Source organism: Oncorhynchus tshawytscha, linkage group LG06 (assembly GCF_018296145.1).
Source record: "Oncorhynchus tshawytscha isolate Ot180627B linkage group LG06, Otsh_v2.0, whole genome shotgun sequence".
Lineage (NCBI taxonomy): Eukaryota > Metazoa > Chordata > Actinopteri > Salmoniformes > Salmonidae > Oncorhynchus > Oncorhynchus tshawytscha.
In genome coordinates this window covers 32,505,220-32,647,156 of record NC_056434.1, presented here as the reverse complement: position 1 = coordinate 32,647,156, position 141,937 = coordinate 32,505,220, and the positions used below count along the sequence as shown (strand labels likewise).

Genomic DNA, 141,937 nt, shown 5'->3' with positions numbered 1-141,937 from the left:
CAATAAAGCAAATTGAATTGAATTGATACAGAGAGAGAGAAATAGAGATAGATACACAGAGAGAGAAACAGAGAGAGAGAGAGAAATAGAGAGAGAGAGAAATAGAGAGAGACAGAGAGAGATACAGAGAGAGAGAGAGAGATACAGAGAGAGAGAGAAAGATACAGAGAGTGGGAGAAATAGAGAGAGAGACAGATACAGAGAGAGAGAAATAGAGAGAGAGACAGATACAGAGAGAGAGAAATAGAGAGAGAGACAGATACAGAGAGAGAAATAGAGAGAGAGACAGATACAGAGAGAGAGAAATAGAGAGACAGATACAGAGAGAGAGAAATAGAGAGACAGATACAGAGAGAGAGAAATAGAGAGACAGATACAGAGAGAGAGAAATAGAGAGACAGATACAGAGAGAGAGAAATAGAGAGACAGATACAGAGAGAGAGAAATAGAGAGAGACAGATACAGAGAGACAGATACAGAGAGAGAGATACAGAGAGAGAGAAATAGAGAGAGACAGATACAGAGAGAGAGAAATAGAGAGAGACAGATACAGAGAGAGAGAAATAGAGAGACAGATACAGAGAGAGAAATAGAGAGACAGATACAGAGAGAGAAATAGAGAGAGACAGATACAGAGAGAGAGAAATAGAGAGACAGATACAGAGAGAGAGAAATAGAGAGAGACAGATACAGAGAGAAAGAAATAGAGAGACAGATACAGAGAGAGAGAAATAGAGAGAGACAGATACAGAGAGAGAGATACAGCGAGAGAGAAATAGAGAGACAGATACAGAGAGAAAGAAATGGAGAGACAGATACAGAGAGAGAGAGAGATACAGCGAGAGAAAGAGATACAGAGAGAGAAATAGAGAGAGAGACAGATATATAGAGAGAGAAATGGAGAGAGAGACAGATACAGAGAGAGAGAAAGAAAGAGAGAGAGAGAGATAAGAGAGAAAAGAAAGAATAAAACAAAAGTTAATGAAAATAAGTCTTTCAATAATATTCCTCTAAAGAAACTGACAAACTTTTAGACACAGAGGACAGTAGATTAGTTACCATATGTGAGATAAAGATTAAGGACGTTCATTTGTTTATTAACACAGAAATCAATTAAAGCTTAATTACAGAGGCTTGTCACATGGAAATAAGTGGTGGCACAGCGAAATAACCCCAATCATCAGTCATTGGCTTCATTAACACACTACTGGCTGATAAGTCTGTGGCACAGTGATCCTATACTTGTCACACCCTGATCTGTTTCACCTGTCCTTGTGCTTGTCTCCACCCCCCTCCAGGTGTAAACCGTCTTCCCCATTATCCCCTGGGTATTTATACATGTGTTTTCTGTCTGTCTGTGTCAGATCGTCTTGTTTTGTCAAGTCAACCAGCGTATTACTCCGTGCGCCTGCTTTTTCCTCTTCTGTCTTTTTTTGCTAGTCCTCCCGGTTTTGACCCTTGCCTGCTTTGACTCTGAACCCGCCTGCCTGACCATACTACTTGCCCTGACCTGGAGCCTACCTGCCGCTCGGTACCTTCTGGACTCTGACCTTATGATCTTTTGCCTGTCCCTTGGATACTAATAAATATCAGAGACTCGAACCATCTGCCTCCCGTGTCTGCACATGGGTTTCTTCCTGTGCTCTTATAATACTGTAGGCTGAAAACAGTGCTCTCTGCTAAATTATGTCAAGGTTATGATAAGCTGGACACAATAGGCAAGCTTCACTTATGATGAAAGACATTTGAAGGACGTTTGAAAATCCTATTCTCTAAAGACACACAGTCAAATGTAACATCTAACGCTTTCCTTTCAAACAATCAATGCTGGAGTATGGCTATTAATGTCAATTACACCATGTATTGTCCAATTGTTAGGATCTGACATATTTCACAGATTGACTTCATTAGCTAGTGAGCTGACATTCTATAGACCATTGGAACAGAATCCTGCTCATCAATATGCGTGTGTGTGTGTGTGTGTGTGACTACGCGTGTGTTTGTCAGCCGTGTATAGCAGATCTGCAGATCTAAACCCTCAAAGCATGCGAACATGGTGCAGTTCATCTATTTCCTCAGGTCTTAAAACTTCTCTGCTGTCAGTGCTATTGCTGATTATGTGTTGTTCAGTTATAGTCCCAACCTTACATAACATTATCTCACAGTCTGCCATGCAATCAGATTTCACCCAATTATCCTCTGTTCAGACTGCCTCAGCTTTGCTCTGTTTGGAGTAGGTCTGTCCGCATCACTTCAGAACAGAACAATGTGTTTCAGCATGCAGAACGGAACACATTGTTTACAAAACAATCATTGTGGGCTTGTTCTGATCTGTCTGGAGGGCTGGAGGTCATGGCCCACAGAACTGTCACCTCTAATGTTCTAGAACTTGAGTACCAGTTCCACTTATAAAATACTGATCTCTTTCCAGTAACATTGAAGTGATTAGCGACACATTTTTCATTCTATTTCAAGGTCTGTCTCAACACATGATCATCACATAGCCTGTTGGTCCAAGCCAGGAGAGGTATCACATTTAAATCACTTTATATGTCAGTAGCTTTGATTGGATGGATGTCAACGTCATGTCAACATCATACCTTCAAAATCTTAGCTGGCAGTCATCATCATGAATCAAGTCAACAATCCACTGGCAAATTATTTTAATCCTTATCATATGAAGAGAAATAACGAAGAGAAATTATAGGTAAAACAATACATCATGCAAAGCAGCCATAATTGTCAGTAAGTGTGTCCATGATTGAGTCTTTGAATGAAGAGATTGAGATAATGAGATATTTACCCTTCTTAATTACGCCTACTGTTCTGACTTGGTGGTGTACATGTAGCCTGTAACCTGTTTTAGAGAAATGCAATCATCGAATATTGTAAGAGCTTTCATTGTCCGCTTATATGCCCCCTTTATTTATCCTACGGTTCTGACTTGATGTACAGGGAGAACACTGTAAGTATGGCCCATGTTCTGAAATCTGTCGCTCAAAATTTCAAAAGTGCTAAACAAATAGTTATATTGACTACGTCCATCCTAGCTTAATCATTAATGTCATAATCAAAATTACGGATTGCCTCTTATCTGCTTGTCGTCCCCTTATGCCATAGTTTGTACATCTCAATTGTCATTAGAAACCACATTTGTTTAAGCAAGTGGTAAGATGTTGGGACTGCTGTTAGAATAGCTTTATGTAGGCTCTAACAGTTTGTGGGCACCGTTTGTCAACGTTATAGTGCAATTCATGTTTTGTTTAGTGTTGCGTTGTGTGGTGGCTTTGCAGGCATGTGTAGCCAATGTGAAATGGCTAGCTAGTTAGCGGTGGTGTGCGCTAGTGGCGTTTCAATCGGTGATGTCACTTGCTCTGAGACCTTGAAGTAGTGGTTCCCCTTGCTCTGCAAGGGCCGCGGCTTTTGTGGAGTGATGGGTAACGATGTTTCGAGGGTGACTGTTGTCTGTGTGCAGAGCGTCCCTGGTTCGGCGCCCAGGTCGGGGCGAGGGGACGGACGTAAAGTTATGCTGTTACATTGATGCTGTTGACCCGGATCACTGGTTGCTGCGGAAAGAGGAGGTCAAAAGGGGGGTGAGTGTAGCCGATGTGAAATGGCTAGCTAGTTAGCTGTGGTGCTCGCTGGTGGCATTTCAATCGGTGACGTCACTTGCTCTGAGACCTTGAAGTAGTGGTCGCAGGGCCGCAGCTTTTGTGGAGTGATGGGTAACGATGCTTCGAGGGTGACTGTTGACGTGTGCAGAGCGTCCCCGGTTCGCGTCCAGGTCGGGGCGAAGGGACGGACATAAAGTTGCACATACATCCTACTTTCAATTTTTTTGCCCCACCAAGATGTACTTGCTAAAATCGCCACAGAATGACAGTTTATTAGATGATTTTACAAACATAATTTTATGGTGTTTTATTTATAGTCACAAGCGGGGATCAAATCTGGGAGCGTTGGAGTGTTATCCTTGGAATGAATCTACTGCACCACGGGGATAGGACTAACTCAATTTAAAAAGCTGTTCACATCTTTACTCTAACTTCCAGGTTGTGGCCTATTTCTTTGCAGAGAGAGGATAACTAAATCTAGAAAAATAAGTAACCTCTTCCTCTACCAATCCTCTAACATTGAAAGTCAATATATATAAAAAAATATTTAAATAAATAAAAAGGGTGTAAACTCGCAGGGTGTAAACTTGGGATGTTTTAACTTTTATTTTCCCTACAAACTTGATTTAAGAAATTGTGGTGAGGTGTCCATATGATGTCCATATGTACTGAGACAAATAGCCATTTGAACCATCATTTAAGCATTTCAATGAAGAGGGAAATCCACTGGACACAGGATTATTTTAGCCTACTGAGCTGTGAGAGAGCCGGTTCAAAACTACACAGGATTATTTTAGCCTACTGAGCTGTGAGAGAGCCGGTTCAAAACTACACAGGATTATTTTAGCCTACTGAGCTGTGAGAGAGCCGGTTCAAAACTACACAGGATTATTTTAGCCTACTGAGCTGTGAGAGAGACAGTTCAAAACTACACAGGATTATTTTAGCCTACTGAGCTGTGAGAGAGCCGGTTCAAAACTACACAGGATTATTTTAGCCTACTGAGCTGTGAGAGAGACAGTTCAAAACTACGTGATTGCCTTTGTTTAAAAAAGTTATACGATTTTGTGTGCAATAGCCTTATAAAATATCATGATGTAAGAAGATTGAAATGTCATTTGTGTGTTCAAAGTTTGGCAACTTCAATTTGTGTGTGACACTGCATACTACTAATGTTACACTACGCATCAATATTAGCAGAACATTGCAGCAACGTTTTCAGAACTACTTCCATCATCGTTGAAGCATGTTTTTAGGACACTATTGGAACATTATGGGAACAGCGTGTCATAACATTACAGAACAACATTGTAAGTGTCTTGCAGGAATGTTTCCTGTTTGTTGTTCTAGGTGCTAATAGTAATATCTTTATTGACGTTAGCTGAAAATTCCAGTAACTTTTTCTCGGAACAACTTCTTTGCTAAAGTATGTTCATGTCATAACATCCCAGTATAACTATATGAGAGTCTTGTAGGAATGTCCACTGCATGTTGTTTTGGACCTTTTGTATGACGTCTCCGTGAACGTTAGCAGAACGTTCCTGTCATTTTTTTCTCAGAAACAATTTGATTGAATCCAGACATAATTGCTAAACTATAACGTCATGAGACCATTGTAGGAATATTACCTGCTTGTTGTTTAACCTTTTACTGCAGTGGACTAAATCAGGGTCATACAGAGTGTTTCTTGGTAGTCTTAAACAAATCTACTTTGAAACAAAAGTATACACCTCACACACATGTTAATGGGCTTAAAAAGAAGAAGACACCTGTACCTTGTGAGATATAGAGCTGAAATGTGTTACATTTTGAGTTTGCATCCCAATATTACACTTATCACACAAAACTTAAATATGACAAAACCGTTTGACATAGAAACACCGGATTTGACAGGTTTAAAACTTTAAAAAAAATAATAATTATGAAATAATTAAAAATATTGATAACATTCCACCCATGAGGCCACTAGGTCATTTGACTGCAGGAAAGGGGTACGGGTGTTTTGAATAACATCAGCAGAATGTTCTTGTAATGTTTCCTTAGAACCCCTTCTATTGCTCCCATATTTTGTTGCGGCAGTATGTTCTAAGAACATTACAGTAGTATTGTGTAATTACATTCCCTGACCACCTAATGAGAACCTTAGAGGAATTCTCTGTGGTAGTTTTTACAGATGTTGTGAACAGCATTTTAGAAGAGACCATTTCAATGATATTTCAAAAATATTTAGAGGTTAATAAATAGTTTTTCAATGTACAGTATGTGGGATGTTATCATCCTAATGTTAGCTCAAACCCTAATTAGAAATGAATGGGAATGTTAGCTAATGTCCTGGGAATGTTCCCGGTTTGCTGGGTAAACCCTTTCATGACCTGCCCAGGACACCAAAGATGCACCAATCACAGACCAGGACCAGAAACCATAACAGACCTCTCTGCTTGTGGATAGCAGAAGAGAAAACATGACCACCATGTAAAAACAACCTAAGAGGAGAGTTGGGTTTCTGTGTGGAACAAAAGCAGCTCTAGAATAACACATGTTCTGGTTGAGAAGGAGAGGAGCCCATCAGTGAAACGTTAACAGTCAAGTAGACCTTAGTGATGGAACAGACCACCTGGTAATGCATACACCCCCTTCTCTCCTACAGATACCCCTTATCCTCCCCCCTTTCTCCCCCACAGATACCCCTTATCCCCCTTTCTCCCCCACAGATACCCCTTATCCTCCCCCTTTCTCCCCCACAGATACCCCTTATCCTCCCCCACAGATACCCCTTATCCTCCCCCACAGATACCCCTTATCCTCCCCCACAGATACCCCTCACTCACATCCCCATTCTGTCAAAAATAGACTACTAGAGACCTGCACAGCTGACATGATCATAAGGATGAGGATGTGGTGGATAAAATAAACCTACATAAAAGGTAAATCTCCAGTAATTCTGTATGCTCACTGCAAGCGGCCTTGGCTTGATGATGGTACAGATAGGATGAGGTCAAACAGGAACAGCCCTAAGCTCTATAATGCAGCTCTCTATGTCGTGAGACCACAACCAAACAGTCCATACATTCTATAGATTCTAGAATCAAAACAATCTTTTTGAATTTTGATTTCCCCGAAGGTGATACTCGATATCCACCCGTCTTTGTTTTTCTTTGTAGAGGGACAACGTTTCTATATTGGAGACATAGAAAACAGACCGGGCAGGTAGCTCTGGCAGAAAGGGGGCATGACATTTTACGAAAAATACCTTTTTAGGCTCGGTGCCTTTCAATGAACGTTTTGAAACACAAGTTTGGCCAGAGTCTGTGGCTTCAGCCTGGCGAGCAGGCCATCAGCGGAGAATAACCTCTCCAGGCTTGCAGAGCAACTGGGGATGCTAAATAACTTTCGGGCCACTCTTGCAAGGCTGGGCGGGGATGCAGAGTTTTTTAATGTAAGCCTAAGACATCAAGACTATGAAATAACACATATGGAATCATGTGCACTGACACCATCCTGCTTTTGGCTACTTGTCTTTTTAGATTCAACAATGATTATTTAGTTGTGGACACTACATCACCACACTCCCTCTCTTGCTCTTGGTCCTCCTCTTTGTGAGTCACCTTGATTTTGCACCTGTGTGTTTTATCAGTTTCTTTATGACAATATTTAACAAACTCCATTACAGTAGCTGAAGCAAGGGGCTTTAGCAGCACACAGGTAAGCTACAAGTGCATGCTACTGGAGTGGTACTGGAGCGGTACTGGAGTGGTACTGGAGCACTACTGGAGTGGTACTGGAGCGCTACTGGAGTGGTACTGGAGCGCTACTGGAGTGGTACTGGAGCGCTACTGGAGTGGTACTGGAGCACTACTGGAGTGGTACTGGAGCGCTACTTGAGTGGTACTGGAGCGCTACTGGAGTGGTACTGGAGCGCTACTGGAGTGGTCTTGGAGTGGTACTGGAGCGGTACTGGAGTGCTACTGGAGTGGTACTGGAGTGGTACTGGAGCGCTACTGGAGTGGTACTGGTGCGCTACTGGAGTGGTACTGGAGTGGTACTGGAGTGGTCTGGAGTGGTCTTGGAGCACTACTGGAGCGCTACTGGAGTGGTACTGGAGCGCAACTGGAGTGGTACTGGAGCGCAACTAGAGTGGTACTGGAGCGCTACTGGAGTGGTACTGGAGCGCTACTGGAGTAGTACTGGAGCGCTACTGGAGCGCTACTGGAGCGCTACTGGAGCGCTACTGGAGCGCTACTGGAGTGGTACTGGAGCGCTACTGGAGTGGTACTGGAGCGCTACTGGAGTGGTACTGGAGCGCTACTGGAGTGGTACTGGAGGCTACTGAGTGGTACTGGAGCGCTACTGGAGCGCTACTGGAGCGCTACTGGAGTGGTACTGGAGTGGTACTGGAGCGCTACTGGAGTGGTACTGGTGCGCTACTGGAGTGGTACTGGAGCGCTACTGGAGTGGTACTGGAGCACTACTGGAGTGGTACTGGAGTGGTACTGGAGCGCTACTGGAGTGGTACTGGAGCGCTACTGGAGTGGTACTGGAGTGGTACTGGAGTGGTCTTGGAGTGGTACTGGAGCGGTACTGGAGCGGTACTGGAGCACTACTGGAGCGCTACTGGAGTGGTACTGGAGCACTACTGGAGCGGTACTGGAGTGCTACTGGAGCGGTACTGGAGTGGTACTGGAGCGCTACTGGAGTGGTACTGGAGCAAAGTTTAAGCGGGCAAGAAGGCAGACTCCCTTGTCTTTGGGAGACTCGCTCAGTGCTCCAGTCAAATTTGGCATGCTCCACACCTCGCTCTGCTCCAGTCAAATTGGGCATGCTCCACACCTCGCTCTGCTCCAGTCAAATTGGGCATGCTCCACACCTCGCTCTGCTCCAGTCAAATTGGGCATGCTCCACACCTCGCTCTGCTCCAGTCAAATTGGGCATGCTCCACACCTCGCTCTGCTCCAGTCAAATTGGGCATGCTCCACACCTCGCTCTGCTCCAGTCAAATTGGGCATGCTCCACACCTCGCTCTGCTCCAGTCAAATTGGGCATGCTCCACACCTCGCTCTGCTCCAGTCAAATTGGGCATGCTCCACACCTCGCTCTGCTCCAGTCAAATTGGGCATGCTCCACACCTCGCTCTGCTCCAGTTTAAATTGGGCATGCTCCACACCTCGCTCTGCTCCAGTCACATTGGGCATGCTCCACACCTCGCTCTGCTCCAGCTCCGCTGCCCTTTGCTGCTGTGAAACCCTGTCTCAGTCACACATACCTTTCTGTGTGACTGAGATTACCATATCCAGGCCATGTGGAAACAGAAATTCCCCCCTACTTTTTTAGTTTGACACAGATGTAATGACTCCCAGTCACTGTGAGACAGCAGGCGTAATGGTTAATGTGTGTAGCTGATATACAGTGTAATGGTTAATGTACAGTACCAGTCAAAAGTTTGGATACACCTACTCATTCTAGGATTTTTTCTTTATTTTTACTATTTTCTACATTGCAGAATAATAGTGAAGAAATCAAAACTATGAAAAAACACATATGGAATCATGTACTAACCAAAACAGTGTAAAACAAATCTAAATATATTTGAGATTTGAGATTCTTCAAAGTAACATCCTTTGCCTTGATGACAGCTTTGCACATTATTGGCATCCTCTCAGCCAGCTTCATGAGGTAGTCACCTGGAATGCATTTCAATTAACAGGTGTGCCTGTTAGGACCACAGAGTGAAGGAAAAGCAACCTAGTGCTCAGCACATGTGGTGATTCCTTCAAGACTGTTGGAAAACCAATCCTCATGAAGCTGGTTGAGAGAATGCCAAGAGTGCGCAAAGCTGCCATCAAGGCAAAAAGTGGATACTTTGAAGAATATCAAATATATTTTGATTTGTTTAACACTTTTTCGGTTACTACATGATTACTTGTGTGTCTTCACTATTATTCTACAATGTAGAAAATAGTCAAGATAAAGAAAAACCCTTGAATGAGTAGGTGTGCAAACATTTGACTGGTAGTGTAGTCTAAGTGACTGAGATGTTTATGAAGGAAACTTCCCGCATAATTTCCTGCATTGAAAAATACTCATGTAATTTATACATACCATAATGACACACACACACACACACACACACACAATATGTGTGAATCTCCTTTAGCACACAGCTCATACACCCATGCATACCCTACAAGACATGCCACCAGAGGTCTCTTCACAATCACCAAGTTCACCAACAGACTTTGGGAGGTGCACAGTGTACAACACATGGAACTCTGTTCCACATCAATGAAATCATGAAAGCAGTCAAATCTGGTTCAAATAACAAATACAAGGTCAATGCATCGCAGTGCTAGCTGTGTCACCAGAGACGCTGGGTTCGCACCCAGGCTCTGTTGCAGCCGGCCGCTACCGGGAGGTCCAAGGAGCGAAGCACAATTGGCCTAGCGTTGTCTGGGTTAGGGAGGGTTTGGCCGGTAGGGATATCCTTGTCTCATCGCGCACTAGGGACTCCAGTGGCGGGCCGGGCGCAGTGCACGCTAACCAGGTACACAGTGTTTCCTCCTACACATTGGTGCGGCTGGCTTCCAGGTTGGATGCGCACTGTGTTAAGAAGCAGTGCGGCTTGGTTGTGTTTCGGAGGACGCATGGCTTTCGACCTTCGTCTCTCCCGAACAATTGGATACCATGAAATTTGGGAGAAAAGGGGGTAAAAATAAAATAATAAAAAAACAAATACAAATGCACATATGAAACAGCGGGGACTGTGAAGAAACACACATACAGGCACAGACACACGCATACACACACATGATAACATGGATTTTTTGTTGTAGATACAGCATGTGGTAGTAGAGTAGTGGCCTACGGGCACACAGTTAATGTGGGAAATCTGTTATGAAGTTTAATGTTATGTTTTTAACTGTACATAGCTACTTTAATTTTGCTGGAACCCAGGAAGAGTTTCTTCTGCCTTGGTAGCAGCTAATCAGGATCCATCATAAATACAATCACCTCGTCTCTCTCAACAATCCCCCATGCTGAACACAGGCTGTGTAAATTGAGATAATTGAGCGATCAGGCATGTGATCAGGCATGTGATCAGAACTGAATAAGAGCAGACACACATGTACAAATACACACCCTAATACACAAAAACACAAACCATTACCAATGAAGCAGTCAGCAAATACCAGCATAATAATAATAATAATTATATACTTACCGATCTGTTTGCATTCATGCAGTATCTAATAAGGTCTATAGTTTGTCCTATGGGTTCCATGGGTTAATGATATGATGGTGTGTGATGGCTGGTCCCCCAAGCATTCAGACACAGCTTTCATACCAAAGACATCTGAGCCCTACCCACCATCCACTCCATGCCCTCTGACCCCTGATCAGGGGAACATGGCCGTGATCAGAACCTGAGGGAAACAGGATACGCTTGGATGCACTCTGCTCCACGACACCCGATATCTCATCACCACTGACTCCACAGAGAGAGGAAGGGGGCAGGCAGTCAGCTCAAACACATACAACAGACAGAGAGAGGAGAGAGCTTCTGGACTTTCAACAGCTCTTCACTGAACCCCGTGGCAAAGTGACACAAAACAGTATTAAAAAGAGATTGCAGTAGCGAGAGTTAACAAGAGAGACAGGGAGAAAGAGAGTGAGAGTTAACAAGAGAGACAGGGAGAAAGAGAGCGAGAGTTAACAAGAGAGACAGAGAGAGAGTTAACAAGAGAGACAGACGAGAGTTAACAAGAGAGACAGGGAGAAAGAGAGAGCGAGAGTTAACAAGAGAGACAGGGAGAAAGAGACAGGAGTTAACAAGAGCGAGAGTTAAGAGAGACAGGGAGAAAGAGAGCGAGAGTTAAGAGAGACAGGGAGAAAGAGAGCGAGAGTTAAGAGAGACAGGGAGAAAGAGAGCGAGAGTTAAGAGAGACAGGGAGAAAAAGCGAGAGTTAAGAGAGACAGGGAGAAAGAGGAGTTAGAGACAGGGAGACAGGAGAAAGACAGGGAGAAAGCGAGAGTTAAGAGAGACAGGGAGAAAGAGAGCGAGAGTTAAGAGAGACAGGGAGAAAGAGAGCGAGAGTTAAGAGAGACAGGGAGAAAGAGAGCGAGAGTTAAGAGAGAAAGAGAGGAGAGTTAAGAGAGACAGGGAGCGAGAGTTAAGAGAGACAGGGAGAAAGAGAGCGAGAGTTAAGAGAGACAGGGAGAAAGAGAGCGAGAGTTAAGAGAGACAGGGAGAAAGAGAGCGAGAGTTAAGAGAGACAGGGAGAAAGAGAGCGAGAGTTAAGAGAGACAGGGAGAAAGAGAGCGAGAGTTAAGAGAGACAGGGAGAAAGAGAGCGAGAGTTAAGAGAGACAGGGAGAAAGAGAGCGAGAGTTAACAAGAGAGACAGGGAGAAAGAGAGCGAGAGTTAAGAGAGACAGGGAGAAAGAGAGCGAGAGTTAACAAGAGAGACAGGGAGAAAGAGAGCGAGAGTTAACAAGAGACAGGGAGAAAGAGAGCGAGAGTTAACAAGAGAGACAGAGAAAGAGAGTTAACAAGAGAGTTAACAAGAGAGACAGGGAGAAAGAGAGTGAGAGTTAACAAGAGAGACAGGGAGAAAGAGAGCGAGAGTTAACAAGAGAGACAGGGAGGGAGAGTTAACAAGAGACAGGGAGAAAGAGAGCGAGAGTTAACAAGAGAGACAGGGAGAAAGAGAGTGAGAGTTAACAAGAGAGACAGGGAGAAAGAGAGTGAGAGTTTGAGAGTTAACAAGAGAGACAGGGAGAAAGAGAGTGAGAGTTAACAAGAGAGACAGGGAGAAAGAGAGTGAGAGTTAACAAGAGAGACAGGGAGAAAGAGAGTGAGAGTTAACAAGAGAGACAGGGAGAAAGAGAGGAGAGTTAAGAGAGACAGGGAGAAAGAGAGCGAGAGTTAACAAGAGAGACAGGGAGAAAAGAGAGCGAGAGTTAAGAGAGACAGGGAGAAAGTTAACAAGAGCGAGAGTTAACAAGAGAGACAGGGAGAAAGAGAGTGAGAGAGAGACAGGGAGAAAGAGAGTGAGAGTTAACAAGAGAGACAGGGAGAAAGAGAGCGAGAGTTAAGAGAGACAGGGAGAAAGAGAGTGAGAGTTAACAAGAGAGACAGGGAGAAAAGAGTGAGAGTTAAGAGAGACAGGGAGAAAGAGAGTGAGAGTTAACAAGAGAGACAGGGAGAAAGAGAGTGAGAGTTAACAAGAGAGACAGGGAGAAAGAGAGTGAGAGTTAGACAAGAGAGACAGGGAGAAAGAGAGTGAGAGTTAACAAGAGAGACAGGGAGAAAGAGAGAGAGTTAACAAGAGAGACAGGGAGAAAGAGTGAGAGTTAAGAGAGACAGGGAGAAAAGAGAGTGAGAGTTAACAAGAGAGACAGGGAGAAAGAGAGTGAGAGTTAACAAGAGAGACAGGGAGAAAGAGAGCGAGAGTTAACAAGAGAGACAGGGAGAAAGAGAGCGAGAGTTAACAAGAGAGACAGGGAGAAAGAGAGGAGAGTTAACAAGAGAGACAGGGAGAAAGAGAGCGAGAGTTAACAAGAGAGACAGAGAGAAAGACAGTTAACAAGAGAGAAAGAGAGTGAGAGTTAACAAGAGACAAGAGAGTTAACAAGAGAGACAGGGAGAAAAAGAGAGTTAACAAGAGAGACAGGGAGAAAGAGAGTGAGAGTTAACAAGAGAGACAGGGAGAAAGAGAGTGAGAGTTAACAAGAGAGACAGGGAGAAAGAGAGTGAGAGTTAACAAGAGAGACAGGGAGAAAGAGAGTGAGAGTTAACAAGAGAGACAGGGAGAAAGAGAGTGAGAGTTAACAAGAGAGACAGGGAGAAAGAGAGTGAGAGTTAACAAGAGAGACAGGGAGAAAGAGAGTGAGAGTTAAGAGAGACAGGGAGAAAGAGAGTGAGAGTTAACAAGAGAGACAGGGAGAAAGAGAGTGAGAGTTAACAAGAGAGACAGGGAGAAAGAGAAGAGTTAACAAGAGAGACAGGGAGAAAGAGAGTGAGAGTTAACAAGAGAGACAGGGAGAAAGAGAGTGAGAGTTAACAAGAGAGACAGAGTTAACAAGAGAGACAGGGAGAAAGAGAGTGAGAGTTAACAAGAGAGACAGGGAGAAAGAGAGTGAGAGTTAACAAGAGAGACAGGGAGAAAGAGAGAGTTAACAAGAGAGACAGGAGTTAAGAGAGACAGGGAGAAAGAGAGCGAGAGTTAACAAGAGAGACAGGGAGAAAGAGAGCGAGAGTTAACAAGAGAGACAGGGAGAAAGAGAGTGAGAGTTAACAAGAGAGACAGGGAGAAAGAGAGCGAGAGTTAACAAGAGAGACAGGGAGAAAGAGAGTGAGAGTTAACAAGAGAGACAGGGAGAAAGAGAGCGAGAGAAAGAAAGGAGGCTTCCCAGTCAATATGTAAGTAAGTCATTGCTCACAAACAAATATATATTTGTCAATACATAACCTTAATTTTCCCTGATACATACTATAAAACATCTGCAAGTTATGTTAATGATATGATTATTATTAGTAAATAAAAATAAGGTAAAGAAATAAGGTAATATTCATTGACCAATCACCTTGACCTTGAATTCCAGTAAAGGAGAAACTCAGGATGTTATTTTTTTAGGAGTAAATACCCTTATCTGCCTGAAGTTGAGGTAATATGAGTTAGGAAAAGTAGCTATCTGAATCAGAGTGGTATAAGTCTGACAGATCTGGCTTAGACGTTTGAAACCCTTCCAAACCCTCGGTTAATGGAGACATTACACAGAGGTGTGCATGTGTGTGTCCGGACATCCCCCCCTGTGTGTTTAGGGCATTCGCTGCACCCTGCATGTCCCGACACACATACTGCAGTATGTGTGTCGTGGGAGGAGAAAGGCTGTACATCAGTAAATCACCTGTACAGACCACAGGTAGTTATTAGCTGCTCAGAGTGAACAACTGTTTCTGCCTCACACACACATTCCTCTAGACCCATCCCCCCAGGCAGCCATCAATACTATTCTACACACACACACACACACACACACACACACACACACACACACACACCGCTGTTTCCACCACAGCCCAGCAGAAGATGACTGTCAACACCTGAGTAACAGAGACATCTGCGCGTTGATAAATACCCTGTAATATACGTACTGAAACACCTTGCAGCTCTGACATCTCAATTCCGCTGTCTTTTTTCTTTTTCCTCCATAATCTTCCTGTCAGGGGTTTGATATCTTGATTTTGGCAGTGAGGCTTGTGAAGTTCTCTCCGGGTCACACTGTTTACCGATAAACACCTTTGCTTTGCATTCCACGACCACAGCACACCTGAATAAACTAGAGTACATATAAACCTAAACTTACTGACATCAATATCACAGAAAACCAGGATGTTTCAAGTGATAGGATTATTGCGATTGCCGTAGCATTACATGAATACTGCATGGATTCCACTGTCTGTATGAAATTCCTAGGAGCCCATGTTGACCACACCTTAAACAATAACATAGGTCTACTGCAAAGTAGAGAAACGCTTTGAGCCTCATGCTTGTATTTTTCGTGTCTATCCGTGTGGTCTCTGCTCACCTCTCATAGCAGGGGTTATAGCTGACTCTCTCACTCATTACACCAATAACATCAACTCATACAGGTCTCTACTTTCTCCTTTCTTCCCCTCCCCTCTTATGACCAGGGATAGGCAAACATTTCAAAATACCATAAAGATCAAAATAATCTACAAAATGATTGCATTTTGAAAAGTATTCAATTAACATACATGTTTTTTAGTTTTTTTAAATACAGAAATACATTTGCAAGTAGATGACCGGAACACCAACAACTTTCTCGTTATTTTTTATTTTATTTTATTTAACCTTTATTTAACCAGGTAGGCTAGTTGAGAACAAGTTCTCATTTGTGACCTGGCCAAGTCAAAGCAAAGCAGTGTGACACAAACAACAACACAGAGTTACACATGGAATAAACAAACATGCAGTCAATAATACAATAGAAAAAGTCTGTATACAGTGTGTGTAAATGAGGTAGGATAAGGGAGGTAAGGCAATAAATAGGCCATAGTGGTGAAATAATTAATATAGTAATTAAACACTGGAGTAATAGATGTGCAGAAGATGAGTGTGCAAGTAGAGATACTGGGGTGCAAAGGAGCTAAATAAATCAAATAAATAACAGTATGGGGGATGAGGTAGTTGGATGGGCTCTTTACAGATGGGCTTTGTACAGGTGCAGTGATCTGTGAGCAGCTCTGACAGCTGGTGCTTAAAGTTAGTGAAGGAGATATGAGTCTCCAGCTTCAGTGATTTTTGCAGTTCGTTCCAGTCATTAGCAGCAGAGAACTGGAAGAAAAGGCAGCCAATGGAGAAATTGGCTTTGGGGGTGACCAGTGAGATATACCTACTGGAGCGCATGCTGCGGGTGGGTGCTGCTATGGTGACCAGTGAGCTGAGATAAGGCAGGGCTTTACCTAGCAAAAACTTATAGATGACCTGGAGCCAGTGGGTTTGGCGACGAATATGAATCCAGGGCCAGCCAACGAGAGCATACAGGTCGCAGTGGAGGGTAGTATATGGAGCTTTGGTGACAAAACAGATAGCACTGTGATAGACCTGTGATGATCCAATTTGCTGAGTAGGGTGTTGGAGGCTATTTTGTAAATGACATCGCCGAAGTCAAGGACCGGTAGGATAGTCAGTTTTACGAGGGTATGTTTAGCAGCATGAGTGAAGGATGCTTTGCGAAATAGGAAGACGATTCTAGATTTAATTTTGGATTGGAGATGCTTAATGTGAGTCTGGGAGGAGGTTTACAGTCTAACCAGACACCTAGGTACTTGTAGTTGTCCACATATTCTGAGTCAGAACCGTCCAGAGTAGTGATGCTGGACAGGCAGGTAGGTGTGGGCAGCGATCGGTTGAAGATAATGCATTTAGTTTTACTTGCATTTAAGAGCAGTTGGAGAGTTGTATGGCATTGAGGCTCGTCTGGAGGTTAGTTAACACAGTGTCCATAAAAGGGCCAGAAGTATACAAAATGGTGTCGTCTGCGTAGAGTTCGATCAGAGAATCACCAGCAGCAAGGCGAGGCAGTCATTTGAGAATCCAAGGCAGTTGAGTATGCCAATAAGAATGTGGTGATTGACAGAGTCGAAAGCCTTGGCAAGGTCGATGAATACAGTTGCACAGTATTGGCTCTTCTTGATGGAGGTTATGATATTGTTTAGGACCTTGAGCGTGGCTGAGGTGCACCCATGACTAGATCTGAAACCAGATTGCATAGCGGAGAAAGTACGGTGGGATTCGAAATGGTCGGTGATCTGTTTGTTAACTTGGCTTTCGAAGACCTTAGAAAGGCAGGATAGGATAGATATAGGCAGTTTGGGTCTAGAGTGTCTCCCCCTTTGAAGAGGGAGATGACCGCGGCAGCTTTCCAATCTTTGGGGATCTCAGACGATACGAAAGTGAGGTTGAACAGGCTAGTAATAGGGGTTGCAACAATTTCAGCGGATGATTTTAGAAAGAGAGGGTCCAGATTGTCTAGCCCGGCTGATTTGTAGGGGTCCAGATTTTGCGGCTCTTTCAGAACATCAACTATCTGGATTTGGGTGAAAGAGAAATGCGGGAGGCTTGGGCAGGTTGCTGTGGGGGGTGCAGGGCTGTTGACCGGGGTAGGGGCAGCCAGGTGGAGAGCATGGTCAGCCATAGAAAAATGCTTATTGAAATTCTCAATTATCATGGATTTATTAGTGGTGATGGTGTTTCCTATCCTCAGTGCAGTGGGCAGCTGGGAGGAGGTGCTCTTATTCTCCATGGACTTTACAATGTCCCAGAACTTTTTGGAGTTTGTGCTACAGGATGCACATTTCTGTTTGAAAAAGCCAGCCTTTGCTTTCCTAACTGCCTGTGTATATTGGTTCCTAACTTCCCTGAAAAGTTGCATATCGCGGGGGCTTTTCGATGCTAATGCAGTACACCACAGGATGTTTTTGTGCTGGTCAAGGACAGCCAGGTCTGGAGTGAATCAAGGGCTATACCTGTTCCTGGTTCTACATTTTTTGAACCGGGCATGCTTATTTAAGATGGTGAGGAAAGCACTTTTAAAGAATAACCAGGCATCCTCTACTGTCGGAATGAGGTTAATATCCTTCCAGGATTCCCGGGCCAGGTCAATTAGAAGGGCCTGCTCGCTGAAGTGTTTCAGGGCGCTTTTGACAGTGATGAAGGGTGGTCATTGGACCGCAGACCCATTACGGACGGAGGCAATGAGGCAGTGATCGTTGAGATCCTGGTTGAAGACAGCAGAGGTATATTTGGAGGGCATGTTGGTTAGGATGATATCTATGAAGGTGCCCGTGTTTACGGATTTAGGGTTGTACCTGGTAGGTTCATAGATAATTTGTGTAAGATTTAGGGTATCAAGCTTAGATTGTAGGATGGCCGGGGTGTTAAGCATGTCCCATTTTTGGTCACCTAACAGCACGAGCTCTGAAGATAGATGGGGTGGCAATCAATTCACATATGGTGTCCAGGGCACAGCTGGGGGCAGAAGGTGGTCTATAACATGCGGAAATGGTGAGAGACTTGTTTCTGGAAAGGTGAATTTTTTAAAGTAGAAGCTCAAAACTGTTTGGGCACAGACCTGGATAGTAAGACAGAACTCTGCAGGCTATCTCTGCAGTAGATTGCAACTCCGCCCCCATTGGCAGTTCTTATCTTGTCGGAAAATGTTATAGTTAGGGGTGGAACATTCAGGGTTTTTGGTGGTCTTCCTGAGCCAGGATTCAGACAAGGCTAGGACATCCGGGTTGGCAGAGTGTGCTAAAACAGTGAACAAACAAATTTAGGGAGGAATCGTCTAATGTTAACATGCATGAAACCAAGGCTTTAACGGTTACAGTAGTCAACAAATGAGAGCGCCTGGGGAATAGGAGTGGAGCTAGGCACTGCAGGGCCTGGATTAACCTCTACCTCACCAGAGGAACAAAGGAGTTAACGGTTACAGGCATGTTTTACTGGCTATGACTGTGATATGTTGTTGTTTATTTACCTAATGTTGAATGTACTGACAGTAAGTCACTCTGGATAAATGTATACTGGTATGTGAAAATTAACATATCTAAATGAACTGCAAAGCCCACTGGGTATTTTTATTACCCTTTTTTTGTGGCAGAGCACATTAGAATAATACTCGGCCTGCTTTGCTCATTTTTACATATACATTTATACGTAGTTCATTTTGCAGATGCTCTAATCACACCATAGTTCCACCAGACTGATTCCAATGCAGAGTGAAAGGGGGCCACAAAATTGTGAACCGCTATGAATGAAATAGTTTAGCAAATATTTTGCATTTTGAAAAAATAAATTACCGCTCTGGAAAGTGTCTTGTAGTTCAGCCCAGTGTAATACAAAATACAGAAGTAAGAAGTACAAACCATCTTGCTTATGTCTGTCTGTCTGTCTGGGCCAGTTTCCCTTACTTACTGACCTGTCTTATGCAACAAGCTACAGACAGAGAGACAGATAGACTGGGTTGTTTTAGTCATGCATAGCAGCACGAAATGCTGTGGCACCCTGACCAATCCACTGGGAAGGTTCCATCTAAAGAAGGCTGCAATAGAACACACAATCAAACTCATATCAGTGTATTTCACCAAGAGGAAATAGAAGAATGGGAGAAAAGCAGAGAGATACTACTGGTGCTTGATAAAGGATCATACTGAGCCACAGAGGAGTCACTCAGTCAATCCTAATGGATGAGAGTACGAGGGCGCCACTGGTGGACATCCTGTGTATAGGCCATGAAACCCTAAAGCTTCCCTCTGCAATCAGTGACAATACACTTCCCTTGCTGTGAATCCATATGTGTTATTTCATAATATTTCATACATTTTATGTCTCCATTATTATTCTACAATATAGAAAATAGTAAAAATGAAGAAACACCCTGGAATGAGTAGGTGTGTCCAAACTTTTCACTGCACTGTATACCCATTGATTCTTGAAGAATATGACTTATAAATACCTAATGAACTTGGTTCAACCGTCATACCTCATCAGAAGCCAAAACGTAAGCTTGCGGCCAGCTCTAGGAAGAATCTTGGGGGTTCTAAACTTCTTCAATTTAAGAGTGATGGAGGTCACTGTGTTCTTGGGGACCTTCAATGCTGCAGACATTTTTTGGTACCCTTCCCCAGATCTGTGCCTCGACAAAATCCTGAGCTCTACGAACAATTCATTTGAACTCATGGCTTGGTTTTTGCTCTGACAACTGTGGGACCTTATATAGGCAGGTGTGTTTCTTCCAAATAATGTCCAATCAATTGAATATACCACAGGTGGACTCCAATCACGTTGCAGAAACATCTCAAGGATGATCAATGGAAACAGGATACAGCTTTGCTCAAATTTGAGTCTCATAGCAAAGGGTCTGAATATTTATGTAAAATTTGCTAAAAAAAACAAAAAGTGTTTTTGCTCTGTCATTATAGGGTATTTTGTGTAGATTAATGAGAAAAATAAAACATTTTAGAATAAGGCTGTAACGTAACAAAATACGTTCTAAATACACTGTATAATTCCATTAATCTTATTAACTGGTACCGGGGAGCTTCAGATGAGGCTTGTGGGCATCCTAGAGCGCCATCGTGTTCATGAGAGTCTCATCTTTCAATAGAGTGGACATAATACTTTGTAGGCCAGACCGATATTCGGGATGTCTCATGGTCTGACAAACACTGCTCTAGCTCTGCCACCTTTAACTACAGATGTGTACGGTTGATATTGGTGGATGCAGTGGATTGAGACTTATCCCATGCAACACAGATATCTCTATTTATACAGACAGGTTTTGATGGGGATTTTGTTATTATGTTAATTAGATTTTTGCTGAGTGTATGGAAATTGCAGGCTACGGGTTAATGTAAAAAAAAAATGGCCACAGAGCAGAGCATACCAGTGGGGGTTGGCTGTTAATTTGGAAACTGGTAATGACTGTCTGGTATCCAGATCCTGGGGAGCCTAACTAGCAGGCAGTTTTCCGCCTGTCCAGATCTGTAGACCCCTGCTCCCTGACTGTGCCCTGCCAATGCCCTCTACCCCTCCCTGCCCCCCTCTTCTACCCCTGTAGAGACCTCTCTCACTCCCTCTCACCCATACTCCTCACCCCTTTATGCCTGCCTTAACCACACATCATCCTCTCCTCTCCCTTCAGTGATCTTCTGATGCTGTCTATGCCAACTGGTAACTATCCCCTCTCACCACATTTATTACTGGAGCACACAGTATTAAGCCATCACTTTATGGCCCTATGCTTGTTGACTCTGGATTCTCTCTCTCTCTCTCTCTCTTTCTCTCTCCTCACCCTATTCAGTGGGCTAACTGACTGAGTGGGAGGTTGGTGAGTGGGGAAGTAGTGGGTGCCATGGGTATGACTGGAACACAATCCCGTACTAAAGGATATTTGAGATCATCAGAGGGTATTAAACATTTAGAAACAAAGGCGGGATTTCTCCCAGTGATTTCTGTGCTCTTTTGAGAACCTCAGAAAGCATACGAAGAAAACAACCAAGAAACAGAGATTATGCTAACAATCAAACATTGTAGTATCGTGTTAACAGTTGTGTGAACATGCTAATCATTAACAACGTGTGTGAACATTATAACGGGCCGATTAGGGCTGTGTCCTGTTTGGCTCCTTTGTGTTCTGTTCCTCTGACTGTTAAATAAACAATAGGCCAAGATAGAAGAGCTTCTCAACGCAACGCACAGTCATGCTGAAATATTCATCATCCTTGTTATGGGACAGAGAGAGAAATCACAGCGGAAAGGAGAAGGAAAACCTTTTACACCAAGCAATATAAGTCACATCTGTTGTATTTTTAAATGCCATACAACAACTACAGTACAATTTAAAGAGAGTGAAAAAATTGTGTGATCCCACTGTTGTCCTTCCTGTGCGCTACACAGTGAATTTCGTTGTCAGATTTATGTCAAGGTTGCCATCAATATGTAACAATTACACTAAAAGCCAGAACACAACATATTCAAAAATACAACACTAAATAGCCTAACTCTTTTAGACTCCTGGGGCCTCATTTATCAATCATTCGTAAGCACAAATCTGCTCGTAATCCATGCAGGGGAAACACTTCACGAAAAGTGGGAGATTTATCAATATGAACATTTGCTTGTGTGTGCATACACTCAGCCTATGCTGCCATTCAGTCTCTTATAGAACAGGGCTGTGGGCAGCTGAGCAAAAATGGAGGCAAACTAAACTTACAGAGGACCTATCATCCTTTCACTCCCTCTCTACCTTCTCATTCCCTGTATCCAAGTGCTAAAGCCAATTTCTATCACTCTACATTTCAAGCTTCTGCCTCTAACCGTAGGAAACTCTTTTCCACCTACTCCTCCCTCCTTAAACGTCCACCCCCTTCCCTACGAAATTCACTCTCTGCAGACAACTTTGAATAGAAGGTTGACAACATTTACTCAGCCTATTGAGTCCACTGGTCCCACTCACACAGAACTACCCTATGCCTTGACCTCTTTCTCCCCTCTCTCCAGATAAAATTCTGCGACTAGTGAGGTTCGGCCTTCCGACAACCTAACCGCTTGATCCCACCCCCTACTCTGTTCTCCAGACCATCTCTGGAGACCTTCTCCAATTCCTAACTTCCCTCATCAACTCATACCTGACAACTGGCTGCATCCCCTCTGACTTCAAAATGGCCCGAGTTGCTCCCCTCCTCAAGAAACCAACACTCAACCTCTCAGATGTCAAAAACTTCAGACCGGTATTCCTTCTTTCTTTTCTTCCAAAACACGTTGAGCATGCTGTCTCTGACCACCTCTCTCACTATCTCTCAGAGTTAAATAAAGGTTAAATAAAAATATATATATCTTCTTGACCCTAACCAGTCAGGCTTCAAGATGGGTTACTCAACCGAGACTGCTCTTCTCTGTGTCATGGGGGCTCTCCTCTGTTCTCATCCTCCTAGATCTATCCGCTGCCTTCGACACTGTGAACCATCAGATCCTCCTCTCCTGCCTCTCAGGGCAGGGCATCACAGGCTCTGCACACTCTTGGATTGCATCCTACCTGGCATCCCACACCTACCAGGTGACGTGGAGAGGATCTGTGTCTGCACCATGTACTCTCACTACTGGTGTCCCCCAGGGATCGGTTCTAGGCCTCATCTTATCTTTATAAACCAAGTCACTCCACTCCATTATATACTCACATGGTCTCTCCTATCATTGCTATGTGGATGACACTCAACCACTTTTCTCCTTCCCCCCTTTTGACACCCAGGTGGGGACACGCGTCTCTGCATGCCTGGTAGATATCTCAGCTTGGATGTCGGCCCACTACCTCAAGCTCAACCTTGACAAGACAGAGCTGCTCTTCCTCCCAGGGAAGGCCTGCCCATTCCAAAACCTCCATAATGTCCCCCTCCCAGAGTGCAAAGAACCTTGATGTGACCCTAGACAATGTAGAGTTTGACCCTACCTCACACAGGAAGCAGCACAGGTCCTAATTCAGGCACTTGTGGACTACTGCAAAAAAGAAAAGAAAGAAGGGATTCCTGTCTGAAGTTCTTGACGTCAGAGGGGTCAAGTGGTCTGAGAGTCTTTAGGTGCCTTTTGGCAAACTCCAAGCGGGCTGTCATGTGCCTTTTACTGAGGAGTGGCTTCCGTCTGGCCACTCTACCAGAAAGGTCTGATTGGTAAAGTGCTGCGGAGATGGTTGTCCTTCTTGACGGTTCTCCCATCTCCACAGAGGAACTCTGGAGCTCTGTCAGAGTGACCATCAGGTTCTTGGTCACTTCCCTGACCACTGCTTTCTCTCCCGATTGCTCAGTTTGGCCGGGTGGCCAGCTCTAGGAAGAGTCTTCGTGGTTCCAAATTTCTTCAATTTAAGAATGATGGAGGACACTGTGTTCCTGGGGAATATTAATGCTGCAGACATTTTTTGGTACCCTTCACCAGATCTGTGCCTCGACACAATCCTGTTTCGGAGCTCTATGGACAATTCCCTTAACTTCATGGCTTGGTTTTTGCTCTGACATGAACTGTCAACTGTGGGACCCTATATAGACAGGTGTGTGCCTTTCCAAATGATGTCCAATCAATTGAATTTACCACAGGTGGACTCCAAACAAGTTGTAGAAACATCTCAAGGATGATCAATGGAAGCAGGATCCACCTGAGCTCAATTTCAAGTCTCATAGCAAAGGGTCTGAATACTTATGTAAATAAGTTATTTCTGTTGTTTATTTTTAATGAATATGCTATTGTGTGTAGTTTGATGCGGAACAATTTGAATTGAATCAATTTTAGAATAAGGCTGTAAAGTAACCCTTCATATAGGGTTCTAGGTAGAACCATATACAGGAGGTTCTTTGAAGGTTCTATCTAAAGGGTTCAACCCAGCACCAAAAAGGGTTCACCTATGGGACAAACTGATGTACCCTGTATGGTTCTACATAGAACTTTTTTTCTAAGAGTATACAAAAACTTTTCAAAACCAAAAACACCTTGGGATTTAATCTGTTACATACAGTCTGTCCAATCAGCCCAATACTGTCAAACCAACCTCTCCTGTTCATCAGCTTTATCTCCCATGGAAAACACACACACACACACACACACACACAAACACAAACACGTACACAAGCAGTTCTCCTTGTTCAGCATCTACGACCAGCTGGGACTGGATCATCCTGACATGCTTTGAAGAGGAATAGATCATTCTGGCCCAAGCATTAAGGCCAGCTAGTGTGTGTAATCAGTGTGTGTAATCAGTATGTGTGTGTGTGTGTGTACAGCTGCTGTTACTATATCAGGACTGGACCAACTGAGCTAAACAAAGTTCACTGCTGTAAAAAAAAAAAACTTACTGTGCATTTTTCATTTCTCTCTCATTCTCTCTCTCCCCCCAATACTCATCCATGAGAAATTATAAGACAATAGTTTATTTACAGAACTTTCAGACCAAAATAAATCTACCTACAAAAAGAGAAACATTCACTTTGTACAAAAATATGATTCTTTGTTCATTCTAGACATAATGTGATTATCATAGTAGCAGTAGAATATGTCCTATCTAAGCTTAACTAGAGCATGCAGTTTCACCTGTACATGTTATAGAAGTATTTACAGTCATTCAACATGAATGCATCTGATTAAGACACAAAACACTGAGCTCTGGGCACGTCTCATTCGGCTAAAATAGAGTTCTGGCTAGAAGGGATGCAGCTAATGTCAAGGCCATGTCACACTCTGGGGATTATACCTTAGACTTTGAACAAACCTAACCCCCCACCGAAAGCCAGCTTAGTTAGTTAATGCTTGCTAGCTTGCAAGGGCGGTAGTTCAAATTGTCAAAAAAGTTGTTTGTAGCAAGTGTAGCCAATATCAGTTTGACAACTAAGGCAAAGTGATTGCAGTGATGTTCCCCTTAAATGTACAACTACATTGTTGACGTGTACTACGATCAAAACATAATGATTCTAAACACTATCCAAAGTCCCAAATTCGGCAGACAAGGTCTAAACTTTCGCTGGAATTTAAAATAACGTTTGACATTAGCTGCAGCCCTTATTAAATAAGGTTACTTTGATACGTCAGTAAAGGCACTGAGACACTATTGAGACAGCCATAGGGATCATGGGTAGTGTAGTTTGAGAAGCCAGGCCTACGTGAGCCCTATGAGTGTTTGACTGGTATGAAAGAAGATTATACCTCTGTAAGAAGAGTCTATCGTGGTCCATATTATCATCTGCAGGATCCCAGTTCCCATGTCGTTATAACTGTCCCTCAACTAAACATGATCATCTTCCCTATTGTCCCCTCTTACACCTATAAACATTGATGGTCTCCCCTAATATTTTGACTGATTACACTTTTGGCTACTGCTGTTTCAGTAGCAACTCCTCCTCTTTGTTACCCTCAACACTTCATCCACTCCTCCACTGCCCTACCCTCTCGCCATCCTTCTCTTTATCCCTCTCTGCACCCCTCTCTCCATGTTGTCGTCTGTTCCTGCTCTTCTTCAGCTCCTGGATGTGTTTCCATTTTCCTGCCCCTTGCCCTCTCCCCCCTCTCCTATTGGTCGGCCTCTTTTCCAGCCACAGCGAATCACAGTAGTCCTCCAGCGAGCCAATGGGAGAACTCATCACACGCAGATAATCCTTATAGCGCTGACGAGACTCAGTCCCGGGGCGAACTTCGACGCTGGGGTCCTCGCTGGGTTTGGTCCGCCCATCCAGATGCCCGTAGGGAATGAGACGAAGTGTAAGGCGGAGCAAAGTGTGTGTGAAGTGAGTGTGTTCCTGTGCCACACACACATACACGCCAGCGTCGGCAGGATGGAGAGAGCGGATGAGAAAACCACGGTCTGTAAGGACCACTCTGTCATCTGGCCTCACCTAGGAGAGGGGGTGAGATGAGAGAGTACACTTGCTATAAGCAGTCATATACTGTAGTACTCTATAAAGACAACGATAGGAATGAAACATTAGACAGACTTTTAGCCTAACAACCAAGAAAACATATGGAGATACGCAGAACAACATTGATAATGAAACATTAGACAGACTTTTAGCCTAACAACCAAGAAAACATATGGAGATACGCAGAACAACATTGATAATGAAACATTAGACAGACTTTTAGCCTAACAACCAAGAAAACATATGGAGATACGCAGAACAACATTGATAATGAAACATTAGACAGACTTTTAGCCTAACAACCAAGAAAACACAGGGAGATACGCAGAACAACATTGATAATGAAACATTAGACAGACTTTTAGCCTAACAACCAAGAAAACACAGGGAGATACGCAGAACAACATTGATAATGAAACATTAGACAGACTTTTAGCCTAACAACCAAGAAAACATATGGAGATACGCAGAACAACATTGATAATGAAACATTAGACAGACTTTTAGCCTAACAACCAAGAAAACATATGGAGATACGCAGAACAACATTGATAATGAAACATTAGACAGACTTTTAGCCTAACAACCAAGAAAACACAGGGAGATACGCAGAACAACATTGATAATGAAACATGTGGAATGTGTGATACGGGCATCAGGTAGCCTAACGGTTAGGAGAGTTGGACCAGTAACAGAAAGGTCACTGGTTCAAATCCCTGAGTTGACTAGGTGAAAAATCTACTGATGTGCCCTTGAGCAAGCCACCTAACCCTAATTGGTCCAAGGTCGCCGTCAACAATGGTGGATCCCTGGCTCTGACCCCACTCTCAGGAGGAGTGGGATATGCAAAGGAAATAAAATCCAATTCACGTGTACGTGTGAAATAGGACAAATGTGAGCACCTAATTATCGTATCTTATATCTGGATGAATGAACACTCAGGTCTAACAGGGAAAACCAGACCCATCAACACCAGACTGTAACCCTTCAGCAACATGTCACACACCAATGCCTCACTCACGCACACAGCTAATTTGCACTCAAGGTGTGTAAAGCATGGTAATGGCCCTTGAAACAGGATGCACATTAAAGGTTTGGGTGCGGTGTTTGTCGACTGATGGGGTCAGAGGTGTGTGTGTCACGGTCAGTGGTGCTAGTGTAGCAGCGTGATAATCGTCTTCCCTCCATGCCCACAAACATCCCCTGTGATTCATCAGGTGACACGGCCTAAAACAACACAGCTGGGCTCTGTGTGTGTGAGAGAGAGAGGGAGTAAGCGGGAACGTTTCAAAGCATACCTCCCCCCTGCCAGCGGTGAAGAGGAAGAGATCATTCTGGCCAGCTAGTGTGTGTGATCTGTGTGTACGTGTTGATGTTGATGATGTGTAGCTGAGCCAGGGGCAGCAGACCGTACAGCTGGGATATGATTGAAGTCTGGACATGGTGGCCCATATAGAGAGGTTCTAGAGTTTAGCACTGTGCTATTATAGATATATACATTACAGGTGGAATCTGACTGTAGTTTGTAGAGAGTCGAGTGGAATGTACTGTACTGTATGTTTCACACGATTCTGCATTTATTCTGAGTATGTTTTGTTTGAATCAACCGTTTGGACACCAGCTCTTTGGTTTTATAGCTGAGTTTTACAAGGGGATGTGTTCAGCGGATATGGGGGACATGAAACACAGTGAATTAACAGATACTGATATGCAGGTGTTCGGACCAGCTGGTCCAAGGTACTTCCTGTCACAGACGGTCTGGATTGGAAATGATGGAAAGAGAAGAAGAAGAGAGATAGAGATAGGTGGGGTGTGTTTAAGAAACTGAAGAAACGGAGGGTGAAGATTTAAAAAGGGAGGAAGGGATTGAGGAGAGGTAGAGGACATACGGAATGAGTTGGAGGACAGAAGGAAGGAATGGAAAAGAGAGAGAAAGTGTGATGGGAGGAAAGGAAAGGCTGGAGAGTGAAATGTTGAAATAAAACAGACAACAGACAAGTCCAGCTGTAAGACCACACACACACACACAAAATACAGTATCAGGGATCTAAAGTGCGACCAATTTGTATAGGCAGCAAAATATTTTGCTGTGCGACCAGGAGCTTCAGTTTTGGAGCACTGCGCGACTAGGAAAACACTATAATAGTTTTAATGATAAGGTATTGCTGTACCATTGTTTCTGAGTACCCTAGAGAGAAAAGCAAGTGCAGATCTGAAAAACGTCATGGTTGCACCACAACTGCAGTAGAAATGGCTTGTAGCCCAACCAGGTGAAAAGATCTGACCCATATTACTGGTGCAACATTTTATTTTTCTACAGCAGATTGTAATAAACTTATTTTAGAGTGTTTTCACACTTGGTCCCTTTTTAAGCCAATTTTTGTGAACTCTACTCTACTTTTTTGTGCAGTGTGAACACTCCACAGAAACTCAGACCCTTCAAAAGAGCCCCAAAAGCTGACTGAACTGAGACCATCTCGAGCGTTGGTCTGAGTTCTGTTCACTTGAATTCCGTGGTCTGGTTCCCTCTTTTTAAGGCCGTAGTCATTATTCCCCCACTCCACGCTCGACTACTGCAACAATGTTTCCCCTGCCATAAACCCTCACATTAGTGCCACAAAAGAGAGAAGATGATGATGTTTGCGGAAAAAAACATGCTGCTTTTGGATATTGATTTGCGATTGTCAAGGATGCACAGAAATTCCAAAATGTGTGTGGAGTTTTAGGTTCAGAATATTTACAAGATGTGATCTATAGGCTAATAGAGCTTCATACGCTGTTTATTCAATAGTGGGGTTTGAATAGTATGAGAAGACAACATATTTGGTGAGAATCACAACATAGGGGACAAAATCAATTCTAGCTTTTAAAGTGGCAGAAGCCTACATTGGATGTACAATGTTCAATGACAGCATTATTTAATCTGCAGTTATTCTTCTGCTATTTAATCTGTTAGCGATAATATTGATATGTTAATAGAATCTTCTGATTGCATTTAGTTAAAACAATATAATTGTAATCAATTAGCTTCCAAAATGTAAGTAGGAAACACATTCTGATGGAAAGGGTTGTCCTGCACTTTGTAAAAACCCGGAGTGCATTGAGTGAATGTTGGAAAATGTTATTGGTTCCTTTGTAAACAAAGCCATGTGAATGCAAAGAGGACTCGAACCACAAAGTAAGTGAAGTGAACTGGCAAAAGAGCTTAGTCCTCAGTAAAAGGCAAGGGCAGTGTGAAAACAAAGATAACTGAGTTACTTCACTTTTCTCAATCCCAGAGTTCACTTTAAAGAGGACTGAGATCCGGGATTTTAAACAGGACTACAGTACTACAGACTACAGAACATCAAGGAAAAGGGTGGCTACTTTGAAGAATTTCAAATATACAATATATTTAGATTTGTTTAACACTCTTTTGGTTACTACATGATTCCATATTTGTTATTTTATAGTTTTGATGTCTTCACTATTATTCTACAATGTAGAAAATAGTAAAAATAAAGAAAAACCCTGGATTGAGTAGGTGTGTCCAAACCTTTGACAGGTATTGCATATGTGAAAACACCCACATTCATAAAACATGCCGTGGGTCGTTCTAACACGACTTTGTTTTGTTTTGTTGACATTGAGTGTAAGGTTATTTTCCTGACACCACACCCCGATGGCCCTCACCTCCTCCCTGTAGGCCGTCACGTTGTTGTTGGTAATCAAGCCTACCACTGTAGTGTCGTCTGCAAACTTGATGATTGAGTTGGAGGCGTGCATGGCCACGCAGTCATGGGTGAACAGGGAGTACAGGAGAGGGCTCAGAACGCACCCTTGTGGGGCCCCAGTGTTGAGGATCAGTGGGGTGGAGATGTTACCTACCCTCACCACCTGGGGGCATCCCGTCAGGAAGTCCAGGACCCAGTTGATCAGGGCGGGGTCGAGACCCAGGGTCTCGAGCTTGATGACGAGTTTGGAGGGTGCTATGGTGTTAAATGCTGATCTGTGGTCAATGAACAGCATTCTCACATAGGTAGTTCTCTTGTCCAGGTGGGTTAGGGCAGTGTGGTTGTGATTGCATCGTCTGTGGACCTATTGGGGCGGTATGCAAATTGGAGTGGGTCTAGGGTGTCAGGTAGGGTGGAGGTGATATGGACCTTGACTAGTCTCTTAAAGCACTTCATGAGTGCTACGGGGCGGTAGTTGTTTAGCTCAGTTACCTTAGCTTTCTTGGGAACAGGAACAATGGTGGCCCTCTTGAAGCATGTGGGAACAGCATACTGGGATAAGGATTGATTGAATATGTCCGTAAACACACCAGCCAGCTGGTCTGCGCATGCTCTGAGGACGCGGCTGGGGATGCCATCTGGGCCTGCAGCCCTGCGAGGGTTAACACGTTTAAATGTTTTACTCAAGTCAGCTGCAGTGAAGGAGAGTCCACAGGTTTTGGTAGTGGGCCATGTCAGTGGCACTGTATTTTCCTCAAAGCGAGCAAAGAAGTTGTTTAGTCTGTCTGGGAGCAAGACATCCTGGTCCGTGACGGGGCTGATTTTCTTTTTGTAATCCGTGATTGACTGTAGACCCTTCCACATACCTCTTGTGTCTGAGCCACTGAATTGAAACTCTACTTCATCTCTATACTGACGCTTAGCTTGTTTGATTGTCTTGCGGAGGGATTAGCTACACTGTTTGTATTCGGTCATGTTTCTGGTCACCTTGCCCTGATTAAAAGCAGTGATTTGCGCTTTCAGTTTCGCTCGAATGCTGCCATCAATCCATGGTTTCTGGTTTGGGAATGTTTTAATAGATGCTGTGGGTATGACATCGCCGATGCACTTGCTAATAAACTCGCTCACCGAATCAGCGTATTTGTCAATGTTGTTGTTGGATGCAATGCGGAACATATCCCAGTCCACGTGATCAAATCAATCTTGAAGTGTGGAATCAGATTGGTCGGACCAGCGTTGAACAGACCTGAGCATGGAAGCTTCCTGTTTTAGTCTCTGTCTACAGGCAGGGAGCAACAAAATGGAGTCGTGGTCAGCTTTTCCGAAAGGAGGGCGGGGGAGGAAATATATATGTGTCGCGGAAGTTTGAATAACAATGTTCCAGGGTTTTGCTAGCCCTGGTAGAACAATCAACATGCAGATAGAATTTAGGGAGTCTTGTTTTCAGATTAGCCTTGTTAAAATCCCCAGCTACAATGAATGCAGCCTCAGGATATGTGATTTCCAGTTTACGTAGAGTCAAATGAAATTCGTTCAGGGCCATCGATGTGTCTGCTTGAGGGGGAATATATGCGGCTGTGATTATAATTGAAGAGAATTCTCTTGGTAGATAGTGCAGTCGACATTTGATTGTGAGGAATTCTAAATCAGGTGAACAGAAGGTCTTAAGTTCCTGTATGTTGTTATGATCACACCATGTCTCGTTAATCATAAGGTATACCCCCCCGCCCCTCTTCTTACCAGAAAGATGCTTGTTTCTGTCGGCGCGATGCGTGTAGAAACCAGCTGGCTGTACCGACTCGGATAGCGTGTCTCGAGTGAGCCATGTTTCCGTGAAGCAAAGAACGTTACAGTCTATTATGTCTCTCTGGAATGCTACCCTTGCTTAGATTTCATCTACCTTGTTGTCAATAGACTGGACATTGACGAGTAGTATACTCGGGAGCCGTGTGCGATGCGCCCGTCTCCGGAGCCTGACCAGAAGATCGCTTCGTCTGCCCCTTTTACGGCTTCTTTGTTTTTGTTCGCCGGCTGGGATCCGATCCATTGTCCTGGGTGGTGGGCAAAACAGAGGATCCGCTTCGGGAAAGTAGTATTCCTGGTAGTAATGATGGTGAGTTGACGTTGCTCTTATATCCAATAGTTCCTCTGTATGTAATAAAACCTAAGATTACCTGGGGTAACAATGTAAGAAAAAAGACGTAAAAAAACAAAATACTGCATCGTTTCCTAGGAACACGAAGCGAGGCGGCCCTCTCTGTCGGCAACCTCCTTCCCATTGTGTTGTTAACCCACAAACACATGGCCCTGCCTGGGGAGGACAGGGTTATGGTTTCCCCTGTAGAGGCACACAAACACATGCATATGTACACTCACACACTCAGATTCATACACACTCACATCACACATGGCCAATAAAGAAAGCAGGGAAGGTCTGGGGTAAAAGGTTGAGGTGACAGGGAAGACGGGACATGAGGAGAAGTAAAACAAGGGGAGAAGAGATGGAGGAGGAAGGCGAGGGGAGAGGGGTGATGAGAAGAGAATGATAGGGTAGGTAGAAGGGACACGGTGTAATAACTGAAGGTGTTGATTAGGCCAGTCTCTGTCATCTGGTTAAGGGGATGAGTGTCAACTTCAATGAGTTGCTCTGCTCCCCTTTCCTTACCAAAACACACCCACCCTCTCCCTGTCCCTCTCTCGATTCCTCACCTCCCAGACCCACTACTCTAACACAAACACATGTATCTCGCCATCTCTTTCTTTTTCTCTCTCTCTCTTTTCTTCACACCTCCTCAAATACCTCCTCTTCCATGTAAAACACAAATAAAACCCTTTCCTCTATCTCCATCTCTTTCTGTTTCTTGCTCTCTCTCGTTCTTCCAGTGTCTGGTCTCAGTCAATCACCACGTGTCTAACAGAGAAAGGGTTCCGGAAGGTTCTATTTCCTCATAACGATCCGTGAGTTCAGGGAGAGAAGAGAATAGATGAGGTGGCAGGAGGAAGAGGAGAAAGAAGAGCATGAGAAAGAGAGAGAAAAAATATGGATATTTGTATGGGCTGTGTTTTTGCACAACTATCGTTATCACTCCTCTCCATCTTGAAGTTACTAGTGTTTGACCCCTGGTCATCGGCTCTCTGCTCTACAGAGGAGAGAGTTGACAGTTGAATGTGTAGGTCTTAGACAGGGTTACTCATCGAACATCAAACAAGGAGAAGACCTGATGCATATACTGTTACATACGACACAGTGGTGGAAAAAGTACCCAAGTGTCATACTTAAGTAAAAGTAAAGATACATTCATAGAAAATGACTCAAGTAAAAGTGAAAGTCACCCAGTAAAATACTACTTAAGTAAAAGTCAAAGTATTCGGTTTAAAATATACTTAAGTATCAAAAGTAGATGTAATTGCAAAAATATACATAAGTGCCAAACGGCACAAATGTATTGTTTTTTATTTATTTACAGATAGTCAAGGGCACACTCCAACACTCAGACATAGTTTACAAATGAAGCATTTGTGTTTAGTGAATCTGCCAGATCAGAGGCAGTAGGGATGACCAGGGATGTTATTTTGATAAGTGTGTTAATTGGACCTGTCCTGTTAAGCATTGAAAATGTAACGAGTACTTTTGGGTGTCAGGGAAAATGTATGGAGTAAAAAGGACATTATTTTCTTCAGGAATGTAGTGAAGTAAAAGTAAAAGTTGTAAAAAAAATATGAAGAGTAAAGTACAGATACCCCAAAAAACAACTTAAGTAGTACTTTGAAGTATTTTTACTGAAGTACTTTACACCACTGATACTACAAAAAAAGGTGCTCAGTTGAACCATACAGGGTTCATCAGTTTGTCCCTACAGGGTAACCCTTTTCGGTGCTGGGTAGAACCCTTTAAATAGAACCCTCTATGTAGTGTTCTTCAAAGAACCTCCTGTATATGGTTCTACCTAGAACCCTCTATGAAGGGTTCTGCCTAAAACCCTCTATGAAGGGTTCTATCAAGAACCCTATGATTGTTGGGGGGGTTCTTCCTAAAACCAGCCTTATTAAGCTTTAAAATGTAATTATGCCAATACATTACCTACAGTGCATTGGGAAAGTATTCAGAACCCTTGACTTTTTCCATGTTTTGTTACGTTACAGCCTTATTCTAAAATGTATTAAATTACTTTATTTCCTCATCAAGCAAAAACAGTTTTTTTTTTAGATATGTTTGCTAATTTATAATATGATTTGGCAGCGATTTTATAATTTGGCAGTGATTACAGATGAATTTACCACAGGTGGACTGCAATCAAGTTGCAAACACACCTCAAGTATGATAAATGGAAACAGGATGCACTTGAGCTTGTAGTCTTAATACATTTTAGAATAAGGGTGTAGCATAACAAAATGTGGAAAAAGTGAATGGGTCTGAATACTTTCCAAATGCACTGTCTATAAGGCCTTTCTTCTAGTGCCTAGTTATAACCTAACACAGGGTTGTTAGGAATCTCCTGGTTTACAGGCCACATCTGTCCTGTAAGTCACATTATGGTGGTTCGCAAAGTGATGTGTATTTCCTATTAGTTTAAAGACCGAGGTAGGATAGCCAACAAGAGGCATTGTTAATCACCCACAACCAGCATACTACCAGGCTAGGGAAGACTGACTACTGAAACTGCCTCGATCATCTAAACTGGAACAACCATCTCAGTGAGGGGTGCAGTAAATCTAATAACTAACAGATTGGATTAGTTTAGAAAACGGAATGTTATTTATCTTTGTGTAGCATAAAATGTATCAACAAATTAATGTAAAAACACAGATATTACAGTAAAACAAAAAATTCTGAAAAGCTCCCTGCAATAGAGCATGCTGGGAAATATTATATATGGTTCTATGTAGAACCCTTGTCTTTCAATTAATAATTCTTGCTTTCCTAAGAATCATTCTTGCCTTCTAAAGAATCATCAAAGAACCCTTTCTTCCAAAACCGGTTCTTATGATGTTAAAGGATCTAGTTAGAACCCTTTGCCTTACAAAGACCCCAGTTCTTGGTAGAATCATATCCTTCCACAAAGAACCCTTTTGGAACCGTTTGTTCTAAGAGTGTACCCTTCTCCTGACCTCTTCCTCTCCTCCTCCTCTTTCTCCTCCTTCTCTTCCTACAGTAATTCTGGCAGTTCAAAGTCAACCAATCATACTGCTAGAGTTAGAAACAAGCTCCGCTTCCGGTCTGAATGCAACAGTGATCTCAGTGCACTCTGGTACACACGCTTCAAATATTTTTTGTATTTATATTTTGATGTGTGTATTTTCTGTCATTCATAAATCTCTTAGCAGACTAAGTGCAAAATCTGCCGGTGTGCCTTTGAGCGAGACACTTAACCCTAGTAGAGACCCACAGCAGAGGTGTCATAAAACCTAGCGGTCAAACAGGGCAACGGTTCCAATTGTTTCTCCACCATTAATTCTCTCCATAGGGGATTTTAGGAACTTTTAAAATAAGTGCTGTGTTTCTTGTAGGCTCACCCTGGCATGACATTTTGATAACCATGTACTGTATATCTCTCTCGGACAAGTTGACTTTTATCAATATATTCAGCTCTATTTACTCTCAGATTCTAAAATGCTAATTAGAATCAAAGTAGACATCACACAAAACTAAAAATCCCTGCAAGTTCCAGCACGTCATCTCTAACTGACAACTTTGCTAGCAGGTATTGTCAATTTAAAACATGCACAAGACAGTTGACAGAATTGTCCATTTAAAGAAATGTTGCCAATTTATTTATTACTACATTTAACTAACATTAGATAGTTAATCCAAAGATTCTTACCTTTGTCTCGATTAAACAGTCTCGTCAGGGTAAGCCTGCACGAAAACAAAGCCCTTATTTTAAGTGTTTCTAAAATCCCCTATGGGAAAAATTAATGGTGGAAAATAAAACGATTGGAACCATTTCCCTGTTTGACCAATAGGTTTTATGGGTATTATGACTCATACTGTGGTACTCTATTGCTGCTGTAAGTCACTCTGGATAAGAGTGTCTGCTAATTGGCTAAAATATGAACATGGCATAAGTCAGGGCAAAATGTGTAGAATTGCAGAAAATTAGCTTAAAAACATGTATCTCCACCCTATGGCAGAATGTCGGAAATTGCATGACATGAGTTATCAAATTTAAAAAAAATTCTCTCTGCAAATTATTATTATTTTTCTTGCAAAGATTGCTGATCTAGAACATGGAAGCACCCCTCCAGGTTGTTTTGGTTGGTTGTGTTGTTTTGCTGTCATGTAAGGGCACATGATGTAACACTTAAAGCAGTTCAAATGTCTGTTTTTCAGCCATGGGACATGATGACTTACAACGAACCTCTGTAGCACTGCCAGTACTGTAAGCCTCTGATAACACAAGATTGACTTCTTTCCTGACCTGACCCCTCTCCACAAGCTGTGTGTGTGCTCAAAGAGGCAAATGGGTGAGGACCCAAAAAAGGCGAGAAAAACATTTCCGCACAGAAGCACAGTGTGAAGTGCAAGAAAAAATGTGTCTATTTTCAGAGAATAAGAATATAACACACATTTGATTAATCTCAATACTCCTAACTTTCCAAACCACAATAGACAGATAAAATAGTTCCAGAGAGAGTTGGGCTCTTTGGTCTGTGTTCAAGGTTTATCATGACATGTAATGAAAATCTCAGTCTCCCAGACAGAAATACATAGTCCATTGGGCACACACTAAATCAATGTTGTTCCATGTAATTTCAACAAAATTAGGTTGTCCCCCTGTACTCAGGGGAAGGATACCATCAAATCTTTGTTTCAGGTTTTCACTCTCAAAATCACACTTTTTAAAATAGAAAATCAACACAATTGGAAGTTCTATGTCCACAACAATGCTTCAACCACATCAAGAGACCACTTTCCACATCAAGAGACCACTTTCCACATCAGGTGACCACTTTCCACATCAAGAGACCACTTCCCACATCAGGAGACCACTTTCCACATCAAGAGACCACTTTCCACATCAAGAGACCACTTTCCACATCAAGAGACCACTTTCCACATCAAGAGACCACTTTCCACATCAAGAGACCACTTTCCACATCAAGAGACCACTTTCCACATCAAGAGACCACTTTCCACATCAAGAGACCACTTTCCACATCAAGAGACCACTTTCCACATCAGGAGACCACTTTCCACATCACGAGACCACTTTCCACATCAAGAGACCACTTTCCACATCAAGAGACCACTTTCCACATCACGAGACCACTTTCCACATCAGGAGTCCACTTTAATAAATTAAAAAGGGGGGAGTAGTTGCTTTTAATGAAATTGCACACCAACAAGAGACCATTGTGTTTCGTTAGCTGTGTTTCTGTAGGCGTTCTTGTAGTGCTGTTTAATGTGACGGGAGAGTTTGCTAAACAAATACCCACCCAATTGATACAAATCATTATGATATCATTCTGCCAGGTAGGCCTACATTGCAATCAACATTTCATTTGGAAAGTTTATTGGGAAAGCCTTTAGAAATGACTGTTTAGGCATGCTAATTGGCTACACTACAACACACAGGTGCACAGAAACAGACGTTATTCTTTAGAAAGTTGCAGGAAATACAAATCACTGACGCATTCTTTTCATGAATTATGATAAAGTGCAATTTCACTACTTTTATAATAAGTACATACATTTAACCTTCGGTGCTCAGTCCAGACAGCAAATTGGCCAGTGTTGATTTTTTGGGGTCCAAAATGTCTAGTGTTGGTTCAGGAGTTAAATTCACACTGTTAGTGTGAAATTAACGCTCAGTGTTGTAAAATAACCCCAGTGTTGGTGTTAATAACCAGAGTTATTGTTTTACATTGTGGAGTGTAAAACAGTCCCATCAAAACCAAACCCAACATTACCATATTTCCCAGCATGCTTTGCAGGTACTCTTTTTTGGGGGGAGGAGACGGATTTTAATACGTGTTTTTTTACATGTACATTGATTGAATGATTAATCTTATGCTACACAAAGATAAATAACATATATTTTTATAAAAAAATCCAAATCAGTTAGAGACAATTATTGCACCCGTTACTGAAATGGTTGTTCCGGTTTAAATTGTTTAGGTCGTCTACTTACCCTGAATGCCTAATAATGGTAGTCATTCTGAATGCAGGTAGAGGGGTGAATAAAAAGTTTAACTGTTGGCTATCTTAACTCTGGCTGGATTCCAAAAGGAATTACACTTGTCAGTCAGTATCATTTGATTTGCGTTGTTCGTATAAACCAAGATGTTCCTAACACCACTGTTAAAACTAGGCCAACAACAAGTAAAATAAAATATGATAACAGACCTTTAAAATGGAGACCAATTCAACAACCATGTCTCTGTCACTAACAAGTACAGTCATGAGTGGTAACCCTACAATTCACTCGAAAAGAAAAGGCAAAATGGGAAATATGCTAAATAGGCTTTACACCATATAGTGTTAAAACAGCCAGAATCACTCACTGTAACAGTCTTTTTGCATAACACTAATAGGAGTTAACTCTAGATTAACACTAGTGTTGAATATAAATAACACTGATGGTTAATTACACCATAGTGGTAAATTTGAGTAACACTGGCAAATGTAAAGCAGTGTTATTTTTTTAACTACGAAGTATTACATTAACACTCAAAATGTAACACTATAATCAGAGTAATTTTTACACTCTTTAGAGTAGGACCATATGTTATCCGAGGTAGCGTTAAAATGAACTCTTCAAGTGTTTTGATTTGTTGCTGCAACATTTACTGTGTACACGATTCATGTGGATAGTCTATTTTGAGATCAAAATGGTGAATATTGCAGAAAGTTTGAATCCCTGTGTGTGTGTGCATGCGTGTGTGAGTGCTTGTGGATGTGCTTGTGTGAGTTCTGTCTCACCTCCTCTCTGTGTTCAGCTCCAGGTCTGTGTATGAACCAGCGTATGGTGGCCTGTTGTGATTTAGGGAGACACTCCAGGAAGGTTGAGTTATTCTCCACCCCAAACATTATCCTCTCCTCCACCCTGCCTCCACGCAGAGCTGAGAACACAGAAATGAATCCATGTAGTGTTAATATCGTGATTGTCTGAGCAACACGCACACGCACAGGCACGCGAGAAGTTACTGTATCAGGTCAGGGAAGCATTTAAGTCTTGTTTTATCACTTACTGTCATCTGTGTCCCAACACTGGCTGGATGGGTCTCCATGTTTAATGTCTTGTCTCCTAGCTCTCCTGTCAACCCAAAACGCATACATAAAACACACACACACACACGCCACAGGGTCAGGGGTGAAAGGTCAATAAAGGTAATAAGGTCACGTCCTGCTGTCAAGGCAATATTTGGCTCCATACATACATTCTTCAGTGTGAGGCGAGTTCATAGTAGTTAGCCTACAGCAAGACCAGGGGCAACATTTTACTCTTTCAAATGCACACACAAAATGGTTCCTGTGGCGTGTGTGTATGTATGTCCTGAGTTCGTATTACAGGTAACAGGAGTTACTTCAGGCTAGGATTTAAGCTGCTCTGTCTGTCCTGATAACTCTGTTAAATATGTCTAACATACTGAACATACTGACAACAACCAGATATGGACAACACACTGAACCCAACATACTGACAGCCACATACAGATAACACACTGAATACAAATCAAATCAAATGTATTTATATAGCCCTTCGTACATCAGCTGATATCTCAAAGTGCTGTACAGAAACCCAGCCTAAAACCCCAAACAGCAAGCAATGCAGGTGTAGTGAAAGGGGGATGCCTAGTCAGTTATACTGAATGCCTTCAACTGAAATGTGTCTTCTGCATTTAACCCTCTGAATCAGAGAGGTACGGGGGGCTGCCTTAATCAACATCCACGTCTTTGGCGCACGGGGAAGTGGGTTAACTGCCTTGCTCAGGGGCATAACGACAGATTTCTACGTTGTCAGCTTGGGGATTTGATCCAGCAACCTTTCGGTTATCAGCCCAACGCTGTAACGATCCTCTTCCTGTAAATGACTGGACCAAAGCGCAGCGTGGTACGTGTTCATGATGTTTTATTACATCAGAACACTTGAACAAAAAGAACAAAGAGGAAAACAAACAGTTCTGTAAGGAAACTGAACCATACAGAAAACAACTACCCACAAAACCGATGTGGGCAAAAGCTACCTAAGTATGGTTCCCAATCAGAGACAACGATAGACAGCTGTCAGCGGACTCCGGCCGCAAAACCTGAACCTATAGGGGAGGGTCTGGGTGGGCATTTCTCTGCGGTGGCGGCTCTGGTGAGGGACGTAGACCCCGCTCCTCCTCTGGCTTGGCCCACTTAGGTGGCGCCTCTAGAGCGGGGACCGACGAGGTACCTGGGTACCCTCGTAGACAGCCCCGGACTTGAGGGTGCCTTCTGGAAGCTCCGGACCGAAGGGCGCCTCTGGACGCTCCGGACCGAAGGGCGCCTCTGGACGCTCCGGACCGAAGGGTGCCTTCTGGACGCTCGGGACTGAAGGGTGACACTGGAGGCTCTGGACTGGAGGGCATTGCTGGAGGGAGGAGACGCAGAGACAGCCTGGTGCGTGGGGCTGCCACAGGCTGGGGAGACCTACAGGAGGCCTGGTGCATGGAGGAGGCACCGGATGAACCGGGTTGTGGGGGAGCACTGGAGCTCTGGTGCACAGCCTTGGCACCACTCCTCCAGGCTGAATGCCCACTTTAGCCTGGCCCCTCCAGAGTGCAGGCACAGGTCGAACCGGGCTGTGGGGGAGCACTGGAGATCTGGTGCTTAACACTCGCACCTCTCCCTTAGGCTCAATGCCCACTTTCGCCCGGAATGGGCGGAGCGCAGGCATAGGGCGAACTGAACCCTCCCAGCGCCCCGGAGACACAGTACGCAGAGCCGGCGCAGGATACCCTGGGCCAAAACGGTGCACCGGAGACCAAACGCGCTGAGCTGGCTGGATGCCCACTCTCGCATGGCATTTGCGGGGGGCTGGCATATAGCGCTCCGGGCTATGAGCGCGCACTGGAGACACCGTGCGCTTCACCGCATAACACGGTGCCTGACCAGTACCACTTTGCTTCCGGTAAGCATGGGGAGTTGGCTCAGGTCTGTCGCCTGACTTCGCCAATCTCCCCGTGTGACCCCCCCCCAAAACATTTTTTGGGGCTGCCTCTCGTGCCTGCTACGCTGCCTTGCCTCATAGCGCCGCCTCTCAGCTTTAGCTGCCTCTAGTTCTTCCTTCGGGAGGCGATATTCCCCAGCCTGTCTCCAGGGTCCCTGTCCGTCTAATATCTCCTCCCAAGTCCAGGAGTCCTGAAGTCTCTGCTCCTCCATACCACACTGCTTGGTCCGCTTGTGGTGGTGGGTAGTTCTGTAAAGATCCTCTTCCTGTAAATGACTGGAGCAACACGCAGCGTGGTAAGTGTTCATGATATTTTATTAAATCAGAACACTTGAACAAAAATAACAGGAGGTAAACAAACAGTTCTGTAAGGAAACTAAACCATACAGAAAACAACTACCCACAAAACCCATGTGGGCAAAACCTCCCTAAGTATGGTTCCCAATCAGAGACAACGATAGACAGCTGTCCCTGATTGAGAACCATACCCGACCAAAACAAAGAAATACAAAAACATAGAAAAAAGAACATAGAATGCCCACCCATATCACACCCTGACCAAACCAAAATAGAGACATAAAAAGCTCTAAGGTCAGGGCGTGAAAAACGCTCTAAGCCAGATATTCAAGTTCCTCTCTCTCTGAAAGCTATGGATGGATATATGGATGTTAACACAGTCAACCACATACATTCTATATATTGAGCTTAAACTTCAGCTATATGCCTCCCTATATTGTTGTCTCTTTTGCTCTACAGCTATATATCCCTCCCCCTCTCTCACCATCTCTCTCTATCCGTCATAGATTTAGGTAATGTGTAGAGTTTTGTATTCTGCTGCCTTTATGTCCTCAGATCAGTTTTCAAAGTCCCAACAGGCATCAACCAGGATTCCCACTATCCCACAATGCAATAACATGACCCTTACTACCACATCATGCAATGGTGTAACCCCAAACTAAACTCATCAAAAAAAGATGAGGACCATGTCTTTCAAAGATAAATCGTAAAAATCCCAATAACTTCACAGATCTTCATTGTAAAGGGTTTAAACACTGTTTCCCATGCTTGTTCAATAAACCATAAACAATTAATGAACATGCACCTGTGGAACGGTCGTTAAGACACTAACAGCTTATAGACGGTAGGTAATTAAGGTCACAGTTATGAAAGCTTAGGACACTAAAGAGGTCTTTCTACTGACTCTGAAAAACACTGAAATAAAGATGCCCAGAGTTCCTGCTCATCTGTGTGAACGTGCCTTAGGCTTGCTGCAAGGAGGCATGAGGATTGCAGATGTGGCCAGGGCAATACATTGCCATGTCCGTACTGTGAGACACCAATGACAGTGCTATAGGGAGACAGGATGGACAGCTGATCATCCTCGCAGTGGCAGACCACATGTAACAACACCTGCACAGGATTGGTACATCCGAGCATCACACCTGGGGGACAAGTACAGGATGGCAACAACAACTGTCCGAGTTATACCAGGAACGCACATTCCCTCCATCAGTTCTCAGACTGTCCACAATAGGCTGAGAGGCTGGACTGAGGGCTTGTAGGCCTGTTGTAAGGCAGGTCCTCACCAGACATCACCGGCAACAACGTCGCCTATGGGCACAAACCCACCGTCACTGGACCAGACAGGACTGGCAAAAATTGCTCTTCACTGACGAGTCGCGGTTTTGTCTCACCAGGGGTGATAATCAGATTTGTGTTTATCATCGAAGGAATGATCGTTACACCGAGGGCTGTACTCTGGAGCGGTATTGATTTGGAGGTGGAGGGTCCATCATGGTCTAGGGCGGTGTGTCACAGCATCATCGGACTGAGCCTGTTGTCATTGCAGGCCATCTCAATGCTGTCCGTTACAGGGAAGACATCTTCCTCCCTCATGTGGTACCCTTCCTGCAGGCTCATCCTGACATAACCCTCCAGCATGACAATGCCACCAGCCATACTGCTTGTTCTGTGCATGATTTCCTGTAAGACAGGAATGTCAGTGTTCTGCCATGGCCAGCGAAGAGCCCGGATCTCAATCCCATTGAGATTGTCTGGGACCTGTTGGAATGGAGGGTGAGGGCTAGGGCCATTCCCCCCAGAAATGTCCGGGAACTTGCAGGTGCCTTGGTGGAAGAGTGGGGTAACATCTCCCAGCAAGAACGGGCAAATCTGGTGCAGTCCATAAGGAGGAGATGCACTGCAGTTCTTAATGCAGCTGGTGGCCACACCATATTCTGACTGTTACTTTTGACCCCCCCCCTCTTGTTCAGGTACACATTATTCAATTTCTGTTAATCACATGTCTGTGGAACTTGCTCAGTTTATGTCTCAGTTGTTGAATCTTGTTCTGGTCATACAAATAATTACACAATTTAAGTTTGCTGAAAAATGTACGCATTTGCCAGTGAGAGGACTTTTTTTTTGGCTGAGATTATATAGTCTGACTAGGCCACTGCTATAGTCTGACTAGGCTATTTATCCTGGATGCACACACACACACACACACACACAAAAAAAGAAGACAACAGAGAGTAACAGTAACATTAATCATTAGCACATCAAATAGTTTCTAATCAATGCTTCTGCCCTAAGAGAGAGCGAAAGAGGTAAGTGAACATCCATGAGGCACAGAGAAATGCTGAAGAAACAAAAGCCCACCAAAACAAAAAATAGAGAAAATATCTGAACACTCTATGACAGTCCCTAGAGCCCTGAATTGGGACAAAAATAGTGCAAGGTCAGGTAGGATATAAACTTTCTCTCTTCTTCAGGTTCATTAAATCAGGCTTGTGGACATCTTCACATACCTGATCTGACAGTGAAAGATGAACATGTCAGAGTAAATGACAAATGTACCTCATTTCATGGATAACGAAGGGGTAATCTATTGATCCTGGGGCCTGCTATGGTTCAGATACCTTAGACGAAAAGAATAGCAATGTGGCACAGCTGTTGTATATGCTCCTATATACTTTATTTGTTCTTCAGGCTACAAAATGTTATATTAATATACAGAGAATATGGGACATTTTCTACACCTGGAGACATGTGGATGTATGTACACTGAGTGTACAAAACATTAAGAGCACCTTCTATTTCCATAGACTAACAAGGTGAATCCAGGTGAAAGCTATAATCCCTTATTGATGTCACTTGTTAAATCCAATTCAATCAGTGTAGATGAAGGGAAGGAGACAGGTTAATAAGAAGGATTTTGAATCCTTGAGACAATTGAGACATGGATTGTGTATGCGTGCCATTCAGAGGGTGAATGGGCAAGACAAAAGATATAAAGTGGAACTGACAACATTTAGCAACATGAAATGTTATACAAATCTGTTCATATACACCCCCAGGAAGAATATATCACTTAAAAAAATATATGACAAGTGAGCACTTAGATATGGACATTTTCACATTTTCACACATTCTTAGAATGTTTGGGAATTACGTATACTATGGCATTTGTGAAGATTCTATAGCAATTTAGAGTGGGAGTGGCCAAACAAAAACATCTGTCTCATGTAGGACCAGTCTCCACAGAGCTACAGTAAGCCTTTATTTGCAACACAGGCCTGCCATCATTCACTTTGAACTGGACTGTGTGTTTACATGCAGTTGCAACAGCTCGACATTAGATCATTAGAACACATTTGCCTAAAGCCACAAAATACACCTGAATGAATTTCTGCAAATATGTAAATACCACTTGGGAGTCCTATTGGTCAGTTATGCACATCAACAACAAAAATATCAACAACTAATGCGAGCCATGAGCTAAAATCTAATGAAAGAGCATTAGATAAACCCATTCAAACTTTTTCAGTTAGTTTCCTATCAAAATTACACTAATACACGATGGGGAATTGTAGTCTACTTATTCTTCTGCAGCTTATCTGCCAAAAATGAATGCTTGTCCCAACCAAGCACCCAAAGCAAACTAGCTAAATTAGGCTAGCTTGCTAGCTAGCAACTTCCAGACACAGATGAGAGAACACCTTACACTGACCATTTTACTAACCCAGCAGAGCTGGTCGGCTGTTTACATGTTATCTAGAGCATTCTTGACTAACTATTACTTAACTTCTTGGTGACAGGGGGGCAGTATTGAGTAGCTTGGATGAATAAGATGCCCAGAGTAAACTGCCTGCTACTCTGTCCCAGATGCTAATATATGCATATTATTAGTAGTATTGGATGGAAACACTGAAGTTTCTAAAACTGTTTGAATGATGTCTGTTAGTATAACAGAACTCAGGCGAAATGGCAGGCGAAAACCTGAGACAAATCCAACCAGGAAGTCTTGAAATCTGAGGTTTGTAGTTTCATTTTCCAATATGCTGTGTCTATGGGGCCAGATTGCACTTCCCAAGGCTTCCAGCAGATGTCAACAGTCTTTAGAAAGTTGTTTGAGGTTTCTATTGTGGAAGGGTGTCGAATAAGAGCTGATTCAACAAGTGGACTAGGCTGAGGCCAATCAGTTGTTTACTGCGCGGTCACGCGGGCACGCCGTTCCCTCTTTTTCCTCTGTAATGAATACGCTATTGTCCGGTTGGAATATTATTGAAGATTTATTATAAAAAGACCCTAAGGATTGATTGTAAACATCGTTTGACATGTTTCTACAAACTGTAATGGAACTCTTTTGACTTTTAGTCTGGATTTTGCGCTCGCGCATTGTGCCTTTGGAATAGTAAACTAAACGTGTCAACAAAACGGAGGTATTTGGACATAAATATGGATGTAATTGAACAACACAAACATTTCTTGTGGAAATGGGAGTCCTGGGAGTGCATTCCGACGAAGATCAGCAAAGGTAAGTGAAGATTTATAATGCTATTTATGACTTTTGTTGACTCCACAACTTGGCGGGTAACTGTTTGGCTTTGTTTTGTGGCTGAACACTGTTCTCAATTATTGAATATTGTGCTTTTGCCGTAAAGCTTTTTTGAAATCTGACACAGCGGTTGTATTAAGAACAAGTTTATCTTTAATTATATGTAAAACATGTATCTTTCATCAAAGTTTATGATGAGTATTTCTGTTATTTGATGAGGCTCTGCAATTTTTTGGGATATAAATATGAACTTGATCGAACAAAACATACATGTATTGTGTAACATTGAGTCCTGGGAGTGTCATCTGATGAAGATCGTCAAAGGTTAGTGATTCATTTTATCTATATTTCTGCTTTTTGTGACACCTTTCTTTGGTTGGAAAATGGCTGAATGCTTTCTGTGACTAGTTGCTGACGTAACACATATGTTCTGCTTTCACCGAAAAGCCTTTTGAAATCGGACACTGTGGTTGGATTATCGAGAAGTGTATATTTAAAATGGTGTAAAATACTTGCATGGTTGAGGAAATTTATTTATGAGATTTCTGTTGTTTTGAATTTGGCGCCCTGCAATTTCACTGGCTGTTGGCGAGGTGGGGCGCTAGCGTCCTGAACGATCCCAGAGAGGTTAAGTTGCCTACGTTTACTGCCACTGGCCGGTCATATCCTGTGGGTGCTACGCGTTCGTAAATTCATCAGTTACTCTGCGCTCTGGAACAATCAGACGAGAGTGCTCTGAAATCAGGGAAGATAGCCAGTGAATGTGCGAACGCAATCAATATGATAACTTGGATAACAATTGTTCAAGTTCTTTCTAGCTAACCAAATGATACCTGCATCTCTAGCTGTGTATAGACACCGAAAACTGATATGAGGGGAAAAAGTCAGTCACTCACCCACTCCTCCAATGACATGACATCCGTCTAATAGCCTTAGTTACATTCGGCCATTTTTGTCCAAAATATTGAGCCATCCCAAACGGAGGCAGCAGACAATGTCCCAGGCCAGCAGTGATGTGATGTGTGTGTGTTTGTGTGTGTTTTGTGTGTGTGTGTGTATACTCTACCTCTTGGATGCAGGGATGTACAGTGAGCAGGTGTGTCCGTCCCAGGCACAGTAGGGGTCTCTGGCGAGGCAGCACTCTGCACACACCTGACCATACAGGTGACATCTGCTCAGTGACACCTGGGCTAGCCCTGCCCCCGAACCCACGTATAGCTGTTGCTATGGAGACAGAGATGGAGAGAACAAACAACCTCAGAGAAGGGTATAGTCTAGGCCACTTTTTTCAACTAATCACCTTGTTACAGTATATGTTGTTGTTTACACTATACTATGGTTCATTGTGGGACAAGAGATCTGTTTTTCTGATCTATGTTTTGGAAAGTGTGTGTGCGTCCATTTGAGTGCACATGTGTGATTTAGTACACCTACATGTCCAGTGGTACAGTATCTTCAGAGTTCTAACTTCCAATTATTAATACTGGAAGTCAACCCCCCTAACTCTAAAGCTCGTTTAAACAACAAAACCTTCAACAACACATGAGAGCGAGAGAGAAAAAAAAGAGAGAGAGAGAGCGAGAGAGAATGTTTTGTATGGATCTGTCGGGACTCGTCTGAACCAGGGATTTCAAAACAAACTCTGAAGGGAAACATGGCTAACACTGGGGGCTGGGCTGGGATGAAAACACACCCCACACACACACACACACACACACTTTGGCAGATGAAGGGAAGCTGTGATTGGAGTTGAAGGGTCTGCTGACATCCCGTACCCTCAGATAACGAGGGAGGAAAAGAGAGGGGAGGGAGAAGGGGGATAGAAGGGAAAACGAGTGGGAAGGTGGCTCTGGACAGTGCCGCTAATGGCATTGAGCCTGATTTACAGTGCTTTCGAAAAGTATTCAGACCCATTCCCTTTTTCCACATTTTGTTGGTAACAGCCTAATTCTAAAGTGTATTAAATTCAAAAAATGTCCTCATCAATCTATACACGCAATATAGCATAATTACAAAGCGAAAACAGGTTTTAGATTTTTTTTTGCTAATTTCTTAAAAATTAAAAACAGAAATAACTTATTTACATAAGAATTCAGACACTTTACTATGAGACTCAAAAATTCAGGTGCTGTCACGCGCTGGTCTTAGTATTTTGTGTTTTCTTTCTTTATTTGGTCAGGCCAGGGTGTGACATGGGCTTATTTATGTGGTGTGTTTTGTCTTGGGGTTTTAGTAGGTATTGGGATTGTGGCTTAGTAGGGTTGTCTAGAAAAGTCTATGGTTGCCTGAGGTGGTTCTCAATCAGAGGCAGGTGATTATCGTTGTCTCTGATTGGGAACCATATTTAGGCAGCCATATTCTTTGAGTGTTTCGTGGGTGATTGTTCCTGTCTCTGTGTTTGTTGTCACCAGATAGGCTGTATAGGTTTTCTATTTACGTTTGTTGTTTTTGTATTGTTTGTTTTTTTGTCGTTATTAAACATGTATCAAAAATACCACGCTGCATTTTGGTCCGACTCTCCTTCGACGGAAGAAAACCGTAACAGGTGCATCCTGTTTTCATTGATCATCCTTTGATTTGTTTCTACAATTTGATTGGAGTCCACCTGTGGTAAATTCAACTGATTGGACATTATTTGGAAAGGCACACACCTGTCTATATAAGGTCCCACAGTTGGTAGTGCATGTCAGAGCAAAACCCAAGCAATGAGGTCGAAGGACTTGTCTGTAGAGCTCCGAGACAGGATTGAGTCGAGGCACAGAACTGGGGAAGGTATCAAAAAATGTCTGCAGCATTGAAGGTCCCCAAGAACACAGTGATCTCCATCATTCTTAAATGGAAGAAGGTTTGAACCACCAAGACTATTCCTAGAGCTGGCCACCCGGGCAAAACCGGGTGAGAAGGGCCTTGGTCAGCGAGGTGAGAGATCCTTGATGAAAACCTGCTCAGGACCTCAGACTGGGGCGAAGGTTCATCTTCCAACAGGACAACGACAGTAAGCAGGTACTGCAGTGACACCTCTTGCACTGAGATGCAGTGTCTTAGACAACTGCCCCACTCGGGAGCCCCAAATACAGGTGTGCAAAGCCTGTAGCGTCATACCCAAGAAGACGTGATGCTCTAATCGCTGCCAAAGGCGCTTCAACAAAGTAAACCCTTATGTAAATGTAATATTTACATATTTGTAAATGTAATATATCGTTTTAAAAAATGTATACATTTGCAAAAATGTCTAAAAACCTTCTTTTGCTTTGTCATTATGGGGTATTGTGTGTAGATTGATAAGAGAGAAAAAAAACTATTTAATACATTTTAGAATAAGGCTGGAAAGTAACAACATGGGGAAGTCAAGGGTTGTGAATACTTTCCAAAAGCACTATACTGTACTGTAGCTATATGATACAATTAGGGAGGGTGGAGATGGAAAGGAGGGGATAGAGAAGAGGGGTGTTCTTACCTGTTTAGAAGAGATCTCCATACTCAGGATTGGAGTGGGAGTCTGGAGGAGAAAGTAACCATTATCTCCACTACACACACATGCACACAGATTCATACTTTAACACAGAGAACAGTTAGCGAATTAGTTCTGCTTGGGAAAAAACAAGCTCTCTTTCCTTCTACAGAGCTGACTTCATGTTTGGGAGGTCAACCAATAAGTCTGTGAATCAATGTGAGAAAAGGAACTCCCTCTGTCTCTGTAATACTAGACGAACACACCATCTCTCCTCTCTGTACCTCTAGATCTACTGCTGTGTGTTTAGAATAGGACATTCATATTTTACTGCTGTTTGATGAGCTGACAACCCCTTGAGAGAAACCACTACAGTGTTTGTCTTCAAAAAGTTCACGTCAGGATTAAACAGGCTTTGGGGGAACAGAATGAACTTTGAGTGTGTTTCTTACCTGGAACACCTGGAGTTCCTCCAAAATCACCTCCTCAGTGGACCAGTTCTCCTGAGTGATGCTCACCACCTTCAGCACTGACCCAGCATCTGAACACACACGCACGCACACACACACACACACACATCTTCTCGTTTGGAAACTTTCTATTGAGAGAGTTCTGCTGAAATGGGACTATTGGCTCCAAACAGACTATGATGTTGTAGAGCTCTGAGCATTAGAGCAAAGATAAGGGGTTCATGGAGCTCATACTACACTGAAGATGATACCTATTGCAACCGAACACAGTCTCCAACATTCAAACAGACTTCAAACACATCAATATTAGAACAGAAAAAATGTATGTGGGTGTTTGTGTGCGTCTGAACATGTGTGTGTTGGAATCTCTTACCTGTACCCAGAAACATGATTTCATACTGTCCATCCTCAGCCATGACGCGGTCCACCACTATCTGTGTCAGTGCGTAATCGACACGTACACGTGTGAACACGGGCCGGCCGGTCAGGGGGTAGACAGAGCGGAACATGAGTGGGTGGAAGCGGATGAAGCTGACCACCTCGTCTGAGAAGTCCTTGGTGGTTTTTATCCTGGGGTCATATGTCTTACTGGGACACTGAGGAAGGAAGACACTGTCAGTTTCTGAAGAGAGATATCAAATAATGTGTCATTTCAGAGACTAAATGAGATCAACTAACACAATTTATCTGGAGGTACTAGAGGGCAGTAGAAAGATCAGTCAAGTCAAGATAAAGACGTGGTTGTCTACCTTAAAGCAATTACTAACCTAGGTACCTACTGGTAAGACAGACATTTTTGGGATTCGCTGTCATCAAAGTGCTTGTCATATTTTTTAGGTTGGCCAGTGGCCTCTGAATAATAGGTATGTGTCCCCCTCTGGTGGTGACATGTGGTACTCCATTAAATTAAGTTCATCTGGAGCACACACAGTAATAAGCCATCAGTTTATGGCCCTATGCTTGTTGACGCTGGTTTCTCACTCACTCACTCACTCACTCACTCACTCACTCACTCACTCACTCACAATCTTGTTTAACTAACCTTGTGGGGACATACAATTGATTCCCATTCAAAATCCTATTTTCCCTAACATCTAAACCTAACCCTAATTCTAACCTTAACACTAATTCTAACCTTAACACTAAACCCCCTATGAATAGGCTTTTACCTTGTGGGGACTGACAAAATGTCCCCACATGGTCAAATATTTAGTTTATTTACTATTATTTTGGGGATTTCTGGTCCCCACAAGTGTAGTTCAACATGTCCATAGCAGGGTAGTGTTTTTCATCATTAATCTTGTTCTGGAGGGAGTCCTGTCGAGAAGTCATTAGTTGACAGTCAAAATTTCACATTTTAGTCATTAAGCAGATGTTCTTATCCAGAGTGACTTACAGTAATGAAAACATTTTCATGTTTACTAGTCCCCCATGGCAATCAAACCCACAACCCTGAGTGCCATGCTCTACCAAATTAACACAATGTCATGAAATCGGATTTTAAACCTAAACCTAACTTTAACCACACTGCTCACCCTCACGCTTAACCCTAACCATAAATTAAGACCAAAAATCCCCCCCCAAAATCCTGCATTTTTCCAATATAGCCAATTTTTACTTTGCAGCTGGCCCATCTAACAAAAATCACTCAGTTCTGCCTTAAGGACAAGACTCATCCTAATAAACGTCCACCTGCACACACACACAGTCACAGTACCTCATGTTAATCAGTTCTACAAACACTGCGTAACAGGACACATACGACAGTGATCACCGTGACGACTTAGTGACATCATCAAAGCTGCCCCCCAGACTGACGTTTATTATTGTTCATCAAGACAGGGACTGGGTAATATATCACACACACACACACACACACACACACACAGACAAACACTTGCATGCTTTCACATATAAACGTTGACTTCTGTCACACTCTCACAGACTATTAATTCATTATGTGCACAGGCACATGCAATAGATAGGTGTTTATTATTGTTAATCAGAACTGGTTCATACATCAGGATTGGGTCATATTGTAAGCCATTTAAGAGGGGTCTTTCTAAATAATCCTGGACAGAAACAATATTCAGTCTGCTTTCAGGCAGGAGGGAAATGGAGCGGGGTATGGTTAGCAGAGATGAGCGTGTTTGTTTGTGTACCGTTCCAGGGCGAGGGTAAGGTATTCTCCCCTCATATTCTACCCAGCGATGGTCAGGTCCCTCCTTGTGAGCGTAGGGTCCGTTGAACACAGCTCGTATGTCAGCCATGCTGTACACACACACCGCCGAGCCGCGGAACACAGAGCTGGAGGAGAAACACAGTACAATGTAGTATATTATAGTGGGAGAAATAAGCTGAGAGGTAGAGACATGCCTCAGTAAGGTATGGCGTAAGGTATGGTGTACTAAGTGTCATTTTACCTGGAGGTGGTGAAGATTCCATACACTACAGGGTTCTTCTCATCTCTAGAGGGAAGCATGAATATGTCCTCTACATCACACGCACACACACACACACACACACACAAAAGTTAAGAATGTGGCATTTAGTGCGCATGCGTTGTGCGTGTGTCAACGTGGAAGCATGCCAGGTGTGCGTGTGTATGTGTCTTACGGAGCTCGTCAAAGTGTGTGTCCACTCCTTCGGGTCCAGGGATGGAACACACCAGTCTGGCTTTGAGGAACGTCGTCCACTTATTGGTCAGACTCCTCAACCCTCCCACGTCATTCTGAAACACAACCACAACACAACCATAACACAGTCTGACACACAAATACAACTGAAATCGGGTTTAAGACCATAGTCTGACAGACAAATACAACTGAAATCGGGTTTAAAACCATAGTCCAAAGAACCTGACATACTGTAACAAGCACAACAGAACTGCACACCTTTCTACAGACCTTGAAATCCTAAACTCCTGTTTGAGACTAGTTTAAATAAACCCAGGTGAAGTTAGACACATGTCCCCGTTTACATGTGATTATTCAACTGGCAGAGGAACGAGGCTCATTAACGGTAATGATGACGGCAGTCACAATAAACTGAAAGAATGGAGAGAGGACTGAAAAGGGAAAATTACTGACAAGGAGGAGAGAATATGGTAGAGGGATTTAGTAAAACAAGAATAACAGTCCGAAGGAGGAATTGAAGCAAGAAAAAAGGAGAGAAATACATTTTAAAAAATAGAAAGATGAGCGAAGAAGAATTGAAGGTAAACTAGCGAGTTCATTAATTATGCAGATATTCTAATTAGCATATGTATACCCTTGGCTGAGTGCTCTTCTCAATAAAACAGTGCTTTTCTCAGGGCTAGGGCAGGAGTACTCAAGTATATCTCAAGTACAGGGCCCCTTTATCCAGGACAAGGGCCCTAGACTAACCTCCCTATTACACTCGGCCTGGAGACTGTCTTAAATAGACACACAATTATAAAAACTGTTCGGATAATGGCTTTAGTGTTTTCTAAATGGGATTATCTTCAATCGAACCCCTCTATTGTCAGCTGTAGACACAGGAAAAGGAATCACCAGCCTTACAGCTTACTCCTCAATCATAACCACTCCAAGTGCCTGAAACTGGGAATGTTGCAATGGAGCTTGGAATTTTTATTGTGGGAAGATGTGGCGACATAACTCAGTACAGGGACAGTCTCCCCACTACCCAAAAATACCAAACCTCACATAGCTGGGAACTGAAACTGAATCTCTTCTACCAGCAGCGGCCAGGAGGGTCCAACAAGTCTGGGTACAGACTTTTGTTCCAGCCAAGAAGTAACACACCTGATTCAATGAAACAACCTGCTGTAGTCACAGAACTACACTCAAAAAAACCTGCTGTTTTTACCATAACTTACTGGCAGCCAGTTTACCTGTAAGTTACTGTTAAAAAAAAAAGTACAATATATTTACCATAAATTCCAAAGAAACTTTGGCTTAACAGTACACTACTGCAAACTTTACAGCAGGGGTCTTCAACCTTTTCTTGCCCAGGGACCCCTATCATACGTTTGCACAAACATGACAAACTCTGCTCTTGTATTATCATCAGGTGAATGATAATGGCAAGAAGAAGTAATCAACATTTTAAAATGAATAGATTTGGTAGATTATAATTAGATGAAGTGTAAACTCTAACATAGTCTATTATACAGAAAGGTAACTCCAAACACATGTTTGCTGAGAGCAGCTGTTACCTGCTTAAACAAAGGTTAGCCATGTTTTGGCAAAAACTATTGTTCAAGTCAAGAAAGCTTCCCACACACTTGCCACACTATTCACGGGTGCTTTTTCAAAGCCTATGTCAGATATACCAGTGTAATTGCAATCCAATTAGTGTAATTGAAAATGTGTTTATTCTGTTGATGGTGGTGATATTCATAAAAATATTGGAATAAAATCTTCTTTTTATTTTTGATGTTAAAACAATGTTTATTAGGAATTTACAGTAACACACTGTATCTTTTTTTTATAGTAATTTACAGGCAACTGGCTGCCAGTAAGTTACCATAAACACAACAGGATTTGTTTTACAGTGTAGAATGAGATTCTATTTCAAAGGCTGTAGTCTCCACCTAGCCCCCAGCAAGCCTGAGTAGAGCTGCTGCTGTCTTGCTCCATTAATTCAGCTCCTTCAGAACCGTGAACATGGAAGGAGTAAGAGCTACAGGTAGGGGCTAGGGACTAGAGGTACAGTGCCTTGCAAAAGTATTCATTCCCCTTTTGCATTTGTTCTACTTTGTTGCATTACAACCTGTAATTTAAATTGATTTATATTTGGATTTCGTGTAAAGGACACAAAATAGTCCAAATTGGTGAAGTGAAATGAAGAAAATAACTTGTTTCAAAACATGTGAAAAGAGAAAAGTGGTGAGTGAATATGTATGTATTCACCCCCTTTACTACGAAGCCCCTAAATAAGATCTGGTGCAAACAATTACCTTCAGAAGTCACATCATTAGTTCAATAAAGTCCACCTGTGTGCAATCTAAGTGTCACATAATCTGTCACATGATCTCAATATACAGTATATACAACTGTTCTGAAAGGCCCCAGAGTCTGCAACACCACTAAGAGTGCAAGAGGCACCACCAAGCAAGCGGCACCATGAAGACCAAGGAGCTCTCCAAAGTTGTGGAGAAGTACAGATCAGGGTTGGGGGGTTATAACAAAAATATCGAAAACTTTGAACATCCCACAGAGCACCATTAAATCCATTATTTAAAAAATGGAAAGAATATGGCACCACAACAAACCTGCCAAGAGAGGGCCGCCCAACAAAAGGTCAAGGATCAGACAAGGAGTGCACTAATCAGAGAGGCAACAAAGAGTCCAAAGATAACCCTGAAGGAGCTGCAAAGCTCCACAGCGGAGATTGGAGTATCTGTCCATAGGACCACTTTAAGCCGTACACTCCACAGACCTGGGCTATATGGTCTTTAAGCCATTGCTTAATAAAGAAAGAAATAAGCAAACATGTTTGGTGTTCGCCGAAAGGCATGTTGGAGACTCCCCAAACATATGGAACAAGGTACTCTGGTCAGAAGAGACTAAAATTGAGCTTTATGGCCATCAAGGAAAACTCTATGTCTAGCGCAAAGCCAACACCTCTCATCACCCCGATAACAACACCCTACATGCTGTGGGGATGTTTTTCATCGGCAGGGACTGGGAAACTGGTCAGAATTTAAGGAATGATGGATGGAGCTAAATACAGGGAAATTCTCGAGGGAAACCTGTTTCAGTCTTCCAGAGATTTAAAGACTTGGACAGAGGTTCACCTTCCAGCAAGACAATGACCCTAAGCATACTGCTAAAGCAACAGTTGGAATGGCCTAGCCAAAGCCAAGACCTCAATCCAATTAAGAATCTGTGGTATGACTTAAAGATTGCTGTACACCAAAAGAACCCATCCAACTTGAAGGAGCTAGAGAAGTTTTGCCTTAAAGAATGGGCAAAAATCCCAGTGGCTAGATGTGCCAATCTTATAGAGACATACCCCAAGAGACGTGCAGCTGTAATTGCTGCAAAAGATGGCTTTACAAAGTATTGACTTTGGGGGGGTGAATAGTTATGCACGCTTTTTTTCTGTTTTTTTGTGTGTCTTACATCTTGTTTGTTTCACAATAAAAATGATTTTGCATCTTCAAAATGGTAGGCATGTTGTGTAAATCAAATGATTCAACCCCCCCCCAAAAAATCTATTTTAATTCCAGGTTGTAAGGGAACAAAATAGGAAAAATGCCAAGGGGAGTGAATACTTTCACAAGTCACTGTAGAACCTAAAGAATGGGTAGGGGGCTAGAGTAGGTGCAGGACCAATATGGGACTGGACCAACTATCCTACTGTCATCCTTACAAAAAATATGAGGTTTCACGTTAAAAATGCTCACATGCGAAAAAAAGATATGCAGTTTTACTTGTGAATAACATTTTTCATGTAAAAATCACATTTGCCTTTTCACACGTAAAATAACTCCACATTGCGAAAATCTTACTTTCACATGGAGAATTGCAAGTTCACATGTGAAAAACAATCACATGAAAAAATCTAATTTGCAGTTTCATGTGCAGCACTTTCACGTGATTGTAAGAAAACTACACATTTACTCCACTGTTTGTGAACAAAGAAAATGGAAACAAACACTGTATAGCCTAAACACATGATTCAAAGTATAATTGATATCATGGATGCATTTATAGTGTAGTTTATTAAAGAGTGGTTGCATTTATCGCGCCCCATCCCTCAGATTTTTGCCAAAGCTGTTGTGGGGACACACTTTGTTAATGTTTACATGCAGTATTGCCACTATAAACACCTTTAATAGAGTCATAGTGTTATTATATGACGCAATCCTCTAGTGAGGGAGTTACTTTTGTGTCATTAATATCAAGTAAAGCTTCTGAAGATGAGAACAAAATGCTTAGTATTGCAAACAAAAAGAATGATATTGAAAGCAAAACATAGACCCAAAAGTATTGTTAGCGAAACAAAATATTTAATGTGGGAGCAAATTAATTGTAAATGGATGCAAAAAATAGTTTTCAGTCATAAAAAAAAACGCTTCCCTCTTTCCTGCAATTGTCTGGGGAGAAACACATCTGAGTTGTCCACACATGTCTGAAAACCATGTGTTTTTCACATTATTTTGTTTCATTGTCTTTTTTTTGTAAGGGCGTACTTAATTCATACACCTTAACTGCTGTCCTGAGACCTGACATTAGGCTGCCCTGTCAGCCAGACAAAAACACAGGTTAAACTTTAATTTACCCTCTTTGACAGCAGTGGTCCGCTCCTCTGTCAGCAGATTACACAAGAGGAATGTACCAGGAAGTATCCTCCCAGGGGGGTTTAAGTATATCTGTGGGAGAAGCTAGCTCTATAGCAGTGGACACAGATCTATCACTGTACATGCGCCCTGTTAGATGTCTGTCCTCCTCTACGCCCCTTCCCTGACATCTCCCCAAACCTTCCCTCACTCCTCACCTTCGTTCTTTTACCATTCTACACCTCTCCCCTCTCTCACCTTGCAGACGCGTGCTACGCGGGACAGGACACTCTTATCGCTCCTGTCCCGTGATGACTCTCGGAAGAAGAAGTAGATCTTGTCATCGTCAGGGTTGTAGGTGTCGGACACAGGGTGAGCTGATATAAACCTGGCCTCTAGTGTGTGAGAGAGAGAGAAAGAAAGAAAGAGAGAGAGAAAGAGAGAGAAAGAAAGAAAGAAAGAAAGAAAGAGAGAGAAAGAGAGAAAGAGAGAAAAAAAGAGAAAGAGAGAAAGAGAGAGAGAAAGAGAGAGAGAGAGTTATCAAAGCAGCATTGTTCATTTCCAGTCTGACCCTATGGACACAGCGGAGCGTCTTTTAGAAGTTAGAGTTAGCACGCGCCTCAGTCTCCTCGGAGCACCCTGATTTATGAACGCTAAAATACCTCCAGACAGAGCCATGGAACAGAGGAAAGGAACTAGACAGAGTGAGAAAGAAAGAGCCGTGATCTGGGTGTTACAGTAACATGACATCAACCCTGGAAGCCTCTCAGTGAATTCCTTAAAATAGTCCAATGTAGGCCTGCTCACACACACACTACACATAGTCACTGTTACTGTACATTAGTTAAAACCTCTGACACACACATACACAGTGACAGCACGTCTCCAGAGATCTCCCTCACACCCTGCCCATGGCTCTGAAATGTGGTGAGTGTGTGTCAGGAGTTGGAAACTGGTGACATCTTTTGATCCATGACAAATGTAGACGAGAGTGATTCATAGAATAGACAGAGAGGAGTGTGTATCATAGAATAGTGCTTGTAGTGTGTGTATGTAGAGCAGGGACCTGTGAACTGTGGCACACTGTAAATCCCCTAGTAGGTACAGTACGTATACCCTGTACAGTAGGTGTGGTGTCTATAGTGTGGAACTCGTGTAAAAGTCATAAATGAATAACTGGACTGTTTGCTTTGGGCAGGAATGCCAATAACCTCCCACAAGCCCAAAATGAGAACATAAAGCAGCTCTGTGTATCAATGGAAAGACTGGGAAGTGAAACACTCAATGACAAAACTAGCCTATGAATGAACTCACCTGCTTCAACCAATCCTTATGTACCGAGACTGAGAGGAAGGATGTATTCTAAAGAACCAGGCCAACGGTTACTGTGATATAATGTCATGCCACAATGAATGGCTCTACAAGCTGATCATTCACAGCTCTACAACATGCGTGTGTGTGTTTGTGTGTGTGCACAGCAAATTGTCCAGTGTTGATTTTTCAATGTAACATTTCTAGGTGTTGATTCAGCAGTTAATATCACTCTCTAAGAGTGTAAAATAACCCCCAGTGTTGGTGTTAATAACCAGAGTTATTGTTATACACTGTGGAGAGTAAAACAGTCCCATCAAAACTACACCCATCATTACCATATTTTCTAGCATGCTCTAGTGCAGGCCAATTTTCTTTTAAGAAGTTTTAAATATCTGTGCTTTTGTATTGATTGATTGATTGTTTGATAAATGTTATGCAACACAAATATAAATAACATACATTTTTCTAAACTAATCCAATCGGTTAGTATTTATTGTGTTAGTTACTGAAATGGTTGTTCCAGTTGAAATGGTTTAGATAGCCTTCTTATCAATTTTCCTAACCCTGACAGTCATTCTGAATGCAGGTTATGGGTGAATAAACTGTTGGATATCCTAATTCTGACTGGATTCCAATAGGATTTACACATCACTTTGCATGCCAGCTTAATGTGACTTGCAGGCCTGATGTGGCCTGTAAACCAGGATTTTCATAACACCACTGAGTTAGTGTAAAACTAGGCCATCAAAGTAAGGCCTTGTGATGACTATTCAGTGCTTGTTTTCTCACAAACTACAATTGTAGTGAACAGTGTAGAATATTAGCAACCAGGAAATGAGATAGTGATATCTACATTGGCCACTTGCCCTGATATCCACGAGATAACAGAACCACAAAGTCAAAACAGCTTTTTTGACAGCAAATGCCTTCCCGGTGGGAGAAATAAATAGGCGAATATCACAGCCAATCACAACACTGGTGGATAAGTAATACTGTGAAACACTATCATTTTACTATTACTGCAGATATATTATGGACATTTTCTTAAATTACAATGCAAAAATGCAAAAAAATACTATGTGTAGCACCTTTAATTACCAGCCCCTAATATCATGCTTGGACAACCTGGGATACAAATGCTAGTTGGTGGCATTGCTATTTGGCAGTCTCGGCCACGTATATGGTACGTGGCCTTCAGATTGCAGGCCTGCTTACGGGTAGAGCAAATCAACTGGCTAGGTACTGTCTCAACAGTTATGGGCAGGAGAAAGTGTGGAGGAGAAGGTGCTTTTTGTTTCCTTAATAATGCTGCAATATGTAACTTTTTGGGCGACCCGACCAAATTCACATAGAAATTTGAGTTATAGATCTGTCTTTGTCATTGAAAGCAAGTCTAAGAAGTGGGAGATCGGTTCTATGTGCACCTTTTTCTATGCCTACAATTCTTAAGTTGAGTTTTTGCGTTTTTTACTTTTGATTTTGTACGCTAGTTTCAAACAGCTGAAAAAAAATATTCCTGGTTTTGGAAAACATATTTCACAGTGGTTTAGATGGTAAAGTGATTCTCTACACTATACTTACTTATTTTGTCACATAACCGGAAATTAGGCAAACTACTATAATTTTAGCAACCATGAAATGCCGGAGCGATTTATTCATAGATTTCTGCATAGTGCATCTTCAATGACCTTTGAAATGTTTGAATCCTTTATGATGTAATGCTATTTGTGGATGTATGTGTGTGTATGTATGTATGTGTACCGTTGATCCAGTAGTCCTCTGAGATCTCAGTGCGTATATAGTGCTGGTCAGGGGGCGGGCCCAGGGAGCGGGTGAATGTTGTGTCTTTACCCAGGAAGTCTGATGCTGTGCCCGCATACAGGAATTGATCTGCAACCAATCAGACAAAAGGAGGGTTAGGCCTGTACCAATGATGGGGGTCAAGTAAAACTGTAAATGTGAACCTATTAGAGTAACCAGCTACACTCAGATAAAAAGGAAGAAAGCAAACCTGAGCAAAAACAAATTAGTCAATCGCTCTAAAATGTGTGTCATGCTTTCAGTGATACGACATTCTTTGGCAAAACCAGATTTCTGAAAGACGATATGCTGATCAAATATGTTTCAATGAATCTAGCCTTGACAAAAATATGTCTAATAATTTAGGAGTTGGCTTAGTAGATGACAATGTCTTTCTTTCCTCATCATAACACACACACACACACACACACACACACACACACACACACACACACCCTGGGGATAGCAGTGAGAATCTTGAGGGAGACACTATGTGAGTGTTTATAGTTCCATGCCAAGTATAAATTGTTTATTACATTCAGACATAATTCTCCCTACAAGAGGGCTTTCCTTTTTTATTGTAGAGGGCTTTTGAACACCAGGACATGAGAGAGAAGGTGTTAGGGCTGAATGTGGGTGTAGAATGGTGTCAGGGTGGGGCTGAGTTTCTGTCAGTAGGTCTAGGTTAGTAAGAAGAGGACATTATGATGGGGCGTAGTCTGACCTGTGAGTACAGAGGTGAAAGGTTGCCTGGGGTCGTAAGGACATTTCAGCCTCCCAGACTCCACTGTACCGGACAACAACTGGAACACACCCTCCTTAAGAGAAAAAGAGAGAGAGTGAGAAAGAGAGAAATACTGTGTAAGTAAGCAGTGTGTGCTGTGTGTGTGTGAGTGTGTGTGTTCTCCCCGACTCTACCTCTCTGCGTCCTGAGATCTCAATGAAGGCACAAATGGGGTGGAAGGCTCCTGTCCCACAGGCGTACAGATGGGTGTGGTTATAGTTGTGGAGCACACGCACAAAATTGCCACACTCCAACTGAGAGTAAGAAGAAAGGAACCAAGAAGAGTAAGATATTTTTGGAATGTCATTTTTTACCCGAACAGTGATTTTATTGTCAATGTGAATTAAACAAGGCTTCAGGCTTTTTCCAGACTTTACTCACATGAGCACTCTTGCCGGCCAGTTTACACATCTCAACTCTGTCTGTGGGGGCTGGCCAGCTGATCTAGGAATAGATGGACAGGGAGGTTTACATGACAGACAACACACCACAAACAATACCACTGATCCTGCATCAGAACCACACAACTCAAGACATAAGAACAAAGCATTACGTACAAAACCCTGAGAGGAAACGTATGTCAATCAGACAGGAGTCAGCCTGTCCTAACAGTGATCTTAACCTCACTAGGGTAGAGGGCACTAATTCTCCCCTCCAGATGAAAAACGTGCCCAAAGTAAACTGCCTGTTTCTCAGGCCCAGAAGATAGCATATGCATATTATCGTTAGATTTGGATAGAACACACTCTAAAGTTTCCAAAACTGTCAGAATAATGTCTGTGAGTACGTCAGAACTTATATGGCAGGTGAAAACCTGAGGAAAATCAATCCAGGAAGTGCCATTATTTTGAATGGGTGTTTTTCCTTTGAAAGCCTATCCACCATGTAAACGGTTATGAACCAGATTGCCTTGCCAATGGCTTCTACTAGATGTGAAGAGTCTTTAGACATTGTTTCAGGCTTTTATTCTGAAAAATGAGTGAGAATGATAACATTTAGTCAGTGGATAGTGAGATGGTTCCTCTTTCTTATTTTTCTTTTATAATGACGACGCTATTGTCCGGTTGAAATTTTATCGATTATTTAGGCTAAAAACAACCTGAGGATTGATTAGAAACATCGTTTAACATGTTTCTACGAACTTTACGGACACTATTTGGAATTTTTGTCTGCCCGTTGTGACCGCATTTGCAACATTGGATTACTGAACAAAACGCACCAACAAAATGGAGGTTTTTAGATATAAAGAGGGAATGTATCGAACAAAACAAACATTTATTGTGTAAGTGAGAGTCCCGTGAGAGCAACCATACAAAGATCAAAGGAAAGTGATTAATTTTATTGCTATTTCTGACTTTCATGACTAATCTACATGGCTGCGAACTGTTCGTAATGTTTTGTCTGCTGATCGCTGTCCTCAGATAATCGCATGGTTTGCTTTCACCATAAAGCCTTTTTGAAATCTGACACGGTGGCTGGATTAACAACACGTTAAGCTTTAACTTGATGTATTGCATGTGTGATTCCATGAGTTAAATATTTATAGTAATTTTTTTGAATTTGGCGCTCTGTAAATTCACCGGATGTTGGCCAGTTGGGACGCTAGCATCCCACCGGCCACAAAGAAGTTAAGGGGGATAATGTTCTGTGTCCCTTGTACTGTATGTATACGGTATGTAGCTGATGTTCATACAAGTGTTATAACTGGTGTATCTTCTTAGCATGTTCATCCCTAACCCGCTACCAAGGAGCGACATCACTGGGGTTACACAGACTCCACACATCCCCCCCCCCCACACATGCATATACACGCACTTACGTCAGCGAAATAGGATTCCATAATATTGCCTCGCTCCATGGAATTCATACAATTCTTATGATTTGAGTACACAGCACATTACAGTACAGTATAGTATATTTCAGGTCTGGGCAAGAGAGGATTTTGTCTTGAGCTGGATTTGAGAAACCCAGTAACATAAATCCTATACCACCAATCAATCAATGCATTAGTTTCACAGCGGGAGGATCAGGTCACACTTGACTTCACAATCTGCAATGTACCTGGTATTCACTTAGAACTCGGCATATCATGTGGTTACTTGTTGGTAACTTTGGAATTCATTGCAATAGCTACAATTTTTGCAGCAGGTACCACTTTGTCGCAGGTAAGTAAGGATTATGTTGAATTCCATTGTACCCATAGTGCAAATTCAATGTAGTCATAGTTGTAAATACCATTTTCTTACCAGCTGAAATAGGACAGTAAGATGTGTTGCAGACTAAGGAAAATGAGACACACCTGTAAATGTGCACTCTGTGTGTTGTCTGAGTGTGTCTAATGTCCTGTCTATCTTATTCCTAGCTCTATACTGAGTATACCAAACATTTTGACCTCAGAACAGCCTCAAATAGTCAGGGCAAGTGACATCAATAAGTGATCATATATTTTACCTGGATTCAGCTGGTCAGTCTGTCATGGAAAGAGCAGGGTGTTCTTAATGTTTTGTCCACTCACATTCACACAGCTCTACCACGGAACAATCTAGTCTAACTATCTGGCCAGTATCAGTATCAATGACCAGAAATCAACAGTTAGAGAGCAGCACTCAGACTTACAACAACCCGATAAAGATCAAAGAAGCTTGACTCGGTCTGGCGCAGGGATCAAGCACAGCTGCATAAACAAACACTCACCTCTACTACAGCACATCTAAGCGGAGTATACCAAACATTAGGAGCACCTTCATAATATTTCGTTTCACCCTCCACTTTGACCTCAGACCAGCCTAAATTCGTAGGGGCATGGAGTCTACAAGGTGTCGAAAGTGTTCCACAGGGATGCTGGCCCATGTTGACTCCAAAGCTTCCCACAGTTGTGTCAAGTTGGCTGGATGTCCTTTGGGTGGTGGACAATTCTTGACAAACACGGGGAACTGTCGAGCATTAAAAACCCAGCAGCAGCAGTGCAGCTTTTGGCACAAACCGGTGTGTCTGACACCTACTATCATACCCAGTTCAAAGACCCTTAAATTATTTGTCTTGCCATTCACTCCCTGAATTGCAGATGCACACAATCCATGTCTCAATTGTCTCAAGGATTAAAAATCCTTCTTTAACATGTCTCCTCCCCTTCATCTACACTGATCGAAGTGGATTTAACAAGTGACATCAATAAGGGATCATAGTTTTCAACTGGATTCACCTGGTCAGTCTGCCACAGAAAGAGTAGGTGTTCTTAATGTTTTGTACTGAGTATATGTGTCCTATTTGCAGCTATGTGTGTGTGTGTGTGCGCGCGTGCGTGTGTGCACGTGTGTGCGTGTGTGTGTGTGCGGTCTAGGTCAAAGTCAAGGTCAGCAGGTAGACAGCCTGATAGACAGACAGAGCACTGTGTTAATTGACTGGTGCTAATTCCATCCACTCTACAAACTCTGCCCACTACTACAATACATCACTGATTACGCTGCATTCCTCACAGATCCACTCCACATAGCTGTGTCAGTAGTCATGTGGAAGATATGTAGCACAAGCACAGTCAGGTTTAAATGACTACTTACAGATGGTATTTGGCATTTTATTAGGATCCCCATTAGCTGTTACAAAATCAGCAGCTACTCTTCCAGGAGTCCACACAAAACATGAAACATAATACCGAATTACATAATACAGAACATTAATAGACAAGAACAGCTCAAGAACAGAACTACATCCATTTTTAAAAAGGCACATGTAGCCTAGATATAAATGCATACACAAAAACTACCTAGGTCAAATAGGGGAGAGGCGTTGTGTCACGAGGTGTTGCTTTCTGTTTTTTGAAACCAGGTTTGCTGTTTATCTGAGCAATATGACATGCAAGGAAGTTCCATGCAATAAGGGCTCTATATAATACTGGACACTTTCTTGAAGTCCCCAAATGTTCTGGATTTGGGGACTGTGAAAAGACCCCTGGTGGCATGTCTGGTGGGTTAGGTGTGTGTGTCAGAGCTGTGTGTAAGTTGACTATGCAAAAGACGTGGGATTTTCAACACATTAATGTTTCTTATAAAAAGATTAAGTGATGCAGTCAGTCTCTCTTCAACTCTTAGCCAAGAGAGACTGTCATGCATAGTATTTATATCAGCCCTCTGATTACAATTAAGAGAAAAACGTGCCGCTCTGTTCAAACTTGCACTGCCTTTCTTTCATAATCTTTTTGTTGTTGCATGAATACAATTTCTCACTGTTCAATTGTTGGCCTGCCTACGTTTGCGCACGTTGCCAATGAAATTAAAATAATTGGTAACATCAAATGGTTTTGCGATGAATAAGCCATCTGACGTGGATCTGATGTGGATGATCTTGTTCCTGTAGTGCTTGTAAACACCCTGGTAGGTTGATTAATAACCTGAACCAGATTACAGGTACTGGTTACAGTGAGAAGCCTCTTGAGTGGACAGCTTGATGAAAACCAGTCAATATTCAGGTCCACAAGAAAGTAAACCGCTCTGTTTACATCACATACACTATAAAGAATTTCACACATACTATTTAGATACTGACTGTTAGCACTTGGTGGCCTATAGCATCACCCCAAAAGAAAATACTTTAGATGTGCCAAATGAACCTGCAACCACTTCAGTAACACTTGACATAAAATATTTTCTAAGCATTACAGGGATATGGCTCTGAACGTACACAGCAACTCCTCCCCCATAAGCATTTCTGTCTCTTTTACAGATGTTATATCCTTGTATTGCTACTGATGTATAATCAAATTAATGATCTAAGTGAGTCTCAGAAATGGCTAATATATGAATGTTATCTGATGTTAGCAAGTTATTGATTTCATGAATCTTATTTCTAAGGCTACATATATTAATATGGGCTATTTTCAGCCCTTTCTTGGGTAGCTTATCAGAGATAGACATAATGTTCAAAAGCGCAGACAAAGCAAGAGAAGAAATACATACATTCAGCAGTCCATTAATCAATTGGTGTGTGTGTTTTAACATGTTTTAAAGATGAATGAAAAATAAAACACTAATATACATTGATTAGTTAAATATTTGCCCCCCTGAGTCAATAAGAAAAACCTTTAGCTGCGATTACAGTGGAGTCTTCTTGGGTAAGTCTAATAAGAGCATTGCACACCTGTATTGTGTGATGTTAGTCATTATTATTTTCACATTTCGTTCATCTCTGTCAAGGTGTTGGGGATCATGGCGAGACAGAAATGTTCAATTATTAACTTGACCATGCTTAAAGAGATATTCAGTGTCTGATTTGTTCTTGTTACCAATCTACCAATCACTGTCCATCTATGTAGTTGAATCTGTGCTTGACATTCAATACTTGACTAAGGGACATTACAGATGTTGTATGTATGGGGGATAGAGGAAGTGGTAGCCATTCCAAAATTATATTAATCCCTTTGATATTATGGAATATTCTGTGTAGATCAATGAAAAAAAAATACAATGAAATCTATTTAAATCCCAATTTTTAACGCAACAAAATGTGAAAAAAGTTCAAGGGGGTGTATACTTCCAACCTATAGGCAATGTAGCCGAGCCTATTGGAGAGAGTTGGGTGATTCCCTGCGTGAGTGTGCATGTCTGAGGTGTGGCAGTTTGTGTCTGCATGGGGTTATAGCTAGTCAGCTGTTAAGACTTGAGTTCTGCCCAGGGCTTTCCTTCCTTCTGCTGGAGAGAGATACTATACTGTCTCCTATAGGTCCAGCTCATACCCTTTTTTGCACAATCAGGCCAAATTATACTGTGTTGGCTTAGATATTTGTATTTCTACATTGTCCTTTCCCGCACAATTAAATGTATCTGGCTATTTGGATAAAGATTGCACCCCCAAATTCCATGCATAATTAAAGTAAATGGTTCTCTAGAAAGGTTGCAGGTGTAGCATACCTTCCTGGGGGCTCTACTGAGGTGGTCAGGGTCCAGTAGGTAAACTGAGTCTCTGGTTCCCAGCAGCAGCCTGCCTCTCTCCTCATCCAACAACACAGAGTGGGAATGGAGACCATCAGTAGGACTCAGGAACACGGATACACTACCACTCTGGACCAGCTCTGAGAGAGAGAGAGAGAGAGTCAAAACACACAGGAATGCATACAGACTTTCATACACATATTCTGTGGCATGGAAAAGGTTGGTTTGGTTCATCAAGACTTAATAGAATACACTTAGTTTAATGAACCTGGACACTATAAGCATAGTTTGGAGAGACTTTTTCTAGACAGAGACAGGTTGTCTAGAAACAGGTCATGGATGCCTGCGTGTCTTGGCATGAGCTGAAACTGTCTCACTGTTCAACACCTTAACTGAGCGAAGAGAGTGAAAATCCTTCTGTGCGTGCGTGCGTGCGTGTGTGTGAGTGAGTGAGTATTGGTCATTGCTCATCACCTCTCCAACAAACACACAGAGACATCAGAATGCAGACCGACAGAAAGAGAAGCTAATGCATGGGCACGTTACACTCACATTACAATAAGGGCATAATGAGATATTACAGTGGGTTTTATCTTCAGACAGTGAAAGTGTTAAAGACGCCAGGATAAACCGACCTCGACCCACAGTGTTACTGACTGGCTGTAGATGGAGAAGGAAATGAGGAAGAGTGGGTTTGTCCTCAGTCGCCGCCATACCTGCATAATTATCAATAACCCACCATCACCCAACATATCCATACCTACAGTATACATCATCCATCAGCTTGACTAAATCTTCAGACGGTTAAACCTGACCATTATACTGATGTCACATGTCTGTCAAGACTAGGTTTAGATTAGACCCTGACCAAAATGACAGTTTGAGCTCCAGGGGGGGGGGAGTCTTCTGAATAGCTCTCATACAAACATATATTAAACCACGCACATCAATGCCTGCCCTCCACCCCTGAATATCTCCTGCTCATCCATGAATACTTTCTTCTAGAGTGAGAGCGGAGCTTCAGAGACAGACCAGAGAGAGGTATGTATGCATGTCTTCACCATATCCATTCACCTGTCTCTAACCTATCTAATCTCCCCATAGGTCAAATGCAGTTAGAAACATGATGTTGTGCACCACATACAAGACCATTATTCCTCCAACAAACATTTACAGTTGGCACTATGCATTCGGGCGGGTAGAGTTCTCCTGGTATCCTCCAAGTTCGTTGGACTGCCAGATGGTGAAGCATGATTCATCACTCCAGAGAACGCGTTTCCACTGCTCAAGAGTCCAGTGGCGGAGAGGTTTACACTCCAGCCGACGCTTGGCATTGCGCCTCTTGATTTTAGGCTTGTGTGGAGCTGCTAGGCCATGGAAACCCATTTCATGAAGCTCCCGACGAACAGTTCTTGTGCCGACGTTGCTTCCAGAGGCAGTTTGGAACTCGGTAGTGAGTGTTGCAACCAAGGATTTTTACACCCTACGCACTTCAGCCAGAGGCAGTTTGGAACTTGGTAGTAAGTGTTGCAACTGAGGATTTTTACACCCTACGCACTTCAGCACATGTGGCCTACCACTACTTGGCTGAGCTGTTGTTGCTCCTAGATGTTTCCACTTCACAATAACAGCACTTACAGTTGACCGGGGCAGCTCTAGTAGGGCAGAAATTTGACAAACTGACTTGTTGGAAAGGTGGCATCCTATGACGGTGCCACGTTGAAAGTCACTGAGCTCTGGAGTAAGGCTACTCTACCGACAAGGTAAAAATAAGTCCTTCTGCCCCTGAACAAGGCAGTTAACCCACTGTTCCTAGGCCGTCATTGTATATAAGAATTGGTTCTTAACTGACTTGCCTAGTTAAATAAAATGTTATTTGTGGATGTATATTATTAATTTACTATGATACAGTATGTTATGAAATTGCAATATGTATGATATGTTAGAGTTAAGGGTTAGGGGAAGAGTTAGCTAACATGCTTAGTAGTTGCAAAGTTGTTAAAATGCTGAAGTTGTTCGATTTTCGAACACGCAACCTTTGGGTTGTTAGACGTTCATATTATACAACCACCCAACCATCCTCCATTGCTTTTTGCCTTAATGCCTAATGTAATCTTCTGTCTTTTGTAACATATCATACTAATATTAGTCTTGTCAATGAGACCAGGCTATATGAAATCATACTTGGGAGAAAAGTACTTTTCTTGTTCAGGGTAATTGATCTGGGTGAGGTTTCCCAAAACCACTGTAGCTAATATGGTACTTTACTTCACAACCCAGACTCAAGCACACACACACACACCTTCCCTCACCCCAAACTGAGGTGATGTTGACTTTATGTTTCTATGCTGGATGAATGAAGGCTGGTGACTCCAGAGATCTGGGTGTGTGAGGGGGTCACTCTGAGAGGTTTGACACTGTGATTAGCCTGAGGGTGTGAATGCTTAGCGACGTTACTCACTACCAATATTTGAACTTTTAGACCCCTCCCTCGCCCCCTAATACCTCTTCTTACACACACATCACCCCGACGCACTCACCTTTCTCTCTCGTTCTCTCTTTCGCAGAAACACACACACGCACCCGCACATACACGCAGAGCCACTATGCCCTTTCTACACTAAACCTACAGAGAGCTTAGCCGTGCTAGCCCTTGGTTAACTCTGTCATTTGCTCGGTAAACACACAGCACTAGGATCCCAGGGATAGGCCCAGCTTAGCCTCACTGTTAGCACTTAGCTTATCGCTGAGCTCCAGCCATGACACCTCCCCCTTTCTCTGCAGTCTCTCCACAGGCACCGTTCAGCAAATCCTGATCCCCATGGAGTTCTACTGGTTTATTTGAGTTAGATAGCATTTCACATCGGCTAGTGGCTAGCATCAGGTTTTAAGATAACCCTACTGACGGACTGTCTGTGTGCATGTGTAGCGGTTGTGCGTGTGACAGCTACAGCGCCACAGCCCAGGGCGTGTTCACTATATGGTGACTAAGAGGCTTCCTCTCCTCCCCACCCTATTCTCCGAGGATGGGAATCAACAGTGACAGAGAGATATGTTTCTGCGTATGATATACAGATGAATATCCTGCAGGCAAATACATTATAGTTTTGATCTCAAGTTGATCAGATAACAGAGTTAAAACACTGAGATCTTCAGTCAAACTTAATCACTGTCATGTAAAACAGAATGACATTGGAATGTCATAACTATATAGGGTTGGAGGGTTAACACTCCCGCGATACTGTACAGGAACATTGTGTAATATCACAGCGCTATCGACCTGAATCAGCTTGGAAAGATGTAAGACGTGGAAGTGTTCCCCTGGCAAAGAGAGATGGAGAGAACATGGATTTACAGTTACATATAATTCAGGGCTATAAAGTAAACTGCTTGTCTGGATCTGGATCAGCATGTGGGTTATGGAAAACTTCGTTTACATGAGTTTAAAGTGGGAGGGCCAGTCAGATTAACTCTGTAGAATATATGCCTGTATTATTATCACAAGACAAAATGTCCTAATACAGGATTTCCAAAACTCCTTGCTTCACATTAAGTTGTTGACACTAGCACTACACAGCTGATTCAAATAACCATCTCAACATCAAGCTTTATTTTAATCTGTTGTGTAGTGCTAGGGCAAAAAACTAAATGTGTACCCAGGGGGGGACCCCAGGAGCGAGTTTGGGGAACCCTGTCTTGGATAATATCATATTATCGAGGATGGCGTAGCAGTTCAGACATCTTTGTCGTGTCCCGTGTCCACATTTTCTTTCTTCGTATATATTTCGTCCCTTACCTCCTTTTCAAACGCTGTATATAGATTTTCTCTATTGTGTTATTGACTGTACATTTGTTTATTCCATGTGTAACTCTGTGTTGTTGTTTGTGTCACACCGCTTTTCTTTATCTTGGCCAGGTCGCAGTTGTAAATGAGAACTTGTTCTCAACTGGCCTACCTGGTTAAATAAAAGGTGAAATAAAAAATAAAATAAAAAAATACATTATGGCCAAACTCCCCGTAGTTTCTTGGCAAGGAGCCACTAGTACGACAGCAACACATGTACCCTCAAACTGTCTTCACAGCTCATCCCCATGACAGATTTTTGAAAATACACACAAAAACAACAACTAAATACAGTCAGCTGTGATAATATTTAGATCAGGATTATTTAGCTGCGTGTGATTGGACGGGAGCCATACTGTAACCATACATGTTATGGATTGATCCACCAAGACCCTGAGAGAGGTTTCAGGCTAGAACTAGGGCTGGTATATCAGTGAAATCTTGAATGTTGATTGTTCTCCCTTTTGAAAAATTCTGAACTCTTTCACCGCTGAAGGAATCAAAGGACAAACGTTGCCTGGTGGTTATTGAGAGGAAAGTACACTGCAAATGCGCTTTCTGAACTCCAGTTCATTCAGCCAGGGATGATGTGTGTATTTGAAGTGTGTGATCATAAAGAGATGATGTTGTTTGAAGCATGTGGTCAATTGGGGATGAAGATGTTTTGGAGGAGTTTGTTCAATCGGAGATGATTGACTTCAGTAGAGTTTGACTTTGCCAACTGTATTTTCAGAGGGGATGATGTTATTTTTTAAGTGTGATTTCAGTCAGGGACAATTTTCCTTTGATGGATTTCATAATACACTCTCAGAGTCTAATCTGACAACATTCTGAATATTTGAGTTTTGCTGAGATCTAAGGCTCAAGAATTGAATTGGCATGAAACAAGGCAATCTGCAGAGCTGAACCTGCATATTTCTACAGGACAAATTGCTAAATAAATAGAGTGTTTCAGGAAGTTATTATTTCTACCACTATTTATGTACTACAATGTATTTATGTTGTAAAATAACAACATGTAGATGAGCTTCTATTTTCAGCGATGCTGAGTCTTACAGGAGACTTGGCCAGGGAAAAGGGTTGGGGTTTAGGGGTTAGTCCAAGGTTGCAATTGGGATGCGGGGGTTTGTATCTGGGTTACAGTAGTGCAGGGGTTGGCAAAGACCGGCCTGTAATATATATTTTTTGCCCCCACAAGGTTTTTAGTAAAAAAAGGGTTTGTCAAGAAAGACTAAAATCACCAGGAATTCAGCAAAAAATGTGTTTCCAAGTATTACCACAAAAAAAGAGATGTGATTGTGCTCAATGCAATCAAGGTATCAAACGATTGTTTGTTTTAAATACAATCTATGTTTGGGCTTAGTTGTGATCATTTTGCAGTGTAGAATTTAGTAGTATTATTTTCCGACCATTCGCTCCAACAAACATTGTCCCGTGGCCTCATCTAGTCGCCTACCCATGGAGTACTGAATGTGAACTAGTGACTGGTGACTTTATGTGGGGGTGAGGGTTTAGGTGTTAATAGTTAGATCAGGGTTTGGTGGTCAGGGTTGAAGTAGAAGTTTTGGGGGTTACAGTCAGACTAAAGCTTGTAATGAGGTTCTTATGGGTGGTTAGTGTGTTTGCGTTATTGTAGTGTTTGTGTTAGAGTTTGAGTCATTTTTTGCTACGGGGTAGCATGGGTTTTTAGAGACCCTGTAGTTTACCCAACACTAAACACACTGACACACACAGAGTACCACAGCTACCACACAGCCAGACCCATTGTGGTCCTGTATTTCTCAGTCGAAAGGTGCTTGTAATGCCAGGATTGTGTATTCGTTTCCTGGGGCCACCCATTCGTAAAATGTATGCACGCATAAAAATGATTTTGGGGATAAAAGCGCCTGCTAAATTGCATAACAACAAAATATTGGCGTGCCTTTGAACGAGGTAGTAGGTGCCAGGCGCACCGGTTTGTGTCGAGAACTGCAACATATCTGGGTTTTTCACGCAGAGCAGTTCTCTGTGTGTATCAAGAATGGTCCACCACCCAAAGGACATCCAGCCAACTTGATACAAATGTGGAAAGCATTGGAGTCAATATGGGCCAGCATCCCTGTGGAATGCTTACGACACATTGTGGAGTCCCTTCCCAGACAAATTCAGGCAGTTCTGAGAGGCAAACAATACTGAGCTACATACTCATTGTGTATTTGTAAGAAATATAGAACTCTATAAAGCACATGTGTATTTAAAACAAATTAAATGTTTGCCTATCCATCATCACAACTATAAATGCTTCATAGATTTAACATGGTAACAGGGTGTAAGAGATTTTCCTTACTGTAGAGACTAAAGCCAATGTTGAGGCTGAAAAGACTACAGTTATTGTAGTTTTACAGCCTGACAAATACAACCCAACCCTACGCTCTCCCTTTATTACCTACAGTATGGACAACCCCAAATAGCTCTCTCTGTTTTCAAGCGATCTTTCACACCTCATATGTTTTAACACAGCGGCCAAGTGATTGTTTATTGGTGTGTGTATTGGTACGTGTGTGTGTTCTGTTAACAATTGTGGGTCGTTTCACGAAATTATTACCTTTTGCATTTTTAAGTAGAAATTGTGCACAAATATTGCATTTTAAAAGCCTGTTATATTGAGTGAATTGTCCTTTAATATAGACCATATGGAAAATTGTGCCAACATGCAGCATTTTGACATGTACCCTCTGTGAATCCTCTGCGACTTCTAGGAAGATTTTAACCCACTTAACAGCAACATTTCTCCAGGTTTTCACCATCATTGTAAAGCCCTTATTTTGTTGCTTTGACAAAGTAATTTCTAAAGATTAGTATTTATTTACTTTGATTAGGGATTCATTTTAAGGATAAAATAACTGTTCCTCATTTTAAGGTCAACCCTGTTACATGAACTGATCTCTCATTTTACTATGGTGAAAATATTTTACATCTAATAGTCAAATCATAGTGTAAAAGCAGGTTAGCTGGTTTTTATTCTTTTTGGCAATTTTCTGGTGTTTTGTGGTGGTGAGTGGGTTGAGCATGACATGTCAACTCGGTTATCCATAGATAGACAGGCTAGACATTTTGTTCACAATTCAAAATGGACAGAACAAGCTTCCAATCCCTCTGTTACAAAGGCATCCACGGCTGATTTAAGACGAAATCGTCAACACTGTTACGGTCAACCCCGTTATGATCAACCCTGGTGCGGTCAACCCTGTTACTTTATTTGGCACTTAATAGGCATTTACTATAGTTTTTTTTTTACCAAGTTACACTAGTCAAAAGGCACCAAATTGGTGGACAGACCCTTCAAACTCACATGAGCTGAAAAGAAAAGTGAATCATTCTAGAAGTAAAATGATCAAAAAGAGAGAGATAGAAGTCAGAACAATCAGCTGGACAGTGCGCCAGAGAATGGCTCATTTGCAGATAATTCAACATAGCTACTGATAAAAATACTGCAGGTGATGATGATGGAGAAAAAGCTGTTTGGTGTTTTGCACTTTCTGCATATATTATGTTGCACCTCTGTTGTCGATATAGTTCTCTCTTTGTAGATGTGGCAGTCATTTCTTGATTTAGAGCATGTTGCCAAAAACCTGTGCCAACTTAAAGTCAGGTCATTGTTTCTCAAAATGTTGGTTCAGAACCTACTGGTGGGTCAAAGCTAGTTCATCCTCCTAGCTAAAGCATCTATTAAAACTAGTATAATCAATTTAATCTGGTTAAGTCATATACTAAACATGATTATTTAATTTGTCCTAAACCATATATCATTCAGCCATCAGTGCATCGGCATATTATTACTGTACCATAGCTCCCAGTCTCTTACCTTTGTAGCTGAGTTGGACTCTGGGGACACTCTGTTTGACACTTTCTCCAGAAGGCAGGAGGACCAGCAGTACCATCCCCAGAAGCAGCAGTCCTGGGTGGGCTAGAGACAGCCTAATCCTCCCTTGACCTCCAGTAAAGCCCCAGGACAGTCTCTCAACAGGCTCACACTCAGTCCCTCCAGTCTTCATGATGCGAAAGTGAAGGTTTTCTTCTCTGTTCCACTACTGTTTCTCAACAGTCCTGAAAGAAGGAGGAGAGCAATGCCAAGGAGTTTGGGAGTTAACCAAGGAAAGTCGACTTTCTTCTCTGTATCTTCTCTTCTCTCTCTCTCTCTCCCTTTCCCTGTCTCTCCCTCTCTCCTCCTCTCTCTCCCTGTGTGAGTGTGTCTGTCTGTTCTCTGTGTGCGTGTGTCTGTGTTTGTGTGAGTATTCAGCTGTTTCTCCATGGTACCGTACAGGCATGTGTGTTCTTTGTACCAGGCCAACATCAGCTGTTACCTTTCCTACCTCTCCTTTTGTGTCCATCTAAATCTGTTTGCGCAAAACAGAAGGTCAGGCAAACAAAAACAGCCACCATCTTTCCACATACATCCTTCTTTCTAAGGTCTCTTTCACCTCCCACCATCTTTCCACATACATCCTTCTTTCTAAGGTCTCTTTCACCTCCCACCATCTTTCCACATACATCCTTCTTTCTAAGGTCTCTTTAACCTCCCATCTCTCCCTCTATCTTTCTTTGTCTGTCTCTCTCTTTCTCATTTCATTCTGCACCTAAATGACTAAATGATTCTGGCCCATGGTTATTGCATTAGGCTGATGACCCAGTGTCAACTGTTCCTTTATGTTGTGATATAATTGTTATAGGATCTGCATATTTCCTCACACTGCACAAGAGAGGTGTCAAGACCGAGTTTAGACCAATAATACAGGACAGGATGGATAGAGCAAAGTGTTTAGGGGCAGCCTTAAGTCTGTGATTGGACACAGGCTTAATAGTAATTGTTAAGTCTGTAGAAGGTCAGAGGTGATACTAGGGGTGAGACTAAGGGAGAGGCCTGTATGTAGGGCTGAGTATAACAATGCGGTTTCCTGAACTCTCATAAAATCTATTATTTCCTTGCAGTGATACATCCTAACAGATTTCACATATCTCATCTAGTTAATGATTAACTAACCAATCACAAATGGATGCTTCAGAATGCAGATCCTCCCTCTTTCCCTTCATCCCTCTCTCCTCCCTCTCTCTCTCACTCTACCTCCCACACAGATAACATACATCAACCTGTCTAGGTTTAACATAAATAATGTCAGACTAAATTCATGAATCTGATTAATTCTACATAGTTTGAAAAATGTCTATGCAACAGCAAAAAAGAGCGAGATAGAAAGATCAAGAGAGACAGGGGGTAGAGAGAGACAAGAAAAAGAAAAAGAAAGAGGGGGAGGGAGAAAGAGAGAAAGAGGGAGAGAGAGAGAGAGAGAGAGAGGGGAGGGAGGGAGAGAGAGAGCGAGAGAGAGGGGAGGGAGAGAGAGAGAGAGAGAGGGGAGAGAGAGAGGAGAGGGGGAGGGAGAGAGAGAGGAGGGAGGGAGAGAGAGAGAGAGAGAGAGGGGGGAGAGAGAGAGAGAGAGAGGGAGAGAGAGAGAGAGAGAGAGGGGAGGGAGAAAGCGAGAGAGAGGGGAGGGAGAAAGGGAGAGAGAGAGAGGAGAGAGAGAGAGAGAGGGGGAGGGAGAAAGCGAGAGAGAAAGCGAGAGAGAGTGGGGAGGGAGAAAGCGAGAGAGAGAGAGGGGGAGGGAGAGGGGGGAGGGAGAGAGAGGGAGGGAGAGGGGGAGGGAGAGAGAGAGAGGGGGAGGGAGAAAGCGAGAGAGAGAGAGAGAGAGAGAGAGAGAGAGGGGGAGGGAGAAAGCGAGAGAGGGAGGGAGAGAGAGAGAGAGGGGGAGAGAGAGAGAGGGGAGAGAGAGAGAGGGGGGGAGGGAGAGAGGGGGAGGGAGAGGGGGAGGGAGGGAGAGAGGGAGGGAGAGAGAGAGGGGGAGGGAGAGAGAGAGAGAGGGGAGGGGGAGAGAGAGAGAGAGAGAGAGGGGGAGGGAGAGAGGGGGGAGGGGGGAGGGAGAGAGAGGAGGGAGAGAGAGAGGGGGAGGGAGAGAGAGAGAGGGGAGGAGAGGAGAGAGAGGAGAGAGGGAGAGAGAGAGAGAGAGGAGAGAGAGAGAGAGGGGAGAGAGAGAGAGAGAGAGGGGAGGGAGAAAGAGAGGGAGAGAGGAGAGAGGGAGAGAGAGAGAGAGAGAGAGAGGGGGAGGGAGAGAGAGAGAGGGGGAGGGAGAAAGAGAGGGAGAGGGAGAGAGAGAGAGAGGGAGAGAGAGAGAGAGGGGGGAGGGAGAGAGAGAGAGACAGACCAACCAACCTGCACATGTCCTCTATGCTTATTATTATTGTTATTGTTCAATATATGGTTATTTTAACCCTTGATTATTGTTGCTACTGTTGTTCCATTGACAAAATGTATTATTATTATTTTAAATATGTTAATATTGTAAATCTCCAAAGTAAGCTTTGGCAATATGTACATTGTTATGTCATGCCAATAAAGCAAGAAACAACTGAATTGAGAGAGAGAGAGAGAGCGAAAGAGAGAGAGATAAAGAAAATTAGATAGAGAAAGAGAAAAAGAGAGCAAGAGAAAGAGTGAGAGACAGTGAGAGCAAGAGAGAGAAAGAGAGAGAAATTACCATACGACAGACCACGTATTCACCCTGCCCACCCGAATTGACAAACAAACAAACTAAAACAAAGTCTTCTCATGCTTTGTTGCCTTCAAAAGAGTGTTGACTCAATTTGGCATGAGGGTCTGCTATACAAATTGATGGAAAGTGGTGTTGGGGCAAAACATACAACATTATAAAATCCATGTACACAAACAACCAACAGCACCCAGCCTCACCCTACTAGAATCTGAAGTCAAATGTTTGCTGATCTGGTGCTTCTGTCCCCAACCAAGGAGGGCCTAAAGCAGCATCTAAATCTTCTGCACAGATTCTGTCAGACCTGAGCCCTGACAGTAAATCTCAGTAAGACAGGTCCACGAATACAAATTCCATCTAGACACCGTTGCCCTAGAGCACACAAAAAAACTATACATACCTCAGCCTAAATAAACATCAGCGCCACAGGTAACTTCAACAAAGCTGTGAACGATCTGAGAGACAAGGCAAGAAGGGCCTTCTATGCCATCAAAAAGGAACATCAAATGTGACATACCAATTAGGATCTGGCTAAAAATACTTGAATCAGTTATAGAACCCATTGCCCTTTATGGTTGTGAGGACTGGGGCCTGCTCACCAACAAAGAATTCACAAAATGGGACACACACAAAATTGAGACTCTGCATGCAGAATTCTGCAAAAATATCCAGTGTGAAAAGTAAAACACCAAATAATGCATGCAGAGCAGAATTAGGCCGATACCCGCTAATTATCAAAATACAGAAAATAGCCATTAAATTATACAACCTCCTAAAAGGATGTGATTCCCAAACCTTTCATATCAAAGCCATCACCTACAGAGAAATAAACCTAGAGAAGAGTCCCCTAAGCAAGCTGGTCCTGGGACTCTGTTCACAAACACAAACAGACCCCACACAGAGCCCCAGGACAGCAACACAATTAGACCCAAACAAATCATGAGAAAACAAAAAGATAATTACTTGACTTAGAATTCACACAAAAAAAGCAGAGCAAACTAGAATGCTTTTTGGCCCTAAACAGAGAGTACACAATAGCAAATATATCTGACCACTGTGACACCCAAAATTAAGGAAATATTTGATTATGTACAGACTCAGTGAGCATAGCCTTGCTATTGAGAAAGGCCACCGATGACAGAACTGGCTCCCAAAACTGGCTCCACAAAATGAGTTGGAAACTGAGCTGCACCTCCTAACCTCCTGCCATATTAGAGACACATGTTTCCCTCAGATTCCACAGACCCACAAAGAATTCGGAAAAAAAAGACATTTTGATAAACTCCTATATCTATTGGGTGAAATACCACAGTGTGCCATCACAGCAGCAAGATTTGTGACCTGTTGCCACAAGAACAAACACCACTGTAAATAGAATCCATATTTATGATAATTTATTTTCCCTTTTGTACTATTTGCACATCATTACAACACTGTATATAGACATAATATGATATTTGAAATGTTTTTATTCTTTTGGAACTTGTGAGTGTAATGTTTACCGTTATTTTATTTGGTTTATTTCACTTTTATTATCTATTTCACTTTGGCAATGTAATCATGTGTTTCCCATGCCATTGGAGTCTTAAAGTGAAAAGGAATTTAGAGAAAGAGAGAGACAGGGAGAAAGAGAGATCGAGAGACGGAGCTATGTGGAATTTATCCTTGTATTGTCAGAGATACACCACATCACTCTTGTTTAAACAAAATGGAATCAAAGCTGAGAGGCAGTAATTCATCCACAACACACACCCATCTCCCTACAGCTCTATATACTGAAGGGGATAACGGATTGATAGAAATGACTGGTGTTTACTTGTACCGACCGCCTCATGCCCTTTGGGCTTCTGTGCTACAAAGAAACAGATAAAAAGCCAGCGCCTCTGCAGAATCTGTGTTGGAGAATGTAGTGTTAACAGAGTGAGAAACTCAAGTGTTAGGAGAGGAGCTTCAACAACCCTCTTCGCCAACTCTGACGGAGACAGCAAATGAGGAAGAAAGCAGTGGGCTTGGCTGTACTAAACACTATTTTCAGAGAGAGGTAAAGCCTTATTAAAGTATTAAAGAGATGTCAGGTCAGATCCCCTATGTGCCTGGATAGAAAGAGAAGAGCGAGAGAGAGAGTGTGTGTGTGTGTGTGTGTGTGTCCTGAGCCTTTGACATGCTGAATGTCTCTGGAGAATATGTAACTACAGTATGCCTCCATTACAGAAGACACTTATACTGAAGGCACCATTCAACAATATAGAGCGCATGAGAGTGAGAGAGAGGACACAGGGAAAGATGGAGGGAGAGAGAGAAAAGGAGACACAGGGAAAGATGGAGGGAGAGAGAGAAAAGGGGGCAAAGGGAAAGTTTGAGGGAGAAGAAGACTTGGTTGTCCAGCCAGTGCCATGCAGTTAAGCTAACATCCCTGTTTCCTGGTGGACTGCATTGTGTGTGTGTGTGTGTGTGACGGGGCAACAATAACTGTTATCTTTGGCAGGGTGGGCAGCACACAGTGCAGGGGGCAAGGGGAAACGGTTATGATGGTGATAGTGACAGACCAAAGCTAATAGTTCTCACACACACACACACACACACACGCATGCACGCACACACACACACACCATAGCAATAGAGTCTGGACGGTGTAAAGTTCAGTTCTGTTATAGCTTGTGGTGTTCAGCTCGACAAAATTATGTCTCATCAAAAATACAGCATTCCTCTTTGAACTATCCAACTGTTGTTGCCAAACTGTTCTCAACAGTGACAAACCCAACCCTAAAGCATGTCACTAAATATTCTAAATCCTGTTTCTAAACCACCAGCCATAAGCGACATACCAGAGTCCCCAACAAATCATTTGGGAATCCTTGTAATGGAACGTCAGTTGTCGTGGATTGCTGATGGCAGTCATATACAGTGCCAGAGGAATGTTCCCTAGAATTGCTCCCTCTCTCTCTCTCTCTCTCTCTCTCTCTCCCTCCCTCTGTCTCTCCCTGTAGCACTACCTCCAAAGAAAGACCACCCTTAGTAAAGCATTTAGAGACAATTGAGGGGAGGAGGAGATGGAGAAAGAAAGAGAGAGCGAGAGCGAGAGAGAACAACAGGGGGAAAAGTTAGGGTTCAAAACACACACAGGCATGCATAAAGACGTTCATACACAGTATGATGTAAGGAAAAAGTTTGATTTGGTATATCAAGAATTCATAGAATACACTTGGTTTAATGAACCTGGAAACAATGTAGCACAGTTTGGAGAGACGTTTCATAGAGACAGGCTGTGTGTTGAAACAGGTCATGGATGTCTGCGTGTCTTGGCATGAGGTGAAACGTTCTAATCCCTTGTCTCTCGGTTCAACACCTTAACTGAATGGAGAGAGACTGAACATCCATTGAATGCATGGTGTGTGTATGTGAGAGAGGAGAAAGAGGGAGCGAAACAAGGAAAGACCACCCTTGATAAAGCATTAGCTACCACTGAGGTACCCAGTAAGTAATCACATCTCTCCATCTATCAAGGACAAAGTGAATTAGACCTCCTATTACACACACACACACACACACACACACACACACACAATTCCCTGACCAAGGGCACAGACTTGGCGTAATAACAGAGCTAATTGGTTTTAGCTCTCAGGACTTGAGCTGTTTTTCTTGGCAACAGTCAATCATGTTTCTTTGTGCTGTTTAAGAAAGCATGTTGCTAGCTCCCATGTGGTTCTACTAGGCTAAATACATGACTGACACTATGGTATGTTGAAAGAATACACAACATAAAATATACTAACAGCATTTAAATGTTCTCTATTAGCTATGACTCAAATGATTGTATAAAACACAGTTAAGGGAGAAACCTAATAAAATGAAGCTCAGAAGGCCCTAAAACAACAGTGTAACTTTAAGCAGGATTTCTCACAGTCAGTGTTGGTGCTGTTTTGTTCACAGTGTTGGTATGTTGTTTCCTCATTCATAAAAAGCCTCCATTGACTTACACTAACAGAACTGTGACGTGATGTCTGTGTAATATTGTTCACAAACGGTCCACTAATGTTTATTTTCAATTATTTCCACTAATATCATTGCCACCTCCTCTACTGTTTCACTCACCTCTTCTCACTCCTGAAGAGAGACCTCCCTGTTCTACTGTATGGGAACTGTTGTGTTTCACACACACATTTACACACACACACACACACACACACACAGACACACACACACACACAGACACAGACACACACACAGACACAGAGAGAGAGAGAGAGAGAACTACTTGGGTTATAGTGAAAGGGGTGAAATGTGTTTCATTGCACAACCTAAAGGCCACAGTAAACAAATACTCTGATATCCTATGCATTTACCATCCCTACGGGACTCAACATTAGTCATAATATCAATATAATAACTATATAGCACATTCTAGTATGATGTGAAAGTGCTTTAGCAGTCTGTATTGCATCATATCTGTTCAGCTGCACTCTGAAGTTTGAATGTGGGTTATCCACCATGACAGAAAGCCAACATCGGAACCAACGAGAGCCTGCTTTGAGATGTTATCACTGTTATAGCTTTCGATCATAACAGCAGCATATGCTTTTCTCTATATAATTACACGAAAAACTCACATTAATTAAGCATAAGTTATTAACTGATTAACCGTTATGATTGCTATAGAGGCCCCTGACATACTCCCATACATGCTAACGTGAGAATCCATCTAATCTGAGATGATTAGATGAATAGTGATGGAACATATTTTACAGGTTTAAATAGCTATCATACATCATCCAGAAGAACACTTTAATCCATGCCAAAAAGTAAAGGAAGGTAAGGAGGTAAAGAAACCCAACACCCACTCCATTCTTAGTAGTGTACAGTGACTATTTGATCCTGTGCCTGAGGAAAGGCTGTAGTTCCTGTGCTAATGTGCCTCCTAATAAATCCTATACATCATCCTGACAAAGCTCTTTGGTCGGATCCAATGACCTATAACAGCTTTAGGGGAATGTTCAGTATAACGGGACTTGGTTAGGGGACATTTCAACGGTGACTCTTTTTTGGAGACCATTTATCATGCAAACATCAGATAAAAAATAGCTCCAATCCACAAACTAACTTCCTCCGAAAACCTTAATGCATTCAATCAATACAGGGTGAGGTTCCAAAGGGATGATATTACAACAGAATTCCTTCAGTTTAGCTTTTATAGGAAAACCTACTCAGGGCTGGAAACCAGAGGGAAAGTATCAGGTCCCAGCCCTGTGGTCCTTGTGCTCTCTGGCAGAGGTGAGACTGTTATATGATGACAGAGCTGTTATCTGTAGCCCAGTGCTGTAGCGGTAAGACAATACTACAGTCTATGATAATAGACATGTGGTGTTGTTATTAGAGGCTCATTTCATGTTTACTGTAGCGATTTAATCTTCCGTTATGCCTAAATGTGAGAGCCCTCAGGTCAGTGCAGAAAATCATGTGTGTGTGTGTAATCCTACGCACCTGAGAGAGGGTTAGGCCGACTGACTAACAGGACAGGGAAACCTAAACACTAAACATCCTGAGAGCTACACTGATAGGATTAATAGCCTGTGACTGTGACTGAAAGGACTGACAGGTCTGAGTGCTGCATTTACATCAGCCCAATGGCCTGAGGATACAGCAATACTTCTTCAACACTCATTACACTTACTCCTGCTAGGGGATGGGCAACTCCCATCCTGGACAGCTAAAGGGTGTTTCAGGCTTTTGTAGGACATTATTAGCTGAATGGTGATAAGCAGGTCATGGACCTGAGGGAACTGCCTTTCTGCCATATTGCTTTCTGTGAAGGGGAGTGAATAAGGGGAAATAGAAGTAGACGTAACCATATACAAGAACTGCAAAGCTGCTGGGTTTTTCATGCTCAACAGTTTCCCATGTGTATCAAGAATAGTCCACCACCCAAAGAACATCCAGCTATCTTCACATAACTGTGAGAACCATTGGAGTCAACATGAGCCACTTCGACAGCTTGCAGTCCATGCCCTGACAAATTGAGGCTGTTCTGGGGGTAAAAGTGAGTGCAACACAATATTAGGAAGGTGTTCCTAATGTTTTGAACACTCAGTGTATAAAGAGAGATAAAGAGGACAGACAGGAAGGAATGATAGCCAGCAGGGCTGTTCTGTGCCACTTGGATACTGTAGACTCTGAGCACACACACACTCATTTTCATGCATGCATGCATGCATGCACACATACACACACAAATGTGCACACACACACACACACACAGCATGACAGAAGACTGACTCAGAAATAATAGAACAGTTCATAACATTTTATATTATAATAATTCCAGGTCACCATTGATACAAGTCAGTATTCAACATAAATCCATGTTGGTCCTGTGGGGCTCAGTTGGTAAAGCATGGTGCTTGCAATGGCAGGGTTGTGGTTTTGATTCCCATGGTGGACCAGCACAGAAATCAAACATGAAAAATGTATGCACTCACTACTGTAAGTCACTCTAGGTAAAAGTGTCTACTAAAATGTAAAGTAAAATATAATGTCTGAGGAAGTCGGGAGGTAATGCGGAAAGCAGCCACTAGGGGCAAAGGTGAGCGCTGTTACCTTCAAGTTGCTAGGGCAATGCACATGGGCAGAAGCATCTGACCTCTAAGCAGTGGCGGTCCTAGCTTGTACGGCTCCCTGAGCGAACCCCCCTTCAGCGCACAACACAAATAAATAATCACAACATTTAAGAATATATAAATACATACAAAAATAAGACTCATAAATATCAAAAAGTAACAAAGACAAATAGAAACAAATTGTAGTATATAAATACAAATAAAAAATAGAATATAATTATTACACTATTACCCTATTGCTAACAAAAAACACACAAATAAAACTAAATTGCACAAATCCTATATCACACAAATGCACAAATATAATAACACACTTATAAAGACGAGATTCTGATTATTACTCTATTGCACTTCAAAACAAAAAAACACAAACTAAATTGCATAACTAATTGCATTACTAATTGCATTAGAACTGTACAAAGTTAGAGGTGCGCTATTTGATAGATTCCCCCGCTCCCGCAACCTTGGTCTTCCAGTGGAGAGATCTGAGGTCAACCTACCCCAGCCGCCCTCCCCATCTCGTACATCTGAGTGACCTACTTCTGAGACCTTCCAGGCAGTATCCTTCCTAGCTCACAAACTAGAATCAGGTCCACCACTCTGACAGGGTTAATTGACCCACAGTCCCACACAGTGACATGATATCATTGACGTGATGGGCAAATGAGCGATAGAAAACCGATCGTGCAAATACAGTGGGACAAAAAAGTATTTAGTCAGCCACCAATTGTGCAAGTTCTCCCACTTAAAAAGATGTGAGAGGCCTGTAATTTTCATCATAGGTACACTTCAACTATGACAGACAAAATGAGAAAAATAAATCCAGAAAATCACATTGTAGGATTTTTAATGAATTTATTTGCAAATTATGGTGGAAAATAAGTATTTTGGCCAATAACAAAAGTTTATCTCAATACTTTGTTATATACCCTTTGTTGGCAATGACAGAGGTCAAACGTTTTCTGTAAGTCTTCACAAGATTTTCACACACTGTTGCTGGTATTTTGGCCCATTCCTCCATGCAGATCTCCTCTAGAGGAGTGATGTTTTGGGGCTGTTGCTGGGCAACACGGACTTTTTCTAATTTTGTCTGTCATAGTTGAAGTGTACCTATGATGAAAATTACAGGCCTCTCTCATCTTTTTAAGTGGGACAACTTGCACATTTGGTGGCTGACTAAATACTGTTTTCCCCACTGTATCACCATTCTGAATATTTTTTAGTTGTGGTTGTTCTTTCTTTATATTTTTCATTTTATTTTATTGTATTTTTGTTGTTATTGTTGTTTCTTTGTTTTGTTTTTGTGCGGGCATGCCATGCCGCCCCCGGCAAGATGCCACCCTGGGCGGCTGCCCATGTCGCCTATGCCTAAATCCGCCACTGTGTAACGACTCTCCTCTTCTTCTGACGAGGAGTAAGAGAGGTCAGACCAATGTGCTGCGTGGTAAATTTCCATTTTAATATATAAACCTGAACACTACAAAAATACAAAATAACAAAGTGAAAGAACAAACGAAAATCGAAACAGTCCCGTATGGTGCAAACACAGACACAGGAAACATTCACCCACAACTCAAAAGTGAAACCAGGCTACTTAAGTATGGTTCTCAATCAGGGACAACGATTGACAGCTGCCTCTGATTGAGAACCATACCAGACCAAACACAGAAATCCCAAAACATAGAAAAAGGAACATAGACAACCCACCCAACTCACGCCCTGACCATACTAAAACAAAAGACATAACAACAGAACTAAGGTCAGAATGTGACACATTCCTTCTAAGCAGTGGCGGTGCCAAAGATTGTATGTTCGAATCCAGAAATAGAAAGTTGTTTTTGAGATTTTTGTTTTAAGCCTATGCGCAACCTTAACCCTTACCTTAACCATTCGAAGTTATCCCTAACCATAAACATGTGGAGTTAATGCCTAAACCTAACCTTAAACACTTTGAAATGTGACGCTTGGGAAACATAGATGAGCATCTAATTCTGTTGTGAGCCTGTGAACGCTAGTTGAATAATTCATAGTGAAAGTCAGTTTCCTTGGTTATGTGTGTTAGTCTTTTGTGTTTGGTAACAGTTTGAATAATATGGCAGGCACACACACACACAAACACACATACACATAAACCATCTCATCTAAGGTACCCCTCTCTGTTTGCATAAAGGAATATAAAAGCATAACCAAATAAGGACATGCTATTACCACCAGTCAGAAAACTTCCAACTGCAGAGGTGATTCTAGGTATTTAACCTCCTGACAAAAAACGAAATACTCTAACACAAAACATAACAGATTACAGTTCCGTTTGCTCAACATTCCAAAATCCTGATATGCTATTGATAAAATGTCTGTGCAGATTCTATAATTATTACACAAACATGCACGCACACGCACACCTTCCACCCCTGGCCAGGAGAGTTCTGAGAGAGTGGGAATGCTTTCAGCCCAGTCCAGGAAAACGTTCAGCCATAAAACCCATGACGCTGTCACACAGCTCAGGAATGGTGCTGAGGGCCATTCTAAACACAGCAGAATATTGATGCGTACTGGAGCCTGTCCAGCACTGCTGGATATACTGTAGCATTGATGTTTCATTTCAGAAAAGCAGGTGTGAAATGGCCTCTTCATTGCTATCAATTTTACCTCTTCTAAAAGCTAAATATTTTCAAACACAAATGTCTGTTTCAGAATCAACCTCCAGTCCTTTTCTTGTACCCTGTCCCTGCCACTGTGTGTCTGTGCTTGCGTGTTGTATGTCTATGCATGTGCATACACTTATCAGTCTTAAACATGTCTGACAAGGCATAGTCAGTGAGGCAATGATTGGCTGATGTTTAAAGAGTCCAATCACAGGAGGTTTTTCTCTGTTTTCTTTCTGAGGCGAAACGGCAGAAAATTTGCCAGCATTTATTTACCTACGTCTCTTCTGACTGACACTACTGGACTACTGCCAGGCAGAGGAGAGCAATCACCATCCTCATACCTCTATTTCTCTATCTCTCTCTTGATCTTTCCCTCTCTCTTCCTCTCAATCTTTCTGCCTCTGTCCTTCTCTCTTGATCTTTCTCTCTCTCTTTCTCTCTCTCGATCTTTCTGTCTCTGTCTTTCTCTCTTGATCTCTCTCTCTTTCTCTCTCTCTCTCTTTCTCTTTCTGTCACTGTCTCTTTCTTTCTTGATCTTTCTCTCTCTCCTCTCTCTCTTTCTCTCTCTCTTTCTCACTGTTTAGCTCTCCCTCTCTTTCCTTCATTCTCTCTCTTTATTGCTCTCTCTCTCTGCCTACCCTGTGTCCTGGTAGGGTCTGTAGAGCTGAAGTACAGCTATATAGCTGGGAGCAGGCTGGCCTGGGATGGCTAGAATAATGAGGTAGCAGGTTATGACTGTGTCTTTATCCTGCCCTGCCTGTTACACTGACCACAGGGTGTCAGAGAGTTTCCAAACAGCCACTGTGTGTGTGTGCGTGCGTGCGTGTGTAACATTATGAAGACTTTTACCAAACACACACATACGTAACCAAAGAAAAACAATGAATCATTATACTTATAAAATGTTATGAACTATTATATTATTCCATTCTCAATCTTCTGCCATGCTTCCTCCTCTAAGCAAAAACTTCAGCTCTACTTCAGATTTTGACAGAAGGGTATTAAGACACTGAGTCAACATAGTGACCAGACAGTACCACACCCACCCACACACACACAAACACACAGACCAGACAGACACACCAAACCTCAGAACACAGACTATTAGCACTGAGGTGAGAGAAAAAGTGTGTAGCGAGGAGGATAGTTTACTACTGTCAGAAGACTGTCAGAATGTCCTCATACCAAACTCCTCTTAAACATTCTGTCTACGACTCTCTGAAATACTCCACATACCCCAGGGGGCTAAATATGTTCATCGACATTGTATGCAGTATTTATGGTCTGTGAGAGATAAAGACAACACTATATCATAAAGAGAAATATGTATACCATATGAGGCTTAGCCAATGTTCAACTCCTGGCTCATGGTAGCCTAGTTTTATGAGAACTATCCAGCTGTTCTATTTCTAGCTAGATTCTACAAATCAAATTCTACATGCTTTGTAGAATTTGGAACACACCACTAGCTTTGGAACACACCACTTGTTAGTAAACCAATCTAAACAATTTGTTTGTGTGCTTTTCTTGTAGGCCTACTGTTTTGTGAGAAATAGTTAGAGGTGCTCTTGCCTGGAAACCCGATGTTGAATTGCAGTGAATTCTATGTAGGGCAGAAATTACCTTTTGAATCAGGAAAGTTTCCTCTCATGACCTCTAAATGCCAGAATGTGGAATTAAATGATATGTTCATTTACTTTACAGGTTGTCCGTGTGGTTGGTCTGTTTGGCGGTAGGAATGTGTGTCAGTATATCCACAGGAAAGTATAATTACATATTTTCAAAGTGCTTGTAGTGCATTCAGATTCCTATCACCTGAAGCATGTGCAGATCCATGTAAACATGCTTAAGACCTAGGCAAGTATGTATGCGTCACCTGCATGTCTTCATCTTGTGTGCATGCTTCAGGAAAATACATCTGGATGCATTACCCAGCGCTTTGAAAAGTTGATGTAATTATGCTTTCCTGTGGATATATCGTCTCACTTTCCCACTGCCAAAAGGACCAACCGCACAGACACCCTGTAAAGTACTGAACATTTAAATATGATTTGATTCAACATTCTGGATTGTAGAGGTCGTGAGAGAAAACGCTCCTGTCTGTTCGTGTTTCCAGACAAGAAGTGCTTTAGCTGTGCCATTAGTCATAATTCAATATGCAGCAGTTAAGAGCTGTTGGCAAACTGATGAGACTATGAAGACATCAAAACATTCTGCTTACAAAACAAAATGGCCTAAAATACCAACACCCATTGAAATATGTACCTAACAACACGTGCATTTGGCTATTCATCGTAAACTTTTCTAACCAGATTAATTATCGGCATTTTGCATGGGCAAGTTCTACACGAATTTTCACATACATGAAGCGATGACTTATTTGTTAATCGAGCCTAATAAATTAAATTAAATAATCCACAATTCTTTAGCAATTTACCTGTTCTCAACGTTGTGTTGTCTCTCCTGGAGCGGGATTCCTCCCGTGCGTAATGATGACAGGAGCAGACGAGCCAGGAGCGCTGTTAAGAACTCACACACAACTCAGCAACAACTTTCTCTAAACCTTTCATTGACGCGCACTGCTCTCTCCAAACAATAAAACAGTCAAAGGGCTAGCTGGGTTATATCACAGCAGCAATAAAAGTCGCACAAACTAAATTGCCCCGATATTTCCCCGCCCTTCCTTTTTATTAAACTCTGAGCGGTTTGACGCACGCTCGGTAGTCTCCGCCACAGCGATGAACTCTCTGTGCACTCCAATTGCGCATGCTGGATGGATAGAGGGATGAGTTGGATGTGCTGCGTTTTGCCTCAAGGGAGGTGGGGATGGCAAACCCACACCCAATAAAAAAAATGCTTACGTTATAGATAACAATATAACATCTGCTGTATAACCGCCAAAACACATTGATTTGAATATATTTAAACTAGGGCTCTATTCAATCAAATCCGCTTTAGCCAACATACACATAACGGTTGTTTTGGCAGTGTTGGAGGTGGAACTGTGTTAGAGCTGTCAAATCCACAAGTAGCTCCTGGCATTATCCTAAAGTTGACATTGCCACTGGCTGCATGAAGACGAATAAAGAGAAATCCAATGCAGCCTTGTTCAGACACATGAATGTGAGATGTATTCTACACCTGATTAGACTGAAAGAAATCCAAATTATTTCGTTAAATTATTTTTTAATTTGGAGCATCATTATTAGCCTAAACTTTCTCATTCAGAACTTCTAACGCCTGTGGAATGGGTGTGGCTTCACCGATTTGACAGCTCCAATGCAATTACACCTCTGACACAACTGACATTTTCAGATATGTGGGTGTCAGCTATCACTCTTGAACTTTTAATTGAATCTAGGCCCCACTGTTTTAAACCTACACTCAAACAAATGCTGGGTTAAAAGCAGCCCATCTCTGGGTAAATAGTGTACAGAACCAACCAGGACCTTGAGGTAACTGAGTAAATGTAAATCTGTATCCCTCCATTTATTATGATACAGTATGTTAATTCGCATGGATGTCCATTGTGATATGTTACGCATTACAATTCATATGATATGCTACAAATTGCAATTTGTACAATATGTTATGAATTTGCAATACATATGATATGTTAGGAATTCCAATTTGTTGCGGCTAACATTAGCTATGTGGATAGCGCTAATGTAACCTATGTGGCTAATGTTAGCTAGGCTAGGGGTTAGGGGTTAAGGATAGGGTTAGGAGTTAGGTTAAAGGGTTAAAAGAAGGCAAATACACTTTTGTAGCTTTAATGAGCCTTACAAAATAGTATGATTTACTCAAGTGCCTATGCATATCCCAATGTTGGGAGAGTTACCACTTTGATATAATATTTCAATAATAATATTACTACTTCCTGATAGTTATTTTGGCCAGGTGTGAGAGTAAATGTCATTCCTGTTCATGTTAAGTTTGTACACTGCAAAGTTCACTTTTCATTCAATATTTTTGCACATTATATATGGGACTCATTTCAGGAAACTAGGCGTATGTCGAGCATCACTACTTCACAGGAGAGGCATTTGAATGTCATTTTATATTTATTTATCAAAATGCGTTTTTTGGGATGAAATTCCTTCGGGAACGTGAATGTTAATAACAAACCTGTATGCCGTCTGTAAATATTAATACAATTGTTAAATTATGAGCCTAGTTGGTTTAGTGACAAAAAAAGCCAGGAGCCTTCACGCTAGCCATGATTGGCTGAGATGATGGATGAGTTCGGATTGGGCTGCCATGTAGCAGGATTCTGTCTATAACATAGACTCTGTGTGTGTGTACGTAATCCTTTCTAACGCAGATTCAGATTCAGGTCAGAAAGTTATTTCCATTGCAAGTTAGGGTACTGTTAGCTAGCTAGCTAATGCTAGCTGGCAGTCTCGCTAGCTAACGTTACATGTATGATCTGTGTAGTAATATTATTCGTATCTCAGAGCCATTTGCATTGCTAGTTATAGCCTAATGTTAGCTAGCTAATATTGAACCTAGTTGATGGTTAGCTTTAGCTAGCTGAAGATTCATGCATGGTAGTACCATTATGAGCTGGGATTATGGTTCATTGTTTAGCTACCTAGCTAGCTAGATGTCTAAACAAAAGACTCCACTATGCAAGTAACCATTTCACTGTACTGTTTACACCTTCTGTATCCTGTGCATATGACATATAAACATTGATTTTATTTTATATTTGTGTTTATTAGAGACAGTAATGTGAAGAACAACATGACCTGCAACAAAGTCAAATTAGGATATAACGTTAGGCCAACGAGACAGCGTCCAAGTTCTGCAACTCTCCGGTAAAATGCCATGCTTTTTCGTCACACTCACAACCGTAAGCTATTACTGTAATTAGCTTGCCAATAACTTGTAAACAATGATCTTGTTGTGAGGTTTTTTTCTTGTAATAATGAATACAAATTAGCTAAAGTTAAGACGTTGTCAGATATATGATATGGTCATTATTTGAACTGGCTAGCCCGCTAACTTAACATTAGCAAGCTAGCTAACAAGTTAGAAATGAATAAAAAATATTGTTTAGAATGTTGCTTTTAGTTCCCTGGTTTGCTAGATTTAAATATACACAGATGTAAACGGGTGGGTTTATTGGTGTTAAAATACTACACCAGTTATGCTATTTTGGACCACCAGGCTGCTGATGTCATGCAGTCTGTCATTTTTGAGTATATACTTTTTCATAAGGACAATGACGAGTTTGATGTCAGACAACAATAGAATGTTCATGATGTCACTGTGAATACTAAAGAGATGGGTGAGACTAAGGCATAAGAGGGTGTGAATGATGCTGAATGGGTGTAGACAAAGAGGAGCTCTCCAGTATGTGAACTAAAACATTCAAGGTACATTTTCTCAATAGCGGGGTCAGAAGTTTCAAATTTCAATTGAACTTTCAAAGCAGAATTACTTTCCCATTGTTCCTCAACTGTAGTGTATGATATACCATTTTGTAGCTCTGAGTCTCTACTTTTATCCAATGTAAAAACACAATTTCAAATGTTGTTACATAAGACCAAATCGAGCCGGTCGGTCACATATTTGAATATAAAATTCACAACAAATGAATAATATTACAAGAAAGTGGTAGCTCTCCCAACATTAGGCCATGCATAGTCACTTGAGAAAGTCATACTCTTACGAAAGACTCATTAAAGTTACAAAAGTGTCTTTAATCAACCTTAACATGTGATGACAACCTTAACATGTGTCGCTCCATTACCCCCTTCCTTTGGGAGAGCGTGCCCCCACACTTCTCTAGCCTATACAAGTCGCTCACGTATACACGCCTCTCTGACAGCCTTATGGGCATCAGCCCACTTCCGACACCAATGTAGCAAGTTCAGGGGGGATGTAGCCTTGACTGGACCTCGAACCCAATGACTGACAAATCAAAACCTTAACCGTTAAGCCAAGAGGTCTGTACCTCTTGACGAGGTCGCTAGTTGGGTTAAGGTTGCTACAATATTGTATGACACTTGTGTAAATCTGACCTACAACAAGCGTCCAGAACTCTGCATGAGCCACAAAGGGACCCACCTCAGCCTGAAGCTTCTTCTACCTTAGTCAACTCTCCAATACGGGACAAGACCTACGGGCACAACAGCAGCAGGACTCCATCCTGGCTGAAGTTAGCAGTTGGAGAACCAAAGGTCAGAACCCACCTCATTGGCAGATGAAACAACCCAGGCCAGCTGAGAAGGCACTCTGGCACGAATTCCACAGACTTTTGTCTACTCTGCCGACAGATCTACCACCCTGCCTCAAAGTCAATCTTCTATCAGGTCATTGTGCCTCAGTCCTTGCTGGAAGATGTACTCCAACTCTTGTAATCCTTTGGCAGGCCATCTGTCAGCTGACAAGGTCTTGCAACGTGCTTACCAAGTCTACTACTGGCCTTTCGTGTCACATGACATATGAGAAAGGTGTAAGCAGTGCATCTCATGTGCATCTCATGTGACACCAGGAGAGTCTAACAATTAGGCCAACCAGAAGTTCTGAAACAGACTGACATAAAAAACAGTTGGTAACCCTGCTACCTGGGTAAAATGGTTAGCTACCACCACACTCCTCCAGAGAGGTGACAACATTATCTCTTAACAATACATCACAGTATTACATTCAAAATATATGGAATGATGTACAAAAATATTTCAGTATAGAGCAAAAAGTCCATACAATTTGTCAAGTCAAAATCAAGAATAGCTCATACATTTATATTCTCAAAACAACAAATGGGGAGAATCTAAAGCCCTGCGCCAAATTTGGCACCTCCATTCTCTCTGGGTATGAACACAGACGGAAGAGGAAGCGAGACACCTCACTCACTGTTTTTTAAAATGTATTTTTTTCGTTAATTGAAAGTGAATGATCTAAGTAGACCAGATGCAGCTGCTATTGCATTGGTGTCTATAGGAGACACACCCAGTTAACTTGACCGATTAGCCTAACCAACAGAAGCAAGGTGAATGGTAGCCCTACTGCCTCCAGATGGCGCTATTGTTCCTTACGTCGTTGGTCATTGTGGAGTCGTGCTGTAATGTGTGCCCTCCGCTGGCTGGTTCGTACATAAAACATACTCCGTTCAGACTGCAAAGGCCTTGGTTTCCTCCATAACTTTATTTAATGATGAGAAAGCGGAATAAAACTGAGGAAACATGCGTAATGTCTTAATAAAACACGATTTTCCACCACCATGCTAGAGTGGGGAATGCTACTTGCTTATTTTGCACACCAGCTTCAGCCAGGGGTAAACAACAGACTGCTGCAACCTGATTGGCTAAACACGGTGTACAACATCAGGAAGTACCGTTAGCCACTCTACTGTAGCATGGCGGTGGAAAATTGGGTTTTATTAAGATAGATCGCATATATCCCCTGTTTTTTTTTAGGCAGGCTGGCCTTCAAATCGAGTTAAGGAGGAAAACGACGGCTTTGCACCCTGAATGGAAGATATTTATACTTAACCAGTCGCCCGGGATATGAGTGTATGTATTTGTTTGTTAAATGTTGTCCCACCCTTCAGCTTCCCTCAACCGCTCCCATCTATCTCTGAACACCATACAGTTTTGATTTGCCATATATTTTTCAACTGTACTGTGATGCTTCACAAAATCCTGAACCTTTCTGTTCGCATAGTTCTGCAGATTGCAAATTAAAGATAACATGTTTTGCTTAGAGTATTATTATATTATTTATCGATTGACTATGACTTTTCAAATCACCCAGCAGTGTTATTTGCAGAGCGAGCTACAGGTAAATATTGAAAATAAATTATTCAGCCATTCCTGAACCCGTGACCAAAAACATATAGGATTGGAGTGTATTACTGGCTGGGCACATTAAAGCAGGATGCCAAGATGACCAACGACGCAAGGGATAATATCGCCATCTGGCGGCAGTAGGGCTATGTGAGCGGCGCTGTGCATATCTCCAGAGGTACTTGACAACAACCTACAAGGAAAAAGAAAGCAGGGAAGACCGTAATCCAACTAGAGACACTCCACTCTACATCAATGGAGTAAAGTGGGGTTCTCCTGGCAAGAGACAAAAGCCCTCGTACAGAAGAGAGCAAAGTGGAGAGCCATGGTCAACGCCCTAGTATGCAGCCAAGAGAATTGAATACAGTGTCATAATTTGAAAATTACTTTGATGATTATATAACTATTACTGGGATAATTATACAGCATAATAGCAAACGTAGTTATACATTCGGCAACAACTTAATTGAATGGAATGTTAACACTAAGCTAGGCTGGCGCCAAGCTGCATCGTCACATCCTCTCTAGCATGTTCCTCTGCCCCCTACTGTTTCTTATTCTACAGGGTGTATTCCTGCAGTCTTCCTCAGAGGTGCAGGTTAGAGATTACAGCTGTGTTAGGGAGGAGATCCTCAGCGGCCTGTCTTTGGCCTGCCTGTTTTCCTGGTTTACTGGGTTCCCTAGAGGAGCCGTAACTTGATGTATCAGACACACACGGTAGATATTTTGGCAGGCATCAGCACGTGGGGTGCAGACAATCACACACAGATGCCTCCTTAGGGTCTCACCGAAATATAGGTCAATATTGGTCAATATAGACTCACAAACACACACATAATATATACTTTGGCAGGCTTTTGGTAGGTGTGGCAAGGTTAGATAGAACTCTGATTTTCCCATGCGAAGAATAGTTAGTTTTGTAGTGAGGTGTGTGTGTGTGTTCTTTGGCAGGTGTTTAAGAGTCAGAGACAGGTGTGGTGGGTTAGAGCTATGTCCTCCCCTCACTGGTTCTGAGATTTATGACAGGGTGTGTGTGTGTGTTATGGGTGGGTGTGTGCCCTTCCTCATGTCAACTCATCGCACATCAACATGGTCCCCTAGAGCATGGGTGTGCGTATGTGTGTGTCTTTGGTGTCATCAATGCCACTCACCCATGACAGTGCTGAAACACACACACTCACATTTCAACCTAACCTCACCCAAATGCTTCATAGATTTAGAATGAGAAAAAAGATCATAGTGGGGATATCATTTCAACATGAGCCCATTGGGCAAAAACTGGTTGAATCAACATTGTTCCATGTCCTTTCAACCCAAAAAATCTATGTGATGATGTTGAATCAACGTGGAAAACTGATTCGATTTTCAAAAATTCAGTCTTTTTTTTCACCCAAATTGTACCCTAAATCCAACCATAAATCCAATCATATTTTTATTGATTTCATGTTGAATTCACGTTCATTGACAACTCAACCACATTTATATCAAACTGCACTTTGAACTGACGCCTTTGCCCAGTGGGAAGGCATTGTGTAAACAAATCCTAAAATGCTTGCTGCCTAATCTCTTTTAAATAACATACTCTAACTAGAGGAGTGGTTCCCAAAAGTTTTATAGTCCCGTACCCCTTCAAACATTCAACCTCCAACTGTGCACCCCCTCTAGCACCAGGGTCAGCACACTCTCAAATGTTGTTTTTTTGCCATCATTGTAAGCCTGCCACACACACACTATACGATACATTTATTAAATATAAGAATGAGTGTGAGCTTTTGTCACAACCCGGTTCGTGGGAAGTGACAAAGAGCTCTTATAGGACCAGGCCACAAATAATAATAATCAATAATTTAGCTCTTTATTTAGCCATCATACATTTAAAACCTTATTTCTTCATCAAAAATTGTGAATATGTAACTCACCACAGGTTATTGAGAAGGGTGTGCTTGAAAAGATACACATAACTCCGCAATGTTGGGTTGTATTGGAGAGAGTCTCAGTCTTAAATCATTTTCCACACAGTCTATGCCTGTATTTAGTTTTCATACTAGTGAGGGCTGAGAATCCACTCTCACATAGGTACGTGGTTGCAAAGAGCATCAGTGTCTTAACAGCCGATTTGCCAAGGCAAGAAACTCTGAGCGCAGCCCTTTCCAGAAATCTGGCAGTGGCTTTTGATTAAATTACATTTTCACAGAACTGCTTGTTGCAATTTCGATGAGGCTCTCTTGTTCAGATATCGGTAAGTGGACTGGAGGCAGGGCATGAAAGGGATAACGAATCCAGTTGTTTGTGTCATCTGTTTCGGGAAAGTACCTGCGTATTTGAGCACCCAGCTCACTCAGGTGCTTCGCTATGTCACATTTGATATTGTCCGTAAGCTGGAGTTCATTTGCACACAAAAATCCTACAATAATGGACATCAACGTGGTTCCCTAGAGTATGATTGTGCGTATGTGTGTGTCTTTGGTGTCATCAATGGCACTCACCCATGACAGTGCTGAAACACACAAACACTCGCATTTCAACCTAACCTCACCCAAATGCTTCATAGATTTAGAATTAGAGAAAAGATCATAGTGGGGATATCATTTCAACATGAGCCCACTGGGCAAAAACTGGTTGAATCAACATTGTTTCCACGTCCTTTCAACCCCAAAAAATCTATGTGATGATGTTGAATCAACGTGGAAAACTGATTAGATTTTTAAAAAGTAATCTGTGTTTTTTTCACCCAAATTGTACCCTTAATCCAACCATAAATCCAATCACATTTTTATTGCTTTCACACTGACAACTCAACCAAAATTTAAATTAAAACTGCATGTTGAACTGACACCTGTGTGTTGCCCTTGTTAATGCAGACAGAAAAGAGCTCCATTTTCTTAATCATAGTCTTAATTCTGTCCCGCACATTGAATATAGTTGAGGAGAGTCCCTGTAATTCTAGATTCAGATCATTCAGGTGAGAAAAAACATCACCCAGATGGCCAGTTGTGTGAGAAACTCATCATCATGCAAGCAGTCAGACAAGTGAAAATGATGGTCAGTAAAGAAAACTTTAAGCTCGTCTCTCAATTTAAAAAAGCGTGTCAATACTTTGCCCCTTGATAACCAGCTCACTTCTGTATGTTGTTAAAGCGTTACATGATCGCTGCCCATATCATTGCATAATGCAGAAAATACATGAGAGTTCAGGGGCCTTGCTTTAACAAAGTTAACCATTTTCACTGTCCAAAACGTCTTTCAAGCATTCCCTTGGCAGCAAGAGCCTCTCGGCCAAGTGGCGCCCAAGTGGCGTCAGGGAGCAACTGCGTCGGGAGCAACTGCTTTTCTCCCTGTTATGGCTTTTGCGCCATCAGTACAGGTACCAACGCATCTTGACCACCAAAATCCATTTGATGTCACAAAGCTGTTCAGTACTATAAAAATATCCTCTCATGTTGTCCTGGTTTCCAGTGGTTTGCAGAAGAGGATGTCTTCCTTAATTGACCCCACTTAAACATAACGGAAATATACCAGGAGCTGAGCCAGGCCCGTCACGTCTGTTGACTCATCCAGCTGTAACGCATAGAATTCACTGGCTTGTTTCAAAACATTTCCTGCCATGTCACTGATGCGTTGTGAAACGTTGTTTGATGAAGACAATGTCCGTATAGTTTTTTGGGCCTTTTCCCCCAGCATTGTCCCAGCCATATCCGCGGCAGCAGGAAGAATGAAGTCCTCTACAATAGTATGGGGCTTGCCTGTCCTAGACACTCGGTAGCTCCCCATGTAAGACGCTTCTAGCCCCTTCTAATTAAATAATGGTATCTGTTGCTTGAATACATGTCTTACTACTCAAAAGTTGTCTTTATTCTCGCTCAAAAAACGGTTTTGTTTCTAAATGTCTGTGCAAGAGTGAAGGTTTCCCGCGAGAGAGTAATGGTAAATGTTATTGGATTGTCACACCCTGACCTATTTGGTTAGGTCAGGGTGTGATTTGGGTGGGCATTCTATGTTTTCTATTTCTTTGTTTTTTAGCTGAGTGTGGTTTGTTTGTGTGCGCCATGGTTGCGTCACGTTCGGTTTCTGTTTACCTGTTTTTTTGTGAAGGTTTCACTTCATTAAAAGATGTGGAATTTCATGGACGCTGTGCCTTGGCTCATCTATGACAGGGAGTTTGAAGACAGTGAACGTGACATGGATGTTAAACATTTGACTAGGCTACCTGTATTTGACATTGTGTTGTTATTTCGTTGAACACTAGATGGTTTAATTTTATTGTCGGCAGTGAAACGAGGCTACTCATGCGAGAAAAAAATCTCACCCAAATGTATAACCCCGTTGGAAAATATAAGTCTTCTGTTTGAAAATGTGAAGACCACCCCCCCCCAAAAAAAACAACAACAACATTGTATTAATTTTTTATTTAAAAAAAATGTGAATAACATTTTTATTTGGCGTACCCGCGACGGCATTTGGAAACTAGAGGATCAAATATTGGAAGTGAACCGATGCATTTAGACAGAGTAGAAATCAATTCTGTTTAGAACTTTTCTCCATAATGTTTAGCATCTGTAACTGAAAGCACATCCAGGGGATCTGAACTGGGAGAATAAGTCATTTGAAGTCCTGAGTCAAATGTAGCCTATACTGTATAACAATACCAGATCAGGGCTTGTGTCCACAAAGCGTCTCAGAGTAGGAGTGCTGATCTAGGATCTGTCCATGCAATCTTATTCATTATAAACTAAAAGTCCAAAATAATCCTAAATAAGAAATCCTATTCTGAGACACTTTGTGGAGATGGGCCCTGGTCTCAATCAGTAGGATTAGAAACACTTTAAATAGGATAAGAACATGTATTTATCACGAACATGTTATGGACCTGGGATATCTAATATGACCTTTAATACTAACTCTTGGTCCATCTTACCCAAAACACTAACCTTAACCCTAACCCTAGCTCTTAATCCTAAAATGAACCCTAGCTCCTAACCCTAAACCTAATTCTAACCCTAACACGAATTCTAACCTTAACCCTAAAACCCATAGAAATAGCATTTGCCCTTGTGGGGACCAACAAATATTCCCCAGTTGGTCAAATTTTTGTTTGTTTACTATACTTGTGGGGACTTCTGGTCCCCACAAGAATAGTTAAACATGTCCAAACTCACATAGTTCAATTTAAACGTAGAGAAATCTGTGAGTAATTTCTGCTTCTACAGCAATCAAGCAGTAGATCTGTAGTGTAAGGAGAACGTCAGCCAGCCTTATTCACCCAAGAGTGCACTTACCACACACAGGCACACAGGCACACACACACACACACACACACACAAACACACGCACACAGGCACACAGGCACACAGGCACACAGACACACACACACACACGCACACACACCACCCAACAGAAACACATTAGCACTAACAGGCTAGCAATCATTAGCTAATCATGCTATTAGTAGACCATACAAGCCAGCAGGCACCCTTAGCTCTGCTACAGCTGCAACACAGTAATCATCTCTTATCAATAATTAGGATAAAGATCAATAATTAGGTCTCAGCTAGTCAGGGCCAGGGGCTGGATAGGGCTGTTATCAATGTTGATACTCCCCAGAGCATTCTGGATTGTTGGAGTACTGTACAGTAAAACATAGGAATATAATTTCTCTTTTTGTTCCTAGAGTAGAACGCACACACGGTTCTATGGTTGTTATGGTTGTGTTGTGTTTATGATTCAGAATGACGTGGGAGGGTTGAGGAGTCAGACTGGTGTGTTCCATCCCTGGACCTGAAGGAGTGGACACTCCGTAAGACACATACAGTGGGGAGAACTAGTATTTGATACACTGCCGATTTTGCAGGTTTTCCTACTTACAAAGCATGTAGAGTTCTGTCATTTTTTTCATAGGTACACCTCAACTGTGAGAGACGGAATCTAAAACAAAAATCCAGAAAATCACATTGTATGATTTTTAAGTAATTCATTTGCATTTTATTGCATGACATAAGTATTTGATACATCAGAAAAGCAGAACTTAATATTTGGTACAGAAAACTTTGTTTGCAATTACAGAGATCATACGTTTCCTGTAGTTCTTGACCAGGTTTGCACACACTGCAGCAGGGATTTTGGCCCACTCCTCCATACAGACCTTCTCCAGATCCTTCAGGTTTCGGGGCTGTCGCTGGGCAATACGGACTTTCAGCTCCCTCCAAAGATCTTCTATTGGGTTCAGGTCTGGAGACTGGCTAGGCCACTACAGGACCTTGAGATGCTTCTTACGGAGCCACTCCTTAGTTGCCCTGGCTGTGTGTTTCGGGTCATTGTCATGCTGGAAGACCCAGCCACGACCCATCTTCAATGCTCTTACTGAGGGAAGGAGGTTGTTGGCCAAGATCTCGCGATACATGGCCCCATCCATCCTCCCCTCAATACAGTGCAGTCGTCCTGTCCCCTTTGCAGAAAAGCATCCCCAAAGAATGATGTTTCTACCTCCATGCTTCACGGTCGGGATGGTGTTCTTGGGGTTGTACTCATTCTTCCCAGACGGGCCTGGGCTGGCTTGAGCAGGGTGACCTTGCTTTCGCTGCAGGATTTTAATCCATGATGGCGTAGTGTGTTACTAATGGTTTTCTTTGAGAATGTGGTCCCAGCTCTCTTCAGGTCATTGACCAGGTCCTGTCGTGTAGTTCTGGACTGATCCCTCACCTTCCTCATGATCATTGATGCCCCACGAGGTGAGATCTTGCATGGAGCCCCAGACCGAGGGTGATTGACAGTCATCTTGAACTTCTTCCATTTTCTAATAATTTTTATTTATTATTTTATTTATTTGACCTTTATTTAAGGCAAGTCAGTTAAGAACAAATTCTTATTTTCAATGATGGCCTAGGAACATTGGGTTAACTGCCTGTTCAGGGGCAGAACGACAGATTTGTACCTTTTCAGCTCGGGGATTTGAACTTGCAACCTAATAATAACTAAAGATCAGGAGGCAGATAGTTTATTTCTTTCTGAGTCATGCATTTAATCAATAGAATGGAAGATTTACTCACGTTTTAGCAAAAAACTGATGGGATATCCAGTTAGGATTGGGGTTGAAAGCTTTTATGTATATGTTTCAGACCTAACAAATGGCTGTCCTGTACTACACTCTCAGAAAAAACAGTGCTATGTGGCACTATTTGTCTCTGTAGGGGAACCCTTTACATTTAAAAACAAATTAAGATCAGAAATCAAGCTTTCTGGTTCAAAATAGCACATTTTAACAGGTTCTATTTGGAAACAAAATATTTCCATCTGACATGAAAATGGTTCTACCCGGAGCCAACTTTCAAGGGGTTCTCCTACAGGGACAAATGCACAGTGTAGTATATACAGACTATTTATGGCTGGTCAACACACACACGCATGCGACACACACACACACACACACACACACACACACACACACACACACACACACACACACACACACTCTCCAGAGGTCTCAGATGGACCAAAGAAGTACAAGGTACGCTTGAAGACCCTAAGAGCCAATTTCTCCAGGACAGGTAACTATAAATGTCTTTGATGTCTTGTGGAAGTTCTGTCTCTGAGTATAATGAAATACGACCAGTACTCAAACAGGTGTAGCTATGCACTTTGGTGTCATGACTCTCGTTCGCCATTCTCTTTTTGTGTGTGTGAGAGAGAATACCATTATGTGTGACCTCTGGGGGGGGGGTCATCCCACAGTGTAAAGGCGAGACAATTAGACACCCTGCCACTGCTACTGAGAGTAACGTGACTGTTATAACACACATGCATAAACTCAAGGCCACATCTCACCCCGTTATCTTTGACTTATCCATTAGGCTGCATTATATTTATAAATGATAGCATGTATTCACAATTCCTAAAAACAAACCCTGTATGCCATATGAGATGTGAACATGTTCATGTGTATGAGTCTGCACCACAGAGAGTACAGAGAAGGTACATAAACATGGTTTCAGACTTCACAGACGCACACAGTCAAAGGAAAATAGGAAAGACAGGGATCAACTGCAGGAACAACATGTAATCAGAGAGGGAGGGAGAGAGCGAGAGAGGGAAGTTTTCTCTCCTTCTGTCATCTATTTGTTTGCTAGTGTGTTTAGTTAGTGATTGGCGAGCGTCTAAGCATACAATTATTTATTTGTTTCCAGCAGGTCAGACAGATGGTTAAAATGTGCTATGATGGTTGTGTGGGGTAGTTTACACTGAGCTCTGGTTGGTTTGGAGTTGCCAGCAGTACCCTGGGGCTACCAGATAAGAGGGGGTTGATGGATACAGCCAACACAACAGACATGTCCTTTTAACAGGCTGTTTGTTTGTGTGTGTTTGTTTTTTTAAATATCGTTGTTTTTGTATCCTAGTCATGCTTTGAGACACCGAGGGCCGGATCCTGGAAACAGATGAATTTACGGTAGACTCAGAGAGATGACGTAGATGCACAAAGTAAACAGTAGTGGGTCAATTCCTGGAACAGCTAAGAGCGTTGAAGCCGAGGTTAACTTCTCAGCTGTTTTGGTCCTGTAGGTAATCACATTGTAGCAGCGTGGAGCACACCTGTGCACATGCGCAGAGCAAAGTCTTGCATCGCACTCATAAAATGTCAAGTTTCAAAGTTTATTCGCCAAGTCAATCTCAAGTTTCAGTTTAACAAGTCATCTCAATATCTGCTGTGCTGCTCCTGGCAGCACCTCACGCTACTCCAGGATTAGGCTTAATCTGTGACTGGGAACACAGACCTGTAACTTTTAGTCTGTGGATAAACAAGGGAGTACACTATATATACAAAGGTATGTGGACACCCCATCAAATTGGTGGATTCGGCTATTTCAGCCACACCCGTTGCTGACAGCTGTGTAAAATCGAGCAGACAGCCTTGCAATCTCCATAGACGAACATTGGCCTTACTGAAGAGCTCAGTGGCTTTCAACGTGGCACCATCATAGGATGCCACCTTTCGAACAAGTCAGTTCATCAACTTTCAGCCCTGCTAGAGCCGTCAACTGTACGTGCTGTTATTGTGAAGTGGAAACATCTAGGGGCAACAACGGCTGAGCTGCGAAGTGGTAGGCCACACAAGCTCACAGAACAGGACCACAGAGTGCTGAAGTGCGTAGCGGGTAAAAACCATCTGTCCTCGGTTGCAACACATTAACAATTTACAAACTGCCTCTGGAAGCAAAGTCAGCACCAGAACTGTTGGTCGGGAGCTTCATGAAATGTGTTTCCATGGCCGAGCAGACGAACACCAGCCTAAAATCACCATGTGCAATGCTAAGCTTTGGCTGGAGTGGTGTAAAGCTTGCCGCATTGAACTTTGGAGCAGTGGAAACGCTTTCTCTGAAGTGATGAATCACGCTTCACCATCTGGCAGTCCAGCTGACGGATCTGGGTTTGGCGGATGCTAGGAGAACGCTATCTGCCCGAGTGCAGAGTGCCACCTGTAGAGTTTTCTGGAGGAGGGAAAATGGTCTGGGGCTGTTTTTAATGGTTCGGTCTAGGCCCCTTAGTTCCAGTGAAGGGAAATCTTAGTGCTACAGCATACAATGACATTCTAGACAATTCAGTGCTTTCAACTTTGTGGCAACATGACAATGCAAGGTCCATATAGAAATGATTTGTCGAGATCGGTGTGGAAGAACTTGACTGGCCTGCACAGAGCCCTGACCTCATCCCCATCGAACACCTTTGGAATGAATTGGAACAACGATTGCGAGCAGACCTAATCACCCAACATCTGTGCCCGACCTCAGTAATGCTCTTGTGGCTGAATGGAAGCAAGTTCCCGCAGCAACATCTAGTGGAAAGCGTTCCCAGAAGATTGGCGGTTGTTAAGGCAGCAAAGGGGGGACCAACTCCATTTTAATGCCCATGATTTTGGAATGAGATGTTCGACGAGCTGGTGTCCACGTACTTTTGGTCATGTGGTGTCTGTCTAGCTATGAGTTTGCCCTGTACAGTGTTCGGTTAATGAGGCATGGTTAAAATCTGCTTTGTAATGACTAATGATTGCTTGATAAATAACCAGGGTAAACACACTTGTCTTGACTTTTATTACAATAACTGTTTTCAGGATCAGCTGCCAATATCAATATCATTATCTCTTTAACATTTAATTCCTCTGCTTTAAGGGAGTATAAGAAGGGGACTTAGAATTGGAGAACAGAGAAGGGGAGGGAGAAGAGGGATTGAGTGAGAAGAAGAGAGTGATTAGGGAGAGGGTGATTGAGGGAGGAAAGGATGGAAGGGCTTAAGGGAGGGAGAGAGGAGGGAGTGTCTGTCCTACGAAATAGATTAGCTTTATCTAGCCCTGACCTGTTGAGGATGTTAAGGAATAGTTTCAGTAGAATCTATCTGTCTAAGAGTCTTCTCAGTCAGCTAGCAGTAGTTTGGAGCCAGTCCTCAGGCCTAAGAATCCTGTCCTCAGTTTCCTCAATTAAAAATCAAATCAAATCTGATGTAATTCAATCAGATACTGTAGGTGCTTTGCATTTCTTTATTTCAGTCTAGACTCCATGTCATAGCTACTGTTTCAAGTATTGATGAATGTTGTATTCCTGCATAATGACATAAACATCTGTTGAGTTTATCTGATCGTCAGTACATCTTCTCTCTCTCTTGATCTCTCTCTTTCCCTCATTCTTTCTCTAAGAGAAAGATAAAACCATGAGGAACGGAATGGGTTTAACACATGTCCTGTCATGGTCTGGGTAGTATTACACTCAAACGTGATTAAGAAGAACATCTTCACTCACTCCCTGTGCGTGTGATAAAACACAGATGTTAGGTTATCGTAAAGACCTATCCTCCCTTAATAAACTGATTCAAAACATCTAGCGTTAAAGACAGAACATATTTTTGCATCTGACTCCAGTTCTCTATCAGCAATAATATATAAATAAACGTATCCTTTTAAACATGTCCTTTAAAAGAGCACTGTGTTGAATGTACTGCTCTACAAAAATGCATAAACAGATATGCAATGTGCTGGAATTGTAACCACTTGGGGAGGTCATGTCATGATGATGTCGTTCTGAGTTCATGATGAAGCCATGAGAAGATTGCCATTGTGTGTGTGTGTGTGTGTGTGTGTGTGTGTGTGTGTGTGTGTGTGTGTGTGTGTGTGTGTGTGTGTGTGTGTGCGTGCGTGTGTGTGTGTGTGGTAGTGGTAGTGGTAGTGAGTGAAATGTTGCGGGGGTGAGAAGCATGTGCTCTCCACGTCTTATAAGTGTGTGTGTAATTGGCGTGTGCCAGTGGGCCTTCACCCAGTGGTGCTCAGGGTCGGATTGATAGATACATCTAGATTCTCTTTCTGCCTACTTCCTCTCTCTCTCTCTCTTCTCCATCTGTTATCTTTCTGCATCACTATGCCTCCATGCCCCTCTTTGTCTCTATCAGAGAGAAAAAACATTGTTGATTCTTGTTATCAGACTTATTGCATCATTTTCTGTCATTCTAACCACATATCAGACTCTCTCTCTCTCTCTCTCTCTCTCTCTCTCTCTCTCTCTCTCTCTCTCTCTTTCTCTCTCTATTCCTCCTCCCTTTCTCCCCACTATATTTTCTAACTGTCTACATTCTGATCTTTATCAGCCCTGCCATGTGGCTGTTTCCCCTCTAGGTACCTCACTGTAGCTGGTTGTGGAGCGCTGCCTGTGGTCCTTAGACCTCACCACACTAAACTCAGTGCATATTTTTCACAGTTTATCAACCATCTCAATTCACTTACAGAGAAGGGAAGGGGAGAGAGAGGAACACAGATATGGTAAGGGAAGAAGTAGAGGGGAGGAAATTGGGAGGGGAGAATGGAGAAGGGGGAAGGGGAGCGTATGTCCATTTTCTACATTCCCCAAATGAATCAGTTTTAACCATTGCTGTATCCTGTGTCAGCCCTAATGGTTGTAGTTTTTAATTGCAGTCAGTCAAGCAGGGAGAGCGAGCGAGAGAGATGTATCACTAGCCACTTTAACTATGCCACTTTGTTTACATACTCATCTCATATGTATATACTGTACTCGATACCATCTACTGCATCTTGCCTATGCCGCTCTGTACCATCACTCATTCATATATCTTTATGTACATATTCTTTATCCCCTTACACTTGTGTGTATAAGACAGTAGTTTTGGAATTGTTAGTTAGATTACTTGTTGGTTTTTACTGCATTGTCGGAACTAGAAGCACAAGCATTTCGCTACACTCGCATTAACATCTGCTAACCATGTGTATGTGAAAAATTTGATTTGATTTGATTTGAGAGAGAGAGAGAGAGAGAGAGAGAGAGAGAGAGAGAGAGAGAGGGAGAGAGGGAGAGGGAGAGGGAGAGGGAGTAGGACATTCCGAGCAATCAGCAATACGATTATTGGGTTGTATCTTTTGTCTCGTACAGTAGACCAATAGATGTAGGATCTTAATTTGATCATCCTTTTGCAGGAGTACTGCAAAAGGGTTAAAATGCTTCTGAAGTTTCTCATTTTCACTTAGACATTTCAGACTTGAAATTTCCTGTTGCTGCAGGATTATTTCCCTGCTGTAGTAAACTGGCTAAAACTGACTCTACAAGGTGTTGAAAGCGTTCCACAGGGATGCTGGCCCATGTAGACTCCAATGCTTCACACAGTTGTGTCAAGTTGGCTGGATTACCTTTGCGTGGTGGATCATTCTTGGTACACACGGGAAACGGTTTAGCGTGAAAAATCCAGCAGCGTAGCAGTTCGCCTGGCAACTACTACCAGACCTGTTCAAAGGCACTTAAAACATTTGTCTTGTACATTCACCCTGAATGGCACATATACACAATCCATGTCTCAATTGTCTCAAGACCTAAAAATCCTTCTTTAACCTGTCTCCTCCTGAAATGCCATTAAAAAAATGTATATTTCATTGGTAGAATCAACACAAATTCCCCAGTGTTAAAAAATAGTGAGAGGGATTAATCAACACTGAAAGTGTTGAGCCTGTGGACCCATATAGATACATGAACAGTGTTAAATGAACACACTGCTTAGTGTAAAACCCTATTCAAATATTTCCCTGATGGCCTTGCCTTTCGAGTAAACTCTACAGTTACCATCCATGACTGTGGATGTATTTGTTAATGACCGAGACATAGTTCTTGCGTTCATCCATGTTTAGTCCTATGCACATCACCAATGAGATAATAAGTGGATAAAAGTACATCTTCAAAAGTCATGAACAGTCAAAATGTGTTTTTTTTAATGAAATTGGATGATGTTTGAAGGGAACCATATCAAAGCATGTTCAGCAAAGTATGAAAAATGACTGTTGCTTGTACATTGATAAAGTTTTATCATAAAGTTACTGGTCCCCTCCCCCATCTCAAACACTTGGATTAATTATTAAAACTTCTCTGGGAATTTGTTCGATAAAGTCCATAATTTATGTCCAAATACCTCCTTTTTGTTTGCGTGTTTATTTCACAAATAGAAACTCACAAGGCGCAGGCACCTAGTTCAGACAAAAAGTCAAAACAGTTCCATTTCAGTTCATAGAAACATGTCAAACGATTTATATAATCAATCTTTAGGATGTTCTTATCATAAATCTTCAATAATATTCCAATCGAACAATTCCTTTGTCTTTAGAAATGGAAAGGAACGGAGTTCGCTCTCACGGCCGTGCGCGGGACTTAGCTCATGGCATTCTGCCAGACCGCTGTTTCAAACAGCTCTCATTCTTTCCCCCTCACAGTAGAAGCCTGAAACAAGGTTCTAAAAATTGTTGACCTCTAGTGGAAGCCTTAGGTAGTGCAATAGTGCAATAGTGCAATATGACCCCATAGACACTGTATAGGAAATCACTTTAAAAAATAACAAACCTCAGATTTGTTAGAGGTCTGAGTAGCAGGCAGTTTACTCTGGGCACCTTATTCATCCAAGCTACTCAATACTGCCCCCCAGTCCCAAAGAAGTTAAGGGGACAATGTGACATCACCTTAAGTCTCATTGTAGTACACCAATGGCAACATACTTAATTTAAATAAGTACAACATTGGAGAAGGCGTGTTTACAGAGGAGTGTGGTTTATGTACATTGTAGCTAGATAGCAACTCAACTGGTACCAAAACTGTAGGGTGTAGCAATTATATTAAAAGTCTATGGCAAAGTTACTTACAGTTGAAGTCAGAAGTTTACATACACTTAAGTTGGAGTCATTAAAACTTGTTTTTCAACCATTCAACAAATTTTGTCTTAACAAACTATAGTTTTGGCAAGTTGTGACACAAGTAATTTTTCCAACAATTGTTTACAGATAGATTATTTCACTTATAATTCACTGTGTCACAATTCCAGTGGTTCAGAAGTTTACATACACTCAGTGCCTTTAAACAGCTTGGAAAATTCCAGAAAATTATGTCATGGCTATAGAAGATTCTGATAGGCCAATTGACATAATTTGCGTCAATTGGAGGTGTGTTGTGGCAGAATCAGAATTCTTTAGGTAACATTGATAAATACGATGTTTTATCAATGTTCATAAGTTTGCTTATGTGGGAAGAATTACAGTGCCTTGCGAAAGTATTCGGCCCCCTTGAACTTTGCGACCTTTTGCCACATTTCAGGCTTCAAACATAAAGATATAAAACTGTATTTTTTTGTGAAGAATCAACAACAAGTGGGACACAATCATGAAGTGGAACGACATTTATTGGATATTTCAAACTTTTTTAACAAATCAAAAACTGAAAAATTGGGCGTGCAAAATTATTCAGCCCCCTTAAGTTAATACTTTCTAGCGCCACCTTTTGCTGCGATTACATCTGTAAGTCGCTTGGGGTATATCTCTATCAGTATTGCACATTGAGAGACTGAAATTTTTCCCCATTCCTCCTTGCAAAACAGCTCGAGCTCAGTGAGGTTGGATGGAGAGCATTTGTGTTTTCAGTCCTTTCCACAGATTCTCGATTGGATTCAGGTCTGGACTTTGACTTGGCCATTCTAACACCTGGATATGTTTATTTTTGAACCATTCCATTGTAGATTTTGCTTTATGTTTTGGATCATTGTCTTGTTGGAAGACAAATCTCCGTCCCAGTCTCAGGTCTTTTGCAGACTCCATCAGGTTTTCTTCCAGAATGGTCCTGTATTTGGCTCCATCCATCTTCCCATCAATTTTACCATCTTCCCTGTCCCTGCTGAAGAAAAGCAGGCCCAAACCATGATGCTGCCACCACCATGTTTGACAGTGGGGATAAAGTGTTCAGGGTGATGAGCTGTGTTGCTTTTACGCCAAACATAACGTTTTGCATTGTTGCCAAAAAGTTCAATTTTGGTTTCATCTGACCAGAGCACCTTCTTCCACATGTTTGGTGTGTCTCCCAGGTGGCTTGTGGCAAACTTTAAACGACACTTTTTATGGATATCTTTAAGAAATGGCTTTCTTCTTGCCACTCTTCCATAAAGGCCAGATTTGTGCAATATACGACTGATTGTTGTCCTATGGACAGAGTCTCCCACCTCAGCTGTAGATGTCTGCAGTTCATCCAGAGTGATCATGGGCCTCTTGGCTGCATCTCTGATCAGTCTTCTCCTTGTATGAGCTGAAAGTTTAGAGGGACGGCCAGGTCTTGGTAGATTTGCAGTGGTCTGATACTCCTTCCATTTCAATATTATCGCTTGCACAGTGCTCCTTGGGATGTTTAAAGCTTGGGAAATATTTTTGTATCCAAATCCGGCTTTAAACTTCTTCACAACAGTATCTCGGACCTGCCTGGTGTGTTCCTTGTTCGTCATGATGCTCTCTGCGCTTTTAACGGACCTCTGAGTCTATCACAGTGCAGGTGCATTTATACGGAGACTTGATTACACACAGGTGGATTGTATTTATCATCATTAGTCATTTAGGTCAACATTGGATCATTCAGAGATCCTCACTGAACTTCTGGAGAGAGTTTGCTGCACTGAAAGTAAAGGGGCTGAATAATTTTGCACGCCCAATTTTTCAGTTTTTGATTTGTTAAAAAAGTTTGAAATATCCAATAAATGTCGTTCCACTTCATGATTGTGTCCCACTTGTTGTTGATTCTTCACAAAAAAATACAGTTTTATATCTTTATGTTTGAAGCCTGAAATGTGGCAAAAGGTCGCAAAGTTCAAGGGGGCCGAATACTTTCGCAAGGCACTGTAGATGTGTGACTTTCCAAATTATGTCCAATCAATTTAATTTACCAAAGGTGGACTCCAATCAAGTTGTAGAAACATCTCAAGGATGATCAATGAAAACAGGATGCACCTGATCTCAATTTCCAGTCTCATGGCAAAGGGCCTGAATACTTATGTGAATAAGGTATTTCTGTTTTTTATTTTCAATACATTTGCAAAAACTTCAAAAAAATGTTTTTGCTTTGTCACGATGTGGTATTATGTATATATTGAAGATGAGAAAAATAATTGTATCCATTTTAGAATAAAGCTGTAACGTAACAAAATGTAACCCGCTTCAGGAAACTAGTCATATGTCGCAAGTCACAACTTCACAGGAGAGCTGTTTGAACATAAAAAATATATTCTTATCAAAATGTGTTCTTTGGCAGAAATGCCTTCTCGAACATGTGAACTTTCATTTGACTTAATAACAAACTATGATGCCATCTATAAATAGGAATAAAGTTGTTAAATTACGAGCCTAGGTGGTTTAGCCAAAGAAAAAGTCAGGAACATTCCCGCTAGCCATGATTGGCTGAAATAATGAATGGGCTGGACATGCCGAGAGATGCGTTTTGGATTGGTCTGCCCTGTAGCATCTTCTGTCTATAAAATGAGCTGCTTGTTATACATAGATAATCCTTTCTACTGCAGTTTTTTCAAAATATATAATGTTAGCCATGGAGAACTGCAAATGTGTTGCTACTGCTCTCAATAACATTGCTGCCCTGAATTTATCAGGCGCTATCGACAAAAGTCAGTGGGAAAAAGTTGTGATGGACTACTTTCTGGAAGACGATCGTATCATGCTGACTCTCTCTGACTCTGAAAATTAATCAGATGATGAGGAAATCCCTGATTTAGGTTAAAAAAATTCATTGAAGAAGACATTGTAGAGTCTTCTGATGACAGTGATAGGGAGGGAACGGCAATCAACAGTGTTATTTTCCCGGTAGAAGTTGACCGAATTTTGAAATCAGTGGAATGTCTGTGCAAACTAAGCGGAAACGACACAGGACGTCTTATTTAAGGAAATGGGTTGCAGTCTGCCGAGAAGCTTGCATCCGTGTGTACAGGTAAGAGTCAAGTTACAGTTTCAGATTCTACTTTTCTAATTTTGTCAGAAAGTTGTTTTCATTACAAGTTAAGCTTGCTGTTAGCTAGCTAGCTGAAGTTAGACGGCTGGCTTGCTAGCTAACATTAACCCTATTTGTTTAACTTTAGCGAGCTATGACAATTGGTTTGTATTGCTAGTACTCCATAGATTGGGATTATAGTTAATTGTTTAGCAAAACAACTGTCTCAACGTCAACAGTGAAGAGGCGACTGGTCTTCTAGGCATAGTTCCTCTTTCCAGTGTGTGTTATTTTGCCCATCTTAATCTTTTCTTTTCATTGGCCAGTCTGAGATATGTCTTTTTCTTTTCGACTCTGCCTAGAAGCTCAGCATCCCGGAGTCGCCTATTCACTGTTGATGTTGAGACTGTTGTTTTGCGGGTACAATTTAATAAAGCTGCAAGTTGAGGACTTGTGAGACATCTGTTTCTCAAACTAGACACTCTAATGTACTCGTCCTCTTGCTCAGTTGTGCACCGGGGCCTCTCACTCCTCTTTCTATTCTGGTTAGAGACAGTTTGCGCTGTTCTGTGAAGGGAGTAGTACACAGCGTTGCATGAGCTCATCAGTTTCTTGGCAATTTCTCGCATGGAATAGCCTTCATTTCTCAGAACAAGAATAGACTGACAAGCTTCAGAAAAAAGTTATTTGTTTCTGGCTATTTTGAGCCTGTAATCGAACCCACAAATGCTGATGCTCCAGATACTCAACTGTCTACACTGTATTTCTGATCAATTTGATGTTATTTTAATGGCCAAACAATATTGCTTTTCTTTCAGAAACAAGGAAATTTCTAAGTGACCCCAAACTTTTGGGAGGCAGGCAAATACCTTTCACTGAGCTGTGTAAAGACAGACTGACAGACTGACAGTGCAACAATTAATTGTAATTTATCTTAATGTTCTTTTGCTGTTTGCAGGTGCAATATCCTTCTGACCCTATGCAGCCAAGTCCTACTTTTGCAATTTTGTACTTTTTCCACCACTGGATGTGGCTTGGGGTTATAACTTTTCTTTCACATGACCCATCAATGTAGACAAGTGTGTCTGGGTAAGCGCCATCTAATATTTATCAAATATTTTTTATCTGAACACTTTCTGTTTTCCTTATTGTAGGCTACTACTTTTACCACTTTTAGTCTTAATCTTAACAACAAAAATCCTTAAAGAATCCTTAAGAACCCTTAAAGAGATGGGTGGAGCTGTCTTAAGAGTGTGTGAACAATGCTGAACGGGTGTAGATAAAGGAGAGCTCTCCAGTAGATGCCAAAACATTCAAAGGCCATTTTCTCAAAAGTGAGTTTACAAGTTGTTCAACTTTCAAAGCAGAATTACTTTCCCATTGTTCCTCAAATGCAGTGTATGATATACCATGTTGAAGCTCTGAGTGTCTACTGCTCTGAGTCTCTACTGAGTCTCCAATGTAAAAAACACCATTTCAAATTTTGCTATATAAGACCGACTTGAGCCGGTCAGTCACAAATGTGAAAAAAGTCAAGGAGTCTGAATACTTTCCTGAATGCATTGTGTAGAAAGGGCCCATGGAGTTGGTGGAATTCATGGCCACTTGCGCAGCTGGGCCAGAGCACTTTAATTAGGTTAGGTGGAAATGTCTGACATATCTCAACTAATTAAAAGGAGGAAATTGCCACCACCAGACCTCGCTGCTTTCTCTTCCCCAACTCTGTCTAATCGATCTCATGACTATGATGAACGGTTATGATCTTAAATGATTCAATCATATTATAATCCTATTGAACTGAATTGCTGACTTACCTCATTAAGTTAAACACTTTGAAATTTGACGTTTGCAACAACTTCAAAATTTGATAGTTGAGCCAGTCATGGATAAACGTGGATAAACGTCGAATACTGACGTGAAACTTTGAGAGCTAGTTGTTTACATCAATCATCAACATCAATGATCTGCTGATAGCCCACGCTCTTTTCACAATGGCAGTCCAAGTCTTCAGGAAGCACTGTCAGTGAGTGTGTTGTTGCAGCAGTGAATAGGTCTGTGTTCAACTACGTAAAAACGTTCGCTATGAATTATGAAAGTCGTTTTTTTTTCAGTTTGAGCACCTGCCCGCTGAAAGTTCGGTGCATGGCCCTGACACTATTCAGGATTTCAACAACAACAACAACAACAACAACAACAACAGAACTGTCAAAGCTGTATTTCCTTCATCGAGCTATTGTTCTGATGAATTCATTCACTAAAATAACTGTTTTGTATAGAAATCCATAGTAACAGAGCAGTTAAGGCTCTGAGAACTATTGCAACAGAAAGAAGAAAGAGAAGAAGAGAGCAGTGCAATGACAGATGGGAATACAAACAGAGACAGAGGGAGGTAGCAGATAGAGACGTATACACTGACTGTACAAAACATCAGGAACACCTTCCTAATATTGAGTTGCACCCCCCTTTGCCCTCAGAACAGCCTCAATTCGTCAGGGCATGGACTCTACAAGGTGTCAACAGAGTTCCACAGGGATGCTGGCCCATGTTGATTCCAATGCTTCCCACAGTTGTGTCAAGTTAGCTGGATGTCCTTTGGGTGGTGGACCATTCTTGACACACACGGGACGCAGTTGAGCGTGAAAAACCCAGCAGCGTTGCAGTTCTTGACACACTCAAACCAGTTTGCCTGGCACCTACTGCAGTACCCCGTTCAAAGGCACTCTGAATGGTACACATACACAATCCATGTCGCAATTGTCTCAAGGCTTAAACATCCTTCTTCAACCTGTCTCCTCCACTTCATCTACACTAATTGAAGTGGTGACATCAGTAAGGGATCATAGCTTTCACCTGGATTCACATGGTCATGGAAAGAGCAGGTGTTCCTAATGTTTTGTACACTAAGTGTAGTTGGCAGCACAGTTGGAAGAAAATAACAGGGTGAAACTATGACCCAGTGAACATTTAGCCTTTAGAAGGCCTGTCATATCACAAGTGTGTAGAAACCCTGGCTGGCCTTGGTGTGAAAACAGTTAACAATCCACCTGAAAAACACAGCACAAAAATCCCTTTAAACAACTCCCCCAATCACTGATTCAAGTGATTGAATATCAGTGCCTCTCCTTGATAAAAACACAGAGAAGTCCCTGGCATACTTCCCTGGAATCACAATGGTTGACTTTGGTTGAGCTTGGATTTGCTTTATGACCGATAACCAACATTGGTCTCATATGGAGAGACAGAGTTGACCTTGGTGCTGTTCTGGTTTTCTTTGAACCCGTTACTGTTTACGGAGGTTGAAGTGTCAACATCGGATGTCCCTCTGATATATTTCATTTTTATGGCAACAAGACCCTGTCATGGCCAGCCCAATCTCCAGACCTGAACCCCCGTGAAACCTCTGGAATATGATCAAGAGGAAGACGGATGGTCACAAGCCATCAAACAAAGCTGAGCTGCTTGCATTTTTGTGCCAGTAGTGGCATAAAGTCACCTAACATCAATGTGAAAGACTGGTGGAGAGCATGCCAAGATGCATGAAAGCAGTGATTGAAAATCAGGGTTATTCCCCCAAATATTGATTTCTGAACTCTTCCTAAGTTAAAACATTAGTACTGTGTTGTTTAAAAATAAATATAAACTCTTTGCATTATTCGAGGTCTGACAACACTGAATTTGTTTTGTTATTTTGACCAGTTGTCATTTTCTATAAATAAATTCTCTAAATGACAAATATGACAATTTGGGATAAATGTTGTCAGTAGTTTATAGAATAAAACAAAAATGTTCATTTTACCCAAACACATACCTAGAAATAGTAAAACCAAAGAAACTGATCATTTTGCAGTGGTCTCTAAAATTTTTCCAGAGCTGTATATTCAAGAATAACAAAATATGTAAGGTGGAGCCATCACATCAGGCTAAAGCAATGTGTACATGTGCACTACCATTCAAAAGTTTGGGGTCACTTAGAAATGTCCTTGTTTTTGATAGAAAAGCAAATTTTTTGTCCATTAAAATAACACCAAATTGATCAGAAATACAGTGTAGACATTGTTAATGTTGTAAGTGACTATTGTAGCTGGAAACAGCTGATCGACTTAATGGAACATCTACATAGGCGTACAGAGAACCATTATCAGCAACCATCACTCCTGTGTTCCAATGGCACGTTGTGTTAGCTAATCCAAGTTTACAATTTTAAAAGGCTAATTGATCATTAGAAAACCCTTTTGTAATTATGTTAGCACAGCTGAAAACTGTTGTCCTGATTAAAGAAGCAATACAACTGTCCTTCTTTAGACTACACAAATATCTGGTGAATCAGCATTTGAGGGTTCGATTACAGGCTCAAAATGGCCAGAAACAAAGTACTTTCTTCTGAAACTTGTCAGTCTATTCTTGTTCTGAGAAATGAGGGCTATTCCATGCGAGAAATTGCCAAGACACTGAAGATCTCGTACAGCGCTGTGTACTACTCCCGTCACAGAACAGCACAAACTGGCACTAACCAGAATAGAAAGAGGAGTGGGAGGCCCGGTGCACAACTGGGGCCTCCCAAACTAGACACTCTAACGTACTTGTCCTCTTGCTCAGTAGTGCACCAGGGCCTCCCACTCCTCGTTCTATTCTGGTTAGACCCCGTTTGCGCTGTTCTGTTAAAGGAGTAGTACACAGCATTATATGAGATCTTCAGTTTCTTGGCAATGTCTCGCATGAAATAGCCTTAATTTCTCAGAACAAGAATAGATTGATGAGTTTCAGAAGCAAGTACTTTGTTTCTGGCTATTTTGAGCCTGTAATCGAACCCACAAATGCTGATGTCCAGATACTCAACTAGTCTAAAGAAGGCCAATTTTATTGCTTCTTTAATCAGAACAACAGTTTCAGCCTTGCTAACATAATTGCAAAAGGGTTTTCAAATGATCAATTAGCCTTTTAAAAGGATAAACTTGGATTAGCTAACACAATTTTCCATTGGAACAGGAGTGATGGTTTCTGATAATGGGCCTCTGTACGCCACTGTAGATATTCCATAAAAAAATCAGCCGTTTCCAGCTACAACAGTCATTTACAACATTAACAATGTCTACACTGTATTTCTGATCGATTTGATGTTATTTTAATGGACAAATTCTTTTTGCTTTTCTTTCAAAAACAAGGACATTTCTAAGTGACCCCAAACTTTTGAACGGTAGTGTATCTGTCACTCTCACGTCTAGTGATTGATCACCTCCCCACAGCGTGCTCCCTCTCGCTTTCTCACTCCCTCTTTCTCGCTCTCATTTTTGACTTACTATTTTTTGAAGTCATGCATCCACTGTGAAGATCGGTGTAATTAACACTGGACTGAACTGACTGTACTTCAAATAGACCAGACGCGAGTCTCCTGGGGCCACAGGGGTTCAGGGCCTGGGGAGAGAGCTGGCTGACAGAGATTGGGAGGACAGAGAAATGGAGAGGAAGCAGAATGAGAAAGGGGATAGGGATGGGAGAGAGAGATTGAGGCAAACAAGGGAAGAGGACAGGTGAGAGAGATTGGTGTAGAAAAGAGGTGAGTTGGGAACAAATATTTGGGTAAAGAGGGCTGAAGGAGAGAGATTGGGGGAGGGAAGCAATGCGTGATGGGGATAGTGATTGGAGCAAAGCGGGCTGGGGGACAGAAGGCTGAGGTGAGAGGGAAAAAAGGGAGAGGGAGGACTGGGGGACAGTAATGGGATAGAGAGGGACAGGGCTTGGGAGAGCAATTGGGGGAGAGGATTGGGTAGAGCCTTTGGGTAGAGAGGGAGAGTGGCTGGGGGACAGAAATTGGGGTAAGAGAGAGGGCTGGGGACAGAGATTGGGGTAGAGAGGGCTGGGGGAGATGGGGGAGATGGCTGCTCCAGTAGAGGCTGACTGTGAAATTAAGAATCCCAGACATAATGTAATATAAATATACAGCTCATGATTTAAATACATATATTGATTTAGATCTAAGACAGGCATTTTCAAACTGCGGCCCAAGGTACTGCAGGGGGTCCTCAGATGTTTTGTACCAAACATTTAGACAAATCTTTTTAGGGATTTCTTTATGTGAAAAATATGTACAATTTTATGAATATCGCTACTGTAACATAATACCATTGTGGATGCCATTTGTATATCTCTGCATCCAGTATGAAGGAAGTTAGAGGTCGATTCTTCTTCCAATTAACTGTGGGAAGGTCAAAATAATAAAACTGTCTAACAAATCTATTCATTTTTAAATATTTCTTACTTGTACATTCTATTATCATTCACCTGCTAACGTGTGATGGGGGTCCCTTGTTCGCCGGTTTGTCTGGGCAGAGGTCCCTGAGCAAGAAAAGTTTTAAAACCCCTGATCTAAGATATCAATATATTGAACAAAAATATAAACACAACATGCAAAAATGTCAAAGTTTTTACTGAGTTACAGTTTAGGGAAAACATTCATAAGGCTCTAATCTATGGATTTCACATGACTGGGAATTCAGATATGCATCTGTTTGTCACAGATACCTTAAAAAAAAGGTAGGGGCATGGACCATAAAACCAGTCAGTATCTGGTGTGACCACCATTTGCCTCAAGCAGCGCAACACATCTCCTTTGCATAGAGTTGATCAGGCTGTTGATTGTGGCCTGTGGAATGTTGTCCCACTCCTCTTTATTAGCTGTGTGAAGTTGCTGGATATTGGCTGGGCCTTGAACACGCTGTTGTACATGTTGATTCAGAGCATCCCAAACATATTCAATAGGTGACACATCTGCGAGTATTCAGGGCATGGACGAACTGGGACATTTTCAGCTTCCAGGAATTGTGTACAGATCCTTGCAACATGGGGCTGTGCGTTATCATGCTGAAACATGAGGTGATGGCAGAGGATGAATGGCATGACAGTAGGCCTCAGAATCTTTACCAGAGCTAGAACTCTGCCAGAGAAGGTTAGCATTGTCACATCTGGTGGCTTATCCATTGAAAAAGTGCCATCCTACAAATACCTAGGTATTTGATTGGATGACATGTTGTCCTTTAAAGTTCATGTGGATAATCTTGTGACAAAGCTTAAATTGAAATTGGGTTTTTATTTTCAAAATAAGGCTTGCTTCCCGATTATGGCTAGAAAGAAGCTTGTTCAGGCCACTTTTCTCTCTGTAATTGATTATGGTGACTTGTTGTATATGCATGCAACCTCCTCCGTCTTACAGAGACTGGACTCTGTTTATCATGCATCCTTGCACTTTATTATAAATGCCAAGTCACTCACCCACCATTGCACCTTGCACCAAATGGTATGTTGGACCTCACTTTATATGTGCAGAAAGAAACATTTGTATGTGTTCATCTACAAAGCCCTTTAAGGTAAACTCCCTCTTTACCTCTGTAGTCTGGTCTCCTTCACCACCAGCCCCATACCCGGTCTGCTAGGTGGTTGCTACTTAAAATCTCCCGTACATTCAAGGTATTACAGTTTTTTCCAACTGCTTACACACAAAATCTTTTCATGTCACACAATTTTTGAAACCTCTCACTCAAAGTGCAAAACTACACACCAAATATCCAAAACCATAAGCTATTTCTCAGCCTTTGACTCAGTTGTCAATTGCATAAAACACTTTTTTCAAAACACTACACACAATTCTCTACCTAAAACACAGAAATCTAACAGGAAGTGACTTGCTTTCCTTTTCCAAACACAACCAATCAAAATGCTACACTTATTCACCAGGTCACACACACACTCCTCACATGTGCAAATACTAATAGCTTAACTGATCACTAACCAATCACTGCTTTACTGTAGTATAGGCCTATAAATAGGTCAAAGGTCAGATTACCTGTTTTGAACAATGGATGCCAACAATGGACAGAGAGCAAGAGGAGTATGAGGGAGAGGAAGAGGAGGAAGAGGACAAGGGCAAAGAAGAGAAGGAAGGATAGCCATCTCTGATGAGATTAGGGCAACACTTGTTGATCATGTGATCAACCACGGTTTGACCATGAGAGAGGCTGGACTGAGAGTCCAGCCTAACTTGAGTCGATTTACAGTGGCGTCCATAATTCAAACCTTCAGAAATGAGAACAGGTATGCAACTATCTAATGACTATTTTAGCATTACAGTAATGTACAGCCGCTTCTCCAGGCAATGGCGGACGCATGTGGGGACATAGAGGTTGCCTCTGTCCAAGGTTGGATACGCCATGCTAGGAGATACTTCCCTCCATGTGGGGACATAGAGGTTGCCTCTGTCCAGGGTTGGATACGCCATGCTAGGAGATACTTCCCTCGATGTTTGGCAAGAGAAAACGTATCTTGTGTTGTGGACGAAGTATTGTGGTCAGACCCAGGCCGGAGAAGAGATGAAGCCTAGCTTAGCACTGGTGAACCCCCCCCCACCAATTCCTGGACTGCCCCCCCCCCGGGACCCCACACACACAACTGTGTTCTTTACTGTATTCTAAAGAATATACTTTTGGTTTACATATGTTTATGGTTTTGTTGTATGCTACTGTATACAACTGTAATGTTTGGCCTAATAAATATTTTCTGTTTCTACATTGCATTGGTGTTTACAGTGTACTTGTTACCCCTCTCAGTAGATTACTTTCACTGTAGAACATTGTATTGAAATGTAGATATAAGCCTATGAAAGACCAAAGAGCTTTAGATTTAGAATAACAGTGTTTACATGGTATATCCAAAAATGTACTATTATGAAAGCAGTGTTTGCCATTTGATGCAAATGCTTCATTCTGACATGTGTTTATGACATTTTGAATGCAGTGTTACATTTTGACAGAGATGTGAGGCCTTTTGCATTTTGTGTGTGCAGTTTTGGGAATTGTGTGTAGAGTTTTGAAAAAAGGAGACAGTTTTGAAAAACGTGTGTAAGCAGTTGGAAAAAACTGTAAGCAAGAGTGCCTTCTCTTCTTGAGAATGCTGTTTAATCAATTTCTTGATATGCCAGACCTGTCAGGTGTATGGATTATCTTGGCAAAGTATACATGCTCACTAATAGGGATGCAAACAAATTTGTGCACAAACTTTGAGAGAAATAAGCTTTTGTGCGTATGGAACATTTCTGGGATCTTTGATTTCAGCGTATTAAATATGGGACCAACACTTTACATGTTGAGTTTATATTTTTGTTCAGTGTATATAGATCCTGATCAAAGAAAAACATATTGATCATTATTAGCCTTTTGTGATTTCCCGAGAATCAGGAGACATTCCAGGCTCTTCCCCCGTTTAAAAAGACACATTGACAATGTAACTCTGCTCCCCTCTCCCTTTCTATCTCCCTCCCTCTCTTTCTATCCCTTCCTCAGTCTCTCTCCTTCTCTCTTTATCCCAACCTCTCTCTCCCCCACTCTCTGCACCCTAAATCACTCCCTCCCCCCTCTCTCCCTTTCTCTCGTAGGCCATGTGTGTTCTCAGACGACCTCTAGCTCACTAATGGGGGTTCTCCTCTTCTAACTACCATCTGGTATTAGTTTCTGTTTCACTGCAAGGTCTGATCTAATTAACCATCCCAAGGAAAATGATTTGAGATTCAGAACAAGTTGTACAAATTAGTGTATTGAATTAAGTTTACAGAAATGTACTGTTAAACTAAAGTTTCTTTGGAACACTAACATTTTTTACAGTAAAAACTGGATTGTTTTTTAGACTGAACTGTTGGAAATTCACTGCGAGTCTACGAGCCTCACAGAGAAACAGCTAATGACCAGTACTGGAAGATGAGAAGCAGAGAAAGGGTTTCATTTCTCTAACTTTACTGCCGTCTCTCTCCATCTCTCTCTCTCTCTCTCTCTCTCTCTCTCTCTCTCTCTCTCTCTGTCTCTCTCTCTCTCTCTCTGTCTCTCATATTTACGGCCATCCTGTGTGGGGTTATGTGTGTCATAGAGTCAGAGTCAAGCTACAGACTGACCCAGACTCCATAGGTGTCCGCAGCCACAGCCATTAATAAGAGCTGTGTTCACAACCGTTAACAACTGACAAGAGCTGCATTCACCATCAGAGCGGATATGCAACATTAAACAAAGTTGACCACATGCAGGACTTACTCCATAGCATTCCAAATATCTCTATTGTCCTCACATGTACCTCTCTGTACTCCAGTGCACCTCAGAGTTCCTCAGTTTAGTCAGACAGTTCATGGATTGCATGCAAACACATTAGCTCTATGGTATAGTATTGCCAGCTGCAATCTCCAATTAATTAAAATGTTAGCTACCCAGCCAGGTCATTCAGGATCCATTGCGAAATTCAACGTCCATCCTGGTAAGGAGGACGTCGGCAGACTTACAAAACCATCTACCTCAGGAAATTAGCATCAAGTAAGGTTGGGTTTATCTAGGGCGTTGTGCATAGGGATGGGGTTTTGAAATCATTTCACTATTCGAATAGTATCATGAATGTTTGTTGGATATCCGGATATTATAATACATATGTTTTATTAAATGTACGTTTTAACCTGATCACTGCTGTGCGAGGGAGAGAGGCTGGCACTCTATTGCTGCAGCTGTGGATGGACCAGTAAGTGTGAGATAGGAGTGAGCAGATGGAGGGAGAGACAGATGCTGTAGCCACTAGCCAAGGCAACTCGGCTACAGCCAAGACTAGCTAACTTTTAGAAGCCACAATGTTATTTATCATCCTGTAAAACAGTGTCTGTCTTGACTGGAATAGCCTAGAGAAGCTACATTAGCTGGCTAAGCTGGCTAAGCCTTCTCATTTCACTAACTTTTAATTCCGTAATTTGATTCCATCTCACATTGCATTAGTGAACTCTCACTCCAGCTGCTACACATTGAACATTGAATGTGGTGCACGTCATAAAAACTACATAAAAATGCTCGTTATATGTGCCAGTCCAAATGCATGCTTTTCAACCGATCGCTGCCTGCACCCGCATGCCCGACTAGCATCACCACCCTGGATGGTTCCGACCTTGAATATGTGGACATCTATAAGTACCTAGGTGTCTGGCTAGACTGCAAACTCTCCTTCCAGACTCATATCAAACATCTCCAATTGAAAATCAAATCAAGAGTTGGCTTTCTATTCCGCAACAAAGCCTCCTTCACTCACGCAGCCAAGCTTACCCTAGTAAAACTGACTATCCTACCGATCCTCGACTTCGGCGATGTCATCTACAAAATGGCTTCCAACACTCTACTCAGCAAACTGGATGCAGTCTATCACAGTGCCATCCGTTTTGTCACTAAAGCACCTTATACCACCCACCACTGCGACTTGTATGCTCTAGTCGGCTGGCCCTCGCTACATATTCGTCGCCAGACCCACTGGCTCCAGGTCATCTACAAGTCCATGCTAGGTAAAGCTCCGCCTTATCTCAGTTCACTGGTCACGATGGCAACACCCATCCGTAGCACGCGCTCCAGCAGGTGTATCTCACTGATCATCCCTAAAGCCAACACCTCATTTGGCCGCCTTTCGTTCCAGTACTCTGCTGCCTGTGACTGGAACGAATTGCAAAAATCGCTGAAGTTGGAGACTTTTATCTCCCTCACCAACTTCAAACATCAGCTATCTGAGCAGCTAACCGATCGCTGCAGCTGTACATAGTCTATTGGTAAATAGCCCACCCATTTTCACCTACCTCATCCCCATACTGTTTTTATTTATTTACTTTTCTGCTCTTTTGCACACCAATATCTCTACCTGTACATGACCATCTGATCATTTATCACTCCAGTGTTAATCTACAAAATTGTAATTATTCGCCTACCTCCTCATGCCTTTTGCACACATTGTATATAGACTCCCCCTTTGTTTTCTACTGTGTTATTGACTTGTTAATTGTTTACTCCATGTGTAACTCTGTGTTGTCTGCTCACACTGCTATGCTTTATCTTGGCCAGGTCGCAGTTGCAAATGAGAACTTGTTCTCAACTAGCCTACCTGGTTAAATAAAGGTGAAATAAAAAAAATAAAAATAAAAATATTAAATTAATAATTGTAAATGTTATGGTATAACCTTGTATGTATCAATGTCAATGGATATTTTAATTTAATTTTTAAAAATCTTTTTCAAAATAGGTCTATATATTATATTTTTTCACACATAAGTATTTGAATACTAACATCCGTTCGCATATTCAAATATTCAAATAACCATGCACATCCCTAGTTGTGGATAGGAGACGGGCATAAGCCTTAAACTCCGGCTGCGAGGGTTGCGCGTTCAATTGCAGTATTAGGCACACAGTTTTTAAAATATTTTTTACCCTATCCCAAACCTTAACCCTTACCTTAACCATTCAGAATAAGTGTCTAAATTTAACCCTTACCTTAACCATTCAGAATAAGTGTCTAAATTTAACCCTTACCTTAACCATTCTGAATAAGTGTCTAAATTGAACCCTTACCTTAACAATTCCGAATGAATGCCTAAACTTAACTGTGGAGTTTTTTTTTGTTTTAATCCTATCCCAAACTTGAATCCATAGTCATTTGCAATGAATGCCTAAACTTAACCTTTGAAATGTGATGTTTTTGTGGGAGGGAGGGAGAGGTGAAGGTTTCTACACCAGTTTCAACCCCTCACCCATACACATTCTTACAACAAACACTATCATACTGATGCTAAATAACTTGATCACTTTTGTACCTGGCCACCAATGACACCATTACAAATATCAACCGGCCTAGAGCTCAGCCATATGCCCTCTCGTCCAGCCCTGCCCAGCCCCAGCCTAGGACTGGCGCCACTAACCCCCTTCAAGCCTACTACCCTCTTACAGAGAGAGCCATTGTGGCAATCACTTGTTATTTTATTATTTCCTTTATACTGAGGCTCATAATGGTGCATATAGCAGCCTTACACAGAGTTGGCATTATGCACTAATTGAGGCAAAGGTGTTTTTACAACTCAGTCTGCTCCTGTCGCAGTCAGGTAAAACACAACACACATACTGTACACTCACGCACGCATGCACGCACACACACACACACACACACACACACACACACACACACACACACACACACACACACACACACACACACACACACACACACACACACACACACACACACACAAGCAATTACGCAGATTTCCCACCTCACTGACCCTCGGCAGCTTTTAAAACACTTCCACCTCCCCAACCATACAATCAATCTGCTACACAGTTTACTACTGCTACATCATTCTATATGGGTGAGTTGGTTTTAATGAAACACTTAACTGCCTTAAATTGTTCCCCATTATTCCTAATAGAAGGGTAAAAGGTGTTATATGGTGGAGCAGGAGTTGTGGTAACGATAGCGTCGGTGTAAAAGTTGAGGTTTCTGGTTTTGCAGTAATCTGTCAATGTGTGGTTAATTGGATCTCTAAATGCTCCTAATTAGGTTTCAGTGCGAAATACAGTAAAATAATAATTTATAGCTTCCAATGAACACCTTAGAGGCCTGTCAGGAAACAGCCACTTCAGAGCTGGGCTGGACCAATAGGAAGCTGTCTATAAAAGCAGTCGCTGGCAGATGTTGGTTGAATAGTACCAGTTTGAATCAGTTAGATCTATACAAATTGATACTGCATTTCAAAGTACGATCCACAGCATAAACCAAGCTAGAATGAGTGTTGGTATCTGTCTTTAGTAAGAGAGAGGGGAGGGAGAATAAGGCAGTGTGAGAGAATTGATCAAGTAAGTGCCAGGGAGAATCAAATTGCAGCAGGAGTGTTGAACTTTTCACAAATTAGAGTTCTGCAAGAGGACATCTATCAGCTACAAAACTGCTGGTTTTTCATCATGATAAAAAATGAGATGTTGAGATGTTGCTTCAATATAGACATAATTTTCCTCGCTCATTTTTCCATCTATTTTGTGAAGTGCACCAATCCCTCCTGCAGCAACGCACCCCCCACAACCTGATGCTGCCACCCCCGTACTTCATGGTTGGGATGGTGTTCTTCGGCTTGCAAGCATCCCCCTTTTTCCTCCAAACATAACAATGGTCATTATGGCCAAACAGTTCTGTTTTTGTTTCATCAGACCAGAGGTAATTTCTCCAAAAAGTACAATCTTTGTCCCTATGTACAGTTGCAAACCGTAGTCTGGCTTTTTTATGGCCGTTTTGGAGCAGTGTCTTCTTCCTTGCTGAGTGGCCTTTCAGGTTAGGTCAATATAGGACTCATTTTACTGTGGGTATAGATACTTTTGTACCTGTTTTCTCCAGCATCTTCACAAGGTCCTTTGCTGTTGTTCTGGGATAAATTTTCATCAAAGTACGACAGAACCCATCTCTTTCCTGAGCGGTATGATGGCTGCGTGGTGCCATTATACTTGCGTACTAATGTTTGTACAGATGAACGTGGTATCTTCAGGCGTTTGGATATTGCTCCCAAGGATGAACCAGACTTGTGGAGGTCTACAGTTTTTTTCTGAGGTCTTGGTTGATTTCTTTAGACTTTTCCATAATGTCAAGCAAAGAGGCACTGAGTTTGAAGGTAGGCCTTGAAATACATCCACAGGTACACCTCCAATTGACTCAAATGATGTCAATTTGCCTATCAGAAGCTTCTGAAACCATGGCATCATTTTCAGGAATTTTCCAAGCTGTTTAAAGGCACAGTCAACTTAGTGTATGTAAACTTCTGACCCACTGGAATTGTGATACAGTGAATTATAAGTGAAATAATCTGTCTGTAAACAATTGTTGGAAAAATTACTTGTGTCATGCACAAAGCAGATAGTTTGTTATAGGTTGTTAAGAATACATTTTTGGAGTGGTTGAAAAACGAGTTTTAATGACTCCAACCTAAGTGTATGGTAACTTCTGACTTCAACTGTATGTCATCAATGACGTCCAAAGCTTTGTTTGATCATGTGCTTTTTCAAACTGTGTTTTACAAAATGCGAGATGCCACTGATTTTGCCATGGCTCCGGTGCATTCTTTGATTCCAAGCTGCTTTCAAATGCCAACCTCTACTGGACACCGTGCTCACAAATATAGTTAGGATTTTATATAAAATATTCACCTAACCGGTAGCTTTGCAGGTAGAGTACGGGACTATGGAACATTCACGGGCCTGAGTGTATGAGGTCATATCCCAATGAATACACACTATTTCGAAAATGTTATGTGAAGCCACACTTTCTGCACTGTTGTTCAAATAATTTTGTTTTATTTTGTGTAATATAAGCTTCTGTCTTAAACATCCTAAATAATGCCATAGATTCAGTTTTTTTATAGTAAACTTGAAGGTGAAGAATTTCCACATACCCTGCATATCCCCCTCCCCCATTTCGCAATTTGTGTCACACATAAGTGAGAAACCTACATGCCATATATTGTGTTCTGTACAGATTAAAAAAAGCTCTGTTTAGACCCCAGTCCTAGGTACAGGTTATAGAAAATTTGCTCTTTTATATTTCTCCAGTATGTTTCCAGAAGGATAAAGCCTCTACTTCCATGTCAAAGATACTAAAACAAAAACACTATAGTAAACAATAGAGTAATATCTGCAAAAGCACTACAGTATGCTACAGTCTGCAGAAACACTACAGTAAATACTACAGTATAGAACAGTCCGCAAAATCACTACAGTAAATATTACAGTATACTACAATTTGCAAAAACACTACATGAATTACTTCAAAGTTGTTTTTTTGTCCAGCCAAATGAATTGCAAGCAGATCATTGGAGATGTAGTTATCTGTTGACCCTATTCCTGTTGACCCTGACCTCTGACATGACCTTTGATCCTAGACGGCATTTACTGCCTTCTTGCTTGATACACCCACTGGAATACGTTTCCATAACAATTTTTTTGAACACAAACTTGTGTTAATATATTGTTAATATATTTGTTTGCATGTGGCCGTCAGTGTCACATAGTTTGATAATTGTATCAGCGAACAATAAATAATACCAAGGTTTACCGTAGACACTGCATCCCAAAGTTCAGTGAAACCAGGGTAAAAGGCAGTAACTGACATGAGTAACTTTTTACAGTTACTGCAAACATGACCGCCCATTTTCTACATAACACAACACAATGGAGGCAGGATATTTGTCCACATGATAAAGCATGTATTTAATGTTTAGAAAATGTAAATAAGTAATTTTTGACCAAATGCACAGCTGCTACTCTTTTGCTCGGTAGGGCAGTACAGTATACTTTAGTAAATACTACAGTCAATACTATAGTATTGACTTTAGTAAAGTCTGCAAAAACACTACAGTGAACACTATATTATTTACACTGTAGTATATTATGTTTTTGTTGTTGTCATAAAATAAGGAAACATTTCATCTGTAAACTAAAGTGAAACATTTGTTATAGACAGAATACATTTTCCTTTATTTCACTGCAAAGTGTGGACCTTCCTCTTTTCTATATTCATTGTAGATATGGAGCACAATATCTCAAGGTCACCAGAATTGTAGCACCAGGTTGGCTTGAGCATTTTATTTAACAAGAAAGAAGTGCAAAACTAGATGTTAAAAAGTGGACTCATTCTCAGAAGGATACCTACAGTATGCAAGTTTATGTCACTAAAAAAGACAGCGGATTATGGTCTGTTTCTGTCATAATCAGTAATTTGACCCATCAGTGACCTTTACCACTGCAATCTACTCAATCTGCTCTGACACCAGCCTCAGAGATTCAGAGAACAAAGAGAGGAGCAGATGGAGCAGAACATCATGAGGTCACCTGAGTTGTAATCTGTCATGGACAGAGAGATATACGTAAATATATCTGGTACCGTAGAATCTGTCAGGAAGGAACGAGATGTGTGGGATAACGAGCAGCAGTAATTTCGTTGTTTGGGTTTTTAGTCAATGGTTATTTGGACAAATACCGACTTCGTAAAATATTTGTGACCCGTTTCAGGAAACTAGGTGTATATTGTGGGTCACTACTTCACAGGAGAGCTGTTTGAACGTGAACTTTTGTTTTAAATCAAACTGTGTTTATTTTTAGCAGAAATGCCTACTAGAACATTTGAACTTTCTGTGCTTTAAGGTTAAGTTTATGCATTAACTCTGAATGGTTAAGGTAAGGACTAAGGTTTGGGATAAGCTTTAAACAAAAGCAACTTTCTATCACTAGATTGAACTTGCAGCCTTCCACAAGGCTAAATTGTCTAAATTGTCCATCCCTCCTTTTGTGGCATTGTAATCCATTATGATTTCTGTTTTTTGATGTTCCTGGCCACAGATTCTCCCGTCGTTATGCAGTGTACTCATGAGTACCACATTTATGCCTTTCTTTGGCATGTAGGACACTAGGGACATGTCGGCTGTGAACACAAACTTAGAGGAATTGAGAGGCCTGTTCTGTGTATTCAACAGCTGAGGTGGGAGCTCTGGCTTGATTTTTTCTACAGTTCCTATCATTGTTAGCTTCCTCTTGATGAGCTCCTGTAGCCAAAGACACGGCGATGGTGTCTGGAATGAACAGTTCAAAAGACGACTTTATGTCCTGCACATGAGTAACCGCCATCCGCGTCGGCCCTGGTTGCATCCTTATCACATTGGCAGCCATGTGGGGTGGCTCATTCCTTGGGCAAGAAGACCTTTCAATCTCACAATTTTTGGACATCCATATTTTCGCTCCTGCAAGCTGCTGATGAGCTGGTTGCTGACGGGCTGGTCCTGGGGCTGGCTGTTGACGGTGCTGGTCCTGGGGCTGGCTGAGGGTCAATAACATCCTCTTCTTCCAACTCACTGTCATACTCCGGATTGACAGAGACATGATTCTTATATTCGGAAAATTCTTCGTCTTCCAAAATGGAAGCCACTCCTTCCACACTAAGGTCCTTGTGGTTGATTAAACATTGAAAATGGGTCCCACAGACCCTCACACCACACAAGGTTTAATCATATCATTAATGTTGTCTTTGGTGTGCTTTGGTGTGCTTATCGATGCATAAGCACTATTTTCCCCACTCCTATCCATAAAATCATTTGTATAGTTAATTCCAAAGTTTGACTGTGCGTGAAGTTTTAAATGCATCCTGTCATTACTAAATGTGTAATGTGATAGGTATTTTAATATGATAAATTTGATAAAATAAAATAATTAATCAGTCGTCTTCCTCAAATTAAGGGGATGATGACAAAATCTTTTTGAGAGGGAGGGAATCTCATTTCATTCGTCATCAACTCTAGGCTCAGACACTTCATTCAGGATAAGTGAACTTAGCACTGAGTTAGCCTGGCCCGTAGCAGGTTAGTTCTGAAGGATTCGTTGCCATAGAAATTGACCTAGATAAAAGGTGAGATACTCTGGGGTCACTGGTTATCCCGAGTTGAAATCCAACTTGACCAAAGTTAGCCAGCTAACTAACTCCTCTATCTAGGTTTGTAGTATAACCCTCTGATGTCTCTGTGACCTTCATGTTTCTGATATTCAGCTTAGATCTGTTAGTTTTAGGAGACGATAAAAAGCGTGTGTGGGCGAAGTGTGTGTTGTAAAGATTGCAATAAGCATGCTGTTCTTAACAAACTGTCGCTGAATGCTTTATTGTGTTTTATAAAAGCCTCATTGACCATAAAACAGCAGGATCACACATGCACACACACAACACTCATTTGTATATGCACACACACCCTCGCCGTCATGCCGTGGTCCAATTATGCTCCAACACATGGAAGCTATTGAGTGTGAAATTGAAAGCAGGGACTGAGACGCTGTTAGAAGTTCAGTGGAGTACGTTTATATTGGCCACTTTAAGGTTCATCCACACAAAGTCAACTAGGTCACATACAGACACAGAGTTTACAAGGTCACATAGAGGCAGACACTCTCAACAGACACGTGTAAATGGGGAACTCAGGAACCACACAGCACTATTAATACCATTGATCCACCAAGGCATTGGTCTCAGTAAGGAGATTTCACTGTGTGATGCTAACTTAGCCATCTCACTGTATACTGTATGGCAGTATTTGAACATGATAAGGTTGTTTTTGCTTTCTATTCTGGAAACTCTCGAATAGAAACCCTGTCATCCAACATACTATGGTAAAGTTCAAATATGTGCAGATTAGTTTGCAACATTTCTCTAATATAATTACTGATTACATTTTTGGCACTTATGCAAAACAAAATGTAATGCTTGAGGGAAGAGCAAATTACTGTAACGATGTTGGAGACGTAGAGCTGGAGAGTGCAATGTATAACTAATCAGAAACACGTGTAGCTTGGCCCGGGCCGGGCTAGTAATTAACATAAATGTTACAGCTCTGATACACGCACAGCCTGAAATTAATTTGGAAAATGATTAGAGTGGAGAGGAAAGTCAGAGTGAGAATGAAAGGAAAGAAAGCTGCATTATTAATTAAGCTGGGGATAGAATGAGGGAGCTGGGGTTCAGAGTGCTGTAAGGAGCGAGAGAGAGAGAGTGGTTTCAATATGGTTTTGTACTGTAAAACATTACAGATGTACAGTCAAATCTGTTGTGAAGTGAAACAAAATATCCCTTTGAACTTGTAGAGGAGAGAGAAAGAAATACAGAGAGAGGACAAGAGGTGCATGTCATCAGTTCCTGTGTATATTTACAGTCCAGGGTAGGGCAAGGGTCATGGTACCGGGTACCCAGGAGTGTATGATCCAGAGAAGGCTGGTGGGAAGCGCTATAGGAGGATAGGATTATTGTAATGGCTGGAATGGAGTAAATAGAATGGAATCAAACATGTGATTTCCACATGTTTGATGTGTCTGATACCAATCCATTGATTCCATACCAGCCATAACAATGAGCCTGTCCTCCTATAGCTCCTCCCACCAGCCTCCTCTGGTCTGAACCCCCTGTCTGCTTCAAGGCCATGAGACCAGAAGCCTCCAGGAGACAGCCCTCTCTGGGACTGGGTTATCACACTCTCTGGACTGTCTTTCTTTAATACCTCAGGGTGGCTGATTTGTAAAGTTGTCCGAGGGTGATCTGGCGTCAGGTGGAGGGGCTTAGTACAAAATAATAAAGTTATGATCCTCTAATACAGTTACCTCCCCCATTACCCCTCCATTACCCTCCTCCTCTACCCTTTTTGGTGATAGATACTGTAGCTGGAGCTGTCAGTCTCCTCTATCCCCTCCTCTTCCCAGGTTGGTGACAGGCAAGCTGAGGCTTTATCTCCAAGGGTCAGTCCCTCTCTGGGGCTCTGCTCCATATAGGACACTCTGGAGAGTTTGGAATTGAACCCTCACAGCTCTCTTCCTTGAACTCTACTGTTCTGTTCTTCCTCTCGTTAGTCACTGACCACCTCTGATGACAGCAGACCGGATCTACGGCAGGGGGACTAAGTTCATACAGTCATCACACATTTAGTACTGGTCTGGGACCCTAAAAACTACTACTATACAGGGTATCTGTTCATTCTAAATGGTCTGTTTCACTGGCTTCTCTTTACGGTCACCACACACTTAGTAAATGAGTAAGGACAGGATCTGTAAAAGACTTGTTATTGAAGTGCTCTGCTGGGGTTTACAAGGCCGCTGATCGATCTGTCTAATTTTTCTGTCTGGCTGTTAATTCCCCAGACAGCCAAAACTAGAGTCGTGGTTGTAATGTGGCTTGTAATGTGTGTTTTACCATCTAGCCTTTCCTGTCATCACATAGTTAGAGGTACATCCACCCTCCCATATCTCAGAGCAGTCTGGAGTGTTGATGCTACACATAATTCCACTGGCCTTGACAGGCTCTACCTAGATCTGTGTTTTCAACGCTCTATCCTTCCATCCCTACTCTACTCCCTTCCACCTCTCTGTCCATCTCCAGAGATGCTCCGGTGCAGGCGAGGGTTTAATCTCCAGAGATGCTCTGGCACTGGCGGGGATTTAATCTCCAGAAATGCTCCGACGCAGGCGGGGGTTTAATCTCCAGAAATGCTCCGACGCAGGCGGGGGTTTAATCTCCAGAAATGCTCCGACGCAGGCGGGGTTTAATCTCCTGAGAGGCAGGCGGGTTTAATCTCCAGAAATGCTCCGACGCAGGCGGGGGTTTAATCTCCAGAGATGCTCCAGAGATGATCCGCAGGCGGGGTTTAATCTCCAGAGATGCTCTGACGCAGAAATGCTCCGCATGCAGGCTGGGGGTTTAATCTCCAGAGAAATGCTCCAGAGACGCAGGCAGGGGATTTAATCTCCAGAGATGATCCGACGCAGGCGGGGGTTTAATCTCCAGAAATGCTCCAACGCAGGCGGGGGTTTAATCTCCAGAGATGCTCCGACGCAGGCGGGGGTTTAATCTCCAGAGATGCTCCGACGCAGGCGGGGGTTTAATCTCCAGAGATGCTCCGACGCAGGCGGGGGTTTAATGTCCAGAAATGCTCCGATGCAGGCGAGGGTTTAATCTCCAGAAATGCTTTGTCAGAGGCGCAGGACATACTGCTCACCCTGGACCAGGCCCTAATCCCGGAGACTTGGAAAAGAAAAGTGTGGCGTAAGAGAGGCTGGCGTGCGGGCACCCTGACAAAACTAAGTCGGCGAGTACATAAATCGTCTCTACAGTACCCTCCATTATATTGTCGAACAAACAATCACTGGAGAACAAACTGGACGAGCTCCGTTCGACGGGGCTGTATTTGGGCTTCAAGTTCCTCTGTGTCTTCTTCTTCGGTATTATGGTGGTCCGCAAACAAATATTAAAGGTGCATGCCACCACCTACCGTATTGGCTGTGTATCAGCCTACTATTCTGTAGTATGAATTCATTACACTTTGTGAAAAAGTTGCCCTACCAACTAACCCTACACCCATTAAAACCTCAACACTATTCCACTACTTTGGCCCTACCTGATGCTACAACATGCCAGCAGCCTAGGAGGACGGAACACTATCATTGAAAACATCTTGTATCTCTTCTGTAGTAAAATCTCAAACATTCAATTACTTCTCTGCAGCTGCCACCACCACATCTATATTTTATGTTCCATTCCAGTGATACAATTGAAAACCATGGCCATGAACGCCATAAAAACAACCTTTCCGAAGCACATGTTATTCTTATCACTCTTATCATCCTCTTAGGATCCCTCACCCATCACCCATCTTCCTCTACCAATCACCTTCTACACTACCCAACATGCCTTTCTCTCACCGGACACGTCTGATCTCCACCACCCTATAGTTCACACATATAACTTTTCCCACTGACACTACACATTCATTTGTCTCATGCAGTCCTCTACATTTCTCACATCTGGTAATCTCCCCCCTACACACTACTTCTGTTTCTCGGTGTCCACATCACTAAGGATCAATCATGGTCCACACACACCATCGCAGTCGTGAAGAGGGTACGACAACTTCTTTTCCCCCTCAGGAGGCTGAAAAGATTTGGCGTGGGCCCTCAGATCTTCAAAATGTTATACAGCTGCACCATTGAGAGCATAACCTGGTATGGCAACTGCTTGGCATCTGACTGTAAGGCGCTACAGAGGGAAATGCGTATGGCCCAGTACATCACTGGGGCCGAGCTCCCTGCCATCCAGGACTTCTATACCAGGCGGTGTCAGAGGAAGGTCCTTACATTTGTACATTTGAACAGCTTCTGCTAAATAGATAGTTAAATAGTTAACCAAATAGCTACAGAGACTATCCACATTGACCCTTTTTGGACTAACTTTTTTTACTCATCACATACGCTGCTACTGATGTTTATTATTTGTCCTGTTGACTAGTCACTTCCTAGTCACCTCCTAGTCACCTCCTAGTCACCTCCTAGTCACCTCCTAGTTATATTTCCCCATTGCAGTTATCGTTACTCATTGTGTATTTATTATTACTTTTATTATTTGTGATTACATTTCTATAATTTCCCTATTTCCGTTCTCTCTGCAAGTAAGCATTTCACTGTTAGTCTACAGCATATGACAAATACAATACAAATACAATTTATTTGATTTCAGAGGTCTCTGTCCTTGCTCAGGCTCCAGTGTCATAGTCTGATTTCTCATGACTCAGATTGCTGCTATTGGTTTGAAGACAGGGAAATGGAGGTATAGAATCAGTGTATGTGTGAGTGCCTGATTAGTGTATGTGCCTGCGAAGTGCATAGGGACTGGAGTGTGGCTGAAGCCCTCTCCTGTATGAAGTGGCTACTGCAGGTAAAGGCAGTGACGCTGAGACTGTTCTGCTAAGACACCACTAGGGGTCTCTGTTGTATCTGTTATTTGTCTCAGCTCCTCGCATTTGTCTCAGCTCCTCGCATTTGTTGCATTTTGAATTTTACTGATTGGCTATAGAGTTCAAACACCTGGTTTCACTGTTTAACTTTTATTTATTTTTAAAGTCAAAGAACTAGCATTAGGAGCTGTGCAGTACTGCTAAACACTGATGTATTTGGGTCAGAGCTAGGTGCAGTGGAGAACATGATGATGGATACAAACTGAAAAAGATATAAGTTAACGCTAAGCTAAGATCTAGTACAAGCTAACCTGACATCATAACCATAGATATTGAACACAGAGTATAGACAAACTGACATATTGTCTGTGATTATAACATGAAACAGGATGAGAAACAACAGACACAGAACTCATAATTCAGATCAGTACCATATCCATATTTGATCATCTAACTTTGTGTAATGACATGACAGCAATGGAGTAATACAATATTTTGACACGATTACAACACACACACACACACACACACACACACACACACACACACACACACACACACACACACACACACACACACACACACACACACACACACACTCACACACATACCATTAATGTCAAAAGGGCCTCAGAGGGAAAACACATGCAAATGACTAGCACAGTGATCAAAGTTCAGGCTAAATTGTATAAGAGCTCACGGAACTTCAGAAAATTAATGTTGTTGAAATTGTTTGACTTTTTCAAAGGTATGGTAAATTAGGCAAAGAAAGAATAAATGAATTATGTAAAAAAGCAGTGTGAGGTTATTTGTGTGTGTGTGCACATGTATATATATGTGTGCATCTACTGTGTACTAGGCAACAGAATCAAACAAATCAAGGTCACATATATGTCATTTTCTTGGTGCAGACATATTAGGCTTGGTCGGTTGTTGGTATACATTTGAAGTCGGAAGTTTACATACACCTTAGCCAAATACATTTAAACTCAGTTTTTCACAATTCCTGACATTTAATCACAGTAAAAACTCCCTGTTTTAGGTTAGTTAGGATCACCGATTTATTTTAAGAATGTGACATGTCAGAATAATAGTAGAGAGAATGATTTATTTCAGCTCTTATTTATTTCATCACATCCCCAGTGGGTCAGAAGTTTACATACACTCAATTATTATTTGGTCACATTGCCTTCAAATTGTTTAACTTGGGTGAAACGTTTCTGGTATCCTTCCACAAGCTTCCCACAATAAGTTGGGTGAATTTTGGCCCATTCCTCCTGACAGAGCTGGTGTAACTGAGTCAGGTTTGTAGGCCTCCTTGCTCGCACACGCTTTTTCAGTTCTGACCAAGAATGTCCTATGGCATTGAGGTCAGGGCTTTGTGATGGCCACTCCAATACCTTGACTTTGTTGTCCTTAATCCATTTTGTCACAACTTTGGAAGTATGCTTGGGGTCATTGTCCATTTGGAAGACCCATTTGCGACCAAGCTTTAACTTCCTGACTGATGTCTTGAGATGTTGCTTCAATATATCCACATCATTTTCCTCACTCATGATGCCATCTATTTTGTGAAGTGCACCAGTCCCTCCTGCAGCAAAGCACCCCCACAACATGATGCTGCCACCCAAGTGCTTCACGGTTGGGATGGTGTTCTTCGGCTTGCAAGCATCCCCCTTTTTCCTCCAAAGATGACGATGGTCAGGATGGACAAACAGTTCTATTTTTGTTTCATCAGACCAGAGGACAATTCTCCAAAAAGTACAATATTTGTCCCCATGTGTAGTTGCAAACCGTAGTCTGTTTTTTTATGGCAGTTTTGGAGCAGTGTCTTCTTCCTTGCTGAGTGGCCTTTCAGGTTATGTCAGTATAGGACTAATTTTACTGTGGACATAGATACTTTTGTACCGGTTTCCTCCAGCATCTTCACAAGGTCCTTTGCTGTTGGGATTGATTTGCACTTATCGCACCAAAGTACGTTAATCTCTAGGACATGTCTCCTTCCTGAGCGGTATGACGGCTGCGTGGTCCCATGGTGTTTATACTTGCATACTATTGTTTGTACAGATGAACATGGTACCTTAAGGCGTTGGGAAATTATTCTGAGGTCTTGGCTGATTTCTTTAGATTTGTCACGACTTCCGCCGAAATTGGCGCCCCTGCCTGTTCGGGCGGTGCTCGCATGCTGGTAGTCAAAAAATGTCAGTCTCTCGATGTGCAAAACTGATAGAGACATACCCCAAGCGACTTACAGCTGTAATCGCAGCAAAAGGTGGCGCTACAAAGTATTAACTTAAGGGGGCTGAATAATTTTGCACGCCCAATTTTTCAGTTTTGGATTTGTTAAAAAAGTTTGAAATATCCAATAAATGTCGTTCCACTTCATGATTGTGTCCCACTTGTTGTTGATTCTTCAAAAAAAATACAGTTTTATATCTTTATGTTTGAAGCCTGAAATGTGGCAAAAGGTCGCAAAGTTCAAGGGGGCCGAATACTTTCACAAGGCACTGTACACCGGGGATAATAAGCGACACCTGGAAGGGGTGGAGACAATCACAAGGACAGGTGAACCAGATCAGGGTGTGACAAAAATAAAGCCTGTAGACTTCTGTACTATAGGCTCCATCATCCCTCATCTTTAAGATCCTGCATGGTCTTGCACCCCCACCTCTATGCCGGCATATCAGTTGAATCCAAGATGGCGTAGCAGTCAGACGGTCCCATGTGTATATATATTTTTCTTCGCGTTCTTTTTAATATTTTTCCTAAACCTCAACTTCAAAATACTCTCCTGCAACCCGCCTCACCCAATGTGGTGTGGATCTTTTTTTTCTTTCCTAAAGTATTTCTATTTACCTCCAAACTGCAATACCTCAACTGAAGCTAGCTAGCTAACTAGCTACCGGCTATCAGTCAGCTAAACACTGCTAGCGGTCATCTGCTAGCGGTCAACCTTTTGCTCAGAAAGCTCTCGCCAGTTCGTACAACGCGTTTCAACATACCGGACCTATTTTTCTCTCCATATCCCAGAATTCCTACCACAAACTCTAAACCTTTTCATCTGGATCATCACAGCTAGCTAACCGCAACCTGGGTTGACTACTCCTGGCTAACGTTTCCGTCCCAGAGCTAGCACCAACTAGCCTGGGGCTAGCCCATGCTAGTCCCATCTCCCGGCTCACTCCTGGGCTACAATATTCAAACCCCTTCTACTGTCGGTACGGAGCACAGATCCCCGCCGATCCTCTACGACTGGAATACCGACCTAATCTGCCCGAGGATTCCAACAGGCCCCTCAGGCGCGACGTCCGCTGAAGGCCCATTCTGCTAACCTGCTAGACCTGCTAGCTACCTAGAGCTACTTGGAACCTTACTAATTCCACGACTGATCTATCGACGTCACCGCACGAAGAGGCAAAAACAGACTTACCCCCATCGCGACGTACCCCATAGGCTAGCTTGCCTGCCCTGTTCTGCTAACTGCTAGCCCCTACTAACTGCTTGCTTGCTAACCCGGTCTGCTAACTGCTAGCTTGTTTAGCCCCGGCCTACTAACTGTTAGCGAGTTAGCATCGTTCTGGGGTGGCAGGGTAGCCTAGTGGTTAGAGCGTTGGACTAGTAACCGGAAGGTTGCAAGTTCAAACCCCCAAGCTGACAAGGTACAAATCTGTCGTTCTGCCCCTGAACAGGCAGTTAACCCACTGTTCCTAGGCTGTCATTGAAAATAAGAATTTGTTCTTAACTGACTTGCCTAGTTAAATAAAGGTAAAATAAAATAAAAAAACTGTCTGAATCGCCGTGTCCCCAGTCAGCCCAACCACTCACTGGACCCAGATGTTCACTTAGCTACGCATGCCTCTCTCTAATATCAATGCCTCGTCCATTACTGTCCTGGTTAGTGATTACTGTAGAGCCTCTAACTCTGCTCATGATGCCTTAACCAACTATATTGTTCCACCTCCCACCTGACATCACCTAAATGTCTCTAGAGACTATATCTCTCTCATCATTACTCAATGCCTAGGTTTACCTCCAATGTACTCACCTCATCCTACCTTACCTTTGTCTGTACACTCTGCCTTGAATCTATGCTATCGTGTCCAGAAACCAGCTCCTTTTGCTAGATGGCCAGTTCGTATAGCATTTAGCTGTAACCTTATCCTACTTCTCCTCTGTTCCTCTGGTGATTTAGAGGTTAATCCAGGTCCTGCAGTGCCTAGCTCCACTCCTACTCCCCAGATGCTCTCATTTGTTGACTTCTGTAAAAGCCTTGGTTTCATGCATGTTAATATTAGAAGCCTACTCCCTAAGTTTGTTTTACTCACTGCTTTAGCACACTCTGTCAACCCGGATGTCTTAGCCGTGTCTGAATCCTGGCTTAGGAAAACCACCAAAACCCCTGAAATCTCCATTGCTAACTATAACATTTTCCATGCCCCATTCAAAAAATGTAGAACTAGGAACAGATATACAGTAGTCCTTGGTTCACTCCAGACCTGTCTGCCCTTGACCAGCACAAAAACATCCTGTGGTGTTCTGCATTATCCCCCGTGATATGCAACTTTTCAGGGAAGTAAGGAACAAATATACACAGGTAGTAAGGAAAGCTAAGGCTAGCTTTTTCAAACAGAAATTTGCATCCTGTAGTACTAACTCAAAAAAGTTCTGGGACACTGTAAAGTCCACAGAGAATAAGAGCACCTCCTCGCAGCTGCCCACTGCTCTGAGGCTAGGAAACACTGTCACCACCTATAAATCCACTATAACTGAGAATTTCAATAAGCATTTCTCTATGGCTGGCCATGCTTTCCACCTGGCTACCCCTACCCTGGTCAAATGCACGGCACCCTCCACAGAAATCCGCCAAAGCCCCCACCATTTCTCTTTCACCCAAATCCAGAAAGCTGATGTTCTGAAAGAGCTGCAAAATCTGGACCCCTACAAATCAGCTGGGATAGACAATCTGGACCCTCTCGTTCTAAAATTATCTGATGAAATTGTTGCAACCCCTATTACTAGCCTGTTCAACCTCTCTTTTGTATCGTCTGAGATTCCCAAAGATTGGAAAGCTGCCGCGGTCATCCCCCTCTCCAAATGGGTTGATACTCTAAACCCAAACTGCTACAGACCTATATCTATCCTACCCTGTCTTTCTAAGGTCTTCGAAAGCCAAGTTAACAAACAGATTACCGACCATTTCGAAACCCACCGTACCTTCTCCGCTATGCAATCTGGTTTCAGAGCTGCTGAAGGGTGCATCTCAGCCACGCTCAAGGTTCTAAACGACATCATAACCGCCATCGATAAGAGACATTACTGTGCAGCCGTATTCATCGTCCTGGCCAAGGCTTTCAACTCTGTCAATCACCACATTCTTATTAGCAGACTAGACAGCCTTGGTTTCTCAAATGAATGCCTCACCTGGTTCACCAACTACTTCTCATACAGAGTTCAGTGTGTCAAATTGGAGGGCCTGTTGTCCAGACCTCTGGAAGTGTCTATGGGGGTGCCACATGGTTCAATCCCCGGGCCGACTCTCTTCTCTGTATACATCAATGATGTTGCTCTTGCTGCTGGTGATTCTCTGATACACCTCTACAGAGACGACACCATTCTGTATACTTCTGGCCTCTCTTTGGACACTGCGTTAATTAACTAACCTCCAGACGAGCTTCAATGCCATACAACTCTCCTTCCGTGGCCTCCAACTGCTCTTAAATGCAAGTAAAACTAAATGCATGCTATTCAACCGATCACTGCCCACACCTGCTCGCCCGCCCAGCATCACTACTCTGGATGGTTCTGACTTAGAATACGTGGACAACTACAAATACCTAGGTGTCTGGTTAGACTGTAAACTCTCCTTCCAGACTCACATTAAGCATCTCCAATCTAAAATTAAATCTACAATCAGCTTCCTATATCGCAACAAAGCATCCTTCACTCATGCTGCCAAACATACCCTCGTAAAACTGACCATCCTACCGATCCCCGACTTTGATGATGTCATCTATAAAATAGCCTCCAACACTCTACTCAACAAACTGGATGCAGTCTATCACAGTGCCATCCGTTTCCTCACCAAAGCCCCATACACTACCCACCATTGCGACCTGTACGCTCTCGTTGGTTGGCCCTCGCTTCATACTTGTCACCAAACCCACTGGCTACAGGTTATCTACAAGTCACTGCTAGGTAAAGCCCCGCCTTATCTCAGCTCACTGGTCACCATAGCAGCACCCACACGTAGCACGCGTTACAGCAGGTATATATCACTGGTCACCCCCAAAGGCAATTCCCCCTTTGGTCATCTTTCCTTCCAGTTCTCTGCTGCCAGTGACTGGAACGAACTGCAAAAATCTCTGAAGCTGGAGTCTCATATCTCCCTCACTAGCTTTAAGGACTAGCTGTCAGAGCAGCTCACAGATAACTGCACCTGTACATAGCCCATCTGTAAACAGCCCATCTATCTACCTACCTCATCCCCATACTGTATTTATTTATTTACCTTGCTCCTTTGCACCCCAGTATCTCTACTTGCACATTCATCTTCTGCACATCTACCATTCCAGCGTTTAATTGCTATATTGTAATTACTTCACCACCACGGCCTATTTATTGCCTTAACTCCCTTATCTTACCTCATTTGCACTCACTGTATATAGACTCTTTTTCTTTTGTTCTACTGTATTATTGACTATGTTTTGTTTACTCCATGTGTAACTCTGTGTTGTTGTATGTGTCGAATTGCTATGCTTTATCTTGGCCAGGTCGCAGTTGCAAATGAGAACTTGTTCTCAACTAGCCTACCTGGTTAAATAAAGGTGAAATATATATATAAATATTTTTGTTTAAATATCATGATGTTCAAGGAAAGCACCTCTAGGATAACAAGGGCAGTAACTAGAGGGGACTGCGCTGTCCCTTTCCGACACAGTAAACTCTGACAATCAGCCCTCTCTGTAAGAGCTACAATATACTGGAATACACTGCCCATGGACTTGAGAAACGCACTGATTACTGCGCTTTGAAAATAAAACTGAAAACATGGCTAAAATCTATCCAATCCTGTACACACGTGTTATATGTGGTTCCTGATATGTAAGATGACAGCTGATGAAAGTGTTTTATTCTGAATAGGTTGTTGATGTTAGAATCATATTGTATTGGATGTAATGTATTTGTACTTTGCATGATTTTTAGTGAGTATTTGTATTTGCGTTGTGGCTGTGTAATTGTTCTTACAAGCCCTGGACTACAGGTGCAAATTAGCTTTTGGCTAACCCTGGCACATT

At 42.2% G+C, this 141,937-nt stretch overlaps 1 protein-coding gene across 1 annotated transcript; it reads right to left on the bottom strand.

Moving 5' to 3' along the window:
• Positions 1-24,588: 24,588 nt before the first annotated feature.
• On the bottom strand, positions 24,589-89,235 carry LOC112245124 (semaphorin-3D-like). Its single transcript, XM_024413105.2, has 18 exons — positions 88,916-89,235; positions 74,483-74,724; positions 66,774-66,934; positions 61,252-61,314; positions 61,005-61,124; positions 60,811-60,904; positions 60,048-60,176; positions 57,231-57,367; positions 52,319-52,433; positions 52,126-52,195; positions 51,865-52,009; positions 50,076-50,298; positions 49,685-49,773; positions 49,239-49,280; positions 46,848-47,005; positions 38,996-39,060; positions 38,727-38,866; positions 24,589-26,066 (listed from the first exon to the last, which is right to left on the bottom strand). The coding sequence occupies exons 2-18, from the start codon at positions 74,670-74,672 to the stop codon at positions 25,596-25,598; spliced, it is 2,412 nt and encodes an 803-aa protein (XP_024268873.1). The 5' UTR covers positions 74,673-74,724; positions 88,916-89,235; the 3' UTR covers positions 24,589-25,595.
• Between the last annotated feature and the right edge of the window lie 52,702 nt (positions 89,236-141,937).

What these genes read in the sequence shown, in the direction of transcription:
- LOC112245124 (XM_024413105.2), bottom strand. Translation starts at nt 74,672, where the DNA reads ATGAAGACTGGAGGGACTGAGTGTGAGCCTGTTGAGAGACTGTCCTGG. An exon ending in TCAGTAGAGCCCCCAGGAAG is followed by an intron (nt 61,315 to 66,773) that starts GTATGCTACACC and finishes ATCTATTCCTAG; the next exon opens with ATCAGCTGGCCAGCCCCCAC. An exon ending in AGAGGACTACTGGATCAACG is followed by an intron (nt 57,368 to 60,047) that starts GTACACATACAT and finishes CTCACACACTAG; the next exon opens with AGGCCAGGTTTATATCAGCT.